The 126,725-nt window shown below is 38.3% G+C and overlaps 2 protein-coding genes across 2 annotated transcripts; one reads left to right on the top strand and one right to left on the bottom strand.

Moving 5' to 3' along the window:
• Positions 1-5,288: 5,288 nt before the first annotated feature.
• On the bottom strand, positions 5,289-83,315 carry CLDN16 (claudin 16). Its single transcript, XM_025914101.2, has 6 exons — positions 83,093-83,315; positions 28,530-28,742; positions 14,740-14,842; positions 11,309-11,473; positions 7,281-7,472; positions 5,289-6,545 (listed from the first exon to the last, which is right to left on the bottom strand). The coding sequence occupies exons 2-6, from the start codon at positions 28,641-28,643 to the stop codon at positions 6,412-6,414; spliced, it is 708 nt and encodes a 235-aa protein (XP_025769886.2). The 5' UTR covers positions 28,644-28,742; positions 83,093-83,315; the 3' UTR covers positions 5,289-6,411.
• A 22,695-nt stretch (positions 83,316-106,010) lies between these two features.
• CLDN1 (claudin 1) lies at positions 106,011-122,454 on the top strand. The gene is made up of 4 exons (XM_025913310.2): positions 106,011-106,467; positions 115,311-115,475; positions 117,959-118,043; positions 119,763-122,454. The coding sequence occupies exons 1-4, from the start codon at positions 106,245-106,247 to the stop codon at positions 119,923-119,925; spliced, it is 636 nt and encodes a 211-aa protein (XP_025769095.1). The 5' UTR covers positions 106,011-106,244; the 3' UTR covers positions 119,926-122,454.
• The last annotated feature ends 4,271 nt before the right edge of the window (positions 122,455-126,725 follow it).

Here is a 126,725-nt window from a genome sequence, read left to right as displayed (position 1 = left end):
CTCTGTCTCTCTCTGTCTCAAAAATAAATAAACATTAAAAAAAAAAAAGATGTTAAAACATTACTGGGGAATGTTTTGATAAGCTGTTAAATATAAGAGAAAGCAAAAGAGTGAGGAACCACAGGGCTTTTGCTTCGCTGTTTGAGGTATACATGTTTTTTTCATTACAGAGCTAAACTTTGTAAGGTTTTAAAAGAGAGTTTGTTTAAAAATACATTTTCTGTAGCACCTGGGTGACTCAGTTAAGCTTCTGACTTCAGCTCAAGTCATGATCTCATGGTTCCCCTGTTCGAATCCCAAGTCAGGCTCTGTGCCGACAGCTCAGAGCCTGGAGCCTGCTTCAGATTCTGTGTCTCCCTCTCTCTCTGCCCTTCCCCTGCTCATTCTTTCTCTCTCTCTCAAAAATAAATACAATATTTTTAAAAAATATCTTCTTTTACTGTAATTTTATTAGCATAAGTCAAGAATTCCATTAAGAAAGCAACAAGATTTGACATATACTCAGAACAGCCATTAATGGGACACTAACTGCACATGATGAAGTCTCCATTATGTTTCTAGCTCCCGATTTTTATTCTCCAATAATGAATATTTTTCTGTTTCCCTCATCTTTGTTTTGAAAAGATTTGCTAAGTGCTTCAGTTTCTGCTGTGTTAACCAAATTAGCTTATTTTGTTTTTATTTACTAACCTCAAAGCCTTTCCCATCTCTATTAAATAGATATCCCCTGATATCCTTTTCCAATCAATACTTCCCACTCAATAGCTTTAGAAAAGAAAGGCATAGTGTAATGCGTGTTTTAATTTAGTAAAGGAGAAACTATGGTTTGCAACTAGAGTATATCTCAATTCCTTCCCCAAGTTCTCTGGGCTTAGCTTGGCTTACAATATCATAATTTAAAAAAACAGCAGAGAAGTTTAATGATTTCAACAACCCTCCCCAGTTTTCCACTGACATCCAGCCCCTCCTCCAGCAAATTCAGGAAAACAATTCAAGACCGAAGTCTATTGGCTTCATGTCCCTTTATCTGTATGAAAGCTACATCACAAAATCATCCCCTTTCCTTCTTTCAAACTTTCAATTTCCTTTTCAACTCTGGTTTTTCTCTCCCCCTGCCCCCCAAGTACTATCAAGAAATGTTAAAGCTGTCAGTTTTGTGGAAGGAGTCAAGTTTTTGCAAAGGAAATGTCATAGTATTTTACATTTCGCCAAAGTCTCCTAAACCTGGATTCAAATATAGACTATAGAAATTAAAATCATAGTATATGATTTGAGTCATATCAACAGCAAAGTGTGGACAATTTTGGATTTGGAATTTTGGACCCATTTAAAACATATATTGCAGATAGTAGCCACAAATCAGATATTGGAAAAACTGATATTAAGGAGTCTTTAATTGTTAATGTTGTTGACTGATCATTAATGGTATTGTGCTTATATTATCAAAAAGGTCTTTATTATATAATGAAGTATTTATGAGTGGGAAAATATGATTTCTGGGATGTGTTTTAAGTAACCATATATATAAATAAGCAAACATCATTTTCTTATTTTTTTGGCTTTGGAAACATATATAGTGAATTTGAGCGGTTAAAAAATAGAAAACTGCAGGCTCCAAATGGTGTCACTTGAACTGAGTTCCCAAACTGGGGCTTAATACCCAATCTAACTGCAGTTGAGCCTCTCCAGAAATGTGACCTTAACAGGTCAGTCAGGAATTGTTTTCTCCATCAACACCAATAAGTCTGTCACCTGGGTCCTCTTCATCCCCCAAAGAAAGATGAGGTCATCAGCATGTTAAGACACTTTGCAAACAGCATCCTCTGGAACAATCTTTTCCTTTTGCTAATAATTTTCTTGCCCCCACCTTCATCCATAAAAACCTTGCAGTTTTGTACAGCTCCTCAGAGCACCTCTCTGCTTGCTGCTGGATTGGGGTGCTGCTTGATTCATGAAGTGTTCAAGACAACCGATTAGATCTTCACATTTACTTGGTTGAATTTTGTTATTTAACACAGTGTATGTCCATTTTTAATTTGCTAACTCTAATCCTAGCTTGTGCCTTTACTTTGTATGAGCAATGAACTTGGTATGAGCAAAGACATTTAATAAGCTATTGTACCTTTTGCTTACAGTATATTCTATTTTAAGAATAAAATAGAATTAGTTAAACCATTGTATACCAAAATCCAGTCCTTCACATATGGACTATCTCATTTTTGATTACCTGAAAAGTGTTTTTACTTATTTTTATATTTCAACTCAGTTTCAAACTTAAATGGATTTTAATGGAAAAAAAAGTTTAATGGAAACTTTAAATTGTATTGTAAGTGGAAAATGTGCTTTTTCAAATCCGTATACAAATAAATAGATGGCTATAAAACATAAATATTTAACGTACCACCTAAAAACATGTCAAATAGCATCGTTAGTTTAACACACTTTGAGAAGCTCATCAATATAAGCTTTGAAATTTGGGAAGCACCATAACATGGGACCAAAAACATGAAAATCTATAATTGCTATCCGCAGAAATATTCAAACAATTAGTGATTATTTAAAAAGTTGATCAACTGTATGGAGAACACACGGAGGGTTACTGGAGGGGTTGTGGGGGGGGGTGGGCTAAATGGGTAAGGGGCATTAAGGTATCTACTCCTGAAATCATTGTTGCGCTATAATACTAAATAACTTGAATGCAAATTTAAAAAATTTTTTAAAAAGTTGATCAATGGTGCTCAATTTATTTAAATAAATGCAGATCAAAGCAACAATATAATATTCCTTTTTACCCATGATACTGATAGCAATATTAAAGATTGTTAACATCTTGTGTTGATGGCACTGTAGGGAAATAAGCCCTTTTATATGTTACCGGTGAAAGTGTAAATCAGTACATTTTTTGGGGGGTGCAATTTGACTATAGATATCAAAAGTGTTAATATATTCACATAGATTCAGCATTTCCACTCTTAGACAGGGAGAGTAACGCTATAGTTATAATCCTGCATGAAGACAAAGGTGTTTTTAAAAAAATATCCGTTGCCACATAGCCTATAATTGCAAAAATGAAGGTATTTAAAGGGACAGATGAGATAAATAACAGTTTATATAAACAATGAACTATGCAGCCATTAAAAAGAATGAGGTGTTATGGAAAAATGCCAATAAATATATTTAATTATTGATTTTATTTTAAAAATGAAACTACTGAGTAGCAGCATGGTGAATACATTTTCCAAGGATCTATATATGCCATAAATTTTATTTTTTTTTGTTTGAAAGGATACAAGTAATATGTAAGAGGTACAACTCTTGGGAGAGAGACTGTAAGGGAAGTCCATGGATGCTGGTAAGAGAGATGTTAATGTTCACAGTTCTGTATTGTTAATTTTTGAAAAATCTTAAGCATATATAATTTTCTCTGTTTCAATAGATTCTCTAAGTGCTGGAATAATTAGTGTTTTTGTTTGTTTGTTTGTTTGTTTGTTTTCTTCCTTATCTTTTATTGAGATAATAAGATTATCTCAATAAAAATTTTAAGTGACAAATCACCAGCGTTTTTGAATGGAAACATAGGGTAACCAATATCGCATTGTGCATTATGTTGTTTTCAATTAATTACTGCACATCAGGGGCCAACATTATTTACTTGGGAATAATTATTTCTGAGCTCAAAAGCTGCAGAGCCTGCTCCAATAATTCTTTTACTACCTAATTCTCAGTTAATTCCTCTGTTTTATTTATTTTAAAAAGTTGAATGTTTATTTTTGAGAGAGAGAGAGACAAAGACAGCATGAGCAGGGGAGGGGCAGGGAGAGAGGGAGACACAGAATCTGAAACAGGCTCCAGGCTCCAAGCTGTCAGCACAGAGCTGGACACAGGGCTTGAACCCACGAACCGTGACATCATGACCTAAGCTGAAGTTGGACACTTAACTGACTGAGTCACCCAGGTGCCCCTGTTCTCCAACTTTCTGTAATGCACACATACAACGTGTATAATAACAGAAGGCTAATTTCCATTAAAAGTGTGATATTAGAAAATAGGATTTAATGGAGAGGTAGGTAAATAAAATTGTCCAATTTTATAAATTTTATTTTTTCTTGTTCCAAGTAACAAGATACGACTGAATTTTAGTATCAGATACTGTTTGTATATTTTGGGCTTATCTTAATTTTTCTTTCTGGGCATGTTGAGTTGCTACCATGTCAATTATTACTTCTTCACTATTTAATATTTGTTTTGTTGTCACTGTATTCTTTGTTATGCTTTATTTTGGGAAGATTCATTAAATTATAGTGAATTAGTAATAAACATTCCCAAAGGAATAAAAAAAAATGAATATTTCTCCGAGGATATACGAAACATTTTTATTGAGAAAAATTTTAAAACATTCATGAATGTCAATATTCTGAATCCTCTGAAATATTTTCTTATACAAACGAAGTCTTTGAGGAAGGAAAAATTTATCTCTCTAAAATCTAATGAGTTATTTAATTAATTTTACCCTGCCTTTCCCAAGAAGAATTTCAAGAGACTTGTTAGAATATGTAAAACATGACAGACAATGTATCATAAAATAAGGATGGGAATAAAAATTTTAAAAACCAAGGCTGAGAAAGAACAACACGAAATTAATTTTAAACTGCATAGAATGACACCAATATAACAGGTAAACGTGATCTACAAATAATTGTTTAAGTGTCAATTACATGGTTAATAATATCCATGAAATAAAAGTGAATCAGTTATTCTTAACCTTAAAGTTAGATTAGAATTTCTCCTGAGAATACTATTAAAGAGATACCATGTGAAGTCATGAACACCACGCTCAATGTAAATATATGTTCTAGGCTTTCATCATCTTATTTTCACATTGTTTTTAGCTTTATCAACTTAAAATACTTCTTTTGGGGGTCTTCAGAAATTTGCAGCTAAATTTCCATTTTCCAGAGAACTACTATCTAGTTCAGTGGGTAGCCTGTTAAGGTACTGCAAAAGCATTAAGCAATTCATGTGATTTACAAGAAATCAGAAAACCTGAGATTAAATTATATAACTTTATTTTTTTTTTTAATTTTTTTTTTTCAACGTTTATTTATTTGTGGAACAGAGAGAGACAGAGCATGAACGGGGGAGGGGCAGAGAGAGAGGGAGACACAGAATCGGAAACAGGCTCCAGGCTCTGAGCCATCAGCCCAGAGCCCGACGGGGGGCTTGAACTCACGGACCGCGAGATCGTGACCTGGCTGAAGTCGGACGCTTAACCCAGGCGCCCCTAAATTATATAACTTTAAAAACAAACCCTACCATTAAAAAAAAATGTATGACCACAGTGTGAATATGAACAAGATGCTATTAGCAATCATTCACTGATTTCTTTACGTGTATTATTAAATATATAATTCCATTTTTTTTTTTCTCGACAAATAGACATTTTGTGAGAAAAACCTGATCTTTATTTCAGTGGAGAGTTGTGAGAATTTATTTCTTCCAATCAACAAATATTTGTTAAATTTTATCATTTGTCAGATATTTTCCTGGGTGCTAAGGATCCAGTTGGTGGGAGAACACCTGAATCAGTGAATTTTAATATGGTGCATTTCTGAAACATTTTTGGACATCCAATATATAAATGACTGAACTCTCCAGTTTAGCTGTTGCAGCTGTGGTCTAATAATTTGGCAATATATAGGCAAACTTACAGTCACAATAAAATAATACACAGATCTCTTATGTTGTTTACGAGGAAGACAGTGACCACTGCTCTGGTATTAATCTGACATTTGCTTTTGACATTCCAAGTATGGAAGGGACACTTCTTATCTTTCAGTTCCACCAGCAGCTGGTAGATGAAGCTGTTAATTTCTTTTTTCTATTTTAACAGAGTCAGAGTAACAGTAGGGTTTGATATACTAGTTTAAATGTGGAAAATCATCTTCAAAGTTATCAAATAACTCACTCAGTTGAGAACACAAAGAATGAACCAAAAGCCAGAGAAGGAGCTAAGAGGCTGTCAATACCTTCAAAGATTAGAATCTCTGGCCTCTTTTAAAGGTTGCTTTCTAGTCTTAAAGTATCATTTTACTTGAATATCACCATGTCACAATCTCTAATAGCAATAGGAAATCACAAACAAACATTTGTATATCCTAGCAACCTTATCTGCAAATACAGGGCAAGTGTATGTGAGCATGTGCAAGAGGAGGGTAGAAAGGAGGGAGAATATGGGAATAACAGAAAAGGAGCAGTGATAGCAGAATCAAACTTCTTGATTAAGCTGAGCAATTAACTTAGTTGAACATGAGGACTAAGTAAGTGCTCCTAGATCAACCTGCTATTGTATTAACCTAAACATATTGATTGATCATTTCAGGAACATATATACACAGACTGATGTGTGGCACTTTACACTCTCGTGTCCACGGCATACATTTTGGCGGTCTCTGTCCGAGGGTCTATGTATGACTTGGCCATGGAAATAGCTGCATTTGAGTAGGCTTTCCTCATGGAATACGGATAGTTCCTTTCAGGTCCAACATCTGTTGGAAAGAGATAAATGTAGTTGTATAGAAATAATTATGATTCAGTGAACTTTGGGGAAAAATGTCATTTTACACATTCTTCTCATAAAGAGACAAAAATATAAATACTTTAAGAAGGAATCATCTAAGAAGAACCCTAGAATAAAATCTAAGATTTTCATCTGGAAAGTTATTTTTAGATTAAAAGCTTAGGTACTTTCCTTCTTTTTCTCTCCTCCCTCTCTTCTGTCCTTCCTTCCTTCCTTCCTTCCTTCTTTCCTTTCTCTTTTCTTCCTTCCTTCCCTCCTTCCTTCTTTCCTGATGAGGAGATGGATTTTCTTGCTTTTTAACAATATTTTTAGAAACCCAATAGTAATACATTATATTTTTTAACAACAAATATTTGACTCGGCTCTCAGTCTACTTCTCTGTTTAACTCTAGATATAAATTTAGTAGATTAGATGAAGTTAGATATATAATATTATGAACACATTGAAATCATCATTATATATTTAGATATTGGATACAGTTATAGATGTGGTTTTTTCACCCAATATACCACTTATGAGGTATGAGGCTTGAATATTGCAAATCAGTTTTCTTTGAACAACAGAAACTTCTCAAGTGTCATTTTTTATAAGAGGTAGGGATCAAGTAAGCAACATTATTTTGCACTGGTGAGAACTGTTTCTACCAGATTGGAAAGATTGATAATGGAGGCAAGTAAGCGTGCTATTTTATTTTGTTCTTACCTTTGAAGAGGTATAAGCAGCATGTCAGGACAGCACCAGCCAAAAAGCAACCCAGAGACCCAGCCATTCCAAGCCAGCAAGACCAACCAAATTTGTATTGGATGCCAAGAAATATATTGTGCAAAACCAGAGAAGAACGTTCTACATAAACATCAACAGCATACCACACTGAACCAATGATTCCTGGGGCACCTGAAAGAAAGAAAAGTTGCTAAAATAATACAGGCTTTCCAAATGTAAGTTCATGGACTGCTACCCAAAATGGATGGCATCATTTAGAGAGGGATAATAATCATTTGGAGGGGCAATAATAATTGCTATCTATTTTGTGTTTCTTCCAAATTATGTATCAGTTTATACATAAAGAGAAATACAAAAATTTTAAAATGCAGTGTTCATCTGTTTGTGTAAACTTAAAATGATCATTGTGGTTTTCTTTAATTTTCCTCTCTCACATGTTATTTTGAATGCTGTGTAAAAGGAAATATGAAAAACAACAGAAAAAAAGAAAGAACACAAAATTGAAGACAAATAATACACAGCATACGTTCACTCTATTGATTTTTTTTTTTAATTTTTTTTTTCAACGTTTATTTATTTTTGGGACAGAGAGAGACAGAGCATGAACGGGGGAGGGGCAGAGAGAGAGGGAGACACAGAATCGGAAACAGGCTCCAGGCTCTGAGCCATCAGCCCAGAGCCTGACGCGGGGCTCGAACTCCCGGACCGCGAGATCGTGACCTGGCTGAAGTCGGACGCTTAACCGACTGCGCCACCCAGGCGCCCCTCTATTGATTTTTTTAATTAAAAGTATATATCTTTAAGAATATTCTATTCTTCTCTGCCCCACCCCCTGGACCCACAATTAAAGCTGTGTCAGCTACATAATCAGCACCCATATGGAAACTATGTTTTTTGAAGTCAATAATTTTAGTCTGTTGGGCTTAAAAACAAATAACTGGAGTAAAAATTGTCTTTATTTTAAAATAAATTCTTACCTACCACCCACACACCATGAGAGAACAAACTAAGAAATTTTGTTCCTTTTAAACAAAATTTAACCCCGAAATTAGTCTATCTGACAATTTGGCTTGGAATGATGCCAGTAGAGTCTGCTTCTTTTAAAGGTATAAATTGCACATCAGTGCTAAGGTGCAGGAAAAAAAAAGGTGAGGAGCTATAGGACAAAATGCTATGTGAAAATGGTGTTTCACATTCTTTTCTAGGGGGTCTGTGATATGTATTTAAGTCACCATTTCATTGCATTATTTTCCCAGTTGTTTAATGCAAGAAGTTTAAGGACAGATAATGAACACATAACCTTTAGATAACAGGGTATAAATTACCACCTATTTTCTACAATACTTCTAATCTATGGGTTTAAGATGGAAATTCCTTTTTTAAAACTTAGAAACAGATTATGTAAAATTATATATACATATAACACACATAGATACATATATATATGAAATATGCATATATTTCATTTTATACCATATGAAAATAGCATGTCATATATATTTATATATATGTATGGTGTTAGTATTTTATGTATTATATATATTTATTATATGTAATATAATATAATTATATAATATATATCTAATTTCTTCTCTTTTTAGGTTTATTTATTTTGAAAGAGTCGGGGGGGTGGGGGTAGGGCATGGAGAGAGGGAGAAAGAGAGAGAAGTCCAAGCAGGCTCTGCACCACCAGCACGGAGCCCAATGTGGAGCTCAAACTCATGAACCAGGAGATTATAACCTGAACCAAAATCAAGAGGCAGAGGCTTAACTGACTGAGCCACCCAGGTACCCTTGGCATAATAATTTCAAATGATGGTTTCAAGCCTTTGGCAATATCTGGAAATTTAATTTCATCATTTCTTCATCCATTCCTATAGGGAATTTTTCATCAACTGTTATTTTTTTTTTAATTTTTTTTTTAACATTTATTTTTGAGACAGAGACAGAGCATGAACGGGGGAGGGTCAGAGAGAGGGAGACACAGAATCTGAAACAGGCTCCAGGCTCTGAGCCATCAGCCCAGAGCCCGACGCGGGGCTTGAACTCATGGACCACGAGATCATGACCTGAGCCGAAGTCGGCCGCTTAACCGACTGAGCCACCCAGGCGCCCCAATCAACTCATATTTTAATATTTAGCTGATTTTTATTTTTTTAAATAAAAAGGGGCATATATAATGGTATCTCAGAAAGTATTCTGGAACAAAACTGTATGCATTAAATGGTGTTTAAATTTGTTAAATAAAACACATGGTTACATACAAAAGCTCTATGTTATCACTAGGCCAACCTAGACATGAGAATAAATGTCTTAAAAAGGAAAACTTACTAAGTTCTTATGGTTTTTTAATACAACCTAAGGATCATCAGGCCTTGACTCAATGCTTGTGTGAAAAAATTCAGGGAGGCCCCAGTTTTGACTGTGTGATGGGTTAGGCTCTCTGCTATGGGCTCACTCTGTCCACACTGGATCTTTACAACAGCAATTCAGAATAGATTTTATTGCTGGGATGTGGCCTTATTTTGCAGATCAAGTAAAGAAGACCAGTTAAGAAACTGGCCTAAGGTCAAAAATCACATATATATATCTCCAAGTATTAAAAAAATTTAAAAAAAAAGTTTAATGTTTATTTTTGCTACAGAAAGACAGACATGTGTGGGGGAGGGTCAGAGAGAGAGAGAGAGAGGGAAACACATAATCTGAAGCAGGCTCCAGGCTCTGAGCTGTCAGCACAGAGCCCGATGTGGGGCTCAAACTCGGGAACAGCAAGATCATGACCTGAGCTGAAGTTGGACGCTTAACCGACTGAGCCACCCAGGTGCCCCTAAAAAAATTTTTTTTTAAGTAAACTCTACCCCCAACGTGGAACTCGAGTTCCCAACTCTGAGATCAAGATTGCATACTCTACTGACTGAGCCAGCCAGACACTTCTGCAAGTATTTTTAATTCCAAAATCCCTATCCATTCATTTTATACTTCCTGGTGAAGTTATCACTTATATTTGCTTTGCTAAATTTTCACTACTACCATTAAAAAAAAAAAAAAGATAGTTTCCTCTCTGGGGGTGTGCCCATTGGTTTTCAATCTTCCTGCACTTTGGTCTCTTGGACAGTGTATTTTCTCCCAACTTGCATTAAGGTCTTAAGAAGACATCATATTGTGACAGAGGAAGACTAAAGTGAATTTAATGACAGAATTTAATGATGCTTTTTCATCAATAAACACCATGTAAAGTGCTTCTTGACTTGTTTATAAGTCATGCTTGATTTATTATCCTTCAGAATTCCATTTATTCATCTGCCTCTTAAGTGGAGATATAATCTGCTTATTGTTACATTTACATTCAGATGGGTTGGCACATAAGAAAACCTGACATGGGACTTGGCACAACTTAGTTGCTAAAGAATTGCTAAAGAATTGCCTACTCCTACAGTGGGTACAGGTAAGGAGATGGGACCTTGGGACTTTAGGATTTAACTTCAAGAATAATAAAAAATAAATTATTTGAAAAATTTAAACCATTATATAACTTTTTAAATGGTTAAAAATAGTTTGAGGACTTCAATAAACTTTGATCTAACATCGTACCAAAAATTAATTATCTGATTTCACAGCTGAAGAAAGAAGGGCTGATGTGCTCCTTATTCCTTCAATCTAGAAAAGCAAGTCACATATGATGTTAAAATGAACAGCTTCACGGGGCACCTGTATAGCTTAGTCGGTTCAGTGACTGACTCTTGATTTTGGCTTAGGTCATGATCTCAGGGTCATGAGATAGAGCCCCACATTGGTCTCTGCGCTAATACTGTGGAGCCTGCTTGGGATTCTCTCTCTGCCCCTCCCCTGTTCATTTGCACATGTGCACGTGTGCTCTTCCTCTCTCTCTGGAACAAAACTTAATAATAAATAAACTTAAAAAAAATGAACTGCTTCACAACTGCATCCTCCTTCATCTCAAGACTGTAGATGAGCACCTCTACCCCCATCCCTAGTGCAGAGAGTACCTGCTATTAGTAATATGGTTCCAGCAACAAAGCAGATGCGGACTTTGATGTATGGCTCATCAGGGAGGAATTTCACACAGTGGAGACCAAGAAGCAGGGTGATAAATCCAAATCCAGCTAAAATATCTGCAGTAATCATCAACGCTCGAGTTACCACCAGCTTCACTGGAAGATCAGGGCATGTGGTTAAATCATGGTCAGAGGAAGGAAACACGTTAATGTCGAGGTGTGCCAAAAAACAGATAATTACATACATTAACAAATGCCCATTGAATTAGAATTTAAATTTGCATGAACTTGGATTTTTTTTTCATAAAATGCAAAAATATCATGAGATTATCGGTATTATTATTTGTTTAAGCACTGATTATTACTTAGACTTGTCGGCCCCCTAGCAAAATGCTTGGCCTATCGTGTACACTAAATACCTTTTTCCTTGTTTGTTTCTTGTTCTGGAATGAGACTTGTTCACAAGTATTATAGCTGAATACTCAATTGAAAGTAGAGTATCTATTCTGCAGAGTTGCCCAATGAATATTTAAGAAATAAACAATCACTACAGTTGTTTGAAGTTCCATTGAAAAATATACTTAAAATAACTGGTTAAAATTTGGTACAGGGGAGCAGGATAAAATGATTCAAGATGTCTCTTGCCCGTTCAGGCTAATGGGAGCCATCTCTTCTAAAGCCATCTCTTTAGAAGGAGGAGGAGCTACAGAGCTTCTGTTATTTAGTCGAAGACTACTTCTAAAGGCCAGATCATATTCTTTTTCATCGCTTCCAGGGGTGACCCTTCTTGGCCAACATTCCATCTTAACCCTTTAATCTTGCACTGTCAACTGAGCAAATTTCAACTATGGCCAATGAGAATATGTGGTAGAAGGTCCAGGGAAGACGGTATTAGGTAAGTAGAAGTGGAATAGTAGCAATCATCTTCTGCAGTGGAAGCATCCTCAAATGTGAAAACCTCTTGAACTGCGAGTCTCGGTTATGCTAACTTAAAAATGGGAAATTTTGTCAGAAATGGAGGGTTAATTACCTGATGTCAAAACTACTACTATTTTAGCTCGCTAATGGAAAGGAGGAATACAATTTATTCTTTTTGAGGGTATTGTAATTATGTTTTATTTTCATAGTGATGGGGGCTTCCTTGTATTTTAAATAATTCTTCTGCAGTGGTGAGATAAATTTAGGGCTGATTTAGTAATAGATTGCTTGTAAAATGTGGCCAATTTATTTAAAATAAAAAAATACCTTTATAATCCATCTAAGAGGAAATCAATGCATAAAATCAGCTTTTACCTGATTAATAGGTGAATAATTAAGATCTTAATATATGGCATTATTTCAAAAAATTTAGATTTATATTTCTAATTTAGGCCAAATCTAAGGCTTATTTTTCTCAAATTTCAAGAAAGAGAAAAATATGTGCCTAACTAGGCTATATATATAGAAGCGTGTTTCCTACTCAGCACCCCAAGCCAAGCAGTCCCACACTTTGGAGTGCCTTCCTTAAATATTAAGTCCCTTTTGGACCTGGGACCAATAGGGCCAGGATTGCCTTTGAATGGGACACCTTGAAATTGTGACCCTGGTTTTCCCCTCTCCAAGCCTTGATCCTACATATAGCATGATTTCTGATGCTCTGTAGAACTCCAGGACTCATGTCTATGGTATTATCCAGCCAGCCTTATGGCCTGTCCAGTTCTAAGAGGGCAGTTCTGCAGGCAGACTGCTAATGCTAACGAACCAGGAATTTTTTTTCCCAGGTATTGTCTGAGAACTGGCTGCTAGAATAATGTTAAATATTCTGACTGGAGAAAAGGGAACTCAAATTAACTATATCAACAAGAGCCCTGAAAAAAATTTTTGTCTGGGTCTGTATATCCTAGGTCCATAGGACAGTGGGAAAAGTTATCTAATTGTGATTCTATAAAAGATATCAAAGACTAAAAATAAAATTTTATAGGTAATATCCTAACTTAGAGGGTATAGTTGTTATTTTCTTAGAATACATGTTTGTATCTGTAGTCTCTAAGCATATGATGGAATTTCTTAATCAAAAGTAATTACTTTTTAAGATATTATTTGAAATTAATAGGTAAGAACATATTTTAAAATGTGAGCTAGTGCAGGCAAAAGATTAAAAAAAGAAATATTTAAAAATACAATCAGCAGTTTTCTCTGTGCAGTAAGCTTATGAGTGATTTTCTGATATTCTTGTATAAATGTACATAACAACATTTACAAGTTTGAAATATTTTATCTTTATTTTTTTTTCTCCGCTCCCACCATAGCACCACATTTCTGGAATAGCCTAGTGTCCACATGAACTTACATTTTTATTGACCAAATCATGCTTTTTCGTGGATAGAAGTAGGTTACCACAAGGAGGGAAAAAGAGAAAGAATTAAGAAGTTTCAAAAAAAAAATGAAATATAGGCTTTATGAATTAGGTTAAAAAAAAAACACTCAAATCCTAAATAGCAGAAGAAGATATTTTAGAGCACTGCTCCTTTTAAGTGCTTATCCCTGGACTGAAATAGCTGTCCAGGGGAAAAGTCACATTCCAAGCATTTGCTTTTCATTTATCTTCAGAAAAGAAGTTGCCATGCTCTACCATACCCCGTCTGCTTTGAAGGAGACCAAAACCAATTAGCTTTAACAACAGCACCAGTATTTCTTGGCATGATTCAATGTTCTAAATAAATAAATATCTGCTGTGGAGAAATACTGAGAGAATCAATGATAACATTTTTTCATCTATGAAATCTCTTTATTCATAGAAATATGGACCTTGTTAACACCTAATTAAAATTTAAAGCTAAAGGTTAGGAAGAAGAAGGAGCTGGCTTTACTATTTCTGTTAATTGTGTGTCATATGTATTGATTCTTTTCATTCCCTGATCCTCTAATCTGTGTTTTTTTTTTTTTTTTTTTTGCCTATCTCCATGTCTGTTTTTCTCTTTGTCTCTGCCCCCTCTGTTTCCACCTTCTCTCTTTCTCAGCAACTTTCTCAATGAATTACTGTCAACTTCCTATTTGACTTACATCACAGCTAAAAGACATCTCTGAAATGGTTTTCCTCTAATGTGTCAATTCTAATCCTCCAGTAACCACACCCTGAAGAATTCATCTCACTTTGAAAAGTGTTTACTTTAAGTCTGTGTGTAAGACACTCTGCCAGGTATTTGGGGGGAGGGGATGAAGAAGTTAATATTTTTACCTTAAAAGAATGTATACAACATGGAAAAAGATAAAATATGCCCAACGTGTTTCAATTCACGTTTCTGAACTTTTTATGGAAACATTTAAAATGAGACAGAACTTTACCATAGTTCTGTAGAAACACACACACACACACACACACACACAATGAAAACCTGTTTGGGATCCCTCCCTGGCAAGGGGGTTGTCTAAGGCATACATACAGGGGTGTTCGGCAAGGATAGAATCATACTCGTCACAGGTGCGAATCCCATCAAAAACGTTCGTGACACACTCCCACCAGAGGCCTCGGCATTTGGTGCTCACCTAGATGTTGGGAGAAGACACTGTGTGAAACAACTCATGCAGGCACACTCTAGTTCCCCTCGATCAAAGGAAGACCTTGGCTGTTGTGCGTTTGATAGTAAAGTACATTGGTTGCAAGCGTGATCAGAATTCCATTTACAACAAACACAATGTGTTTTACAGTATTTTCCCTTAAGCACTAACAACTAAAGGCTTTCTCCACCAGGAAATGAATTCACTTCCTGATGGGGTGGGGAGGGGGGGCAGTGGTACCTAACTAGATAAAGTCTTCATTACATATAGGCAAATGTCTATGGCTGGTTCGATCGTGGAGTCATGGTTTCACACGGAGACAATTTATGTCACTTTTCCTCTGCTGACATTTTTCATCATAAATAAATAAATAAATAAATAAATAAATATAACAATAAATGCTAACTCTTGACGTCCTGAGTCTATTAAGAATGTACATTAATTTTTCACCCTGATAAACACTGAGTCCCATGAAGAAAGGTATTATTGTATATGAAGTTCACAATTTTACAATAATTGCCAAAGAATGCCATACCTCAGGACAGCAACAAATGAAATATAAAGACCCACAGCTTCTTCCTTTTTGCTCCACTGACACATTACAAATGTTCCAGCTATGATATGAATGTGAACGAACTGAGCATTAATGTCATAGAACCTGACAGCTGGAAACCACTTTTACTTAGAATCATAGTGCAGATGATTCTAAGTGTCCACCTAGAGCTAAAAGACACCAGTGCCCAGAGCCATTCCATGTTTTATCTGTAAGCTGCACATCACAAAAGATTTCCTAAAATTGTAAACATGCCAATGGGAAATAGTTTCAAATATTCTTGACACAGCTCATGCATATGGAACAGAGCTAATATGATTGTTTGTCCTGATTCAATTACAGATTCACATTACCTTGGGATTCTGGGAATAGTTTAGTAAAATTTAACCAAGAATTATCTTGGAAAATAAAAACTTATTTTTTTTTTCCTTAAAGAAAGACTAAATAACAATGTAGGAAGAGAAATGCCAAAGCGGGGAGATTAAAATTGGTGTGAAGAAAGGAAGAGACATAAAACCCTTTGATCTGCAAAAGGAAACCGTATCAGGGAATATTTGTGCTTTGAAGCTTTGCTTGGTGTTCTACCTTGCAGGTGTATTGTGTGCCAAATAAAACTTTACTGCTTGTTCTTCCACTACAAATGTCAATGTTGTACTTCTATTGCCCTTTTATAGGTAAAATACACATAATCAGTAATAATAAATCTATATTGAGTCCATACTGTGAAGCAGTTACTATTTAAGTATATTATTATCCCATTTATTCCTTAACTGCTCCTGTGAGACATCAATTACTATCAGCTATTTTACAAATAAGGAGAATGAGGAATAGAAAAGGTAAGTGATAACCCCAAGCAAGCATAGTTCACAAATATGGCAATCTGTGTGCTTGCTCTTAAGCACCGCAGTATACTTAAAACCATTTTAAGAAATTCCAAATCCGTTTCAGGCTAGAGTACTCCAGCACTGAAAATGAGAAGATAGCTTGGGGTGAAGGGTTATAAACCCTAACTTTAATCTTGTCCTATGGCTATTATTCTACAAACCTTCACTTTGGCTTGCTCTTCCTAAGGTTAAAACTGAAGGGATGCTTTGGGGATATTATCTGCCTCAGGAACTGCAGTAACCAAAAATTTAACACAGATCTACTTTGTGAAAGGTAACATACCAATTTTTTAATGATGGATGTGAGCATCTCAAGTTAGATATGCATGCAATTTAAGCTGCCACTAAAAAAGTATAGACTTTAAATCTAAGTTGACACTTTTTAAATGTGTTGTATCTTTGGGCAAGATCTTACCCTTTTTTGAGCCTCAATCTTCTTATCTGCGTAAAGGAGATAGTGCTAGGATAGTTATAAGAATTAAAAAATTACAAACACACAATATAAATGATTTGCTCATAAGTGATCTTAGTAAAGTACTTAAACATCGTAACAACCTGAGTAGTGACAGTGTTCAACATTGCTAACTAACCACAATCAAAGTGAAGAAGGGTAGGTATGATGGGTTGAATGATGCCCCCTCCCTCACTTCTCCCACCAAAGATTTGTCTAAGTCCTAATCCCCAGAACCTATGGATTTTTGGATGTTATCTTTTTTGGAAAAAGGGACTTTGCATATGGCCAACTAATCTTTGACAAAGCAGGAAAGAACATCCAATGGAAAAAAGACAGTCTCTTTAACAAATGGTGCTAGGAGAACTGGACAGCAACATGCAGAATGAAACTAGACCACTTTCTTACACCATTCACAAAAACAAACTCAAAATGGATAAAGGACCTGAGTGTGAGACAGGAAACCATCAAAACCCTAGAGGAGAAAGCAGGAAAAAACCTCTCTGACCTCAGCCGCAGCAATTTCTTACCTGACATAACCCCAAAGGCAAAGGAATTAAAAACAAAAGTGAACTATTGGGACCTCATGAAGATAAAAAGCTTCTGCACTGCAAAGGAAACAATCAACAAAACCAACGGAATGGGAAATGCCAACTAAAAGGCAACCAACGGAATGGGAAATGATATTTGCAAATGACATATCAGATAAGGGCTAGTATCCAAAATCTGTAAACAACTCACCAAACTCCACACCCGAAAAACAAATAATCCAGTGAACAAATGGGCAGAAAACATGAATAGACACTTCTCTAAAGAAGACATCCAGATGGCCAACAGGCACATGCTCAACGTCGCTCCTCATCAGGGAAATACAAATCAAAACCACACTCAGATACCACCTCACGCCAGTCAGAGTGGCTAAAATGAACAAATCAGGGGACTATAGATGCTGGCGAAGATGTGGAGAAACAGGAACCCTCTTGCACTGTTGGTGGGAATGCAAAATGGTGCAGATGCTCTGGAAAACAGTGTGGAGGTTCCTCAAAAAATTAAAAATAGATCTACCCTTTGATCCAGCAATAGCACTGCTAGGAGTTTACCTAAGGAATACAGGAGTGCTGATGCATAGGGGCACTTGTACCTCAATGTTTATAGCAGCACTCTCAACAATAGCCAAATTATGGAAAGAGCCTAAATGTCCATCAATTGATGCATGGATAGAGAAATTGTGGTTTATATACACAATGGAATACTACGTGGCAATGAGAAAGAATGAAATATGACCCTTTGTAGCAACGTGGATGGAACTGGAGAGTGTTATGCTAAGTGAAATAAGCCATACAGAGAAAGACAGATACCATATGTTGTCACTCCTATGTGGATCCTGAGAAACTTGACAGAAGACCATAGGGGAGGGGAAGGAAAAAAAAAAGAGGTTAGAGAGGGAGGGAGCCAAAACATAACAGATTCTTAAAAACTGAGAACAAACTGAGGGTTGATGGGGGTTGGGAGGGAGGGGAGGGTGGGTGATGGGTATTGAGGAGGGCACCTATTGGGATGAGCACTGGGTTTTATGGAAACCAATTTGACAATAAATTTCATATTTAAAAAAAAGGAAAAAGGGACTTTGCATATGTAGTGAAGTTAAGGATCTTGAGGTAATGAGATCATCTTGGATTACCCGGGTGGGCCCCAAATTTAATGACAAGTGCTTTAATGAGAGACACATAGAAAAGAAGGTAATATGACCACAGAGGCAGAGATTGAAGTGATGTGGCTGTAAATCAAGGAATGGAGTAGTGACCAGAAGCCAGAAGAGGAGAGGAACAGATTCTCCCCTAGAGCCTTCAGAGGGGGCACAGCCTTGTCAACACCTTGATTTCAAACTTGTAACCTCCAGAACTGCAAGAGAATAAATTTCTCTTGAGTTAAGCCACCAAATTGTGGTAATTTGTTATGGCAGCCCTAGGAGACAAATACAGTAGGTATGATTGGTACAGAGCTGTTATACTGAAATAGAAAACAGGACTTCTCATAGCTTATTCCTGTTCAGTCCCTCAATTAACAAGAACATACTGGATCCAGTTTACACCAACCAGAGCTAGGTTATACGGATTTGAAGTCACTGTTCCATAATTAGACAGTGACTGTCCATAATTCCTGCTGTCTAACATAGCCCCATTAAAACAAACAAACAAACAAACAAACAAACAAACACTCCTACTGTGGTATTTCTTTTTATATATGAGGTTATTTAGAAAGGAACCTGAGAGATATATGTAGGAATACTCATTTTACACTAAAAAAGAGTCTCTTGGCAAAATAATCCAGCAGTGGTGTCATTTTCAAGGCTATTGATCATTTACCTGCAATGACCATATTTAGAAAAGCAATGAGCTCATTAGAGGAAACAGGAATCTAATTTCATTAGGTATTAATGCTCAGGGGCACACTATTAGATTGCTTGGTATTCACACTCGGTTAAGGTACGTGAGAATAGTGGCTGTAATTAACTAAACTTCTGTGTTAATATAGCACTTACTGGAGACACCCTTAAAGGTGCCTTTGTGCACAAAGACAAGGTTAAAATTTTTTATGGTATTTATCATATTTAGGGAAGCCCTCCTTGGCTATAATATATAATCTTCACTTACTTATTCCTGTGTTATACAGAGGCTTATTAAGAACTCTCTCAAAGGCAAGTAAATCTAAATTCTTAAAAGTTTTAAGACAAGGTTCTGTTTAAAAAGGAGACTGATGCTTCAAATGTTATGATTAACCTTTCTTAAAGGGCAAAAATGCAAAATGTTAACTAATAATTCTTATCTTGCAGGGTCATTCAAAATAGAAGATTGCAATTTTAAGCTTACTCTTCTAACATGCAATTTATACATTATTAAATACAGATAATGATACTAGAGGGATTTCTATATTATTTCAATGAATATCTGTCCTGACGTGAGATTATCTCCTAAATGGGGAGAACTCAGTTTATCCAAGATGTAACAATAAAAGCACAAGTCACAAACATGAGGCTGGCATAAATCTCTTAATATTATTTAATTACAATAGTAAAACAGAGATCTTATAGAGCAGTCCATATTTCTGCTTTCCTTTGGCAACTTAGTCATGCTGGCCACCTGGACTCCTCAGTCCCACATAACAATGATTAGCGCCAAGGGACTGGCTGCTTCCTTTAGATGGGGCTTGTACTCACAGTTTTCCTCCCCCTCCCTCCTCCCCCAATCTGCCTCTCTCAAGGATGTTGGTTACCTGGTTCCTAACAGCATTTAACTTTCTCACTCCTCGTGTATAATAATGAGAATGACTCCCTTTGCCTTCAATTTGTCAAATTTCTACCTATCCTTCAAATGGCACTTCAAAGATACTCCTTCTTCCAAGAAGTTCTCCCAGTTTCTCCAGCTAGGGTTAATTTATTCCTAGATCATACCATAATCTGTGCATATTTTCTATAGTATTTACAAATTGCATTACTATTCTTCTGTGCATTTGCAGACATCTGTCTCCCAAGTCTGTCTGTTGTCCTCTTTCAAACTATATTCATTAAAGATCTGCCATGTGCCAGTCAACAGACTAACAAAATGCTGGGGATAAAGCAAAGCCCAAGAAAGGTATGGCACCTCGCTTCAAGGAGCTTACAGACCCTCCTGCTTGGAACATAATGGATGCTCAAAAGATGTTTATTAAGAAAAAAAAATTGGTCACTTTTTCTTTTTTTTTTTTTTTTGAATCTTTATTTCCTTTGAGAGAGAGACAGAGACAGAGACAGAGTGCGAGCAGGGGAGGGGCAGAGAGAATTCGAAGCAGGTTCCAGGCTCTGAGCTGTCAGCACACAGCCTGATGCAGGCTCCAAATCACGAAAGCAAGTTCATGACCTGAGCCAAAGTCAGAAGCCCAACCGACTGAGCCACCCAGGCGTCCTGGTCACTTTTTAAAATTCACATTAACTATCTGTCTTTAGATAATGGTTACTGATACACTCTATGCACAACTGGTGCTTAATATATGCTTCTGACTTGACTGAATGGATAAAACAGCTGAATCTAGGAGTCAAAGAATTATGATTTAGACTATAGAGTTAATACTGATTTATTGTCACGCTGGACCCTATCTACTCAACCAGCTCTGGGAAGTAAGTGCTTACCACAGGACTCGGGATGAGCAGGATACCACTCAGAAAATTCTTTAGGACACCATACTGACCACGTATCTTCCCTGTTGAATTTATAGTATCCTAAATTAGTTCCTTAATCCTGGGATTTCCTATTCCCATCTCTTTAGCAACTTCCCATTAAGGCTTCTCTACCCTTGTCTTTGCCATTTTTTTTCCTTGTCACTTTGGAAATATTTACAGACAGCAACATACAATTTTGCCTGCCTTGTCTTGTTTCCTGTAGTACTGGATGTGTTTGTCTTGCCTCCATGTATTTTATATATCTTTTGGGAATTAGAGAAACTTAAAAATACTTTAATTAATCGGCATTTATTTTTCTTCCAGCTGTGTGGGGAAAAATATATTTATATACTCAATAGTTTTAATAAATATGTATCGTTGGCTGGCCACTATAAAATAAGATTTTTCTTTGTCAATGCGCATTAAGTTATAAGTGCATATGCACTGAGATGTGTGTGTAAATATAATACATAGAGAGAGAAGTATGCATAAACCAGAAGAAAAGTAGAAGAAGCCATGAAGATGTACTATTTTAAAAACCACCTTGCACACACATATTATAGGAATTTATGCTTTTCACACCACTTTATCATTCTTGTGTTAATGTTCTTTAATACAGAAGATACAACTTAGCTGTTACCAGTATTTACTTAAATATATTCATTAAGATGCAAAACCTTAATAATTCCATAGTAAATAACATACTTTACTACTAATACTTGAGACAATTTCAATTTTAACATGAAATGCATTTGAGTTTTTTTTATACCAGGATTCTGAACTTTTCATTTTAATATTTTATATTATTGGGACACCTGGGTGGCTCAGTCACTTGAGTGTATGACTCCTGATTTTGGCTTAGGTCATGATTCCAGGGTCCTGGGATCAAGTTCTATGTAGGGATAAATGCTGAGCATGGAGCCTGCTTAAGATTCTCTCTCCCTTTCTATCTCTCCCTCTGCCCCTCTTCCCCACTCATGCTCTCTCTCTCTCTCAAATATATATATATATATATATATATATATATATATATATATATATTACTATCCCAAGGTCTAAAAGAACTCAAAACAGTCATTTATAAAGGTAAAGAAGCAAGATTAAAGTAAGCATAATAGATGTTACCTTTCCTTTCCTCTCCATTTATGTGCCACGAGTTATTTGCTGAAATACATTTGGTTTAGATCTGCCTGTTTATTTGTGGGAGGCTGGCTAAAAGTAAAAATGGCAAGAACGAGATAATACTTACTTAGTAGGTGAAATGGTCTTCATGGTTATATTACCTAATTTACATATTTGAACTAAACATTTCTATTTTTTTAAGTTTATTTATTTATTTTGAGAGAGAGACAGAGTACACGAGTGAGAGAGGGGCAGAGAGAGAGGGAGAGAGAATCCCAAGTAGGCTCTGCTCTGTCAGCTCAGAGCCTGATGTGGGGCTCAGATTCACGAATCATGAGATCATGACCCCAGCCGAAAACAAGAGCCAGACACTTACCCGACTGAAGCATCCAGGCACCCCTAAATATATCAGTTTTAACATTTATTGTTTATTTAAATCACACGTTTAATCATCTTAGAATGTTTCTGAAAGCATGGCATCCTAACTTTGCAATGACTACTGCATCAGTTGTGACAGATCAGTGTTTGCTGAGTGAATGGTAATAAAATATTAGTTTACTTTTTCCTTTCTTCGTTTCTTCATTTCTGTCTTTATTTAAAGCACCAGGCAGAAAAAACTATATTCTCTGGACCAGAATACACTCTTCACCAACCTTATTGTACATCCCAGGGAATTAGATTTTTATTCCTGCCTTTTTAAAAAAAGGGGCGAAATCCATATCTTCAACAATTTTAAATTGTACTAAGATTAAAAAGCCTTGCCTACAAAATGGTGGTGGTCTCCCCACAGAGATACTTTTCATTTATGGCTCAATGTGTGATTTCCAAAGATCACATCGCATGATATTCATTCTTGTCATAAACATGCCAAGTATCTTAATAGATGCGCCCTGTCAGTTCATGTGAATCATGAGTTTCCATGATGTGGAAATTGGTGTGAAGAGGAGGAGATCATGAGATGAACAAGAGAATATTTGTAGCCGCCAATGTCTGCTGAATGAGTTTGCAATGAGTCGGGAAAGTAAAACCAGTATATATATATATATATATATATATATATATATAATCAGAGTACATGCAGGTATGATAATTTTAACATTTATTTTATATCCAAAACAACTGCGGCATCATTAATGTAATTAGAAATCCCAGGGAAGAACCTGATCATGGGGATAAAATAAATCCAAATGTGAGAAACCTTCATTTGAGGTAATAAAATTTTAATCATAATAGTGCTTGGTGTATAGCAAATTCTCAGTAAATAATTAATGCAAGATTAACTGAAAACGGATTAATCTTGTGAAAACATTCTTTCCCTCTGATAATTGAAAGAACTTTGCCAAGAAACTACTTTTTTTTTTAATTTAAGTGTGGTATATGAAGAATTTCATATTTTCTAATATAGTTAACGAACTAATAATAATAATTCAGTTTATTTTTCTTTCTAAGATGCATTTAGGGGCACCGGGGTGGCGCAGTCGGTTAAGCATCCGACTTCAGCCAGGTCAGGATCTCGCGGTCCGTGAGTTCGAGCCCCGCGTCAGGCTCTGGGCTGATGGCTCAGAGCCTGGAGCCTGTTTCCGATTCTGTGTCTCCCTCTCTCGTTGCTCCTCCCCCGTTCATGCTCTGTCTCTCTCTGTCCCAAAAATAAATAAACGTTGGGAAAAAAAAGAAAAAGAAAAGATGCATATAATAGGTAACTCATGCTACTTTGTCTCTATTGTTTGCTCTTATTCCCTGGTTAGATAAAAAGGAAACAGTCATAAGTATAAAAATGGGCAAACCACAGCTCAGAGAAGTGAACAAAATTTCTCCAAGAGAATCAATAGCTAACACAGGGATAGAACTTAAATCTCATATCTCTACCTTCAGTGAACATTATACAAAATGTCATCTCCTCCTCCAGAACAAAAACAAAACAATAAACTGCAAATAGACAATAATATATCTCTCGTTTATTGACTGATTTGTATTTGCCCGGGACTGTGGTAAATGCTTTAGGTACACAAGCTCATTGAATCCTCACAAGGCACTTATTACATTATTATCCTCCCTTTACAGAAGAAAAAATGTGCTTTATAGCAATTTAAATGTCTGCTATTTAAAAGCATACAGGTATTGCCTGGGAGTGTGGGATTTAATCTAGGGTCCTCTCACATCAAGTCCAACCTGTGAACTTTCCCACTAGAAAGCATTGTACTCCTGGCCCCCTCGAGGTGCTGTATAATAATCTCAGTGAGGAAAAAATAGTGGGATGGTCCAGGGACATTGCTGCTTAATGACTTCTGTACAGAGACTCGTTTTCCTCCATTTGAGCTCTTGGTGAGTGACTCCACCATTCCTCTAATTGCTTAAAAACAGTAAAGTGGATTTCAACCTTGGCTTGTCCCTTGAATCAGCTCCTTTCTCCACATGCACTTATTAATCCTATCCATTCAAGTTCTTTAGAGCTTCCCATATCTTCACGTCTCTCTATGCTGGCTGCCTCACTAGTTCAAGCCATCAATGTTTCCCTCCTGTTCTACGGCAAAGACCTCCCAACTAGTCTCCTACATTTCCTTCTATTCATTCTAACCTTTCTCCATAAGTAGCCACAACAATTGATATTTGTAAAACACGTGTGCATATTTGTTTACAGTGAAACACCTTTCACTACAGTGTAAGATCTATATTTTACTTGAACACAAAGCCTTTGATGACCAAGCTCCTATTGTCTCCTCCCTACATTAGAAATTCTTACCATGCTGACATAGTCCAAAGCCACATATATTGCTCTCATACCTGGATCGCTGCCCATACTATTTCCTGTGCTTGCAATACTCTCTACTTCTTCCTTACTCACCTGTCCTTAGGTCCTACGCTAGGTGTTTCTTCTGGGTTGCCTTTACTCATTCTCTAAGACTGGGTGAGCCAGTCACTCAGAGTTATTTGTTATCATGGCACTTGTCACACCGTATGGTAACTTTCAGTTCACTTGCCCATAACTCCCAGTAATGTTGGGACAACCCAAGGTAGATCCAGGTCACATATTCCTTCCAAACCTCTACCCACTGCAACCCCAGGGGGACAGAGGTATCAGACAGTATTTGTGGAATGAAAGAAGATAGAAAGAAAATAATAAAAGGAGAGAGAGAGAGGGAAGGAAACAGAGATGAGGGGGAAATTATGGGAAGGAAAAAGAATAAGTAAGGAGAGGAAGAGCATAAGGGGTAGAAGAGGGAAAAAAGGAGACAGGGAAAAAAGGAGAATGGAGGTAGCTAGAAAAAGAGGGTGGAGGGAAGGACAAGAAGAAATAAGTAATGAGGAATGGAGTAATATGGAAGGAAGAACATAGGAAGTAACAGAGAAACAGAGAGGGTTTGCATTAGATTCCAAATGGAAGTTTCTGGGGGAGACTGTAGACACCATGGGTCCTTCAGTGAGTGGCCATGACTTTGGGATCACAGACAGTCATAGTCAAGGAGTCCTTGTGTTAAACAACATGAAGACTGAGGAAGGATCTTAAAACTATGGAGTTTACTTCATCTTCTAATTGAAGAAACTGAGCTAATTGAAGACATAGCGGGGGCTTGCTCAATGGAAGACAGGTAAGATGCGAACACAGGCTGGAATAATCTCGAAGCCCTAGATCTTTCCACCCCATCAGTCCTCCCAGAGACACAGGAATCAGTAATGGAGGAGCAGGGCCCCCGGTCCCTGGTTTGGAGCTGTGCACTGTGCCATCCGTGTGCCGTTTCTTTTCTCCTAACATTTTTACTTAATGCAAAGAACTTTCTTCAAGGGAGGCATGAGTAAGGCAAAATAATGTTTTATACCATTTTGAGTATGCTGCAGTAAGACAAAAGAGTATTTGAGCTCTTTCTGCCTTGTGCTCCCGGTTATTCATCTTAATCCTCTAACAAGCCTTGAGTTTTTACTCATTCTGTACTTTTGCCATGTATCCTCTCGTCTAGAAGGCCCCTGCTGCCATTTCTACCTTTTGAAGTCCTTTTGGAGGCTTTGCTCAAATGCCTTTTCCTCCCTGAGGCCAGCTTCAATGTCCTCAACAGGAAATAATCATTCTATCTTCTTTGCTTCAATGGTATATTGTTCATTTCTTTCTCAAATATGAACTGGCCTATGCCTTTCATTATAGTTCCATGTGTATCTTTTTTCTCTACTAAATGTCCACTCCTAGAAGGCATGACCCATTCCCGCTTTATCTTCGCCTCCCCTAGGAAGATTAGCCCAGTACTTTTTATATGTCATACATTCCATGTTTGTTACGTTGAATTGAACTGTTGAATCCATTTTCCATTTTCCATCTCCATCACTCTAGAAGATTAACAAAGCTAACAAAGCTAAAAATTCATAATACTCCTTTTTGCTTAAATACTGCACAGGTGGGTTTTTTTTAAAGCACTTTTACTGTGTTAACTTTTGTCCAATAGTTGTTTAAAGTGAGCTGCTCATGTGGACCAAAAATGATACATACATAAGGAAGGAAGCAAGGAGCGAGAGTAACAGACTTGAGTCAGTGGGTATCCGAACACTGAAATCTGTGGATAATTGTATGCCTTCATATATTGGCCAACTGAAGGAGCAATTATTACAAGAGGTCCCTGTCGCATTGAAAATACTGACCAATAGAGATTGTTGGAGAGCAGAAGCCTCATTTGTTACAGTTTTTCTTTTAATGTGGAAGCGTCTTGGAGAATGTTTGCATAGTATGTTTCAAGTATGGGAAATAAGAAAGAAGCTAAGAAATGCTAACTCTTGTCCAAAGTTAGCAAGGATTTACTTGAGGTGAATAACCTGGACTGCTCATACCATTCATTTTAACTAGAAGTGTTCTTGCACAGAGCAGATGGCAAATTGGTTGGATGTACTGAAATACAAGCAAGAAAATGCTTTAAATGCCGGGACTCTCCATCTCCCTCAGCAAGGTCTGACCCTTCCTAAACTTCCATTCTTGCCAAGGGAAGTTAGTATTTCTGTCGGCTTAAGCAGAAAGATTTTCAAATTGTTTCAGAAAATATTTTAACAGTGCTTTTAGATGAGATTTTGCATATTTTTCAAAAATAATTTTGTGTGTGCTAGAGTCCAATATATTTCTAAATTAATCTCCTACTACTGGCAGTCAGGATTCTGGGGAGCTAATGGCAGCAGACATTTTTATCTGCACTTTTCTCTGAGCACTGTTCAAAAGGCATTCTTTTTTTCATTCACCACTTACATGCGAGGCCAGATAAAATACATCACTGGACTCACATATAGCACACATCCTTTGCAGTATTTCAATTCTATCGCAATTTTCAGGCACATAATTTTCTAGCTCTAAAGAAGTATTTATAACTCTGTTGGTTTTGAAATGCCATGTAGAAGTCAGAGGAAAATTAAAAGCTAAATATAAATAAATAAATAAATAAATAAATAAATAATAAATAAAGCAAGCCAAAATAATACACAGCAGAATAGAAAGGTCATTACTTTCTGTTTCTAACTGTAACATGAGAGTCTAATAAATAAAATTAGGAGGAAAAAAATATATAAACTAGCTCTTGGGTATCTTTCCTAAACTTCATAGAGGTGATATTATAGCATTTGTTAGAACAAATTGTTCCCCTCAGGATATAAGTAAGAGAGTTGTTGCATAGTCATTGAGTTCCTGATATATTGTTTCTTTTCTTACCTACTTTTTCTGAAACCTCACTAATGAACAGTAGCTGATTTTGAAGATTTGATTTTTAATCAGTTCTACCTTCCTCACATTCCTATAGCCGCAGGAAATTACTGTAAATTTCAAAATGGTTTCTTTCTGAGCTTCTCCAGTAAGAAAAATAAAATCTGCAAATGTGAACCACTCACTCATTTGTGTTAACAGTTGGCTTCCAAGAGCAACTTATTTTTGAGAGTTTCTTAAATCCATATCTGTCCCCCATACTTTGGGACCCACTGGAAAGATTTGTTCTTCCTCTCGCTCCTACTTGGAAACACCTTAAAATAACAATTCCTCTTATGTAGGAAATGGGTAGGTTTTTATACACCTTGAGCTTGATTACTCAATTTCTTAGATTATCACTCTTTAAGAGAGGCCAGTCATAATGCTGTCATCCAAATTAGAAAATGGTTATGAGAAAGGCTGTCACTGGAATGTTATTCTAATTTAGTATAAGCAGCAGTGGAAGAGGTGAGTTTCTAGAAGACTCAGTGGCAGGGATTATGTAATTACACTTATGCAAATTTATCCTTAAGAAAAAAGAGGGATTATCCAGTTACCTCATCTATATAATGGGATAATAACAATGCCTACCTCATAGATCAGCTGTGAGGATTAAATGAGCTAACATAAGACTCAGTAAGTAGTAAGTAAGGAGTAAGTCCATCCACGTTGGCTATTATTTCTATCCCCAGTAAGCATCCTGAGACAGCGGGGCTGAGAGAAAATTTGGACAGGCTTGGGTCAGAAAAAGAAGGTGCTGACTTCTTACCTCCAGGGAATCGTCAGCATTCACCATCCAACAGTCTGTCCAGGTGGCCACAACCAAGAACCCAGTAGAGAAAAAGGCAAAGAAGCAGGCGGCGTACTGAAGAAGATCCCTCATTTTAGCAAGCAGCCTGTCTGGAAGGGACACATGGGCAGCTGCGAGCCCTGAGCCCACTCAGGTGGCTGGAACGTTGTCAGTCTTCTGAGCTTCTGGTACCTGGGGATGTGAAAATACCGGTCTTTTACTTTTCCTCACACCCCACCGCAGACGTCTTAAGTTGTGGTAAGAGTAACGCGAACAGGCTGTAACCCACAGAGGGGTCCTGGAGGTCATTATCCAAAGCAACCAGCCTCCAATCAGAAGCCAGGTCAGTGAAAGGGCTGAGTGTGTTTTGGGTGGGGGAGAAAAGGCACTGTGGTAACATTTTCGGGCCAGACTGTGGGCTAATGTGAGGTGATGGTCACCCGAGGCACGTGCCAGCGCCAAGATGGAGAGAAGAAGGGTCACACCCCATGCTGACGCCTGTAAACCGATCTTTCTCAGGCCCTCCAGGGAAAGTGAGCTATTCTCCTCCCCCTCAGTAAGGAGGCTACACGGTTGACTGAGTGCTCTTTTATTATGAGGACTATTTTAATATTCGTTGACTACCTTGGACAGACAGGCCACTGGTGAAACTATGCTAAACAAGTGTTTGCTCAAGGGAGTTTGCATTCCACAGTGTTGGGCAGAACAGCTCCTTGAAGGGTTTCCAGCACCCTCGCCCCAGGTGGAGTCACAGTTCCTAACCTTCTGGCACCACAGAGTGGGAAGGCATGCGCAGTTTCATCGTCAGTTCTGTGTGTAAATCCTTGCTCTGAAGCTTATAGGCGGAGGGCACTTGGGCTGTGGGTTCTGGAAAACCGGAGGTACTAATACCATCTTCATGAGACATTTGTGAGAATTGTCTGATATCGTGTCTGTATATCATTTAGGACAGTATCCAACAAAAGTAGTTAAGTGGCAAATATTAACATGACCAAGAAGTCCTTATATGGTTACTTTTCTCCCATATATTCCTGACTGAATGCATGTCAAAAAACAAGCGAACAAACGAACAAAAACACCTGTTTATGTTAGGGAAAAACATTTTTAAAAAGTTTTTGATATAACATATACAACTGGAGCTTTACTTTTATCTGAATGGGTAGTTTTATTGGGTAAAAATATTCCATAACCAGTAGTCTTTTTAAAATACCTAGAAGAGCATACACACACCCATTTTATCATAATCAGATAGACTTCTCTAAACTAAAACACAGCACTTAAGTGTAATAATTAAAACTATATTACATGGTTCTTAATCCAAGAGAGAGAATACAAAAGGGGTGAGATAGAAAAAGAAGAGGGTGGTGAGGAACAGGAAAAGAATTACAAATAGGCCATTACTTTGGGAAGACTCAGCTACTAAGTTATTTTAGGAATGGCTCAAGGAAGGATTACTTTTTTTCCAACTTAAAAATGATTGGGTTATACTCTTTAGGGTAAAAGGCTAAAATCAGTATTGATACACTATCCTTCAAGGATATATTAAAATAATAACTTTTTATAACTGAAACTTGTTATTTTCTCATTTTAATTCATTTGTGTTCAAATATATAAAAATGTAAATTTAAAGTTAAGAGTAAATGCATAAGTTTATGTAAAACCATATGTGGAAGATAAACTTAACTGTCACCATAAACGAGGATACATATGTTAGAGGTAGTTACTGTTAGTTTGTAAGTTGCACTCGAGATGCTTTCAATTTTACTAATTTTACTGACTTACTTTACTTAACAATTGGGAAAAATAATGCTTATTGTTTGAAGTGTTCATTCAAGAATGGAATTATCTATGGTGTAAGGCAGCCACAATGCATACATACTATTTTGCTGAGTCACAATTGAATCTTTCCCTGTGCCCTAAAATCTAAAACGTTCATGCTCTATTGGTCTGGGAGAGGAAACCCATTCCAAAAGCACACAACCCGTTACAGGAAAAATCCCGGACTTAGCAGCTAGCTTTCCACCTAGGGACCTTTCACAATGAACTATTCCCGCTAACAGTGCACCCAGGGCAATGGTTCTAAAACTTCAGTGCACACTGGAATTTCCAAAGCCACTTGTTACAAATGCAGAAGTGGGAGCTCCACCCTCAAAGATTTGAATTCAGGAAATTGGGAGTGGAGGGCACGTGTTCAGATTTTACAAATGTCTTGTTTAAAATTCTGATTCTGAAACAGATGACCACACTGAGAGACTGAGAAGAAGAGGAGAAAATCAGAATTAAAACCAGCATACTATTTTTCATAGTCATATACTATAGACCGCAAAGCCATGGGAGGGGAGATGTCAGAATTGCATCTTTGGTACAAACACTTCCCTATTGATAACCAATAGCAGGTCCCAGATCCAGATATAAGAGCTTAACAGAGAAGATCAAGAAAGAGAGAAAACGCTGAGCACATGCATGCACTCTATATGCAAACACAAACATGTACACGTGTATCTTGGGAAATCAGAGATTCTTCTATAAGAAAAGTATAGACTATAAATTACTTTCATTCCTCAAGTGGTACTAAACATTGCATATCTTTGAGGGTGAAGGTACTATTCCTATAACTATAGAACTGTTCCTGAATCAAAAGTTTAGTACTTTTAGAGAACAACACAAGGCAATCAGATTTAAATGTTCATTTCTGTGGGTGAGTCCATAATATGAAAGGGCACCCAGGAAAGGAGAGCCATACCAACTAACAGAGGAGGAAGGACTTCATGATGGAATGTGTGTGCATTTCTAAGGAAGATTGAAATGTGTAGGCAGCTGTGAAGATGGAGAGTGTAGAAGGAGAACAAATCCCTCACAAGTCCATACAGACAATCACTTTTGCTTTCTGCCCGTGCTGTCGACTCTGGTAACTAGCTTTATCAACTCATTCACAGTTTAGTTCTGTTCCATGCCCACATTTATGGGCAGCCTACTCTGACTCCAGTTTTATGCGAGGTTCTGGGGACACAGAAAAAAATAGAAGATGGAAGACGTGGTCCCTGTCTTGGAGAAGTTATAGTCAATGACCCAGAGCCAGGCTCATGGTGTGAAATGAAGAACTCCACTTAGGTAACTCTGAATACAACCTTAAGTTATAGTTCCACTCCCCAGAATAATGTCCAGGCATATTAGTTAGAAAAAAGCAGAGTTTCCCAATGTAATAGAAACACAAAGGACAATTGTCACCATGCATGTGGCTCAGCAGTGTTTACAAAATATTTTCAAATGCATTATCTCATGTAAGTGTCATAAAGACAGCTTTGTTTTGTTCAGTGCACCCCAAGTGCTTAAAATTCCGCCTGGCATGAGGTAGGTCTTACCAAATATATGCTGAATTTAATTGAATCCTCACAGCTCCCACATTTTATAGAAAAGGAAGTAAGGTTACACTTGCTCTTTCTGAGCCATCCCGGCTCCCCCAGGATCAATCCCAGGCTGGCAGAAGTGGCACTACCATCTTTGCAGCTCCAGAGCTCTCTGTTCTGCACAGTCGCTAAGAAATTTCGGTCCATTCATATTCACTGTGTTCCCCTGGGCACACACTGGGCCTGGATGAAGCCTTAAAGCCACCTGGTGATGAAGTGAGTGGCTCCCTCAGCCTGGCAGCTGAGCTCTTGGTCTGTGGAAGGAGCTCATTGAACAACTGGAAAGACTGCAGTTACCCCTTTGGCCTGTAGGTGGAAGCAGCTCAGCACTTTCAGAAAAACAGTAAGGTGTTTTTTTGTGTGTGTTAACTGTTGTTTCTCTTAGTGTCACACACTGTCCCTTCTATCTATATTCTTTATAAGAATACACGTCCTTAGAAGGAATAGCTGATTTATACCACAACTCATGAATGCTCTTCTCACTCATTTTTAATTGCCCAGTGCTCATTGGAAAAACTTACATGACAAAATCAGTTGCTGTTGTCAGAGCCCATACTGACTATAACTCATAGCAAAATAAATCTGTGGTTAAAAGCTTGGACCTCAGAGTCAGGCAAACCTGAGTTCAGGCTAAGCCACTTAACACATGTGCTCTCCTGGGCCGGTCACTTAATCGCTTGCTCAATAAAATGAGAATTATGAAATCTGTCTAAGATGGCTATGAAAGGTAAGCAACATTTTCAAAAGCCTTAATACAGTGCCTGGAAAATAATAAACAATGAATTACGATTTCAGAGTAGATGAGTTGGAACCCCTTTCCCTAGACTTACAGTGAGATTTGAGAACTCTCTCCTTTCTCCATGATGACAAGGAAGTGAGACTCAACACATACTACCAGTTGTCTCCAAAAAATCTTCTAGTATTTATCTTCTTTGTTGCAGTTCACAGTATATGGCGATGGGAGCGGGATGCTGGGTGGTGCAGGGCTGAGATAGCTGGCCACTAAGAGTTGCAAAACAGGTTCTAAGACACCTCTTTTGCAATTTCTGCCTGGGGTCTCTCATCCCATTGTGGAATGTGATATTTTTTGTCTAGTGACTTCAGTTGAAACTGGGACTAAATGCTTCCAAATGAAAAACGTATTACAGAGACTTATGTGATGTTAGACTGGAACTCTAGTGTTCATCCTGGCTAGACCATGCTTAGATTAGTTGTGCTTAGTTCTGAGTACCACCAGTTAATGAAAATGGAACCCATCTAGAGGAGAAGCTTCCAGGTAGTGAAGTTAATGAGGAGATTGGCAGCCATCTCATATTAGGTATGGCTGGGAAAGTTGGGATCGAGAGGGTATTTGAATCTAAATAAAGGAGACAAACATGATAGTGGGTTTTAAATAATAGGAGAATTGCCATGATGATCTTTCTGGGAGGCTTTGGTGAATGTGACTAAAAAAATATTTGAGAGCATAGGAAAACAGAATTGTACTCAGTTAAGGGAGAAATTTCCAACAATTTCCAGTCTGGTCTGGTGGGTTTCTTGACATTGAAGATATTCACATAGAGGAAGGCTTACCACTGGTAGAGTGTTCATGAATCAGTTCATGATGGGATACTTGGACTCTCCAATTTGAAAACACATGGAAGAGCATGAGGTCCTGGAAATTTTATGCTGTTAATTTATGTCTTACTTTACATAGAATTTGAGTCTTACTTAAGCCAAATCTCAGAGATGACTCAGTGAATCATTCATCAAAAATCACACCTCAATTCAGCAGCAATGCTTACAGCATTACTCATTCTGTAACTTATTTCACCTGGAAAAACAAGACTTTCATCATGTTACGGTACCATTCAGCCTTCAAGGGTGCTTTGGGTGAATGTGCTAGAATAAACCTGGTATCAAAGGTTAGCATTTTACTCCCTTTGAGTTAACACATAACTCATAAAGCCATCCTAACATGAAACTTTTCTCTTGAATGGCCTACACCCCTCTACCGACATCCTTATGTTCAGTATTAAATTGGTATTAAGTGAGTCCGTCAGAATCAGGCTTCTCACACGTGAAACTCTTTTTTCAAATGATTCATGCACATTCAATTTGCCATTACTAAGTTTTTCTCATCATTTTGCTCTTCATTCTTATTTTCTCTCCTTATATGTAAGCATTCACTTATGGAGTTAGTTTCAGCTCTTCTGTTTACATCACAAAGACTTTGGGGCACCTGGGTGGCTCAGTCAGTTAAGCATCTGACTTTGGCTCAGGTCGTGATCTCAAAGGTCATGAGTTCAAGCCCTGCATTGGGCTCTGTGCTAACAGCTCAGAGCCTGAAGCTGCTTTGGATTCTGTCTCAGTCTCTGTCTCTGCCTCTCTCTCTCTCTCTCTCTCTCTCTCTCTCTCTCTCTCTCTCTTTCTCTCTCTCTCTCAAAATAAATAATAAGCATTAAAAACAAATCCCAAAGACTCTGTGAATGGTGAATGTTCAGTGTATCCTTCATCCATATTGGGTAAGACTATCAGGGGATTGTAGGACATGCTCTCACAAACTTTCAGGCTGTGTCCTTATCACTGCCCCTCTGTGCCCACCTTTATAATCCAGTGGGATCAATTAATGTATTCTTACCTCAGCTCTCTGGGATGAAAATAGCACAAAGAAAGTTCCCATCAAGACAGTGGATTACTAACTTCCAATTTCACTTACTACACTTGTGCTAAATGACATCAGTGATAAAATCATGTTAGCAAGGGCCTAGAGCTGGGAGGAAAGAGTGAGTACTCTGCTATATCCATAGTTTAGCATATTTTTGGGACAGTAGAGAAAAATGAAGTTGGAGTGGCAAGTTATGGTCACATTGTAGATCTTCAATTCCAGATTGAGGAGCATGGATTAACTTGATATTTGTTGTGAATCAATGAACGTTTTCAACAAGAAAGCACGAGTGATGAAGTAGCAGAGGGACCAGACAGCATCCTTTTCTTCTGCCCCGTGAACTTAATTCCTCTCTGTCCTAATCCTTAGCCTTTAAACCAGAGTGAGCTCCACCAACCAGGTATGGGGAAGCAAATGTAAACAAGTCCTGATCAATGAATTATACTTTAGGAAATTACCTTCACTCGTTCCCTTGCTCTTTGCCCCAAATCACCCCATGCCAGTGTCCTGTCTTCCAATAGCTTCCTGGATTCAGAGTCTTTGGAGTCTATCAGTCATTGAAATCCTGGTACTGACCACTTGGACTTGTAAATGGACTGGACTGTCTAGTTTTTACCTTTGGTGGCTCCTAGGACACAGCTTGTACTCCCCCTCCTGGCCAGTCTGACTAACATCCATCCCATCCTGCTCACCTCTAGTCCCTGGGACCTCCCCTTGTGTCAGTCCATTTAAGAAGACCTGTTTCCTTTTGTCCACCAAGGAGAAGCAACTCCAGTCCTTAACTGACCCTCTGGTTCTTTGGCACGTGACCTAAAATGTACTAATTTAGAAGCAAATTCATCAGCCTAATTTTTTTTAACCTTCATAACTTGTCTACACTTTACACATCCAGCATTATTTTCACAGTCAGTCTTGAGCTGGAAAAGCAGTAGGGAGCCAAAAGGGAACAGAAATGCAAAGGACGTGACTGCTCGGGGGGAGGAACGTGTGGTGGGGACATCTTGCTATTTCTACTCCATAGCCTATGCTGTGTTCCGTGTAAGTAGCTACTGCTGGAACCACAAACACTCTGACCTTTCCTGACTTATATCTTTGTTCATATTGCTTTGTCTTTAGGAGTGATCTCCACTAATACTCCAAACCCACTTATCCCAAACCAATATATCTTTCCAGATGCCTTCTTCAGAAAGCCTGTTATTAATAACATGAGACAACATTTATCTTTCCTGTCATTTCCTCTGTATATCTTGAGATGGCTAACTATGTTATCAACTTGAGTGGGTCACAGAGCACCCTGACATTTGGTCAAACAGTACTCTGGGTGTTTCTGTGAGGGTGTTTGGGTGAGATTAATATTGAAAGCAGTATACTGAGTAAAGTAGATTGTCCTTCTTAATGTGGGTGGGTCTCATCCAGTCCTCTGAAGGCCCGAATAGAACAAGGCTAAACTTCCTCCCAGTAAGAGAGAATTCTTCCCATCAGACTGCCTCCAAACTGGAACATTAGTTTTTCTCTCCCCTTCAGACTTGAACTAAAACATTTGCCCTTCCTTGGTCTGCAGACTGCCAGCCTTCAGATGAGAACTATAATTGGCTCTCCTGGTTCTCAGACCTGCAGATTGTGGACCAATTCTTCTGGGTCTCCAGCTTAACCATTCATCTTGCAGGTCTTGGGACTTGACTTGCCCACCACCATAACCACAGTAGAGTGATAGATACATGTAGATATAGATATATAGATAACTAGGATATATACAGACAGACACATATCTCCCACATCCTATTAGTTCTGTTTCTTTGTAGAACCTTTCTATACCTCTCATAAGACAATGATATATTACCCCCTCTTTCTTACTCAGTCCTTATCAATGTAGCTCCCATTCTAGTTATTATGCATTTTTCCCCCTTAATCTGTGGTAACCTCTGTCTCTGAACATATGTTGATGCTCTTTCTTCTAGCTGGGATGGTTTTTATTTTTCTTGCCATTTATTATAATCCTCATCATCATTAACTTCACGGACCCTGATTTGATATCGTTAGCTCACTCTCCTCTTTGTCGTTTGGATTTGTAATCCACAGCCACATAGTTTAGCACATCATTATTTCAAGTTTTCTATATGTTAGTCTGATGTCTCCAGATAGTGCTTAACAAAACAAAAATCTTCAGTATAAAGTGTATGTTAGGCATATGATGGGCTTACTATCCCCAAATCAATAAAACACCATTTAAGAAGTTTGCAGTCAAATAGATAGATACATGATAGACAGACAGATAGATAGATAGATCTTGTGTTGAAATATGTGTTTCTGAAAAATGTTTTAGGAGCATAAATGATGGAGTGATTAATATCTTTAGGCAATTATTGCTAAGACTTAATGGAGGAGCTGATGGTTGATCTGATATTTAAATGCTTAGACGTCACTGAACACAAAAGATGGAAAAAGAGTATTGCTGGCAAAGGAACAAAGGCCCAGGGGTCAATCTCATTGTTGAGGGATGAGTTTGTGATAGCCATCCTCTAGGCAAATGAAACAGGGATATTTATTTATTTATTTATTTGGCCTGTACTAAGTACAGTGATTACATCATTGTAGAATCTCACAGGCTGGGGTTGTTTGTTTGTTTAAGAATATAAGTTTCCTGGAAATAGAAACTGTGCCTAGTTTTACTGAATTCCAGGGTTCAATAACTATATGTTGAGTGAATGCATAAATTAATAAATGAGTTGCATTTCCATTTGTTAGGTGTCATGCTGGAAACTCATCAAAGAACAAAATATGCCAGTGGGGAAAGGGCATTCAATAATATTTAGGCTCTTAATAGATATTTGCTATCTCGCAGATAAAGATATAAGTTTACCTTTCACATTCTACATAGGTCCCTCTACAGTGGTCCTGTAATAGTATAGTTTATCTGGAATACATTTTACATTTAAGAGGCAGGATGTTTTAGTAAAAAGCGAAAGATTTATATGATCTGAAGAGAAACCAGAGTATGAGAGGCAGGACGTTTTAATAGAAAATACTGAGCTGAAATTCCATATACTTGGTTCACTCCCAGGTACACTTTAGATTTTCTTAGCTTTTATGATAATTAAGTAGCTTTAACAATTGTCCAGTAAATTTGGTCATTATAGATAGTCAATTTATGTAACAGAGGTTCAAAACAAGACTTCAAGTAAATTTCTATACCTATGCTTCAAATGAATAAAAGGTCTATATACGAGTTTTCAAAGAAGTAATGGAAAGAACTCTTTATCAAGTTAGCTATATTTAACTGGAGTTCATGAACATTTTCACTTATATTACTTAATTTTGTATTTAAGACGTAATTAGAAAAGCATCATATCACCATTTTTTAGATGAAGAAAATGAGCACCGTTTGTCAAAACACTTAACCAAAGTGACAGAACAAGAATGTGGCAGAATCAGAGTTTGGAAGCAAGACAAAGCGGAACACAGGCAGGTGTCCAGTAGAAACTATGAAAGCCAACGTACATGAGTCAGGGAAATGGAAGTCCTTCTGAAATCAAGGCCTCCTCACACCTGGCAAATGTTCAGGGACAAGCTTCTACTCTACCTGGTAGCTGTCCAAAATCCTGACTCCATAAGATCCTAAGGCAGGATTCAAGTGTAAGATCAACGTAAGACCGAACAAGATAGAATCAGGGCCTGGCACTCGTGACCTTCGGATTGTCATCTTGGTCCTACAAAAGCTTTGTACTGAAACTATGAAGCAAGTCACTTCACTCATCTAAATTTATCAGTGAAATAGTTTCAACCAACCTGCCCTCAGGGAGACGGTGAAATTGACATCACTCAGGAAAGGTGGAAGGCGCTCTATTGTACTTTGTACCCTGTTTTATATCCGTGTAGAAACACTGTAAAGTTTTACCCTCCATCAGAAAGACCTTCTGGCATTCTGGCCTCTTCCCTCTCTCCCAAACCTACTCATTGGGATCCTCTTCCATCTTCAAGAAACTTCTCAAATGTTATCTTCTTATGAGTATAGTGTGACGCCCCCGTTTGTATGTAATCTCTCCTTTGAACTAATTTTAACTCTTGGCTTATAATACATATATATATATATATATATATATATATATATATTACATATATTACACATATACATATATTACATATATATATATATTACACATAAGAATAATTATTAGTGTTGCAAACATTTACTGAAGGCTTATTACATGACACAAACTGAGCTAATTCTTTTTTAAATATCATCTCTTTTCATTCTCCCAACAATCAGAAGAGGTCATTGCTATTATGAACACACATTTTATGGATGAGGAAACAGGTGATATATATTTTTTCATTATTTAAAAACATTTTTAACGTTTTTATTTATTTTTGAGAGACAGACAGAGACGGAGTGTGAGCAGGGGAGGGGCAGAAAGAGACGGAGACCCAGAATTTGAAGCAGGCTCTGAGCTGTAAGCACAGAGCCCAACCTATAAACCGTGAGATCATGACCTGAGCTGAAGTTGGACGCTTAACTGACTGAGCCACCCAGGTGCCCCTAGAGTGATGGATATTTTTTAATGTTTATTTATTTTGAGACAGAGAGATAGAGCACGGATGAGTGGGGGTGGGGCAGAAAGAAAGGGAGAGAATGAATCCCAAGCAGGCTCTGTGCTGTCAGGGCATAGCCCAACAGGTCGCCCTGTCTCTGAGCTGAAATCAAGAGTCAGATGCTTAACTGATTGAGCCTGATTGGAGTGATATTTTATGCTATCCCAGTTTTCACAAGTAGCACATAATGGAGCTGGGATCCTGGGTCAGACTGACTCCAGAGAATATGGTACTAATGCCACTATACAAGGTAAACTTCTACCTTATATTAGCACCACACTTTTTCCTACTAGATCACTAGAAACCCATGGTTAAAACCAGAAGGCTATCTTGGAGGTAATCTTGTTTAGCCACCCCATTTTACAGATGAAGAAAAACAATGAGACTCCATGAAAACATTGTATCCAAGGTGACTGACACAACTGTGAATGAGACACATAGGACCAAAGCCCCTCCACTTTTCACTTTCCACAATGCCTGTGAGATTCATCAGGGCATAGAGGGCACCTCCTCACCCTCTTATCACCTGCATGGCCACCTTCTTATAGCAAGTGCTTAAAAACTAAATTTTACTGGATTTTTTTGTAATCAATGGTCAGTAATTAGAACACGTGGAGATATCAGAGTATATCATGGTTGTTAATGACATACATCAAATGCAAGCTACTAATGTTCTTACATATGTAAGGAGACTTTAAACAGATAATCAAAACATTGGTAGACACTGTTTTTACCTTTTTTGTTTTGTTTTTGGCAGAGATCGATTAAATTGATCAACTAAGTTCTATTAAGCCAAACTGATTTACAGAAATGAAACGAACTACAAGGGATAAAGTCCCAAAATGGGGTTTAGGCATGAAAATTCTCATGGTAGAAGGAAACTAATCATGTGACCATCCATTTAAACAAAATTTTCCAACCACAAAAATTCAAACAGTGGAAAAAAAAAAAACTTTCCTGGGTGGTCAGCTGCATTAGCATCAATTCCTCAGTACCTCCTTTACCACATTGGCTTTGCACTACCCTTTTAAAGGTTCCCATTGCTATCAGGAGAAAATACAAAGTATTTAGCTCGGCATGCAAGATCTTTCCCAATCTGACCCTTGTCTGCTTTCCTAGATTCGCCTGTTACGACTCCTTAACATGCACGCAGTTCCTTTGAACCAGTAACGCTCTCTGGCATCTGGACAAAGCCTTTTCCTCTATCTGGAAGATCTCTGCTCTTCCCCTCTCCTCACCACTTAACTCCTCTGCCCCTTTATAGACTCAAGTTTCATTATTTAGTAGGTGATTGACTTTTAAAACTGTTTGATCATCAAAATCACCTGAGGAGTTGTTATCAAAAAGCAGATACCCACAGAGATTGTGGTTTCCGGGCATCATAATTTCTTAACAGAGCTTTGGGAGATTCTGGGAAATCACTGCCTTAGATAACTGCTCAGAACCTACCCTTCACTATGATATCACTTATCAGACTGTAATTGCGTCTCTCCTCCCAACCAGAGACGCTCCTTATTGGCAGAGACGCACCTTTCATTTCTCTAACACCAGCCAGCATTAGGTCATTAAGCAAGGTTGTGTGAATAAATGAAGTTGGCAGATCACCAGCTTCTTTTCTCAAATTGTTCCCTCTGTTTACTTTATTTTCTAATAAGCTTTTCAGATCCTCTTGGTTAAAGTTGATAATACTGTAAGTTATCCTGGTAGATATTTTTATTTTTCTTTTGCAACACTTTACAGTCTGACTTGTATTTATGTATTTGGATATCTCTCCCACTGAGTTCTGAGCTTCTGAAGTCAGAGTAAGTCTTTTTTTTTTTTTTTCCAATTCTGTGATTCTTTCAATAATCATGAACATACCACATTCATATTTGTTGAATTAAAATAAAACTTATATTTCTTTAATTTCCTCATCTTTCATATCACTGGGGTTCCCAGAATCAAACACTTTAGGCCCACATAACGTGTAACATTTCACAGAAATACAGCCAATTAACTTGAGTTTGTCTCATATAAAAAAAGCTTTTGATTCTCAAGCAAAAATTTAGGACCACACTCATATATATCCAACAGGAAGAGGGATGAGGTTTCAGAATGTGGGAGTAGGACATAATTAGTACAAGGACACAATATTCTTCATAGTACATAAATCTGTAATCAGTTTCAGAAAAATATATTCTGAAGTTGGTGATGTAGATTAGTTTGCAAATTGTGTCTCAGTCACTCAACTCCAATGTCCCTTTAGCTCCAAGTTCTCTCCAGTAGGATCTGTCAGCAAAAGCAGTACCTGAGAATGGCTCTGATGTTTGGCAAAATGAAGGAGGTGGTTACTGGAATTATTGTTCCCAATGTGATAATCTGAAATCCAGATATTGGGGGAAAAAAGACAAAAATTTAGAGCTGGGTAACTAATCAGGGATTTAAAAAAAAAAAAATGAAAGGGCTAAATCAGGGCAAGGGTGAAGAAATTGAGAAGGATTAGAAAAGGTTGGTGACCAGAGGAAGATAACAATTAAGAAAGCTAAATCTAAAAATTGTCAACATGCTGAGTACTCATTTTGGATTGACCCACAAACACTTTGCTGGGTAGAGGGAAGACTCTTGAAATAAATAAATCAGAATCAACTGTAAATGTTGCACAAATAGATAAATGATGAATGAACAAATGCATGAAAGGATATCCGGATCAGTTTATGTCCGTAATTGCAAGTAAGGTCATCATACTGTGTTCTATCGACACTTTGCCATCCTCTTTGGGCAGAAATGTCTAATTCTCTCAACTAAAACTGGGCTTGCTCTCTCTCTCTCTCACACACACAAACTGTTGTTTTTTGCTTTATGAGATATTTTTATGTCTAAAACATTCCCTTTTACTCTTGGCATGTGGGCCTTTCAGCTGAGGCCTGCAAGGGGCAATAGCTTTTTCTAGTAGGACTCAACTCTGATCTATAATGAGGCTACACTCATAGCTCTGACATTCCAAAGAGCCCAGGAGTTGGAGCAAAATTAAATGCCAAGTCTATGAAACAAAATAAAACAGCGTAAATCCCCTTGGTCAGTTAACATTTGCAAAAATGCTGTCAGTAAGTTATTAAGCAAATACTATTTATTTGACCTTCAGGAATTGTATGTGAAAGGAAAAGGTAGGGCTGCTTATCATTTATCCTAAAGTGCATCTCACATGCTAGAGTTTGAACATCCCTTCTGAATATATAAAAGTGACTGGAGTCAGGTGCAATAAGGAAAGAAACAGGAACACTGTACTTCACAATAAACACACAAAGTATTATTGAAAGTTTTGTAAGCATATGCACCTCTTTAAAGAGAAACATACAGGGGCACCTGGGTGGCTTGGTCGGTTAAGCGTCCGACTCCAGCTCAGGTCATGGTCTCGTGGTCCGTGATTTCGAGCCCCGCGTTGGGCTCTGTGTTAACAGCTCAGAGCCTGGAGCCTGTTTCGGATTCTGTGTCTCCCTCTCTCTCTGCCCCTCCCCTGTTCATGCTCTGTCTCAAAAATAAATAAACGTTAAAAAAAATTAAAAAAAAAAAACAACAAACATACAGTCCAGAGACCTGTAAATCTAATGCCATTGAAATTTATTTAGCTATACCCTACCCTGCTACCTTCAATTTAAAGATGTCAAATACAATGATAGACCTAATTGATCTTTGCTTATATTCTTATTAATGATAGTTAAAATTAGAGCAAATATAGTAGTAGAACTCAGCATAGAGTATATGTAAAATGAAGTTTGTTTTCTTTTAGGTATTGCCTTTAAGCCAAAAAAGACACATTTCTGTTTATATTAATAACTGGTATTTTTCAAAACATGTGTCGACTGAAAACGATGTGCCTGGATCTAGCTAGATGAGCTGGTATCTGAATGTGGGAGTGAATTCACAGATCTCACATTCTGAACTCCATGTGCTACACGTATTAGATTCAACCACAAGAGGATTGTTTTCCAAACAGATGGCCAACAACGAGTCCCATCCTGCAGAGTGATGAAGAATGGAGTGTTTGAGGGCGTTAGAAAGGTCAGGAGGAGAAGAAAGTAAACAGTCGACTTGCCACTCCTTCAGATGGCATCCTCCATAAGCTGTGAACATTTTCTGAGCTAAAGCACTTCCTAAGATTTATTGATAATTTACACATTTAGCCTTGTACGCATTAAAGACCTCTAACCCCGCCAAAGTGGAAACTACCAACAACAATAACAAAAAAGAATAAAAAGAAAAAAAATCTATTTTCAGTGTTGGAGGGAAAAACAGAGAAAGAACTTCCTAGGGCTGCTTCCAGTGATTCATGGCCCCACCCCTCACATGGTAGACTGGACTTGATTTTTGGTAGCTGGAGTTTTTTACTTGCTTTTTTATCTCTCTACAACCTTTCTATGCCTGAATTATATGATTCTATCAGCTATACCCTCACAAGCAGTAATGCTGCTGCCTAAAATCCTTACTCTTACTTTTATCACCCATAAGGGAAGACAAGCATCTGAGACAGCCCCTGAGAAGCTTCTTTTTACAAAAAGAAAAGAAAAGGGGGAGTCATGTATTTCCTAACAAGTAAGGTAAGGTTCTAATTGCAGGGGAAATATATAAGGATCTCTCAGATCCTTTGCCAGATTAACAATTAAAAACTATATTGTCTTATATGTTTAAAGTATGGGTACATTTTGGACTGTTATGTGTTTTCCATGTCACTGATTGGTTCTACAGAACCAGTAATATATTTCCTATATCACTGCTTGGTTCTGAAGAATTTATTCATAAAGAAAACATGTTGCCAGAGCACTGTACTAGATATTGGACAATCAAAGATAACTAAGAGTCTTTTCTCTAGGAGTTCACAATCTATCTACAGCACAATTGTTTTAGAGCAATGCAAAGTAGTTAAATGCCACGTATCACAACTATATTTAAGGCATGTCTACTACTCAGGCTTAAGTTCAGAAAGGAGAGTGTCCCTTAGAACTTAATGTTAAAAAACATAATTAAGTTAACCTTTCTCTCCTTAAACTGGTCAAGCAGATTAGGAATCAGGGACCACATTTCTTGTTCCTAAATAAGTCACTCCTAAAAATGTAATATGTTCTGAGCCTGGATGCTTTGTGGAATCATTCATAAAATATTTCTGTTACTGCTAAGTGTGAAGTAAGAATTTGCTAGCTGATAGTCTCAGTGACATTCTGGAGATGGAGGTAGATTATGGATGAGGAACAAGGAACAAGAAGAATAAAGACTCTCAAAGACCCGAGTTTTAGCCCCAACTCAGACACATAGTCATTAATTTAGGAAAAAATATTTCACTACTTTTAGTCCTTAAAAAAATTTTTTTAATGTTTATTTTTTGAAAGAGAGAGAGAGACACACACAGAGCGCAAATAGGGAAGGTGCAGAGAGAGAGGGAGACACAGAATCCGAAGCAGGGTCCAGGCTCTGACCTGTCAGCACAGAATTGGATGCGGGGCTCAAACCCACAAACCATGAGATCATGACCTGAGCCTAAGTGGGACGCTCAACTGACTGAACCACCCAGGTGCCCCGTTCACTACTTTTAGTCTCAACTTCAAAGCCTGAGGAGGAAAGGAAGGGAGCTCTCGGCTTCTTCTTCTTCTTCTTCTTCTTCTTTTTCTTCTTCTTCTTTTAAGTTTATTTATTTATTTTGAGAGAGAAAAAGAGAGAGTGAGAGAATGTGAGCAGGGAAGGGGCAGAGAGAGAGAGAATTTCAAGCAGGCTCCCCGCCACCAGAGCAGAGCCTGAGACAAGGCTCAAACCCATGAACTGTGAGATCATGACCTGAGCCAAAATCAGGAGTCAGATGCTTAGCCAACCCAGGTACCCCGGGGGCTCTCAGCTTCTTAAAAGTCTTATTCTAAATTGGATTTCCTAAACCCTCCCCATGTCAAACAAAGGACACTGAGCAATAGAAAGAGTTGGGGTGGTAACGTCATGGATGAGAGGGTAGAACAAACCAAGGGTTGCATCTAGAGATTCAGGCAGATATCCACATGCACAGTGAGATCTGAAATGCAGGTAGAAATACCAGAGGTGAGAAGGCTAAAACTAATAATCAGGAAGTAGGATCTGGCAGGATGGAGCAGGAGGCAGGAAGCAGGCCCTGGCAAGCAGATCAGATATAATCTACCAGCGTTAGGTAGACTTTGACACCTAAGCGAGAACTTTGCCAATCCCAGCTCTTACGTTTCTCTTCAAAGAAAGTAATGGAGAAAAGCTAATTTGCTGATAATTGTTAAGTGCCAAGGGCCATATTGTGCACTTCTCAAAAGCTAGCTCTTTAATTCCACTTTGCTTTTGGGGAAACTGAGGTTCAGAGAGTGTTAGTAATTTGCTCTAGATTTAGGGGACATGAAGGAGCGTGGCGTCCATCCTGAAAGGGTCTGATGAGCCCTTTTGCTGACAGTGAGCCCTCTAACTCTTTGCAGTTTCTTGATTCTTTGGGTTGAAAAGGAGAAAATCTCTGAATGCTGTCCAAAAGAAAAATCTTTCATTAACCCGGCTTCAAGTACAGTAAGCATGGTCAGGATGTAAGTTATGTGGGAATTGAGGAGGGCTGAGATGTAGGGCTTAGGGCCTAGAGATGAAATGGATGCACTTCATAATAGAGCAAGTGCTCAAAACTAGAGTAAGCTCTCTGAGGTGTTAGGGCAAACAGCTCAGGAGGTAGAACACAGAGAGAAAAGATGATGGTGACCACAGGCAGGCAGCAGCCCATTCAGGTGGATGTTTAACCATCTGGGGCAGCAGGCATGTGGGCTCCAGTGTCAGAGACTCTGGAAGCTGGCAATTTAGAGAACCAAGGAGAATGGCAGAGGGTTGAACGTCTGGGTGCCTGACTTGAAACCAGGGTTTAGGAGTAGACAAAATCCCTGCTGCCAGATCAACTGGACAGAATAGCACAGTGCTCTATCCATTCATTAACAAATCAACAATTACAGTAAAATCTTGGTTTGCCGGCATCATCTGTTCTGGAAATATGCTTGTAATCCAAAGCACTCATATATTAAAGCAAATTGCAAGAGCCATTGACTCAGTTTTGATCACGTGACGTTCAGTGTCACGTACTACTCATATTGCAAGACATTGCTCGTTTTTCAAGTTAAAACTTACTAGAAATGTTTGCTCGTCTTATGGAATACTCGCGGACCAAGTTACCTGCAATACAAGGTTTTACTGTGTTTCTTTTGCACCTACTAGATTTGAGGGTTTGTTCTGGCCTAGGGTTATAGCAGTGACCACAGTAGACAAACAAACATTCCTACCTTCATAGAACTTATTTTCTATTCGAAGAAGGAAACCAGCTAGTAATTCAGGTACCAAGGAACGAGGCAAGAACATAATTTCAAGAACAGATATTAGTTGGCAAATTGAGAACTTCAGGGAGTCTGATTCAATTCTCTCTGCCTGAATTATTAGTTTATGATTTATAAGGTTTCTGCTGAATGGGGACACACTTGGTCTCAAACCCTGGAGTGACATTGAACTTACAAAATGTCTAGTTTGGAGGTGTATAACAGCAGAGGAGTCACTAATGATATTAGAGTCTATATTAAGGAAATTATCATGGACAAATGTAACCCTCACATATATCTAGCTTATTCATACCTATCTGATTGTCTCTATGAGAATATGCATGGTCACAGCAGACATTTAGGCAGATTATGTATGCTGCACATTACCTAAATCTTGTTTACCATTCAGACCATATTCTTTGTGAATTCCATTCCTGTAGATAGTAGCGTGCAACTTGAATGGCAATATCTAGCAGCCCTAACCTTTTACCAAGGGGTAATGATTGATATTAACTGACTAGTGGTGTTAACCAAGATACTTGACACTAAAATCAGTCACTAATATTAGTCTGCAAAAAAACTAAGTCAAATGAGTCCATTTAAATTAAGGAGCATGTTCAAAAGTAAAGAGCTCAAGATATAGCATAAATTGAGGAAACTTCACAGTTCTTCTTTCTCCTAGTTCAAGGAGGAACTTTTGAATTAAATAAAAATCCCTGAGGATGCAAGACTTCCACATGACTTTCTAGGTGTTTGTTTGTTTGTTTGTTTGTTTAAGGAAAAAACAACACACTTCGGGGCACCTCAGGGACTCAGTCGGTTTAAACGTCCGACTTTGGCTCAGGTCATGATCCCACATTGGTGGGTCCAAGCCCTGCATCCAGCTCTGTGCTGACAGCTCAGAGCCTGGAGCCTGCTTCGGTTTCTGTGTCTCCCTCTTTCTCTGCCCCTCCTCTACTCATGCTCTCTCACTCTCCATAATAAATAAACATTAAAAAAACCCACACATCTTTCAATCTAATCTTAAAAACTTTTAAAATAGCAGAGGTAGAATATCTCTAAGAGAGTTCTAAAAAGGAAAGAGACCCTCCAAAAATTACATAAATACAAGTACAGTCTTATATTTGGAAGCTGGGTTTCCAGGAAGGCGCAATTACAGCTCTGTCCATCTCTTCTACGCTGACCTGCCTTCCTATAGAGGAATGTCACCTGTGTGGGGTGAAAGGAGGTGTTCTCTGTAAGCCTCTGCTTTTCTCAGAATGTAAAATTTGCTTTGAAACTTTGTGCTAATTCTGACTCAGTTCACAGGACCTTTACAAGTTTCATCTACCCACACCTACTTTTATTTGAGCAAAGGAAAATAACATTTAGCTTTTCCTTCCAGCAAACAAGTCTCAACAAAGCCAAAGCTGCTTTAGTCATTTTTCTAGCCATCCTTTTGTAAGATTTTATTTATCATAATGAGCTCGAGTCACCTTTTTCCCTAAAGATAGAAAGAAAGAAATGACAGAATGATTATTAGGTCATAGTACTCGATAAACAAATTAATATATTTATCAATAGGGGAAGACATTCATGATAAATCTTTAAATGGTAAAAAGCTAATGAATAAATAGTAAAGATTTATTTTATAAAGTAAATATATACAGTTTTTATTAGAGAAAAAATCTAGGATAATTTACATCAAAATTTAAATAGTCAAGAGTTTCCTCTGAGGGATGTATTTTAGATTATTTTAGTAGAGAGTTGTTTGCTTATCTTCTCTACAATGAATATTAATTGTATAATAAAAATGACCGAATGATCAAATTATAGCAGTTTTTGCTTCCTGTTTCCTTATGAACATTTAGAACTATAGTTAAAGAGCAATTTTATGTATCCAACATACATTTACTGAGCATTGTGACCTATACACAATTTCATTTGAGCCTCATTTATAGCTCCGTGAATCAGTCAGTTGAAAGATATGCTGGCCCTGCGACCTTAGTGGTAATCGCCAGAGAGAAAGGCAAATGTATAGTTGGGTAAAATGGGCCAGTAGAATTGGCCTGACTTGGGGACTGGCTCTTCAAAGGCAATCACTCTCTGGGGATGGGGATCTAAATTAATGAGTGGCATATGCCAGCAGGATTTGCTATTCAGTAGAGACAACCTAAATGAAGACAACAGTGTTATAAAGAAGAGAGTTCATCTGTTAAGAAGCAAGACTCACAACAGTATTAGCCAGAGAAAGGGAAAGGAGAATTAATCAGGTTATCAGGATCTATGACCAAGTGCTTGAGATTTAGAGAATCAAGGATTTTTTATTTTTATTTATTTATTATAATATTTTATTATTTATTTTTGAGAGAAAGAGAGAACATGCTAGCGAGGGAGGGGCAGGAGACAGAGGATCCAAAACAGGCTCTGCACTGAGAACACAGCCTGATGCGGGGTTCAAACTCATGCACTGTGAGATCATGACCTGAGCTGAAGTCCAACGCTTAACAGACTGAGCCACCCAGGTACCCCTCAAGGACATTTTATAAGATTGCTCTTTGTGCTCTAATAATACAATATAAGCTAAAATGCTTATTAAAGGTTTAAAGGCATGATTTCTGCCTGTAGATAAACTGCAATTTTTTTTTTTTTTATAGCAAGTGATAGAAAACCCAAATCAAGCTACTTTCAACAACAAAAGGGTTTGGTTGACATGAATAAGTGAAAAGGTATAGAGTTTTCTGGCGCTGTCTCCACAATTCTTTACGTTCTACCCTCTTCAAGAATGGTAGTTTGGTCTTCCAGTTGACTTTCCCCATCCTGACAGAATGGTTCCAACATTCACATACACACATTTCACCGTCTAGGAGATAGAAGACTGTTGTTACACTAAAATTCCCCATAACATCCTGAAGCAACTCTGAATGGACTCACTCAAGTCAAATGTCTCACTCTACTACTATTACTGTGGCAAAAAGAGTGAAATGCAGTGAGTGGCTTGGTTTAAATTATTGCATTAGGTATCTACCACTGTGTAACAAAACTTAATAGCTTCAAGCAACAAATGTTTATTTCTATGGGTCAGGAACAGAGGGTCAGCTTAGCTTGAGTGGTTCTGATTCAGGATCTCTCATGAAGTCAAATGTTGGCCAGAGTGAAGTCTCGTGACAGTACAGCTTGGGAAGGATGTGCTTCCACTCTACTGTTGTTGGCAGGCCCCCGTTCCTCACTGGTTATTGGCTGATCACTTCCTGTCTTCATATTAGGGGCCTATATTATTATTAGCTGCCTGAGTGTCCTCATGACATGGCAGCTGGCTTCCCACATGCTGAATGGTCACAGAGACAGAGTGTGTGCCTCCAAGAAAAAAAAGCTGCAATCTCTTTAATAACCTAATCTGAAAAATACCATTAATTCTGCCAAATTCGGTTGGTCACACAGACCAGTGCCAGTAAAATGTGGGATGAGACTCCACAAGGTGTGAATGCCAGGTGGAGAGAGATTTTTGAGGGCTATTTTGGAGGCTTCCTACCATAGCCCTGTTCACGACTTTGCAGCCAAGAGCAGTATATGAGAACCCGACATAAATTAGATCCTGTTGTGTTCCCACAGAATACTAATTCTAATGAATTATAAAATGTTCCACAATAAAGTGGGTTCTGTGGCCAGTAAAGTTCAGGCAACAAAACAAAACTAACAGGTTTCTTTTTGGATAATAAGATCCTTTCAAAAGAAAGCATTTTGTAGGTCCTGTTTTCTGAGGAATACACTTCGGCCAATATTAATTGGACATGTGGAGAACATTTTCACCTTGATCCTCCTCTAATCCTAATGTCGACTCCTTGGTTAGTTGACAAGCATGAACTAAATGTTCCCACTGGAGAAATTCACACTGGAGTAGTACATTTGAGTCTCTGGTTCACTGGTCAAATTTCCCTCTTTGATAGGTTTCATCTGCTGTGTGGGTAAATTTCTGAGAGAAGATAACGTATACTCTAATTTCAAGTCTTAAGCATCATCAATTTTCCAAAAGGTCACAGGATAGAAATATTGTTTTATGGGAGAAATAATGATATATATTATCTTGCTTTCTATCATACTCTATGATTTCACCATGCACTTTTATATCCATCATCAAATACAAACTTTAGTAGTTATAAGGACAGAAAGTATTATTCTATCATAAAAGGAAAAGGAAAAAAAAATTCTTTCAGAATGGCAAATGAATCTTTCCGCTCAAAAGGAATCAAGATATGGAAGATAGTCTTCACTAAAGTTAAGAGCTTAAAAAATAACCCATGCTTTCAAGTTTTGAGTTCAAATGATAATTTTGAATGTTTCTATTTATCTTTTTCCTTGAACACTCCCACATCCTGTCCTGGAACAATTATAAGGCCTTGGCAACCCTCAGACATTCTCATTTTTGGAGGCTCCAGTTTACGCTATATTGAAGGTAGTGGAAGCTACCTGTGGTAGGTTGTTCAAATCCCCCTGAAGCATAAGTCATTCATCCCCTTAAGCATCTGGGAGTGTTGGATGCTGGTGGATCACAGCTGAGACCCTCTTCAAAGTATTGCTCTCAGTTGTAGGGAGCTTCCCATCCAAGCATACACCCCCTACTGGGAACTCATATCTCAGAATGTAAAGAAACAAAGTTATGGCTTCCTTCCCCAACTTGGGACAACTATGAAAGGTCATCCTAAATCAAAAGCTCTATGTGGGATTGGTCAAGTCATTGCTGTCCCTACATCACAGTGCAACTTCTCTTTGTGTCCAATCTTGTCCCTTCACCCTCTTCCAGATGTGTTCCAATGAGCCCTTCTGAGTAAATCTGTTTCTCAGTCTTCATCTCAGAGTCTTTTTCCCAGGGAACTTGACTTAATACCTTTGGTATCCAAAGTTGGGCCTGAGAAACAGATTTTTTTTTAACGTTTATTTATTTTTGAGACAGAGAGAGACAGAGAATGAATGGGGGAGGGTCAGAGAGAGGGAGACACAGAATCCGAAACAGGCTCCAGGTTCTGAGCTGTCAGCACAGAGCCTGACAGGGGGCTCGAACCCGCGGACCGAGAGATCATGACCTGAGCTGAAGTCGGCCACTTAACCGACTGAGCCACCCAGACGCCCCAAGAAACAGATTTTAAAATGGCATTTTAGAAGTCAGATAATTTGCCAGTGGAGTATTCATAGCTATTGGTGTGCTTTATTAGTGAAATTATTTTAAAAAATCACTGATGATTAACTTGGAAATAATAATGTTGGAATGGAATATTCTGATGGTGCAATATGTCATATATTGGGGGAAAAATGCGAGGCCTATGGTGATAGCTACCTGTTTAAATTACCAATTTAAGATATGGCAGCATATGAAATGATTCTTATCCCCCATAGCTGGAGAGCCAATAAGAGCAGTCCCAAGACTCAAGAGTTCTATAAAAAGTGTTGAATTGCTATCTGGAAAGTCTGTTCCGACAAGGTCAAAACCCTGATTGGAAAGGAGTAGTATCCTTTGACTTGCAATGAGAATAACTAGGTTGATGCCTTTGAAAACCTCAAACTCCAAACCTAAATTCTCTGGGCCTGTAAAAGTAGCCCACTCCTCCAAGTTAACGACTAGTCTTTCCCCCTACTCAAGAACTGTGTAGAAGCCCCTGTCTTGCAAGGTAACATGTATTCTCCCCACCATTAAATATATCTACACTTGTCTTCTAGATCAGTAATTAGAGCTGAGTCACAATATAGCTTGGCTGGGAAAAACTGGGCCTGATAAGGAAGAAATGAATACTATGTTTAAGAAATTGCTAGACCTAGCCAAAATACAGTGGCATGAGCTGGGAGAGCATATACAGGACTAGGACCTAAGAGTGCTAAATGAAAGAGGGTAGGCAGGACTCAAATCTATGTAAGGAAAAGTTGATTGATAAGGGATCACCCTTCTGTGATAAAAAGATTTAATACTCAATAATTTAATCCTGGTAGACAGTATTAACATGCTTCTAAGATTAATAAGCTTCTTAGGAACTTAGGGAAAGAGATGGCTCATATTTGATGAAGTGGAAATCCTAGAACTCTCATGGAGGATGGTAGCAGGAGGTATTAAAAAACTTGAAGAAGTGAGCATGTCAGAATGGCTACACCACCTAGGGCTGGAAACCCACCAGCCAATTATTTGGTATGGAAGAGCCCCAAAGATGTTTCATTTACCAGTACAACAAAGAATGCACTGGAGAATGTGGTATCAGTATATCAGTATGGTTGGAAAGATAAGTCATGGCTATTATCAGTAGACCAAAGCTGATGGCAGGAAAGAATGTTACAGAATAATGGAGATTAAAAAAAAAAAAAAAAAAAAAAAGTAAGGATTGTTTCAGATGGCAATTCACCATCTGAAGCAAGGACATGTAATAGCTCTAAAGATCTGAAGATCTGAATGACAGCTAAGGGATATGAGAGATGTGCATACCTATGGATATAGTTAATAGATCATAGTGTTCTCAGGCACAAGATAAATGGACAGACAAAAAGAGTATTACCTAATTTACACAGTGAAAACAAACCAAGATGGATAAAGAAGAACTGGGGGATGGGCAGCTGTCCTAATAAAAGTCTTAATTTCCAAGACCAGAACCCATGGGTTAAAGGAGAAAAAAATCTAAAAAATATTTGGAGATCTGTTGCATCAGTGAGGTTCTGAGGGAATCTGTGGTGTGTGATATACTAATACTCCTCACAAACAAACAAACACTGGGCAGCCCTCATTGAAAGCATCATATTTAAAATATCATATTTAAGAATACTTTGACTTATTTTCCAAGTGACATGCAAGGCTGCCAACTTTGAGTGGTCCCAGAACAATAAAGTGTTCTGTAGCTATTCTAGGCTATAGCTCAGGAAGCCTTGCCACCCGAGCCATATGACAAGTAAATCCTAATGTTACTAAAAGTATGATTAAGTCCTAGTAAGATCAGCCAAGATTATGTTCACATGGGTGCTTCTTTATATCTGGCTGGATGAAAGAGGAACAAAAAAAGATACACTTGGTTTACAGATAGTTTGGCTCAATGGGTGGTGAAAGCCAAAGATGGACCATATAACCTCACTTAAGGCAACACTGAAAACAGCAGTATGGAGAAATCCTCTGACCAGTGAGAACTTCAGGTGGTACAACTGATCATTCACTGTGTGTGATAAGAACAAGAACTCTTAGGAAGAATACATAAAACTCAACAATATACAGAAACTCAAGGCAAACAATTGGCCAGGAGACTGGAAGAAAGATTCACTTTGGGAAAAGGAGGTCTAGGGGAGAGACATATGGGTGTATCTATGGGGCCAGCACAAAGTGTGATCTTTGGATCACATGCTAATGTCCACCAAAGAGCATCCACTACTAAACAAGCAATAAACAACCAAATAAGTGTTGAAACCAGACGGTAAGTACAACTTATTTGCAGATGTAGCCCCAACTCAAGTCAACTTTTAGAGAAATTTAACTCATTAACACCTTACTTTAATTAACAGACAGGAAAGAAACAAAACAAAGAGATTATACTTTGGTCTTCACAGTCTTTTTAATTCACATCTGAAATATAAATAAAAATAATTTTAAAATATAAAACAGTCAGTGAAGTAAATACTTGTAACCAGTAATCAAAAAGAGACACAGTTTATGGAAGCAGTCCCACAAATGACCCAGACCTAATCATTGGAATTAGCAAAGACTCTAAAATAATAATTATAAACATAGGAAAGCATTTATAGGTAAAGATAGATATAATGAGAGAAATACAAACTCTAAAAGGAAAAAAAATAGAAAGCTTATAACAGAAAAATACAATATCTGAAATTACAGTATTGACTGGATGATGTCAATAGCAAATTGGGTAGTAAAAGAGAAAAATAATGAACCTGAAGATAAGCCAATGAAAGCATCTAAACTGAAACAGAGAGAGAAACAGGATTGGAGAGTGAGGATTAGTGACCTGTGGGATAATATCAAGTGATGTAACATTGTTGTAACTGAAGTTTCAGAAAGAAAGGAGAGAAAAATGCATTTTAAACATTATTGCTGAATTTTTTAAAAATTTGTTTAATTTTTCAATGTACAAATGCAAAAATTTCAATAAATCCAGGCAGGAAACATACAAATAAAAGCATACTTAGACACTTTTTCGATGAAAGCCAAAAATAAAAGGGGGGGAGGGGAATCTTGAAAGAAGCTAGAGGCAAAGAAAAAAAAATTAAGACAAAAAGAGAAAGCAACGTATAATGTATAGGGAATCAGAAATTTGAGAATGGCTGATTTCTCATGAGAAACAAGGCAAGTTAGAAGACAATAGAAAGATGCTTTAAAGACTCAAAACAAAGGAAAACAAATCAAAACAAAAAGTCAATTTATAATTCTATATCCAATGAAAATATCCTTCAAAACTGAACTTAAAATAAGGACTAAATGAGATGATGTATGTTTAAGTGCTCAATTAATAATAGGTATTTCATAAATACTATAAAGACTGTGAGCTCTCATGCTTATTAAGTAACCCGCGCATAGTAGGCACTCAGTAAACATTGGCTGAATAAAAGAATGAAGTAGTCTCATATAAGTAAATGTTTCATATCTGTGTGATTATAATAATAGATGTTTGCTCTTTAGAAAAAAATAATAAGGTGAAACAAAGGCATTTCAGATAAACAAAATTGAGGGAATTAGTTTACCCCAGAAAACCCACACTAAACATAATTCCTTAATTTCTTTAAAATGATTCATTTAGAAAGCATTTGATTATTTAAAGCAAGAAAATAACAGTGTTACTTGAAAATAGTGCAAAGAAGAAGAGGGCTAAATATTTTTGTAAAGGTCTTGTTTTATTAGTGAAGCGGTATAATATCATTCAAAGATAGGCAATGATAATTTAAGAATGAATATTTTAATCTCTAGAGTAACCACTAAAAATAAATATTAAAACAAAGGAGAGATAATCAAAATGGCAATAGAGGAAATTAAAATCAACTTTAAGGGAAAAAAATAAGTTTATCTAAAAAAAAGCAGCCAATGTGGAACAAAGGAATGAAAAACAGAATGGGAACAAGAAAAAAACCAAACAAGGTAGTAGGCTGAATTCCAACCAAATCAGTAATTACATTAAATTTAGTAAATGGACTAAACATTCTAGCTTGTTCTTACCTTACCTGTCTTCCCCACTTCCTCTTTCTTATTATACCAGTTCAGTTTCTTATCATCTCCATTTTAATGATTGGGAAGTCTTTCTTAAATGGTCTTCCTGCTTCAATTTCCTCACATGCCACACCAATACTAGCTAAATCTTTGTAAAACCCAAATCAAACCATATCGCATAACTCAGCTCAAGCAATCCTTATTATTGCCTTACTGGTTCCTTTCTTGCCTAGATGTAAGGTTACAGATCTCTTATCATAAAAGAGGGCCTGAAGCTGAATATTGGAACCTGAGGAAATGTCCCTATTTTCCTCCTGGAAATAGTTTACACCATTTTAAAGAATTTTGCAGACCCTTTCCCTTGGACTAGGTTTCTGACTCCCTGCTCTAGTTCTTTAGGCATCTGTACTTGCTTTGCAAGATTTCTTTGTTTCTTGTTTACTTTGTCCTGAATACTGTAGTCAGTTTCTTCTTTGCTTGACAATTTACAGGCCAAAGGTCAGCCAAGCCCCAATCCCAGCTCAGCTTAATCCAACACAGGCCAGCCCAACCCAGTTAAGAATCCCAGCCTTTGTTAGAATCACTGGCTGGGCCAGCAGGAGCATTCAAACATTTTGCACTGTCAAAACTTGAGCATATGGTTTTCTTTTGGTTCTTGGACCCAATTCCAAAATGTGTGTGTGGAGGCTTCCCCAAACCAACAAGCAATTCTCAGACACCAGCAGGTGTCAATTCAACTGAATTCTCATACTATCTACCTACCTAGATTCCACAGGTAAAAGGTTCAGTCTCACAAGACTGCCCTCTGCCATAGATGCCCATCATAAGCCCAGGTTATTGCCTGTCCTTCTGACCAACTGACTGTAAATCAGAAGTTCCCACAATTCCCTCTTTGGGTTTTATTAATTTGCCAGAAGTCCCCATGGAACGCAAGAAACCAGTTGACTCACTAGATTCCTGATTTATCACACAGGATATTAAAGGCTATGAATCAACAACCAGATGAAGAGATACATAGGGCGAGGTCCTGAACAAAGGAGCTTCTGTTCCATGGCTTTGGGGCTTAGAATGGTAACACATGGAAGTGTTCTGGTTCCCCAACCTGGAAGCTTTCTGACCCTACTCCTTTTGGGTTTTTATGTAGGCTTCATGATGTAGCCATCAATGAATTAATTGATTCATTCATTGGCATTGGAGATTGATCCAACTCTAGCCCCTCTCCTACTCTGGAAATCAGGGAGTAGGATTGTAAATTCCAACCCCAACATTGTTTCCCCTGGCAACCAGCCCCCATCCTGAGGTGCTCTCCAAATGTCACCTTGTTAACATAAACCCAATAGTTGTGGAAAGGAGTTTGTTATGAAGGAAAGTCATTATTTCAACATTTCAACATTATGGCTCTGAAGGGTCATCAGGAACTGAGGACAAAAAAACAAACATTATAACAAAAGATGCCCCCATTGCTTCTACAGTTCCAAAAATTCCAGGGGTTTTGGAAGTTGTGATCCAGGAACTGTGGATGAAGACCAAATATATTTAAGAAATATTAGATTACAGCTACCTCCAAATTTCAGAATTTCCTAAACATGCCTTTCTCTGTCATTTGTTTATGTCTTTATGAACTCCCATTTTTCTTTCTGAAATACTCTATTTTTTTTTCTGCTTTCAGAACTCTTACTTATCCTCTAAGATCTGGCCCAAATCTCACACAAACTGGGAGAAATATTTCCCAAGCAGAATTAGCCTGTCTCCTCTTTCTCAGTGTTCCCACGCTACTTTGAATCAACACAGATCACACTGAATTGTAAATACTGTCTGCCTGCTCCAACCGTTAATCTGGGAAGAACAAGATTTTATTATTGGAAGAAAGTAGTCTTACTGAGATGGTGGCATAGTTACTGCTGATTTTATTTCTCTTCACAGGTAGAACAACTAAAATCTATTTAAGAAAAAGACACCACTGAGAATCCTAGAACGTGAGTCTGAGGCTCAATCACCCCCTGTACCTCAGAGATCAAGACAGACTGCATTAGAAGGGTAAGAGAAGTAGCTACATTTTGGTTGCACTGCCCCTCATATAGGTCAGTTCCACACACCTGCCCTAAAACACTAAGTCTCCCTAGTTTTAATAGGAAGGAAAGAGCTCTCAGTGAAGAACCAGCTTTGCTGTAGCATTGGGGTTGCTTAGTGGGGCCCCTATTCTGATGTCATATCAGGGGAACTACAGGGGAATCTGTAGACCTCAAACAGTGGGAATCAGACCGTGATGGAGCAGGTGGGTAGGGTTTGCAACAACCAGCACACAGATCTTGGCAGACTGAGTTCACACCTGCAGTGCCAAAGTAATGCCAACCAATGGTTTCTCTTATTTGCAAAACCAAGTCAGGAGCACACCTGACCAGGAAATTCAGCAAGGTGCAGATCTGCCGGATTTGGATCCTCAAACAAGGTGTTATGCTGGCCCTAGAGTTTGGTTTGCTTGTCCACAGCCAAGCAATGAGTTGAATCATAGCCCCACAACAAATCAGCTACCACTGGAATCAGTGTAGCCCAGCGGTGATTAAGCTGAAAGGCAGGCAGGCAAAAAGTAGATTGTCACCAGAGTAAAGCCAGTAGTAGCAGGCATGGAGTGTTTCCCAACTATGCACAGGTAGGGGTGTCAATTTATAGCCAAAGCTGAGGGTAGCTCCCCACACCTCCCAACCAGAGAGGCTCTTTGGAAAATTGAGAGTAGCTTTAGCAATCCTTCCTTATTCTCCTTAGAGAATAAGCTAATTACACATTCTCCAATGTGCAGTAAGCCAATGAAAAAAAATGACATTGAGCTTCTGCCAAGAATAAAAATAGGCTAGTTATTGGTGTGGTGCCATATAGAATGAGGACCTAATGCTCAAAGTCCTGAACTCCCCATTGGATAACAAGTGAGGGTTCTTAAAGGCAAAAATTAATGTTAGGGTTCCTGGGTAGAGAGACATTTAATGGTTGGTGGAGAATGAAGTAATATTCTTAAGATGTTATCTTCTATTATTTGACATCCAGCATGTCTGGTTGTGAGAGAGCCTGTTCCACTTCAAAAACTGTAACTCTGTAAAATATCTCTATTCTTTATTAGTGAGTTAATAAAATACAATGTATTAGAGTAAGACATTTTGTGATTCTTATCAATAGTAATTTATTATGTTTAAGTGATTGTATAAATATTCTCTAAATATTTATGAGTATACTGTATAAGTATACTCAAATAAGTATGAGTATATATTTATGAGTAAATATTTATGAGTATACTGTGTTAAACAGTATATACCTAAACAGTAAACAGTATATATGTAAAATTCTACCAGTGCTCAACGGTGGCCTTGATATAGTTTAACAAATCTGACCTACATTCCATTCCCCACTAGCATTTTTTCTCATATGGTTTTATCACCAGTTATGAAGTGTCTTTTGTCTCTAATTGATGAGAAAGTCTGGAGACAACCCCTGGAAGCATTGTGACCCAGCAGCTCAAGGCACAATCCTATAGTAATTACACAAAAGAGTACAGTAAAGAATTAAAAGCATACTGATACCAAAAGACACCAAAATACACACAAAAAAGACAGCAGGATAAGAAACAAAAAACAGCAGATTTACAAAACAACCAGGAAATAATAACAAAGATTGTGGGTTGCAAAGCAGCAAGAGAGCACGCCTAAACTCATGTAACAAAGCTAGCATTATGCTGATACCGAAACCCAAGGATAATACTAGAAAAGAAAACTAAAGGCCAATATCCCTGATGAATACAGGTGTACAAATTGTCAATAAAATATTAACTAACTGAAATCAGCAGCACACTAAAAAATAATTCACCATGATCAAGTGGGATTTATCTTGGGATGCAAGGATGGTTCAATATATGCAAACAGTAGTTGTGATAACATTGCATTAATAGAATGAAAGAAAAGAATCATATAGTAATCTCAATAAATGCAGAGAAATATTTGACAAAATTCAACATCCATTTCTGATAAAAACTCTTAATAAATCAGAAGAAACATAGCTCAACATAATGAAGACCAGATATGACAAGCCCACAGCTAATATAGTCAATGGTGAAAGGTTGAAAGCTTATACTTTGAGATCGGAGATAAGACAAAGGTACCCACTTTTACCACTCATTTTTATTCAGCATAGTACTAGAAGTCCTAGCAAGAACAATCAGACAAGAAAAAAGATATAAAAAGTATCAGACTTTGATAAGAAAGAAATGCAGTCACCTGAGTGACTCAGTCGGTTGAGCATCTGACTTTGGCTCAGGTCATTATCTCGCGGTTCATGAGTTTGAGCCCCACATCAGGTTCATTGTTGTCAGCACAGAGTCTGCTTCAGATCCTCTGTTCCCATCTCTCTCTGCCCCTCTCTCACTCACACACTCTCTCTCTCAAATATAAAAACATAAAAAGAAAACAAAAAAGTAAAATTGTCTCTGTGTATAGGTGATATGGTTTTATATATAGAAAATCCTAAATATCCAACCAAAAGTTTGCTAAATCTAATCAGTGAACTCAGTAAAGTTGCCAGATACAAAATTAACATACACCAATCAGTAGCATTTCTTTACTATAACAATGAATTTTCTCAAAAAGAAATAAATAAAATAATCCCATTTAAAATAGCATGAATAACAATAAAACACAGGAATAAATTTAACCATGAAGGTGAAAGATCTCTACTTTGAAAACTAGAAGACATTGGTGAAAAAAAATTGAAGAAGACACAAATAAATGGAAAGGCATTCCATGTTCATGGACTGGAAGAATTAATATTGTTAAAAATGTCAATCATTTTTGACAGTCATCTGTAGATTCAATGCAATCCTTATAAAGACTCAATTTCACTTTTTACAGAAGTAGAAAAACACTCCTAAACTTTATATGGAAACACAAAGACCCTGAATAGCCAAAGAAATCTTGAAAAAGAAGAACAAAGTGGGAGGTATCACTATTACTGGTTTCAGACTATCTTATAAAGTCATAGTCATCAAAACAGTATGTTACTGGCATAAAAACAGGCAGATGGACCAATAAAACAGAATCAAGAGATCAAAAATAAACCCAGCCACATATGGTCAACTAATGTTTGACAAGGAAGTCATGAATACTAAATGGAGAAAGAAAATCTCTTCAGTAAATGGTGCTGGAATAATTGGATATTCACATGTAAGAAAATGAAACTGGACCTTTATCTTACAGCACTAACAAAATTAACTCCAAATGGATTAAAGACCTAAATATAAGACCTGAAATCATGAAACTCTTAGAAGAAAACAGAGGAATAAAGCCCTTTGACATGGGTCATGGTAATGATTTTTTGGATATAACATGTAAAGCACAACCAAAATAAAATAAAATAAAATAAAATAAAATAAAATAAAATAAAATAAAATAAAATAAAATAAAATAAAATAAACCAGGTGGGACAACATCAAACTAAAAAGCTTCTGAACAACAAAAAAAAACACCAACAAAATGAAAAGACAATCTACAAAATGGGAAAAAAATACTTGCAAGTCACATATCTGATAAGGAGTTAATATTCAAAATATATAAGGAACTCATACAACTCAGTAGCAAAAAACAAATGACCACCTAAAAAATGGGCGAAGGATTTGAACAAACATTTCTCCAAAGGAGATCAATGAAAGGCCAACAGATATATGAAAAGTCGCTCAACGTGACCAATCATTAGAGGAGTGCAAATTATTACAAGTTAACTCCTCATGCCTGTTAGAATGGCCATCACCAAAAAGACAAGAGATAACAAATTCTGGCATGGATGTGGAGAAAAGGAAACCCTTGTATACTGTTGGTGTGAATGTAAATGGGTATAGCCAACATGGAAAACAGTATGGAGGATCCTCAAAAAATTAAAAATAGAACTACTATATTCTAAAGCAATTCCACTTCCAGGAATACATCCAAAGAAAATAAAAACATCAATTTTAAAAGGTATCTTCACCCTCATATTCATAGCAACATTGTTTACAATAAATAACACATGGAAACAACCTAAGTGTTCACTGATGGATGAATGGATAAAGAAGTTATGCCATATATATATATATATATATATATATATATATATATATATATAATGGAATGTTATTCAGCCACAAAAAAATGAGTAAACCCTATCATTTGTGACAACATGCATGAACCTTGAAGGCATTATGCTAAATAAAATATGTCAGAGAAAGATAAATACTATATGATCTCATTTATATGTGGAATCTAACAAAACAATCTCATAGAAAAAGGGGTCAGTCTTGTGGTTAACGGAAGCAGAGGGCAGGGGAAGAGAGAGCTGGAGGAAGGTGGTTAAAAGGTACAGACTTGCAGTTATAAGATAAACAAGTACTAAGGATACAATATACAACATAATGACTACAGCTAACAGTGCTCTTTGATTACACAGGAAAATTGTTAAGAGAATAAATCCTAAGAGTTCTCATTGCAAGGAGAACATTTTTTTCCTTTTTTTTTTTTTTTTTGTATCCATATGAGAAGACAGATGTTAGCTTAACCTATTGTGGTTATAATGAAACTGGAGCACTTTCTTACACCATACACAAAAATAAATTCAAAATGGATGAAAAACTTAAATGTGAGACAGGAAACCATCAGAATCCTACAGGAGAAAACAGGCAGTGACCTCTTTGACCTCAGCTGCAGCAACTTCTTACTTGACATGCCTCAGGAGGCAAGAGAAACAAAAGCAAAAATGAACTATTGGAACCTTATCAAGATAAAAAGCTTCTGCACAGTGAAGGAAAGAATAAAAAAAAACTCAAAGGCAACCAACGGAATGGGAGAAGATATTTGCAAATCACATATTGGATAAATCTATAAAGAACTTACCGACTCAATACCCAATAACAAATGATCCAGTGGGCAGAAGATATGAAAAGACACTTTTCCAAAGAAGACATCCACGTAGCTAACAGACACATGAAAAGATGGTCAACATCATTCATCATCAGAGAAATACAAAACAAGACCATAACAACGGCTAAACCTGTCAGAAGGGCTAAAATGAACAACTCAGGAAACAACATATGTTGGCAAGGATACAGAGAAAGGGGAACATTTCTGCACTGTTGGTGGGAATACAAACTGGTGCAGCCAGTCTGGAGAACAATATGAATGTTCCTCAAAAAGTTGAAAATAGAGCTACCCTACAATCCAGTAATAGCACTACTAGGTATTTATCCGAAGGATACAAATAATACTGATTCAAAAGGACACATGCACCCCAATATTTATAGCAGCACTACCAACAATAGCTAAATTATGAAGAGCCCAAATGTCCATTGACTGATGAGTGGATAAAGAAGATGTTATATATATATATATATATACACACACACACATCTTGCCATTTGCAACATCATGGATAGAACTAGAGGGTATTATGCTAAGCAAAATAAGTCAGATAGAGAAAGGCAGATATGTGATTCCACTCATATGTGGAATTTGAGAAACACAACAGAGGAACATAGGGGAAGGGAAGGAAAAATAAGATATAAGCACAGAGGGAGGCAAACCGTAAGAGACTCTTAAACACAGAGAACAAACTGAGGGTTACTGGAGGGGAGGCAGGTGGGGGGATGGCTTAAATGGGTGATGAATATTAAGGAGGGCACTTGTTGGGGTGAGCACTGGGAGTTATATGTAAGTGATGAATCACTGGGTTGTACTCCTGAAGCCATGGCAACACTGTATGTTAACTAACTTGAGTTTTTTAAAACATAATAATTTCACAATATATGTAAATCACACCATCATATTGTACACCTTATATACAATGATATATATCAATTATTTGTCAATAAAACTGGGAAATTTTTTCAATTAAAAAAGAAAATATCATTATATCCTCTTTGTCCTTGGACAAATGCTGATATTTAAAAGATTTTCAAGAAGCAATACATTTAAGGGAACATATAGTTTATTATAATCTAGAGCAAGAAGCCTATAAAAAATGGAGGGTTCTACCCTTTCACTGGTTAGAATCAAATATAGGGTTATAATAAAATTGCACTGGAGCTATTCATTTAATCCAGCTGGAATTTACTAAGAACTTATATCGCATCAGAGCTCAAGAGTATGTGGAAAGAACTTATGGTTAATAATACTGAATAAGTAGAGGGAGGGAATCAAATTTAGAAGTCCTTCATGCAAAGTGAGTGAAGTTTGAATTTAATTGAAATGTTAGATCTGTTTGTTCAGGAGCAAAAATTTTTATAATCTTCATTCAGCAAATTTTTTTGCAGAGATAAGACAAATTTCAGTACAAACAAGATGGAGAGGAGTACTTAAAACACTTCAATTACCAAATTCTATCACTTTACGGGTACACAATTATATTCAGAAAATTGAGAACTTGATTACACATCATACTTACTATGTTATAAGAAAAGTTCCAAAAGGCTTCTATCCAACAAGTTTGTTAATTAACTTGAATAAATAACATGCATCAAACAGCAGAATATTAGAAAGTTAGCCCAGAGTGAGACCATCTGCAATTTGTAAAATTACACTCTTTAAAAAATAATGATAATAAATTAGGTTTCAGTAATGTCCTGTATCGTAAATGTTGTTCAAAGGAAGGTCCATAGGTTCTCTTATTTAGGCAAATTTACCTACTAAACTGAGGTATAAATTTCAATAACTATTGAAGTCTCTCCAAGAACAGCAACTGGAAAAAGGAAAGATGATCTTCAGCAGAATTGGATTTAATTAAAAGACAATGCCCATTGAATTTCAATATAGGCAGGCCAATACAATAGATCAGTTCATAATCTGTTTTTTAATACAATTTAGCTTGTTGAAGGCTTGAGCAATGGACTCATGTTTGAATTTTCCAGAAAAATTCACTGTGAGGACTGGTTAGGATATCCTGAGAAAGCAGATAGCTCTCATTCCAAACCCCACAATTTGTAATCATCTTAAAAATGCTACCATTCTTAGAGATGCTCCTCCTTTCCATCTTCTGTATGTTATAGAGAATTTATGGATGAGTTTCTGGGTCTGGTTGATGCATTTGTTTGTACTCAAGAAGGAGTTGTCAAGATTTTTATTATACTTTACATATTCAGTCCTACGGGGCATTTCTATTTTGAAAGTTGCTGAACTGGAGAAATGAGTGCGTTCATGGTTAGATATTCTTTGTACAATGTGAGAGAAACCATGTTTTGTAAATCATGCTTTATTTCTGGTTTATCTTTATACCACCTCTCAGTGACCCTTGTTACGATATAAAATTCACAGAGCTACACACTGGGCTTACAAAACAGGAATTTGGCAAGAAGAAAGTGATTTTTCCCATATCACAAAAAAAATTATATGTAATATAATTTGTGGAGGAAATGGAAAGATTAAAGAATCCGGGGAATAAATTTCAAAATCTGATTCCCAATCTACAATGATACATTGAACATTTACTGTTTACAGGTCCCTGTGCTGCTTCCTAGAATGTGGAGGAGATGCAAACTTAAAAATAAAGTAAACAATCCCCCCACCTCAGGAATGAAAACTTTGTAGCAGAAAGATAAACTAGTGCTAATATGAATTAAAGTTGAATAAGAGTCATGAGACTAGTGTAAAGTTCTGTAGGATCATAGAGAAGGAAATGTGTTAGGAAGATTCAAAGATGACTTAGAATACATGGAAATGTTTGACCTGGATTTTAAAATCAAATCAAGATTTTATATATATGTGTGTGTGTGTGTGTGTGTGTGTGTGTGTGTGTAAAATCATATATATATAATATTATTATACTCTGTGCTAATATTATATATTATATAATAATATTATTTATATATTATACATATTTATAATATGTAAATAAATAAAGTCAACACTTACAAATGGCAAGAAAGAGACAGACTTGCAATCTGGGCTGAGAGAAAACCGTGAGTAAAACACCAAAGTAGGGAAATGAAAAATGTAGTTTGCATACCAGAAAAAGTAAGTTCTGATCATTTTGTGAAGAACTTTGATTGTAAAGTGAAGAAATTGAACTTTAGCCTTTGGGAAATCAGAGGCCCTTAAAGTTCATGCTTGGAACTTTAAAAGATTCCTCTAGAACTGAGTAGTGTGGAAAAATAACTGGAATGAGAAAAGGGGGAAAAAATGAGGGCAAGGAAAATAAGGGCTTGTTGTTTTAGTAGGCAAAGATAAAGAGCACTTGCATAGCATTGGAAGTTCTAGCCAGAGAAATTAGGCAAGAAAAGCAAATAATGAAATCAATGAAATTAGAAGGAAAGAAGTAAAATCATCTGCTTGCAGGTGATATGACCTTATATGTAGAAAGCCTTAATGATTACACACACACACACACACACACACAACTAGAACTAATAAATAATTTCACTAAAGTAGCAGGACACACAGTCAATACCTAAAAATGAGGTGCATTTCTATGTACTCAAAGTGAACAATCTGAAAGAGAAAATTATAAAAATAATTCCATTTACAATAGCATCAAAAAGAATATAATACTTAGAAATTAAGGAGGTGAAAGATTTGTACATTGCAAACATTGTTGAAAGAAATTAAATAAAATATAAATAAATGGAAACAGACCTTATGTTCATAGATTGGAAAACTTAATATTGTTAAAATGTCAATACTACCCAAAATTACCTACAGATTCAATGCAATCCCTATCAAAATCCCAATGATATATATTTTTAAAATTTTTAATGTTTATTTATTTTTGAGACAGAGAGAGAGCATGAATGGGGGAGGGTCAGAGAGAGAGGGAGACACAGAATCTGAAACAGGCTCCAGGCTCTGAGCTGTCAGCACAGAGCCCAACGCGGGGCTTGAACTCATGGACGTCGAGATCATGACCTGAGCCGAAGTCAGACACTGAACCAACTGAGCCACCCAGACGCCCCTGATACTTTTTGTGTAAATAGAAAAAAATCCTAAAATTCATACAGAGTCTCAAGGGACCCCAAATAGTCAAAACAGTCTTGAAAAAGAACAATACTGGAGGACTCACACTTCTGATTTCAAAACTTACTACAAAGCTACAGTAACCAAAACAGTGTGATAGTGGCATAAAGACAGACATACAGACTGATGGAATAGAACAGAGAGCCCATAGATAAACCTTCTTATATACATACAGTCAAATGATTTTTGACAAGGGTGCCAGGACCATTCAATGGGGATAAAGCAGTCTTTTCAACAAATGGTGTGGAAAAACTAGATATCCACTTCACTTGGAAAGATGAAGTCAAAACCTTACCTAACACCATATTCAAAAATTACCTCAAAATGGTTATAAGTCATAATTTCAGACCTAAAGCAGTAAATATCTCTGGAACAAACATAAGACAAAAACTTCATACATTGAATTTGGCAATGATTTCTTGGATATGACACTGAAGGCCTAGGTAACAAAAGAAATTCAGTTAAATTGGACCTCATGAATATTTTAAAAATTTGTGCATCAAAAGATACTATCAGAGTAAAAAGGCAAACCACAGAATGGGAGAAAACATTTGTAAATCACATATCTGATAAGGGATTAACATCCAGAATATATACAGAACTCCTAGAACTCAACAAAAACAACCCAATTCAAAAATGGGCAAATGACTTGAATATACATTTCTCCAAAAAAGATACACAAATGACTGATAATCACACAAAAAGACGATTGATGTCCTAATCATTAGGGAAATGCAAATCAAAACTACAATGATATACCACCTCTTACCCATTAGATGGCTACTATCAAAAAAATAGAAAACAGTGTTGGCAAGGATGTAGAAAAATTGGAACCCTCATGCACTACTAGTGGGAATGTAAAATGATACACTCACCTGGGAAAATAGTATAGGCATTCCTCAAAACATTAAAAATAGAATTACCATATTATCCACCAATTTTACTTCTGGGTATATGCCCCAAGTAATTTAAATCAGGGTCTCGAAGAATATTTGTTCACCCATGTTCAGAGCATCATTATTCACAGTATTGGAAACATGGAAGAAATTTAAATGCCCATTGAGGGATGAACAGATAAGTAAAATGTAGTGTATACGTCCAATGAAATATTATTCAACCTAAAAAAGGGGGAAACATTGACACATGCTACAACATAAATGAACCTTGAGGACATTATGCTGAATGAAACAAGCCAGTCACAAAAGACAGGTACTGTATGTGAGATAACAAAGTATATACACATTGGTCTTTGTTGTTCCTGGCACAGGGCCCCTAAAACCTTTGTAAATTCCTAAGTGATAAGAACACTAAGGGCACCTCTTGTTCTAATACAGTAAAACCCTGGTTTGCAAGCATAATTCGCTCTGGAAACATGCTTGTAATCCAAAGCAATTGTATATCAAAATGAATTTCCCCATAATAAATAATGGAAACTCAGATGATTCATTCCACAACCCAAAAATATTCATATAAAATGATTACAATACTGTAATACAATGCAAGGTAATAAAGAAAATACAAAATATAAAGAAAAATAAACAAATTAACCTTCACTTACATTTGAAAACCTTTGTGACTGGTGTGAGGGAGACAGGAAAGAGGAGGGTTACTGTGTAGAATGAATTTCACTATCACTAATGGAGTCGCTGCTATCTATTGGCTCAATGGAATCTTTTTCTTTTCACACAACTTTAACAAGGAACCTATCCAGTGATACTTGCCTTTGCCTCCTTTTGAAGATTTCATGGAAATGTGACATTGCATTGTCATTAAACAGATTTATCGCTCACACAGCTACAGCTTTATTCAGGTGATGCTCTTCTATAAAATTTTGCAATGTTTCCCACATTTGTTTTTTACACATCTCCCTAATCTCATTTGAAGTGAGGGATTCCTCCACCTTTTTCTCCTCCTCTTCTGCAGACGAGATGCATAGACTTCTTATAAAATCTTGCAATTTCAGCCACTTGAATATCTTGTTCTTACTTCATGATGATTTCATTCTTAACTTCCACGATAATCATTCCTTCTTCTTACCACCTTTCTTTTCAACCTTTTTCTGCATGGGGGGCATTGTATATGCTCACGTGGATATCAACTACAGTACAGTAGTAATAAACTCTTGTCATATACTGTATTTAATGTAACTGTCAATAAGGCAGCAGAGGAAAGGGTCTATATCTGCAGCTAGCCTGGCCTAGAATGAACAAAGCATTCCTAAGCTTACTCTTGGATGGAAAAGCAGAGGACTGTCCATAGTTGCTTTGAAGTGACAAAAAATATACTAGTGTCAGTTGTGGACACCTTTCAACATTCTGAAAAATCAATGATTTTTTCCAAATACCATGGCCTGAGACTAAGCATCCAAGCATGGGAAACCATGACCCACAATCCCATAGCAAGAAAGAAAGAGAGAGGAACCATTGGCTCAGTTGTGGTCATGTGACATTCAGCACCACGTACGACTTGTATTGTAAGATACCACTCATTTATCAAGCTAAAATTTATTAGAAATAGAATAAGTTACTCATAGAACAAGTTACTCACAATTCAAGGTTTTATATTTGTCTTTGACCCCATCTTTGACACAGGATTCCTAAGAACCCTGTAAATTCCTTTTATTTTTTAACTTTATTTATTTATTTTGAGATAGAGAGAACCAGTAGGGAAGGGCCAGAGAGATCAGGGGACAAAGGATCTAAAGCAGGCTCAGTGCTGACAACAGAGAGCCTGATGAAGGACTTGAACTCACATACTGTGAGATCATGACCTGAACTGAAGTTGGATGCTTAACCAACTGAGCCACCCAGGTGCCCCAAGCCGTGTAAATTCTTGAGTGGTAAAAGCATCTAGCAGCATCTTTTGTTTTAGTGGGTTGACTCTAGGTGCACTGATGGAGGGTTCCTGAATGGCACTGATCATCACAAAGACCAAGCCATGATTAGATGCATGGAATTTTCAGCTCCATCTTCCATTTTCCAGAGACAGAAGAGGGGTTGAAATTGGAATTAATAATGGATCATGTCTACATGAGAAAGCCTGTAAAATCTCATTAGTGCAGGGTTCAGGGAGCTTCCAGGTGGGTGAACACATTCACCTCCATGTGATGAACACTCAATGAAGCTCAATGCAGACAGAAGCTCTGGTACTGGGCACCTTCCTAAACCTTGCTCTATGTAACACTTCATCTGGCTGTTCATCTGTATCCTTTAGCAGAACCTTTAATAAACTGGTACGTATGTTCTGCGAGGTGCTCTGGCAAATCAGTTAAATCCAAGGAGGGGGGTCATTGGAACCTCCAATCTATGTGGTTGGTTAGAAGCACAGTTGACAAGCACAGGTATCTGAAGTATGTGCGTGCATTTTTTTTTTGGGGGGGGGGGGAGTCCTGAGGGACTATGCCCTTAACCTGCGAGATCTGATGCTATCTCCAGGTAGGTAGTGTGAGAATTGAGTTAAATTGTAGGGCACTCAGCTGGCATCACAGAGACTTAGTGGATGTGTGGGGAAACCTCCCACCCCCACCCCCACATTGTAATTCCATCTTAGAACCTTTACATAACATGTCTTCACTTATGTGAGGTACTTAGAGTCGTCAAAATCATGGAGACAGAAAGTAGAATGGTGGCTGCCAGGGACTGGGGGGAAGGGGACATGGTGAGTTATTGTTTAGTGGGGATAGTTTCAATTTTATAAGATGAAAAGAGTTCTGGAAACGGACCGTGGTGATGGTTGCACAATATTATGAATGTATTTAATGTGACTGAACTGTACACTTAAAAATGGTTAAGATGGTAAATTTTATGTTACATGTATTTTATCACAATTAAAATATTTTTATTTTTTTTTAACGTTTATTTATTTTTGAGACAGAGACAGAGCATGAATGGGGGAGGGTCAGAGAGAGGGAGACATAGAATCTGAAACAGGCTCCAGGCTCTGAGCTGTCAACACAGAGCCTGACGCGGGGCTCGAACTCACGGACCGCAAGATCATGACCCGAGCTGAAGTCGGCTGCTTAACCAACTGAGCCACCCAGGGCCCCCACAATTAAAATATTTTTTAAGATAAAGAGCACTTGAAGCAAAGCATTGGTTGTGAGGGTAAAGAAGAGGCAATGAATGTGAAAAATTGTTTATAAACAGAATTCAGAGTTCTCAAGGAAAAACCTGCTTAATGATTAAGTAGAGAGTCAATGTTATCTTGGTTCTAATCCCAGTTCTGCTATTTACTAGCTGTATAGTCTTGGAACAGTTTCATGTCTCAGAAGTACATTTCCAGAATTCTGCCAGAATTTGGTGTTGGGACATACTCCATGAAAGGATACTCACTTCATATGAACATCCTCTGTAAAAACAGAAGCAACTTCTTTTTAAATTAAAAAAAAATAATGAGGACTATGATTAGGTTGAATCCCTTTAAAGTGGGTACATTAAAAATGACTTTGCATATATTTGATAATAGTCAGTAGGCGTTTTCATATGTGAGCCATTTTATCTTATGAGAATAAAACATACAAGACTGTGTATAACCTAGCATAGAGAATCATACTGGCTACAGTAAAATCCTCATATATTAATCCACATAGGATAAATTCTCAATTTGAACTCTGCTCCATGATCGAATGATAAAATATTTTCAACCTAAATGATGAATGTTATCTGCAATCGTTAAAATTCAAAAGTATATAAATGTTTCATAGTTGTAATGATAATTACTGTTTTCTTTTATAGCACTGAATCTTTATTTCAGCAAGACTTTGTGGTGTAAGAGAAAGATATAACTATTTTATTTAAAATAGCCATTTCAATACCACTTATTGAATGTCATATCCCTACTGCTTTCAAATGCCAGCTCTGTTACAGAATAAATTATTTTATATGTTTGAGTATGAATAACATTGAGTTTAATGAGACTAGGGATAGTCTCACTAAACATGCCGCTGGCTTACCACAGATAGGTAATTTGCTACAATGTTATTTGTGTGTGGCAGTTCAAAAATTTCCATCAACAGGCACATTAGTCTGAAAATTTACAGATTTACAGACATGATGTAGCTCATGCTCTGTGTGTACAAACATTCTGTTACAAATATAGTCATCTAAATTTGAAAGTTATTATACTTTCAAGATCATAGTATGTTTACTATAGCAGTATTTTATCAGCAATTAAAGGAGAAAATTTTGAAAAAAGGAAGAGATACATTCAAGTCTGTTGTTTGTTAATTTCATAAGCTACAGTTATGACAATAACCTAAAGATGCAATTAATATATTGTTTGCACTTGTTGGATACAAGACTTTCTTTAAAAACAATTTCACATGCCTAGCACACTAAGATGATGGTTTTTATTATTTTCTGCAAAAACCTTATTGGTTTTCCTCCTGATTTCTTTTAGACTCAGTTTAATTTAATTTATTTATTTAATTTTTTTTAATTTTATATTTTAGAGAGAGAGAGAGAGAGAGCATGAGCAGGGGAGGAACAGAGAGAGAGAGGGAGACACAGAATCCAAAGCAGGATCCAAACTGTCAGCACTGACCCCGACAAGGGGCTTGAACCCATAAGCAATGAGATCATGACCTGAGCTGAAGTCGGATGCTTAACCAACTGAGACACCCGGGCACCCCTAATTTATTTATTTTTAAATGTTTATTTCTTTTTTGAGATAGAGAGTGCCAGAAGGGGTGGGGCAGACAGAGAGGAGGACAGAAGATCTGATGCAGGGCTCAAACTCATGAACCTCGAGGTCATGATCTGAGGTGAAGTCAGACACTCAACCCACTGGGTCACCCAGGTGCTCCTAGGCTCAGTTTAATTTTAATGAACCTAAAGGTCTTCATATGAAAGATCCTAAAAAGTAAAAATTGAAAACTTCTGATGTCTCTCAAATACAAAAAGTAAAAAAAAAATTCTGAATTGGAAATATAACTGTGAATCTGGATATTGTTCCACTCTTTGTTTTCATACCTAAGCAACAGCAATGATTTGTTTTATTGCAATTTTCCCTCTGTGTGAGTGACCTTCCTCATGTGAAATCTTTTTTTTAAACAAGTTCTTATATCCAACATATGCATGCCACTGGAATATTAGTGAGGATGAACACTACGTTGAAACGGTCTATATGGATTCTCACAGGATTGTACAGAAAATTTTCTTTAAAAAATGATAACAGTACACATGCTTACTATTATAGTTACTGGATAATGACATGTAAATTCCACAACTTACATGTTTTTCTAATAACCTGAGATGTGATGCTTTCCTTTAAATTCATATCATCTTAAAATCATCCCAGAAAAAGGGGGTCGCTTTCTATAAAATTATTTCTTGAGTAGCATTTATTAGAAAAATTTCAAAAACAATAATTAAACAGAAACACATCACACATTTCCCCTCTATCACTAAATCAAAAGTTAAAAGAGAAAGAATTAGGACTTGGAAATTTTCAATAAGTCTGTAACTCTTTAAGTATTTGGCTGAAGTGAGGTAAAGACAGATCACAGAAATCAATTTGTTGGTAAGAATAAAAATATCAAAACAACAAAATTAAAGGTATAAACAAGTCAAAAGTAAATGAGTCCAAGTCTAGCCATGGCAATCCCTATTTATCATAGACATGTAATTACCTCTAAACATGTAATGACGGTGTGAGAAAGAGAAGTCAGATTACTAGGGGTCTATTGTGTGGAAGAGTAAGGTTAACACAAAAGAGTTCTAAAAATAACTTCATCATATTTTATACGTGTTTGAGATTCTTTGAGTTTCTTTTCTGCAGGTAAAAATATGAGTGTACTCCCCCCAAATCAAAGACATTTAGAATAATGTTTATTTATTGAACTGCTTTGAACACCTTCTGTGAGCCAGTCCACTTGTGACACTGCAGATATGTTAGGCAGAACTCTGTAAAGTGAATAGAAATCCAATTACCCAAGCCAAAGAGAAGACTTAATTAGCTGACATGAAAATATAGGGATATCAGAAGGGGCAGGGATAGATCTAGTCTCGGAGACATCCAAATCCAGGGTATTAAACCCTTGACGATTTCCCTTCTCGTCTCTGTGTTTCTCCCTATCTACTGGCTTCATTCTTTAACAGCAGAAAGTCCACTAGGCTTGACTCATTGTTTCAAGTAGTCCTAGGCTTACATTCTCTACAATCTCACAATCAAATAGAATAGAATTCTTCTCTATTGGCTTCATTTTTAAAAAGTAAAAAGGGCTCTTTTTTCTCAGTTTTATGTATTTGTTTTTGAAGATATAATTGGTTTTATTAAGCAATTCATGAATTGGGTAGCATCCTATTTAGCAAGTAGAGACATGCTTCTGGCTTCCCAGTTTAGTCACATGCCATCACAGACTATGGTCTCGGCATCAGGGTACAATGATTGGTCCCCCTATCTTGCCATCCTGGGAACAAGAAGACTGTGATGGTCAACACAAAACACATGGAGAAAGAATTGTTTCCCAAAGAAAAATGTGCATTATTATCAGAAGCGAAGATGCCCACCACAATGGGGAAACGAAACAATGATAAAATGTAGTGTTCTCAAGGCATTCACAATTGAGTACTAAATTCAATAAAAATGAACTGTGATAATGTGAGATGAGCGTTAAACCAAAGGTTTGTGCAAAATCAAGAATTGGACAAAAATATGACAAATAACAGCTGTCCTGAAAATGGCACGTGGCTGGGAAGGTCAGAAATGGATCTTGAATAATAAAAGGGAACTTAGCAAGTGAAGGGAAATAAGAGCATTCTTAGTGAAGCTGTGGAACTAGAGTTTTAGAAAGTATGGGAAATTCAACTGCACATTTGGAGATCAGGGAGTGTTCTAGCACTGTTTGAATAAATGGGCCACCAACATGGAGGTGGATTGAGGGAGAGAGATCAAGAAATCAATTGAAATCACATTGCAGAGGTCCTTAAATGTCATGGTGGTGATTTCAGAAACTGTCAGACCTGCCAGATATTCTGGCTTTGGGTCAACTAGTCAGGTGTCAAACATGTGGTAAGAAAAGCACCCTAAGACAAATCAATTGGAAAGCCTACAGGCTGAGGGGTCACAGTGGCACTTCCTTTCATTTGTTCACAACCAGAATACAGCCACATATTGCAATTTCTGTGTATCTTTATCAGTGGACAATTTTGTGCAGTTTTAGCTACTCTAACTCTCACAAGGTTTTGGTATTGCTATTCTATTAAGAGTTCTTGTTGCCGGCTAACAATGTGCCACCAAGTAGGTGGTTACATACCACACTTGCTTATTTCTCATTTCCTCACAGTTTTCACAGGTCAGGAGTCTGTGCATGGGGTAGATGGGTCTTTTCCACGGGTCTCAAATGACTGCCAACAAAGTGGTAACTGGGGCTTACATCCTGAGACTGCCTTGCTGTCTTCTTCCCGACTCATTCAAGTTGTGCGCAGAATTCAGGTCCTTTTGGTTGTAGAACTCGTGGCAGCTTCCATCTTCCTCAAGACCAGCCAGACAAAAATCTCTCAAGCTTCGAAGTGCTTCCTTCGAAGTACTGCCTGATTAAGTCAGGACCTCCTGGATAGTCTTCCTTTTGATTAACTCAAAATAATCTGATTTGGGGCTTTAGCTGCAGCTTCAAAATCCATTTGCCACATAACAGAACATCATCACAGGAATGAAATCCATCATGTCAAAATTTCACTCACCCTCGAAGGGAGGGATTTATACAAGACATGCACACCATGGAGTGGGCATTTGGGGACCCATTTCAAATTTCTTGCCTCCCCGGGCTTATTAAACATTCCTGCAAAGAGACAGTGGTAGACTGAATAATGTGCTCCCTCCCCACCACCAAGATATCTATGTCCCAATCTCTGAAACTTGTGAATGCTACTTTATATGGCAACCAAAAAAAAAAAAAAAAAAAAAAAAAAAAGGACTTTGCTGCCATGATTGAATTAATGATTTGAAATAAGTAAATTATCTAAGATTATCAGGTTGAACCCTAAATGCAATCACATGTATTCTAATAAAAAAGAGATGAAAGAAAATTTGATACAGAAGATAAGACAACATCATTATGAAAGCAGAGACTGGGTTTTGTGATCACAAGCCAAGTATAGCGAGCAGCCAACAGAAGCTAGGAGAGGCTAGGACAGGACTATCCTCCAGAGCACGCCCCCAGAGGGAACACAGCACTTGCCAACACCTTGACTTCTGCCCAGTGAAAATATTCTCAGACATATGACCTCCAGAACTGTGAGAAATAAATTCCTGTTCTTTTAAAACACCAAATCTGTGCTAGTTTATTGCAGTGGCCATAGGAAACTAACACAGCAAGGCTGTCACATTTACTCTTAGATCCAGCTCTTTGTCACCAACTTTGTAAGTTAAGATGATGATTACAAGCAGGTCTGGTGGAGTCAGATATATATATATATATATATATATATATATATATATACACACACACACATATATATATGAGGTATATACATATATATATATATATATATATATATATATCAAGAAGGTATATACATATATCAAGAAGGTGTGTGTGTATATATATATATATATATATATATATATGTATCAAGAAGGTATATACATATATCAAGAGGACTATTTGATACCTCAATTATTAAAATGGACCTTTTCCTAAGTCCTGAGTGTATATTGTGGCAAGAATATTAAAAGACACCGAATATATGATTAACAAAACCTTTATTTTATTTTTTTATTTTTTAAAGTCAATTATTTTCAAGAGGGCTTTCTTTCCTTCCCTTTTAAAAATTTTTAAATGTTTATTTATTTTTGACAGAGAGAGACAGAGAGACAGAGCATGAGCAGGGAATGGTCAGAGAGAGGGAGACACAGAATCCAATGCAGGTTCCAGGCTCAGAGCTGTCAGTATAGAACCCAATGCAGGGCTCAAACTCATGAACCATGAGATCATGACCTGAGCCAAAGTCAGAAGCTTAACTGATTGAGCCACCCAGTCTCTCTGTAAAACTTTTTAAAAAATGTTTATTTATTTATTTTTAGAAAAAGAGAGAGAAAGTGAGCAGGGAAGGGGGAGAGAGAGGGAGAGAAAGGGAGAGAGAATCTCAAGCAGGCTCCACACTGTCAGACCGATGTGGTGATGGAACCCACAAACCTGTGAGACCATGAGCTGAGCCAAAATCAAGAGATGCTGAACTGACTGAGCCACCCAGGTGTCCCTGAGTAGCAAAACCTTTAAACTGGTGTTTAACCTTGATCACAACTTTTTTTAAAGGTTTATTATTAGGTGTTTATAATGCAAATAATATAACAACTTAGTGGTCCATGTATATTATAAATAAATAATTAAATATACATCTTTCTGGGGTACTTTAATTTTTAAATATTTATTTACTTATTTATTTGTTTATTTATTTTTGCTGTTAGGAGTTTGAAGGACATATTCATAAAAAATGAGAAGCTCCTGGAGATCATTGGCTTGTCTGGGTAAAGTTTATATTTTAGAAAAATAACATGGTACAAGTGTGGAAAATGGGGGTTGAAGATTAAAAGCAGGGAGACTTCCTCTACATCACTCAGAATGTTATGGATAAAGGTAGAACATCCTATGTTTAAGATAGTTAATAATATAATAATCAGCAACATATGGGGTTGCAAGCGTGTGGCGATCTCTATGGCTTTGTATGAATCCTTATAGTACCTCTCTGGGGTCGAAACTGTTGATCTCATTGCATAAAATCACTTACTCAAAAAATATTATTGAGCATTACTATAGGCTTAGTACTTTATTAAAGGTTGAGGATTAAATTAAGTTGGGGGTCACGGAACTTTCCTAGACAACACAACTTGTAGATGCTGAGTTGGGACCACATTCAGGTCTGCCTGGCACCTATTTTTGAAGGGCAGAGAGAAAGGTAGAAGAAAGAGGAAGGCAAAACATGAGATAACAGCATTATCATAACTGCTTAAAACCAGTGATCTACCTATTGCCTGGAGGCAGTTGATATGAGAAAAGCAACAAAGCCCTGATAAACTCTAAAAGTTCCTCACTGGGGGTCCTAAACTATTGTGAAAGCAACAGCAGCATTCCAAGGTCCTTGGGATGTCCTGGAATTATAGCTTTGACTTATACTAATGAGCCACTAAAAAATCAAGATAAAAAAAGAGGAAGAAAAAGAAAGCCATCACATTCAAATACAGCAGTTTTTTGTGCAACTTTTCTCAACCATAGCTAATTTGATTTCTAATTATATGATTAGAAGCGAACCTGATTAGCTCTTTCTGGGATAAGTAATTTAAACTCCACTTTACTACATAAAGTGGAATTTACTGTTGGATTAAACATTCCAAAATAGTGTCATAAATATTCCTAAAGCTGGAAATGACCTTGAATGTTCATTTGTTCATCATTCTACTTTAATCTTTCTACCATAGGTCTGTAGGGCATATCTACATAAAGATGATCCCAACCCTGCACCTTATGTAGGAAATATTCCAACATAATTAAATATAATATATTGATTGAGAATTTATGTACTAGGCACAGTGTCTAAAAAGAGAAAAATTAAATTCCCTCTGTAATTATTTTTCTTTAAAAATATTTAATTATGTTTGACTTTAGAAAGAAGTGATCCTGAACTCTTTTATTAAGTTTTATTATTTTTCTTAAAAAAAAAAAAAACAAAAAAAAAAAACCCTCACTCCTCCAGTTGCCCTCCATTTTCAGTTTCAGACAAATAATGTTAAGTAAATCATGATCCCAAATTATAATCACTATCAAATGAAGGTCATTAATTACCTGTGTGCTCTCAACCTAAGCAAAATATAGAACGTATGTAATTACTGGGATAATTCAAGCCAAGGAAAACATTTTGCTGCATTTGTGAGACCTCTCCCTGACACTCTGATTTATGTTTGGGAAAAGATGGCCCAGTTTAACCTGAATGCTCTTGAATTTTTCCATAATCAAAGAGAACTGTGTCCCCAGTGGCTCTATAACACCAAGGCCAGCTTACTTCACCGGGGGATCAAATACCATCTTTCACTTTAGATGGCTAATAGATAAAATAACCTGGACTCTCAGTAATTTTTTTTAGTTCATATTTGCATTACTTGTGTATATAGTTTATTTCTTAGTTATTATTTCATTTTTCATTGATTCTACATCTATTTCTTCCTAACAGTCTTCAGCTCAGGATCTGCTAATGTGTTGCATGTTTTTGACTCAAACAACAACAACAACAACAACCTCTTAAGGAGTAATAATAACAACAACAATTATGAAAGGTTCCATTAATTAATTCAAACTTCATAAATGCCAGTCACTGTACAATTTGGCTTTAAGTTCATTGGTTCATTATAATCCTACAGAATAGGTTGTCTTTTTCACATGAGGAAACTGAAGATTCAGGGAGACTAGGGTATTATTCTAAGTACTCAAGAAGCAGCTGCTGGGGCACCTGGGTTGCTCAGTTGGTTAAGAGTCCAACTTCAGCTCAGGTCATGATCTCGAAGTTCGCAAGTTCAAGCACCATATAGGGCTTTCTGCTGTCAGCTTAGAGACTGCTTTGGATCCTCTGTCTCCCTCTCTCTCTGCCCTTCCCCCTCCTGTTCTCTCTCTCTCTCTCTCTCTCTCTCCCTTTCTCAAAAATAAACATTAAGAAAAAAAAAAGAAGCAGCTGCCAAGATGGCATTAAATGTGCAAAAAAAAAAAAAATGTATTAGAGGAAACAACTGTGTGGAAGAAAATATGGATGGAGGTGAAGGAGACAGGCCACAATACAATTGGGACCCAAAATGAAGGAGGTGAGGGTGTGGAGGGTTGGGTGTAAACATCCTAGACTGCCTGAAGTCTAAGGAAGTTTTGGCAAAATTGTTGGGAGCCCTTGAGCGAAAGTCATTGACAAAAGAGAATGGGTCAGCCAAATATGTTTGCCACTCTCAGTCATTGGCCTGAGCAGCCCATGGAAAGGATGGCTTCAAGCGAAACACGGGAAATGTTTTCAAATCCAGCAGCCAGAGACATCAGTCAGTTACACTCCCTATAGTTCTGGGAGATGGGTTCTCATGGCAGCCACAGCTAAATAAGTAGTGAAGCGGAGATTCAACCCAGTATATCCATGACTACAGACACCATCCCCTTTGCTGTTAGGTTTATTATTTTCTTCATGAGCTTTGCATATTCTCTCAATTTTGGTACTATTCAATATTTTACAACTGGAATTAACAATTCTTGGCTGCTTTTAAAAATATGCTTTGCCATTTTTCTTTTTTTTTTTTATTTTTTTTTCAACGTTTTTATTTATTTTTGGGACAGAGAGAGACAGAGCATGAACGGGGGAGGGGCAGAGAGAGAGGGAGACACAGAATCGGAAACAGGCTCCAGGCTCCGAGCCACCAGCCCAGAGCCCGACGCGGGGCTCGAACTCACGGACCGCGAGATCGTGACCTGGCTGAAGTCAGACGCTTAACCGACTGCGCCACCCAGGCGCCCCATCCATTTTTCTTTTTTAACATTGAGTAAATCATTTTCAATATCTTTAAGATGATAAGTAATTTGATAATGTAATCCAATATCTAGAATGTAGTTTGTTACCATAAATTGTGATTCTTAAACCCCAAACCCTGCTCTCATGTAGAAAACCTTTATAATTTTACCCTGGGTTTTGGGTCAATTTAGCAGGCTTTATACAGGGAATAAAATGAATCATGTCTCACAAACATATTCCTTTCTAAACCAAATCTGCAGATATTTCTATCAGACTCCTAGAACCTTTGTGAAATATTGGGACGTAGATGTGGGAGATGACTAACTGCTTTTTCCATGCCCTTCCTTGATACACCCATCGGTACCACATAATCCTATGGCTCGTTCAACCATTATCCTATGGCTTGAAGGTCACTCCCTTTAAATATTGGTGAATTGGGAATCGTGGTGAATCAAACCATGCCAAAACTCAACAGTTTTGACAGCAAACCTTCATTTTCTAACCTCTATGGTTGTGAGGTTGATGGGGCTGATTTAGGCTAATCTGGGATGGACTCCTTTATACACCTGCAGCTTAGCCAGGGGCCTCTGCTCTACGGTGGGCTCAATGGGGCAGGGGAACAGGGCAGCTGCTCTCTATGCATCTTTCTCTTCTTCCTGGGTCTAGCTGGGACATGTCTTCCTCAGGTGATGGCAGATGTGCAAGAGTCTAAGAAGACTGGCACACTCCCGCTTTACCTCATGCCACTGGCCAAAGCTAGTCACCCAAACAAGCCCTATGAAAGTCAAGGGTTGGAAAATCATACCATATTATTTTCATGGAAACAAAACAGTAAAGTCACATAGCCAAGGATGTGGACTCAGGAAAAAAAAAAAAAAAAAAATAAGAACTTGGTGCCATTGGTGAACAATACCACAAATAGGGATCCTACCTTGTCTTTGTTCTACTGTTGTCCTATCTATTTGAAATTAATGTGTTGAATATTTACTGATACAGCTTTGTGCAAGATGCCTTTTTCTGGCAATTGAGTGGACATATTTCAATTTAATACGGGAAGTAAACACAAAAGCATATTATTTTCTGCTCTATGGTCTGGCCACCACATCTTCATGAGACTTATGTAATGGCAGGCCTTTCTTTTGCCTCACTCTGTTCTCTCCCCCTCTCTCCCAAGGTGGTATCTTCCATTTTCATGGCTTAAAACAAAACAAAACAAACAAACAAACAAAAACAAAAGAAAAACTTCATTACTTCCAAACACACACACACACACACACACACACACACACACACACACACACACTTTTAAGTCTTCCTAAGGACCTTGACATACTGGTCTCATCCCTTACTATCCCCACCCACCCCCACTCCCTAGGTTCCCTATGGAATCTGGCCATGCTGGCCTTTTTTCTGTTCTTCACCAACTACAAAAAACTCTGGGTTTTTGTACACTTAGACTCACGAAGTTAGCTACTATGCTATGCAGGTCCTAGTTCAAACATCACCTCCTCAGGGAAACCTGTTCTTACCATCTAAACTGAAGAAGGTAATCTGTAACAATCATTCATTTTCACATTACCTGTTTTTATTGTCTACATATCACTTCTCTCTTTGAAATAGTCTTATTTATTTTTGTTGTTTATTGTCTGACCCCCCTTTTTAAGAATGAAATTTCCATGAGAGCAAGAACTTTCCCTGTCTTGTTCCTAGCTGTGTCCTTGATGGTTACTACACATGGTAGGCACTCACAAATATTTGGTAAATGATGAATGAATGATTCGAGTTTCTGATGATCTAGCCCAAACCATTCTCTTAGGTGCTAGTCTATTATATCTGTCTCTAATCAGATGTTCCATGGGTACCACACTCAACATTGACAATGCTGAATTTTGTCTCCATTTTGTCTCCAAACCCAGGCTTTGGCCAGTGCTCTCTATGCTGGTAAATGGTAGAACTTCTACCCAGTTGCTCATGTCAGAAAGTCAGATAGTTTTTCTTGACTCCTTCCTCTCAGTTACTCTTCACATCTCAATTGTTAACAAATGTTATTTATTCTGATTTAAAAATATTTATCAGAACCATCCATGTTTCTAGTCTCACTGCCACTGCCATCACTCTGCAATGGTTTTCTCACTGATCTCTGTCCACAAACCTGGGTCACATATTAGCTGTGTGATCTTGTACACATTTCTTAACTTCACAGTGACTCAGTTTCCTCATTTCTCAAATTGGGTTAATCTCTTACAGCTATTGTGGCAGGTTAAATAGTATCCCCCCTCTCTGAAAAATTCATATTGATCCTCAGGATACAATCTTTGGGAAATAGTCTTTGCAAATGCAATCAAGTTAAGATCAGGTCACACTGCATCAGGGTGGGCCTGATAACAAGAGGGAAATCTAGACACAGAGATAGACAGAGGGAAGAATATTGAAGACCCATGAGACAAGGCCATGTGAAGAAGAAGGCAGATATTGAATTGGTGAATTTCCAAGCCAAGGAGCACCAACGACTGTCAACAACCACCAAAAGCCAGGAAGAAGCAGGGAAAGATTCTCCCCTGGAGCCTGCAGAGAGAGCATGACCATGTCAACATCTTCCTTTCAGACTTTGAGCCTATAAGAGAATAAATTTCAGAACTGTAAGAGGATAAATTTCTGTTCTTCAAAGCCATTCCTTTTGTGAAAATTTGTTGCAGCAGCTGTAGGAAACTAATATGGTTGTTCTGAAGATTAAGTAGGATCATTTATAGCTATGCCCATAGTAAGCAGGCAGTAAAAGTTATTTTATTTTCATCATCATTATGAACCTAGATTGAAACTCTTAAAATGTAGATATAAGCAAGGAACCTGCCTACTTAAAACTTTTCAGAGGCTTTTCACTGCCTACAGGAAAGAGTCCACAACCTTAAGATCATTCAAAATGCCCTGAACAAAAATCTAACCATGTACCCACCTCTGTTTACTTCTTTCTCCTATATTCTTTCTTCTCCAGCTATACACACTTTCTTCCAAATCCTTGTTCTCTCCCGTCTGCAGGCTTTCTAAGATGCTATTCCCTTCTGGAGTACTGTTCCTTTCCCTTCCCAGGACACTCTCCTTTGGGTCTCTGTCTGAAGTCCTTTAAGGGAGGCTTTCCTGATTAGGAGACACTCCTCTGTCTTGCATCCCTGAGTACACTCTACTTCTATCTTCTGCTACTTTCATCACACTTGTGAATGTTCATTTGTATTCCTAGTTATACAGTAAGCTCTGAAAGGACTGGCTACAATTGTCTTATTCCTTGTGCTTAGCCAATACCTGATGTATAGTCAGCACTACCTTAATAAATATATGTTACATAAATAAGGTTATTTATTTATTAATTTACCTATTTGACATTAAATTTATCTTTTTAAAATTTCTTAAGGTTTTTATTTATTTTTTGAGACACAGAGAGACAGAGCATGAGCAGAGGAGGGGCAGAGAGAGGGGGAGACCCAGAATCTGAAGTGGGCTCCAGGCTTTGAGCTGGGGCTCAGACTCACAGAGTGTGAGGTCATGATCTGAGCTGAAGTCAGACGCTTAACCTACTAAGCCACCAAGGCGCCCCTAAATTTATTTTTTTTAATTTAAGTTAGTTAACATACAGTGTAGTATTGGCTTCAAGAGTAGAACCCAGTGATTCATCACTTACATATAAGACCCAGTGCTCATCCCAACAAGTGTCCTCCTTAATGCCCATCACCCATTTAGCCCATCCCCCCCTCACCTCCCCTCTAGCAACCCCCAGTCTGTTCTCTGTATTTAAGAGTCTCTTATGGTTTGCCTCTCTCTGTGTTTTTATCTTATTTTTATACAATGTCACAAATACAATAATAAATACACAATAGTGACCCATAAAGGGAGAACAGACAGGTTAGCTATCAGATCACCTAGAACAAACTAAGAGTCACAGAATTTTATGGATAGGGAAGTTGCTAAAGTGTGCTTATTTCAGTCTCTTCCTATATTTCATAAATGAATAACCAGAAGCCCAGAGAGGTGAAGCATTTGCCCAACAGACACCAATGACAAAACTAGAACCGAAATTCTTTTTCTTCTCCAAAGAGTTCTTCCATAGCATTATGCTGCTTTCACTAAAGAAAGATGGGGCCAGGACAACTGAAAAATAAATGAATGAGAGTTAACACAACTGAAGGAATGGATCTGGGGAAAACACTAGACTTGTTTACAGAGGACAGGAATAGTGATGATATGAGAGTATGTTCAAAAGACTCCAGGATTGCCAAATAGGGTGATTAAAAAATGATAGGAAGTAACTGAAATTCCTTAAGTGCAGTGAGAGAATGTGTAACTAAGGGAGGAGAAATTAAATTCCTGCAGTGCAGTGAGTATGTAATCTGGGGAGGAGAGAAATTCCCTAAATTGAGATGCACCACAGAAGGAACAGAGAATTTATGAAAGACCTATTATCTAGCAGTATCCATCCTGGTTGCCCTCAGAGTCTGGAGGAGAACAAGAGCCAGGAACTAACAAAGCAGTTTCACACAGATAACAGCATTGTGTGTGCCAGGGTAAGGAGGGACATCTTTAGTCAGATTCCTTTACCCACTAAATCCACAAAGTCCTGGGTCAGCACTGGTGTCAGGGTAACTTTTCCTCTGTCCCAGAACTCTGCCTATTTTTCCTATATTCTTCTCTGAGCAAAAGCTGATCTTCCTATGCCCTCTATTTACAATTCTGGGTAAATAGAATTATATCCAATCAGTAAACCAATCTGGAATACTTCCTTTCCTGATTCTCCTCTATTACATTCAATCAGTCCCTAAATCCCAACCAAATTTCTGGCATGGACAAGAAGACCTTTTATAATTTGGGTTAGCTAACTCACTACCCTCTCTGCAGAACTTTATCCTCATACACGCTATACCTTAGCCACACTGTTCTCTGAGATCTTTAGGTAATTTTCACATTTTCACACTTTTACTTGTTACTCATTTCTAGAGGAGCAAGGGATAACTTTGTCATTCAATTCTGAATGTCTTTCCAAAATAAATATTTGAGCTAAAATGATATACTCATGAAGAATTTCAATATATTATACAATTTTAATATATTTTCACATAGAGAATATATGTTATGTTCTAAGTGTATAACATGTATAATTATGAAGTCTATATACATAACATGTATTCATTACTCCGCTATACTTACATGAGAATTTAGAGTTAACAATTATATGCACATTAAACTCATCAAATGCCAATGACTGTTTAAATAATATTTAATAGCAACTTCTTTGTAATTCTTTTAACAGCAATAGTGACGATGATTAAGATAATTAAACAGAGCCCCCGGGGAGATGAATGCCTAAAAATCCACATATTCCGGAAACTTTAAGAAGTTACTTAGAGCTGTTTGGGTAATGTAACAATTTCTTTGCAAACATGTATTCAGTTACAGAAATTAGGCAATTCTGGGGGCGCCTGGGTGGCTCAGTGGGTTAAGCGTCCGACTTCGGCTCAGATCGTGATCTCATGGTTCCTGAGTTGGAGCCTCGCGTCGGACTCTGTGCTGACAGCTCAGAGCCTGGAGCCTGCTTCAGATTCTGTGTCTCGCTCTCTCTCTGCCCCTCCCCTGCTCATGCTCTGTCTCTCTCTGTCTCAAAAATAAATAAAACATTAAAAAAAATTTTAATAAGAAAAAGAAATTAGGCAATTCTGTACTTTATAACATTAGAGCGAAGGTTACTCCTTGTTATGGGCTTTCATAGTTATTTACTTATAACTCTAGTATAGTATTTAATTTGTTTTTATAATAACTCTCAAAATAGGCATGATTTTCCATTAAGACCATAAGCTCCTAGAGGTAAGAATAAATTTATATATAGGAACACAATTATTGTTAATGAATTCATAAGACAACATATATGGTGTTTCAGTAAGCTAGGACATTTTTATCCTTAACCCAATTTTATGGCCTGCCTATCTCTCAAATTTCCCCCCAAAATGCTATGTCCATAAATATTGAAGTTAAAACCGTTTCCATTATTTTCTGGATTATTACAATAACCTTTAACTTGCCTTTCTTACAATCTCTCTCCTACACTGCTGTCAGATTGATCTTTCCAATGTAAATTTAATCAGATCACACTTCCTGCTTGTCCTTACTTTATTAGTCAGGATTGTGACAAGAAATCAATGTCAAAAAGGGGGGGGGGGGAGGGTGTTGAGAAGAATTAAATGAAGGGACTGTTTTCAAATTGGTGAGGAAGATTAAAGGGAAGAACCCAGGATTATCAGCAGCAGAAAGCCACTATCATGAGGCATCCTAAAGGAAAGGGGGAAAGAGCGTTTAGTAAAACCCACCAAGAGGCTGCCTCTATAGGAAAAGACAGCCACAGGAAACTGCCAGAGGAAACTGAGGAAACTCAGCCATCAGCACACCCAACTGATTTAGATCTGGCAGCCTAGAAAGAGAGGTAAGACAGGTAGTCTTGTGCAAGTTATTGATGAGGGAGTATTCAACTGAAATCTGCAAGGTAGTAAAGGGAGCCAGAGAAGGCTAAGAACAGAATTAGTCAAAAATATGACTTCAGGACAGGGTTAAGCTTAATTTAATCCCGTAGGAAACTCCAGAACATTGATTGTAGCCAGAGGTTTTCCTCCCCAGAGAAAGGAAGACTGCATTGTCATATGTGTGCATGAGTCAGTCATTAGCTATTGGTTGACCCAAGGAGGAGGAGACTGTTTAACTTCCCAGAAATCTCTGGGGGTATCAGCTTCAATAGGCCTATGGCAATATCCCAGAATAATATGTCAGCTTGAGCAGTTCAGCCGAGATATGCAGCCACTGGGGTGTGGGTGTACCGGCTCGGCAAAGGGCATCTGGAGGGGTCCATTGCTTCTGCTCCAGTCTACCACTTGTACTTCTCAGGTCCATTTACTTCTCACAATAAACACTTCCCATTTCTTCTCAGCCTCGTCAGGGTTTGTGTAGGTCTCAATTTCCAGGAAAACTTCTAAGAGGAGCATTAGTAGGATGAATTACTACCTTCTTTGCTGATACTGGTTTCAAGTTTGTAAGTGACACTCATCATCTCCTTCTCCTAGCCTTCTAAATTCCTCTTATTCTCACCTAAAGCTTCAAATGGCCTAAGGTAGCTTGTTTGGTGAGATGACTCAGACTCTTATCCCAGAGAGTTGATGCCCTGGTTACCATTCCTTTACCGTGGTTGCTATTCTTTCATTTATAATTCAAGTTGGTCATGGAAGTACTAAGAGATACCCTGTTGTCCACCTGAGTACCAAACATATTCCTCTTATTAATTGCAGCAACCCTATCTCCATAGGATTATCAGGCTACAAGACCCTAGTGTGTATTAAAATATCCCAGCGAATACAATTGTGCCACTATAGTTAACTCCTTTCTTTACTTGTTGGTCTACTTGAGGAACTCGGAGTGATCAGGTATCGGCCATGGCTTAAGTTTAGTGGAACTTCTGCATATCTCTGAGTGGAAGCATCCCTCCTTGCGGAAAAAAAAAAAAAAAAAAAAATCTCTAGATCCATAGCATGTAAAGTAGAGGAGACAGGAAATACAAATTCTTCCAGGTAAGCCCATGAAGTAGGGTCATGCTTTCCTCCTTCTCTTGATTTCTGAACTCATGTATTCTAGTTATTTGGAATATGGTGTAACAGCCATTGGGTTAGGATAAATAGAGTGCTTTCTGAAGACTCGTGTCCCTATTACAGGGTATCATCTCTGGTACTGAAAGCTGTGCCCTAAAATTGGCATTTCCATGCTCTTTCATATCAGCAGCCTCTAAATGATTGAATATATGATAGTACCAGAGGATCCTTTGCCATGTTCCTCTACCTCCACACCTCTTTTGCAGTACAGGGGATGTCTTGGTCTGAGGTGATATTATGCAGAATCCCAACCAATAGATAACTGCATGAGCTCATGCATGTGATGCTGACTGAGATATTGCTGATAGGTAAAGTTAAATACATGCTTAGAATATGTGTCACTCTGTTCATGAAAAATTATTGCCTCTGTCATGGTGAGAAGGATCCGATATTATCAACTTGCCATCGAATGTCTGCCTGATTATCTCAAAGGATGATATCATATCAGGGGCTCAGAATCAGAATTTGTTTCTGGATAGGTTCAGCATTTGGCTGTGACACTAACTGGATCAGCTTCAGTGAGAAAATGGAGTCCATGCTTTTGAGTTCATAAATAGTCTCCATCTCTGTCCACCATGGGTACTCTATGAGTCCTTTGAACAACAAGAGGTTGATTTATAATGTATCAGACCAGTCATCCTTGATAGCTGGTGGTTTTGTTTCTCTTCAAAAGTGGATGCTTTCTGATGAGTGTTAATATAAGGTGGTAAATTCCTCTTACTTTGTGTTTGTTCCCATATGTTCATCTGCTTTCCTTTTCCCTGGGCCTCCATGTCCCAACTATGCCAATTTCATTCCTTACATCCCTCCAACCAATGAGCCAAGCCATTCACCACTGTCCATGCATCTGTGTATATGTTTACTTTGAAGGATGTGTCGCTCAACAAAATCGGATGATGAGTAATACTGAACAAAGCTCCATCTACTTTTTTTCATCACTACTCTTTGTCAAGGCTACCCATGAGTAGGGCTGTATTGTAACAGCAGCTGATGTGGGGTCCACACTAAAATACAAAGCTGAACCATCTAGGGAACAAGTCTGAGCAGTTTTCCTCTAAGCATTCCCCCAAGAGGTCAAAATTCTGAGCTGCATGACTAGTGTCTGTTGAGACTATGCTAGGTGACATGAAAGTGTGGGACATTTGTTTATCCAGCTTACTTATGCCCTTTGGAACTGCTGAAGGCTCATCCAAGATGTAATCCTTCCATTTTAAAAGTAATTTTTTTCTGGAGCTGCTAAAATGTGTGTCTTGGTGAGGCCGACAGCTACCAGGTCACAATGAGCATCTCTGATGCCATGGTTCTTTGATGTCCTTTGGGCAGGTATTTTACCACTGTGATCCCTACCACCAAATGGAAATTGGACTACTACACAATGGGGTAAGGAGAAGTATGCCTAGAATATAGGAGATTCTTTATGACATCTCTTAGTATTAACATGCCCCGTGAATAAGGTCAATGGAAAATTACAAGCCATTTCAGGTAGAACTATTAATAGCCCAGACACCGGAGGAATGAAGGTTTGTGTCACCCTATCAGGTAAAGAACCATGACCACCTGAAGTGTTTGCTGAAGGAAAGGGAATACAGAATGTGTAGTAGAAGAAGGTAATCAGAAACAAGGAGTAGAACTGTCATGCGAATTTCCTCCTAATTTTGTTATGAATATATATATATATATATATATAGAGAGAGAGAGAGAGAGAGAGAGAGAAATAGATAATAGATAGATAAAGCAAATATCTTTGTTTTCTTTCCTCTCATATTTCTGTGTCATAAAACATAGATTTATTAACTTTATATTAGTATTTAAGTATTGTTAATTTTATTTTACAGTATTTAAGTTATGAGATATCAGAAGAAAAGTATATATCACTCAAGGACTTTCCCACCTGTTCTGGAGAAGGGATTAGACATTTTCGGTTGTATGCAGAATAGTTAGTTATATCATGTAAGATTGGAGGTATGACCATGTTAATGTCTTTATTTGGAGATTAAGTATAGTTGAAGAAGATGCATACAAATGCCAAGTTGACAAGGAGTGGACTTGTGATGGTTTATCAACTGGCTTCAATCTACTTCTCCCACCGTCTAGAAAAAACAGGTGCGAGAAACCCTGGCAGCCTTGAAGCTGCTTCTTTGAATTTGCAATTCAATATGTTAGTCACTACAGGGCTTGGCAAAAAGAGGGCTTGAACCTCTGTCTTTAGATTTACAGTCTAATGCTTAACTTAGCCATTTCACCCATGTTCATAAACCGCTGACTATTTTCAACAAACCACAAAGATATCGGCACTCTTTATCTCCTATTCTTTGCCTGAGCTGGTATGGAGGGGACTGCTCTTAGTCTCCTAATCCGAGCTGAGCTTGGTCAACCCTCCTAATTTATTAGGAATGGATTGAAGGATTGTGTATGCAAATAAGAAATATCATTGGGGTTTAATATGTGGTGGGGAGCTTAGAGGGTGCTTGTGTCAACTTGACTGGGCTAAGGGATGCCCAGATAGCTGATAAAACATTATGTATGGGTACGCCTGCGAGGACGGCTCTGGAAGAATTTAGATTTTGATCGGTAAACTGAGAAACGAAGATCTCCCTCACCAGTGCAAGTGGGCACCATCCAATACACCGAGGCCTAAATAGAACAAAAAAGCAAAGAAAGGGTGAGTTTCCTCTTTGCACCTAGGACACTGGTCCTTATGATTCTCTGGTCACTGGACTTAGACTGAAGTATAGTACCAGATATCCTGGGTCTCCAGCTTACCGTTGGCAGATCATAAGACTTCTCTGCTTCCACAATCGTGTGAGCCAAGTCCTATGATAAATATAAATAAAATTAATATATTTTACAAATAAATAAGTTTTATATAGTATTGGTCTGTTTCTCTGAAGCACTCTGACTAATACACCATGCCCAGTAACATTCCAACAGCTGTGTTTTGAATGGTGTTCTCTACTGCAGATGACATAATCTTGCTCCAGAATCTCAGTCGCCTGCTTTGAAATTCTTCTGTTGGGTCTTGCCAGAGACTCCACATACATTTTGTATCCTACAGACAACTCTTGCACCACTGTAGGATCTTCTGGGTCACATGATCCAAGTGGTAGGACTGCTTGCTTTATACCCTGGATGTGCCCTTTCTTGTCCAGGGCTCTCACTGAAAACTGGCAGATTTCCACATCAGTTGATGCATCATTCAATGATGTATTCCCAAGTGTAGTATTTGCTGCACTTTGCTTCTTTTTTAATGTTTATTTATTTTTGAGAGAGAGAGGGAGAGCGAGAGCAAGCGAGAGAGAGAGAGAACGCAAGTGGGGAAGAAGCAGAGAGAGAAGGAAAGACAGAAGCTTAAGCAGGCTCCACACTGTCATCACAGAGCCTGACACACACAGGGCTCAAACTCTGGAGCCATGAGATCATGACATGAGCCAAAATCAAGAGTCTGAGCCACCCAGGCACCCCCCCCCACACACACACTTTGCTTCTTTTTAAGGGGCAGATGGATAAGGTGCAATGATTTCCCCTTTACCTTCGAGGGGATGTTCCACTGTGCCCTAGACCACTGGATCCCTAAAAGTGTCACAGATGTGACAAGCCACTCAATTTTTGTATGGCTCGTCTCTCCCCCTCTCTGAAGCACACGTGTTTTATCATGGCTTCCAGAGTCTACTTTGGCTGTGAATTCAGCCTTCTCTGAACTTCTGTTATTCTCACAGTTAAGTCCTGCTTCTGTCCACCAGCTCAGTATATCTTCCAGCTGCAGATGATAAGAATCTCTCCAAAAACTGCCAGAGCACCTGTGACCTTCGCAGTTAGTTTTAAATCGATGATTCGTTGTTTTCTCTTCTGAATGTGCCAGCGGGAAACCACCAATTGCCACTTAATTCCACATTCCTTAATTTTATTATTTTGCCCGCATCTCTCAAATGCCAGAGACACTGTAAAAGCTAATGTATCTCTGTCATCTTAGTAATTGTACTGCTACAACGTCCAAGGAACTATCAACACTTCACTTATCACTAGGGACAGGGTCGTCACTGCCATCCAGCTAGTGTATGATCCAACTCCAAATTTAAAAGTTTAGAATTTCCTTTCCAAGACAATTTCTGGTACTAATTCTCTTAATTCATGTGCCCTGGAAGCAGAATCTGAGGCAGAGAGTCTTATGCAAATGATTATTATTATTTTTTTTTTTGAAATGTTGTCAGGATAAACTGTACAGGGGCAGTGGAAACGGGTCAGGGTAAGGGAAGAAGCTGGACAAAGGCATCGTTTCAGGAGAAATTCATCCTCAGCCTGAACCCACAAAGAGCTCTGGAGTGTCAGTTGTTTACAGAGGTTGTACTACCTAGATCCAAGGGTGCTGAGCTGTATAATATTCTGACATTAACCAACCACGGGTTACCGGCCACTGCTAAAGTGGAGGGCTGCATGATTTCCTAGACATCTCTTAGTAAAAGAGCCCTCACGAGCCTAGGACTCTCCTCATGGCTGCTAAAATATGTTGTAGGCGGCCAACACCTGCAGCATCTGGGGGGATGAGTGTACCATGGTGACAAAGAAGAAGAAGCAGAGCACCAATCGCATCTGCCATAGCAGCTCCACTCTCCTCCAGCTCTCTGATTTCCTAAAGCTGCTTCTCACCATCAAAGCCAGAGGGCAAGAGAGACCATTGATGCACCTATAAAGATGCATTTCCTGGTACACAGAGCCGGGTGGAGATGACTGCAGAATGGATGTAGAGGAGTGCACAGAAAAGGTGCTTATCCATAAAATCATTCCGGATGTCCACATAATCTGACAGATAAAGCCCAAAGTCCTCAGCCTGGCGGGATCTTCACGTGTCTCCTTCTCGCCTGCTTGAGGCTTTATATTTCATGGTTCCCTACCTAATATAATGTATGCTCTGGCCAAAATTTCTCTTTTTTTTTAATATTTATTTATTTCTGAGAGAGAGAGAGAGAGAGAGAGAGAGAGAGACAGAGTGTGAGCGGGGGAGGGGCAGAGGGAGAGGGAGACACAGAATCTGAAGCAGGATCCAGGCTCTGAGCTGTCAGCATAGAGCCCGATGTGGGGCTCAAACCCATGAACTGTGAGATCAGGACCTGAGCTGAAGTCAAGTGCTTAATCAACTGAGCCACCTGGGCGCCCCAAAATTTCTCTGACTTCTATTTCTGAAATAATTTTATTCTTGCCTGATAGTCCCCTTCCCAATCTCCGTACACCTCCCTGCCACACTACCACTACTGTGCCCCCCCCACACATACATAACTTTATCCTAACAACAACCATTTTATAAAATACTTCTTTATAAATCCATTTCTCAGGTAGATTTTAAATTACTTGAAGAAAGGGATGACTTTGTTTTTCCATTGTTTTGGGACAGAGTAGAAATGAGTGAATGAATGGAATAAATAATGATTATTTATTCATAGCCCTCAATATTCAGTTTTAACGAACCTCTTTTTAATGACTCTTTCCTCTCCTGTATTGAATTTAGATACCCCTCCACTCTATTTCCATCACCCTTTACTTAGATATTTTATAGAATTTACATTATGGCATTACAGTGGTTTGGTCAGGTGCCTGTCACCCACACTGGAATATGGGCCTTTCATCAGTATAATTCTAGTGCCTGACAAATAACAGGTCCTTGAAAAACATAAAAGATGAATAAATGATTGAATGAGTATAACAGACAGTGAGGAACCATACAGGCTCCTGGTTAGGCTCCTCTTATTTTTCTTTTTCAGAATCAGAGGAAGAATTACAAATTATAGTGGGATTTTAATGAGTGTGGCATGTTCAGCAGGCTGCACAATATTTGACTGAATGTCACAGACAGATGATACATTAGGTGGAAAGAGAGATAGAGATAGAGGTGATGAGGATACTGTAGTTTTATCTAATTAGTTTTCAATGCTTATAAGGGAAATTTTCCAAATGATAGTATATGTAATTTTATCTATAGTCTTTGAGTAAGGATGCATTTCAGTTAAGAGTGTTTTAAGGTACTCAACACTGTGAATTTGTTAGTATATTTAGAGTGTCACTGGCTCAAAAATTTCTAAGAACCTGATTGATCTCTAGAATAAACACCCTTTAGACAAAATGGTTTGAAAATACCTTGATCTGAAAGTTGTGGCTCCTTAGAGTTCTCAAACCCAAAATTTCATTCAAAAAGCTTCTCTTTGCAGAATTTTATGGAAAAATTGCCTTTGCAAATCATTCTTTGGGGTGATCTTTCATGAGCACATGCATAACATACATGTTAATGCCTCCAGCACAGACAGTCTCATTTATGAACTCTGATGAGAACAAAAGTTTCTGTAAAGTCTGACAGCCTTTGACAGAATTGGAGCTTTTCTAATGGCAACAACATCCATCTGCTTTTCTAAACACCTGATGAAAGGAAAGCAAGAAAATGAAACCATGTTTCAACATGTTTCAGACTAATAATTAATGTCAGTCCAACACAACTGGAAATACAACTGTTTCCTTGGTGCCCCCTCTCCTAACCTTGGTTCTTAATAAACAAAGTGTATGCAATCACAGTTCCCAGTCTCAGGTTGACTATTTTTACCCCATTTCCTTCCCTCCTAGTCCTAATATATCTTACCAGTAACAAAAACAAAAACATGTTCTGCTATCTCCGAATAAATCACCTGTGTTTAATTTTTTCTGTACCTACTGTTTTATTTTATTTTGAAGTAACATGAAGCAATTCTACATTGCTCAATGCTGTGCTTTCTTACAGTCTTATCTTTCCTTCTATCTTAACTCCTAAGGGAAAATGTTAAGAGTTGGAAGGGACCTCAGAGACAGTTTTATCTGGTATCCTTCTTCTATCTACCTGAAAAACTTAAATCCAGAGAAATTGCACATGCGGGTCAGGTGGCTATGCTAGGAAGAGAACCCCGGTTTCTTGACTGATATTCCCTGAGTCTTCCTCATGAAGTCCACACTACTTCTCAAGGTGCTATTCATGTCTTTCCTCACTCATTCATTCATGAGTTCATACCTGTAAGCTCTTAGAATCTTATGGTGCCCATAATATTTATCAATATCTTATTTTTCTTGTGACCATCGCTTCATTACATTATTTCATTATATGTAATGATAATTTTTGTTAAACCAGAAACATATAAATAAATATCTGTAACATATTTACACAGCTGTCTCTTTAAGGAAAGTCACTGTTAATGGGGCGCCTGGGTGGTGCAGTCGGTTAAGCGTCTGACTTCAGCCAGGTCACGATCTCCCGGTCTGTGAGTTGGAGCCCCGCGTCGGGCTCTGGGCTGATGGCTCAGAGCCTGGAGCCTGTTTCCGATTCTGTGTCTTCCTCTCTCTCTGCCCCTCGCCCGTTCATGCTCTGTCTCTCTCTGTCCCAAAAATAAATAAACGTTGGAAGGAAAAAAAAAAAAAAAAAAAAAAGGAAAGTCACTGTTACTTTTTAAAAACATTTACTTATCCAGGTAGGTAGAATAATAGCCTTTTCCAAAGATGTCTGGACCTCAATTCCCCAAACCTAGGAGTATGTCACATTACCTGGCAAAAGGAGGATTAAGGGTGCAGATGGAATTAAGGCTGCTAATCAGCTGACCTGCAGATGTAGAGTTGACTTGCATTGTCCCAGTGGGACCAATGTTATCACTAGGGTCCTTATATGTGGCAGAGGGAGCAAAAGAGAGGGAAGCAGAGAGGTGGCAGTGAGAAAAGAACTTAGCTCAAAGCTGCTGATCTGAAGACGGAGGAAGAGAGGCAAGAACCAAAAGGTGTAGGTAGCCTCTAGAATCTGCAAAGGAAAGGAACAGAACTTCCAGAAAGGTACCAAGCCCTGCTGACAACCTAATTTTAGCCCAGCGAGACCCATTTAAGTCTTCTGAACTACAGAACTGTTAAGATAATAAGTTTTGGGGGGCACCTGGGTGGCTCAGTCGGTTGAGCTTCCGACTTCTGCTCAGGTCATGATCTTGAGGTTCGTGAGTTCGAGCCCCACATCAGACTCCCTGCTCCTGTTGGACCCTCTGTCCCCCTCTCTCTGCTGATGCCCCACTTGCGTGCTCTCAAAAATAAATAAATGTTTTAAAAAGGATAATAAATTTCTTGTTTTGAGCCATTAATTTAGTGGTAATTTGTTACAGTGTCCATAGAAAAATAATTCACTGTTAGAGGGATACAAAAACATTTAAAAAAAGGTAGAACCTCTGTTTTTGGCCAACTGGATTGCAGAACTGTGACCAGAACACTCTAGCACAGTGCTAAACAGTCGAAGAATCTGAGATGATGGGATGTTCTCCATGTGCAAGTGTCCAGTGTGAGGCCGTTCACGATTCTGAGTTCTCAGAATGTGGCAAGACCAAGAAAGAGAATGCATTTTTAATTTTCGTTTTAATTAATTAAAATTTAAAGAACCACACAGAACTATTGGCTATCAAACTGGACAGCACGGCTATTATCTGGATTATAATTAAATGCTTCTCCCCTATATCCTGCCAAGGGATTGAAAGGCAGTTCTCACAGAATAATAATGGAGCAAATCGGAAACATGTCTTTGCCTGTTCTAAGTACTGGAGCCCTGTTTATCAGACAACGTACTCAGTAAATATTTAACAAAGCTTGGGGGAATGTGGTGGCAACCACCATTAACATTAAGGAGGCAGAGAAGACAAAATTCAGACAAATCTGCAGCCACAATCCATCTGGGTAGGCCCGTGCAGCGGTAAGACGAGGGCCATGCAAATCGTAAACTGCTCACATCTAGTGGTCCTGACCCCACAAGTGTGTGTTACTATGGGTCAAAGTTACAGGAAAGCAGTTTCAAATTCACTCCTAACTGTGGGACTTTTGCAATACCACATTTTTTGTCCTTTTCCAATTTCTCATGTTTACTCCCTGATTCTGCTTCCACCTGGTTTAACCTCTACCTTGTGCAACTTTCCTAAAATAAGTAATCTTTTCAAAGCCTTTCTCAGGTGGGGGAAAGATGGGATGGGAGAGAGGGCTGAAACAATGGTAGATTTCCTTTTGAGAGTCTAGTTTCTAACTTGAACGTAACAGTACGTACGTACACACGTGCCTTTGCAAACTAATTTCAGTTAGTGTTGATTTTTTATATGGGTTATGGGATCTTAATTATTTATGTATACTTCATTTTATGGCAGACTAAGGCAGCTTCTCTCATTGTGAAATCTCTCACCTCCACCCCATTCTCCGTCCTCACTGTTAGGTTCTAGTTCAGATCCTCATCACCTTCCTCCCACACCATTATTATAAGAGATAAGACTCGTTGGAGAGTTAATACGTGCCAGGACATTTTCTACATGTGTTTCATGTAGTATCTCTCTCCTTACTACCACCCAACGATGGCAGTAATATTAGTATCCTTATTTTGCAGACAAAGACAGGATCCAAAAGATAGTAAGTAATTTGCCTTATGCTACACAGCTAGCAACCAAGGAAGCCAGGATTGGAATGGAGGCAATCTGGTGATACAGTCCCTGCTCTTTGTCATTTTTGCCACATTGCCTTCAACAACTTGATTATGATACACAGCCAGTTGGCATCAGTTAGAAGATGGATGACAATTAATTTGTTAGTATCATAAAATAGTGTAGTTACTATAATAAGTTAATAGGTAGTTTATTCTTTTTTATTTTTTTAATGTTTATTTATTCTTGAGAGAGAGAGAGAGACAGAGACAGAAACAGAGTGAGCAGGGGAGGGGCAGAGAGAGAGGGAGACACAAAATTCGAAGCAGGCTCCAGGCTCTGAGCTGTCAGCACAGAGCCTGACGCAGGGCTCGGACTCACAGACTGTGAGATCATGACCTGAGCCAAAGTCGGACTCTTAACCAACTGAGCCACCCAGGCACCCCAGTAGTTTATTCTTTAGACCTATGATTTGTCAGTAAGAGAATAGTTTTTCAGAAGATAAAAGGAAATCAAGTTTATGTTTCTAAAAGTCTCAGGCAGAGGACCTAGAATGGTGAACATATAATCAAGAATCAATAAATGTTAGGTATCATATTCTTGAATTGGGAAACATTTATAGCCCAAGAAACTAGAATTACACATAACCTTGCATTCTGCAACATATGTGTGTGTGTGTGTGTGTGTGTGTGTGTGTGTGTGTATACACACATGATTGAGGGGGTAAAGATTGAGATCTCTGTTAATAATCCCTTAATTAGGTAGTTAACTGGTCTCCAGCAGTATGCTGATCTTATCCCATCATATTTTTTCAACTGGTTTTTCGCATTTTCCTTTCAATTTGAACCCCACCACTTTCCTGGCCTCCAGCTCCCCCCAGATTACAGTCACATCCTTCTAACCAGAGTACAGTGTTGTACCCATGCCCAATCCCCTCCACAATCCATTCTTCACTCCTCAGAGCCATATTGTTAAAAACATTATCAAATCAACCTCATTAGCTCTTGTTCTTACCGAAAATTTTTTCGTGCCTCCCTACTGCCCTGAAGAAAAAAATACGAATATCCCTAGGTAGAACTCATCCTTCACACCTGCATATTAGTTGGAAATAATCTCTAATGCCCATTCTTCCTCACCAACCCTTCTTGTCCTAAGTCTTATTATTCCTCCCTTCCATATAGTAGTGTTGCATTTCACAGACTACAATCATGCATAATGTAATTGTCCTTAAACAGCTCATAGGAAGGAGCCACATTATGTGGCTCATGTGTAAATGTGTAAATCCAAAAGCCCAGCTCCTCCTCCATCTCTGAAATGGTCAAAACAGAGAGGGAGAGTTCTGTTTCTCACCCAACGTTCTCTTTCAAGGGCACACATGCCTCTGCCCTGTGCTGGTGGACAAAACCATCCAGCATTTCCAAAAGTTATTATCATCTTGATTCAGTATAAATGTGTAAAATCTCATAAAGGCATACAAGCTTCGTCCCCACCCATCTCTGGCAGGTCTCGCTCTCTGCCTCCAATGTTGCCGCCTTTGACATTGTTCAAACCCTCTCACCAACCTATTCTTACACTGTTAATACAGCCTTTCCATTAACTGACTTCTGTCTCTGCCTCCTGAGCCCAGAAAAATCTGACACACAAATCCTTGCTTGAAATTCTCAATACTCAAGTCCTTGCTTAAAATCCAGTGATCACTTCTCACTGCTTCATACATGATAAAGCCCACACTCCTGAGCATGGCACGCAAGTCTTGTCAATTCAATCACTTACTACATGCGCGTCCTATGTGTACGTTGACCCCAAAAGCCTACAGGATCCAGAGAAATAACATAAATGAATAGGAAGAGCGGACCCTGTGGAGAAATGGGAAACCAGAGAGCCCATCTAGAGCTGCAAGATACTTCCATCTCTTTCCGATCAGAATCTAGAAAATTTTCAGTGAAATCTCACAATTTTTCAAAGTCAAAGCTAATTTAGTTTTTGAAAAATTACTGGGAAGTTCAAACAAAAATGCATGTTGAGGCCAAATATGAGCTGCAGCTCCTATGTTCGTACATTTGTTCTATATTTGTAGTATGAATCCTTCCCTCTACCCAAAATGTCCCTCATGCAGCTGGGAGTTTAGTTCAAATATTTAGTTCTGCATGATGAAATCACAGCTTGCCTACATTTGACCACAGGACACTCACCTAGGTTCTTCCAGTGCAGCTACCCTTTCTCACACCCTTCCCATGTGCTGGGTGCAGAGCTCAGCCCTTCGTAGGCATTGCCCAACTGATTTTGTTTACTTTTTATAACAATCTGAGTTATGTATATTTATTTTATGTTACAGACGGGGGAAAAGAGACACAGAGAGATTAACGACCTTGTTTAGCATCATGTCTACGGTAGGGAGAAAGCAGTGACTTACCTTCAATTCTGTCTTATCCTAAAGCCAAGGTATTAAAAATTATCATCTTTATCACATTGCCATTTCTTTTTGTTTGATCTCCCCCCACCACCATCACCACCGTAAGAACCATCATCTCCTGAAGAGCCCAAACTGCTTTTACTTCCTGTCGGGTTGTAGTGCCTCAGATACCTCAGTATAAAGATTGGAGACTTCATCCATCTGTTCACTCATTCACTTCATTACTGACTCTTACTAAATACCTACTATTCCCTCTGATATGAGTCTGATTTGGGGACTTGCGAAGAGCTCAACTTGTGGCTGTCATTGCACTTGCTGAGTGGTGTGGGAAGTCACAAAGGTGGTGGAAGAGAAGCATGTGCTTCAGGTGGGTAGAGTGCACTGCATAAAGTATTTGCCTCAGGAGCCAGACCTATTGAATTTGGATGTCAATTCTGTCCTAGTCCAGCTGTGTTACTTGGGTAAACTACTTTACTTATCTAGCCCTCAGTTTCCTCATCTGTAGCGATCATTACCCAGCTCATTGGCTTTTGTGATTATTAAGTGAGGTCATAGAAATAAAGCCCTTAGAATCTAAATAATCAGTCAGCATTACTTACCATGATGATTAATTTTATGTCTCCATACGACTAGGCTGTAGTGGCCAGTTGTTTAGTCAAGCACCTGTCTAGTACAGCACCTGCTGTAAAGATATTTTACTATATAATTAACATTTAAATCACTAGAGTTTGAGTAAAGCAAATTACCTTCCCTAGTGTGGGTGGGCCTCATCCAATCAGTTGAAGGCCTTAATAACAAAGACTAATAGGGCACCTGGGTGGCTCAGTCTGGTTAAGCATCCAACACTTGGTCTTGGCTCAGGTCATGATCTCATGGTTCATGAAGCTGAACCCCACATCGAGCTCTGTGCTGATAGCATGGAGCCTGCTTGGGATCTCCCTTTCTCCCCCTCTCTCTGCCCCTCCTGTGCATGTTCTCTCTCTGTCTCGCTCTCTCATATTATCTCTCTGTCAAAACAAATAATGAAATCAACTTTAAAAAGAAAAAAAAAGACTAATGTTTCTGGAGAGAAAGGAATTTTTCTCAAAACTGCAAGATGTCTGACTCAAGACTACCATATCAACTCTTACCTGAGTCTCCAGCCTGCTGGCCTGCTCTACCAATTTCCGACTTTGCACTTCACATAATAGTATGCGCCAATTCTTTAAAATTAATCTCTTTACCTCTTTGTCTCTTTCTGTACCTCTCTGTCTCTGTCTCTCTGTAACGTGTCTAATATCTTGTCTAATGCAGGGATGTATATCAAGGGACATAAAGAGATAGAGAAATAGATGAGACAGATATAGATATAGATATATACATATCTTCTATTGGTTCTCTTTCTATGGAGAACCCTAATTAACATAGTTAGAATTACATTATGCAGATTAAAAGTAAAATATCATTAGTAATTTGACCTTGATTCTTGATGATGAAATTGGTGGAGGGTTTCTAGTGTCTCTAATGGGTAAAAGTAAACCTTTCCCCCAAAAAATTCAAGCAAAGGGATAAAATAAGGAAATAGTCCTTCACTAACTTGCTTCAAAGTAATTTTTTTATAATTCAAAGTGTAGATTTTATGGCTGAAATTCCACCATCTTTTTTTCCCTTTTCTGAAGAGACAGAACTGCCAGGCTGTGAGCAAGGGGAAGGCGTAAGGAGGAGCTCATCTCCACATGATGCAGCAGAGAGCTAATAACAATCTTAAACCAAGGATTCACCCCCACTCCCCCCATGCCCGTCGCTGCCAAACATCTGATAAGCCACACTGTTCTGCAAGATACTTACTTGGTACCAAGCCTCCGTCCTCCCTCTGCTCTTGGCCCACCCCTTCTCAGAAAGAGCCCCTCAGCCTTTGGTCCCTGCCATAGAAACTACCAGAAGGGGGACCTGTCTAGGGCCAGGAGAAGGGGCGTGAACATCTCATTCAAAGCCCCCATCCCTCTCGTTGCTGCCTTGTCCATTTCTAAATACAAAATTGCATCTGGCTGCTAGAAACCCTGCATATCCTGTCACCATGATTTAACTGTGACATTAAATGGGATTCTAATAGAATCCAGGCAAGGAAAAGAGAGTTTCTGAACAAATGTGAGGATCGTTTGTAATTGGCAGCATCAGCAAATTAGATATGTCTGTTCTGTGTGAAATAACAACTATTATTTCAAGTGCTTGCTCTGTACTAACTACTGTTCCAAGTCATGCACACGTATAAACTAGCTTAATGATCATAATATGATAAAGTAAAGTTTAACTCATTGAAAGAGAAAAAATCTAACGCCCAAGTGTGTTATACAAATGTTCCAAGATTCCTCAATTAGTAAACAATAGAACCAGGGTTCAAAAATTTGTGGTTTAAAAAATGTTTTTAACGTTTTACTTATTTTTGAGAGAGAAAGAGACAGATAGATAGAGCGAGAGTGGGGCAGGGGCAGAGAGAGAGGGAGACACAGAATCCTAAGCAGGCTCTAGGCTCAGAACTGTCAGCACAGAGCCCGACGCGGGGCTCGAACCCATGAACAGTGAGATCATGACCTGAGCTGAAGTGGGACTGTTAACCAACTGAGCCACCCAGGTGCTCCAAAAGTTTTTGCTTTTAAACACTTACACCTCGCTACCCTCTAAAAAACTGAAAGAAGTTTCAAAGGACTGTTTTCAGCAGTTATGACAGGCATGAACCAATGGTTTTTAGAACCTTCATGTTCTAACACTAAAATTCATGCTAAATTTTCACATTTGTACTCTGGTTCCTCTCTCAAGCCCTGAATAATTACACAACAGATTGTTTGCCTAGAAATGTATCCATACATTCTGCTTTCACAACCCGAGAAGTGCAAAAAGTCAGTGTTACCATGCGGTGCCACTAAGGGGAAAATGTCCCTTCTGAAGGCTTTCTTACTCTTATCACTAGTTTCTGAGAGCCTCTCATGCTGCCCTTTGGGACTGTGTTTCTTTGCCTGCACTCTATGACCCTTCGTCTCACTTTTACTCTCCACTCTTGGTGTATCTCTCGAACTTATTTCCGGTCCTCAGGATTATAGCTGAGCCTAAGCATCAGTACAGACGGACATGGATGGAGTAAACCAGCAGTCTATTTGGTCTTTTCGCCCAGACCTCTGTCTTCAGCAGCAACACCTCTTCCAAAGGATCTGATCCCCCAGGTGTGGGTCTTAGTGGACAGAAGAAGAGATGGAGAAAGGACACGAAGGAGTCAGAGGGTAGCCACAGTGTGGAACACCTCACTGGAGGAGAAATACAGGGTAAGGATGGCTAAGCCCTGAAAGCCAATGGTCCTCAATGGATTTCATTTACACAGGGAACTACTGTAGAAGCATGCTTAAAGGCTTGTGCTCCAGACCATGGTGTGTAGTTTGGGATCCCAGAGCTTCCATTTACCAAATACGATCTTGGGTAATAGAGGACAGAGCATATAAAAGTCTAGTAATGATAGCGTGTTACCCACAAAGGTCAGCTTTTATTACTTAGGGTCATTGAGCTTTATACTTGGGTGACCTTTTGAAAGTCAATTCCTAATTATTATTGGTAGGGAAATTGAGAGGAGAAAAGAAGTAATTTGTCTACGGGTACAAAGGAGATCTTCCTGTTCAACAGGCCAAGACATTTGCCATGCCATCGCCAACCTTTCTAGAAACTTCTTGGTCACAGCGATGCCTTTTTTGCTTATGCTTCATATATTAGAGGTCCATGTTTGTGAGTTGTTTTTCCTCTTAAGTGGATGGATTTATGCTGAGCCATGATCTCACCTCTGTGCAGTGAGGGAAGGACAGAAAACTAGACAGGATTAGGGATACCAGAGATGGGCATAGGACACACTGCAGTAAACAGCATTTACCACAACCTCACAAATAAGGCTGCGGTCAGTGAAGTAATCAGCCTCACACAGCCCTGAAACAAAATGAAAACAAAAACACAGGGCCATACTGACCACAGAATTCAAACCTCCGGTTGCCTGCGAACTGTAGGTTGATAGAAACAGGCCCTCCTGCAGGTTAAAAGGACCCAAGCATGAGTGTATTCATTGAACGCATATCTTGTCTTCATTAATCCAATCTGAGCAACAAAGAAAAAAACATTTCCAAGAACAGTTTTAATTCTGAATCGACTGGAACGACAACAAAACAGATCATGATTCACATGGTAGTGGTCTAGACTTACAGCAAATTCTGAGAACCTCCTTTGAGCTGAATACTCCTGGAGGATAGACAAATCACGTGTGATTGATACTTCTGCAGCTACACCCACACGTGCCCGCAGAACATCCACCTGGACCTAGAAAGAATTACTACCTGCAGGCCCAGACTCTGGGGACTCCACATGGATGTGGTCCCGCCCTTCAGAGCTGACTGAGAGCCTTCCTGGGGTCTGGAAGACTTTCACACTCACTTGTTAATCAGGCTTATTCCAAATGAAATCCTTTATCCAGCTCATGTGGTACCCTCTTCATGGCTAGTCCCCAAATTTCTGGGCAGACCTGTCCTTTGGACTTAAACCTTCAAAAGTTGTCTGGAGATAGCCAGGTAGAAGTGAGGGTGATGGGGTTTCGGTTTGTTGCTGTTGTTGTTGTTGTTTCACTTTCATATAGACTTAAATATTTTTTTAATGTTTATTTTTGAGAGAGAGAGACAGAGAGCGAGGGGGAAGGGCAGAGAGAGAGGGAGACACAGAATCCGAAGCAGGCTCCAGGCTCTGAGCTGTTAGCACAGACCTGATGCGGGGCTCAAACCCACGAGAACCGTGAGATCATGACCTGAGCCCAAGTCGGTTGATTAACTGACTGACCCACCCAGGCACCCCTGAAAAAACTTTTTTAAGGGTAGTTTTACATTCACAGCAAAATTGAGCAGAAGGTACAGAGATTCTCAGGTACCACCTGCCCCCACACATGCACAGCCCCGTATCAGCACCTCCCAAGTGTTAGAGTCATTTTCATCCCTCTCATTCACACTCTGAGCCTTTCTTTTCTTTCTTACTCTTCATTCCTTGTGACAAACTGGCAGCTCCCATGGTAAATATGGAAGTCTATCTTGTTTTCTCCTCTTGCTTTATCCTTGTTTTCTATGTTTACTTCTGCCTCCGATGTGCTTCTGGTTTTACTAAAATCATAGAAGCTTCTCCTCCTACCACACTCAAACCACATACAGAAATCAGTTGGGAAAACATTTTAATTATTCCAAACCACAAGGTCACTTCTGAGTAACTACAAAGAAGGAAGCTTTAGAGACCTGTGGAGGGAAACTGAAGTCTCAGCTAGACTGAAACCTGAGGGGGGTTCTAAAATGGAACCAGGACCTTGACTTCCTGAATGCTAGCCCAGTTCTTTTTCCTCTAGGGAAAGACTTTATTTTTCATGTTTATTTATTTTTGAGAGAGAGAGAGAGAGCAAGAGAGCATGCATACGCAGGAGAGAGGCAGAGAGAGAGGGGGACAGAGGGTCCGAAGCAGAGAGCCACACAGGGCTTGAACCCACGGAACCCTGAGGCCACCACCCCAGTCAAACCAAGGCGCTTAACCAACCAGGCCACCCAGGTGCCCCTGAGGGAAGGCTTTTATATGCTCTCATCTTTGATGAACAGTTGCCTGATAACTCATTGATGAAACACTCTTTGGGCCATGATGGGGGTGCCCATTGGCCAGGTCCCCCTAAGAAATAATCACTGCTTTAAGACAAACTGCTGTGGGAAAGAGACTGGTGTGCGTGTGTGTGTGTGTGTGTGTGTGTGTGTGTGTGTGTGTGTAGGGGTGGGGGAGGGTAGGCAGCACTTTAGTAACGGTGATAATAGATTAAAGGGTATATATTCAGGTCGCTATCAGACCACTCTGTAGTGGAAAGTACTGGAAGTGCTTCTAACTTGCTGTGTGATCATAGGGAAATCTTGTTTCCTCTCTGGGTCTCAGTTTCCCAACAGAAAATGCCTTTTAATGAGATAGTAAAATAAAGTTGAAAATGAAAACGGGGGGTCTCTTGAGGCCTCTGCTTTTCATCTTTTATGCATTTTTAGCATTTCCACATATAGTCATTTTGGGGTAAATGTAGATCGAATGGATGGAAAGCCTGAGAAGTCTCACAAGAGGAAAAAGGGGGGGGGGCGAGAAATGAGAGAGAAGGAGTCAGGAGCACACCGGACCCTGAGCCTGCCCAGTAAGTCCCCACACCGTTCCTGCCCAGGGCGCAGGGGCCAGCGAGGAGGGCTCCTGCGCTTCCCGAAGCTTTCCTAGTGAGCCGCCCTGAAACCGCCAGGGGGCGCTGCGCGGCGGCCGGCGGGCCGGGGGCGGAGCCGCTTTAAATCGCGGCGCCCAGCAGGTTGGCGTCTCAGTCCCAGCCGAGAGCCGCGCAGCTTTTCGCGTCCCAACTCCAGCGCCGACCCGGACCGGACCCTGACCCACAGTTTCGCCAGGGGCAGCACCAGGAGCAAGGCTCCCCGCAGTCACTTTCTCTGCGCGGCTCCGTCACCCCGGGGAGTCCCAGGTGCGCACCTGCCAGCTCCGCCTTCTGCACCTGCCACCGGCGAGCCAGCGCGGGCACCGGAGCGAGCCATGGCCAACGCGGGACTGCAGCTGTTAGGCTTCATCCTGGCCTTCCTGGGCTGGATCGGCTCCATCGTCAGCACGGCACTGCCCCAATGGAAGATTTACTCCTACGCTGGCGACAACATCGTGACTGCCCAGGCCATCTACGAGGGGCTGTGGATGTCCTGCGTGTCACAGAGCACCGGGCAGATACAGTGCAAAGTCTTCGACTCCTTGCTGAATCTGAACAGTGAGTGCCTTCCCCACCCCCACGGCCGTGAACCTGAGACCCCAGGCCCCCAGGGGCTCCTTTTTTGGGTAGAGGCTACCAGTTGATTCCGTGATGTAATTACATGATGAAACTTAAGTTGATCAGGTCTTCTGATCATGTGCTTTGTGGTGAGGAAGCAAAAGAACTGTGGTTTGGGAAAAGAGACTCCCTGGGCTCAGCTCTGATTTTCCCTCCAACTCCCTGGGTGACACGTTTCTCCTGTAGGTGTGTTTTTATCTTAAATTCCCTTGAGAGTGAAGTGGAGATTGAGTGGGTGAAGGCCAACCTCCAACTTCAGATCGAAGGCCTTTCCTGGACATTGTATAAGATTCAGTGTAAATTGAAGAATGGTTGGGTTTGGGCAAGAAAACCCTGTGCTTTAAAAAGTTCAGAGGCTGGTAGCTTTTCCAGATTCTACGATTACTAGACAATCCCAACGTTTTAGATGAATTGTGAGGGTTTTAAAATCTATCTTTACTATGAGTTTCCATAGTAAAAGTCACATTCCTACATGGACTGTCCCAACCCAGTGAGTACTACCCACACTTGAGCTTGAAGGCTCTGATCCTTTTGAGTTTTGAGATCCACTAAGTGTGGGGAGGCTCCATCGCATTCTCTTCCTTGACTCGGGGTTCGCATTCAAGCTGGACTCTGCAGAGGAGGCAGATTGTGTCATGTCATTTTGGAAAGTGTAGGCTGGTGGCAGGTGGAAAAGGGTGACAAGAAGGAAAAGTTCTAAATAAGCTCCCATCATAACAGGGAGGGAAGAGTGAGGGCATGGAGAAAATGTGGCAAAGGAGACACAGTTGAGGAAGGCAGAACTCAGCCGGGGAGGAAGGTAGTGAGAGACACAGTAGGTCTTCTCCAAGCTTCCGTCTTCCTCAAAAGAATGTCTGTGTAACGCACGTCCATCCTTCTGTCAAGTGAGAGAGGGTTATGCAGAGAGAACTATTTTGAGAGATGTATTTCTAAGGATGATGGGGAGAAGGATGATAGAATGGCCTTTTTACTTTTATTTTTCTAGGTAAAAGCTTTTGAGTGCCTTTTCAGAAATGCATTAAATTGCCACTTACTTAGGTCATAACAATTCATGGCTGGAGTACCTTCCTTGAGGTACTCCACTAGTTGTCCTGCACCTGTGTGCCTCGTATGGCCTTGGACTAACTTGAGGAAAAGTTTCCTCTGTCTTTACCTGGACAAATGAGCCTGCCCGTCAGCCCCCTTTGTGTTCTGAGGGTAAGCCTCGCTGTCATCATGCAAACTTACTTCTGTTGACCTGTCCACCTGCTATGTGTGGTTTTGTCAGAAACCATACAGTTTAGAGTTATTAAATCTGTTCTGAATCTGTTCAAACAGCTTGAGCACCTGGTCCGTCAATGTGCATGGTGGTTTTGAGTGTTCTCGTTTCAACTTTTCAAAGTTCCCATATTGTTAGGATCCCTTTATACCAAATATAAGAAGTATATTAAGTACGCTCCCTTATGTAATCATTGAATCTCCCCATGAAAAGACGAATGCGTGTAAGGAAATGATGTCAGGCATTTTGCATGTCATGCTAAGGACTTGGCAGATGGAGAAGGTTTTAAGGGCAATTCCAGAGAGCTCTCTGATTCTTCTGATCAAAACAGTTCATTCTCAACACATTTAACTAGGTTTCCTTTTACTTCCTTAAGCCACCAAATAGAATCCATGACCAAATTGATCCATGTTGTAAATACTCCAACAGGTAGGTCATTGCTATACATGATAAAGTGTCAAAATGTTTTACTTCCATTTATTCCCTGCTAATATAGCAGTTGTGGTTTTTTGAAGCTATTGTAGAAGAACTAAATACACTCCCCTGCACATTTTAGAGATTGCTTCCTGATGATTTAAGTCCAGATCAGATTCCTCTTTTTGTTTTGGTCGAAACCAGGGTTTATCCAAAGTGGAGGTGAGGCCTTTCTCTCAAAACTGATTCCCAGAAGAGGGAGCCTTGACTCACAGGTACTTTCCCAAGCTGCCAATGACTGACCAGATGCCTTTGAATGAAGCCTAGTGAACCTGTCTCTGTTTCTCTGCCTGGGCTGTGGTCCTCACCCTCACCTAATGTAGAGACCTGGGGTAGTGGTGATTCATTGGCTGGATTGGATACAGTTTTGTAACATCTAGAAGAGAATGATTATCTTATGTGTAAGTAGTGTCCCTTGTAAAGGGTTGCATTCCAGGAAGTGCTTTTAGCTTATAGCTTAACTAGAAGTTTCCTGAAATTGTACCTTGTTCTCTTTGCCAGTCGAGCCCACTTGGCATCTTAGGGTGGAGATAGAGAAATTTATCAAGGTTTGTAACAACAGACATGTTAAAAGCCCTTGATCCCCTGCTCTAGCTAGTGTCAGCTATAAAAAGCATGTGGCATTCATAAAATATCTAAAGGAATATAGGGTATTGAAACCAGTATAGGAAATGGGATACAACAGGGCTTTTTTTTTTTTTTTTAATGTGGTTCTTGCAAAGTAGTTTATTAAAATGTAACTGAGAAACTTCCTGGGGGGTTGGGGGGAGGGAAATGTTACACTGTGTATTGTGGTTTTACTATGGCCGAAACCATTTCAGTTCCATCCCAGGTATGAGATGCTTATTGACAAGATGACTCCTGCAGCTGAGAATTGGCATATACAATGAGGAGTGCCAGATACAGCTGCAGTAGACTTTTCCTGATTAAACTGTACATCTCGCCTTGTGTTGATCCAGTTCTCAAGCTTTTGGCGAGCTTGTGTCTATTTTATGTAGTTAATTCATTGTTTCTTCTTGCTTGATTTTAGTGGCGAGAGCGGTCCAAAGGATTGGGCTGTCCAAGTAGGCTGCAGTGTGGGAGGTGTGCAAGTAGAGAAGTAAGCATTTTGTAGGAATGTTGTAGGGAAAATCCAAGCACCAGACAAATGGAAGGTTAGGCTAGACTCTCCTAAGTCTCATGTAACTTTGGGATTCTGTAATTTGTTTATAAGCTCCTCTAGCCTGTTCCACTTGCTTTGCATGAACCCACATGTGTGTAGGTGTGCTTAATGAGTATGGGTTGTCAGTGAGGTTTCCCAGCACTCTCCCCATGATGTCAGGCTCAATCAAAGAGACGAAATCACTGACTTGGATTTTAAGTCTTTAAAGCATAGGCAGAGAGGAAGGTAGGTACTCACATTTCCCCAGTCTACATAATGCATGCTGCAACCAAGGGGTGTTCAAGGGGCCACTGGTGTTCGACTCTGTTTCATGAATTAGTTTTGACTCTTGGAATGATGAAAGTAAAAAAAAAAATTAAAAATCTAAGCTTGAAATCAGAAGTTCTCAATGCTTACCCTAGTTTTGTGCTAAGTAGCTTTGTATATTATGGTAAGCCACTCCATCTCTCTGGGCTGTAGTTTTCCCACTTATAAAATAGGGCAGAGTGAGGGGGATGGGGAGATGAATCCATGATTCATTCATCAACTCAACAAATGTAAGCCAGGCCCTATTCTTGCTCCCAGGGATGCAGCTGAAATGATTTAGAAGGTGCCAGTGTTGATTCCTGCCTGTGCCAACATTCTTTGTTACTGACTGCCATGATTGAAGGCAAAGAAGCAAGTGGCATAGTTTAGGTTTCCCTGATGGGAGCGATGGCTAAGTGGTAATATGGAAGCTTACATTCAATCATGAGGCAATTTCTCTAAGAAACAAACAAAAAAGATAGCGAGACTACTCAGGACATCCTGAGAAGTGCTAAGTCCTGACTCCTCCCAGACCACTTCAGTGACTGTGGCAGTGTTCTGAGGTCATACGCAGTGGCCACCAGCTTAGGCGTCAATAAAATGGAAATCATAACAATGAGAACTCTTGAGAAACTTTGAACTTGAGTAAAAGTGAAAAAACCATGGGAGTATATAGTTCTGTGAGTCTGTGATGAGCTCATTTAATTGCAGGGAAGAGAGCGTTTTTGTTTCAGTCACCCAATGGTCGGTTCATTTACTTGCCTAACACTTATTAAGCAACTACTCATGCAAAGGGAGACCACGTGAGGGTGTGGATTTAATGAAAATCGATTTTGTTTGATACATACTGTGTAAGGTAGTGATATAGCAATATGGCCAGTAAATAGCATACACAATTATACAATGCCAAGTATCTACAGGAGACTTTGCTGCTTGTATAGTAAGACTTAAAAAAAAAAAAAAAAAAAAAAAGAAACCTTTAGAAAAAAAATGGACATACTTGTCTATACTTGTCTTTCTACACTCATGTTGATTAACCCAACTGTAGTCGATCAGTAACTTCTCACTCATTTCTTGTCTTGTAAGTAGAGGTCTTTGTAAGTACTTTTTCAAATTATACTTTCGGGTCGAAAGTGGTGAGAACCCCTTAGGGGGTCTTTAATCTCAAGATTATCGGTCTAGGTAAGTGTAATTAAAAGACTGCCTCCTCTATTTACTGCTGAATAATGATGAGAAACAATAGTGTAACTTTCTGAATGTTTGCTAACCATTTTCCCCACAGACAACTTTAGTCAGTGATAAGAATATTGTAGAGGTGTCTCCAAACTTAAAGGGCCAGGAAAGGAACAGATTGCTTCCAGAGTTGATCCAATTAGGCCAGCTCAGAGTTAATAGTTCAAGGCTATACTGTATCTATCTGGTCTAAAATGCTGTTTTGTGGCTCTCAAAGATTTCTCAACTTCTTTATCCTGCTCATCATTATTCTACTAGGAAAAAGAAAAAAAGAAAGAAAGAAAGAAAGAATGAGCTCAGAAGCTCATTCAATGCAGAATTCTAAAATTTTGAAAGCTAAAAAAATAAAGAAGTTAAGCACAAAATATGATTTGTTCCCTCCTTGTATAAGTTTCTGGCTTTTAATGATTGAAACTAAGTCTAGCTTTATATAGGAAATTTTTACTCTACCCAGGCTCACTAAGGAGGCGTTGCTCATGAGTATATCAAAGACTAAGCTAAACACCAGAGTATTTTCTCTGTTGTATTAGTGCAAATTTGAAAAAATAAAAACATGTTCTAATTTGAATTCGTTGAACACAGGTTGAATAACCCATGTAGCTTGCCAGGTACTGTTCGTAGTGTTTTGGATGGAACAAATATCTGCCCTAAGACCTCAAGGAGCTCACAATTACATATTTTAGACCTCTGGCTTAAAAGGCTTCCATAAGACCTTAATTTGAAGGATTCATCTGGTTCCAGCTTAAAATTGTGCAATTTAGATTCTATCTCCACATAAAATTCTCATAACTTGTAACACAACACTTGCTCACTTTGACTTTGTAATCCATTGTTACATATGCCTAACTAGTGAGTTTTCATGTTGTTATGATTCTCAGCCTTTTTTTTTAACAACCCCCCCACCCCACACATATCAATATAGTTAAGAATTCATCCAAATGTCTCCAATGAAGCAAGATGAGATTTTGTGTTTGATGTGCATCCAGTATTGTAACATAGAAATTGTGCAAGTCAGTGGATGCCGAGACATAAATGAAAAGAGAGAAGGAGAAAAATACTGCTTTGCAAAATAACACTATTGCTTTATCAGATCTTTAAAAATGAAACATGATCTCTGTTCCATTCAGCTTATATGATTCCCAAGCAATTTTTTTTCTATTTTCGCCATTATTTTTTGTGCATTGTACAAATAATTCATTATTCTGTGAAGAAATAAAACAGAGGGGGTTTTGTAATGAACAGAAGAAAATGTTTCCTCCCCCTTAGAAGCTTTGTGAAATAAGGGGAAAGAATAAAATGGGTATGGCATGAACCAACTGTGCTTTCCCGGAGGACTTGAAGGGGGAAAACTTAGAGATGAAAACTGTGAATATTCGATCATTCCAGGTGAGTGCAGATGGAGACATGGAGTAGTTTATCTATGTGTGCTCCCTGTCTGGGTGGTTTTATACAAGTGTGACTCATGAGACTGAGGCACAGTAGACTCCCCGTGAAGAATACCTTGTGATTCAAGTGCTCAGACCTGCTGGGCTGGTGGCCTGGTGTTTTTACATGAAGTGCAGATCAGGATGATTATTACAGTCTCTGAGTCAGGTTGGGGGCCCTACAAGACAAACAAAGTGGAAAACTTGGAGAGACATCATAGTTTAACAATAAAAGTGGTTAATAAAGGTTGGAAAACTGTTTATGAGAGAAAAAGGCAGGAGAGGCTGAGAGATGTGGAAGGCTGCATGTAATTTAAGGGTCGTCATGGTAAGAATATTTGCTAACTGTGCTCTCTATATTGAAGGTAAAAATCCTGCCACCCCTCCTTTTAGCCCCTACAATGACTTCTGATTACACTTAGAATAAACACCGAACCCCGTACTCCAGATTGCAAAGCCCTGCATGATCTATGCCTTCTGACCACCATGCTAAACCCACCTCATTTTATTTCTCACATTCTGTCATCCTCCAGTAGAGTGACCCCCTGTCCCCACTTGCCCAGGATTCAGGTCCTTCTCAGGAGGTAGGACTTGTAGTTTTAACACCAAGACAGTAGGGTGCCTGAGTAGGCTCAGTAGGCTAAGTGTCCAACTCTTGGTTTTGGCTCAGGTCGTGATCTCACAGTTCGTGGGTTCGAGGCCCCACATCAGGCTCTGCACTGGCAGCATGGAGCCTGCTTGGGATTCTCTCTCTCTCTCTCTCTCCCCCTCTCTCTCTCTCTCAAAATAAATAAATAAACTTGGGGGAAAAAAAAGACAGTGCCAGGCAAACAGACAGGAGTCATCCTATCCTCCTGGCATATGGATTATCTTTGTGAGTTTCAGCATTTCCTCTTCCGGTATTCTTCTGCTCTCAGTGGCATTTGGAACCAAATCTGAAATTTGTGTTATGTATAAGAACTTAGTTATTTTGCTTTTCATTTCCCTATTACATAATGATAGTCCTTGCAAAAACTGTTGGGAAATGAGAAGGAAGGACACACTGTGACAGTGGATTCCTTGGTACTTTCCTCCTCTTACCTCAGGATTGTTTGTGATTCCAAGGAAGAAGGTTTGTGTTAATCTTACAAGCAGCTTCAGTTCCTGGGAAATGCATACGGAACATGTGTTTTCTTTCAGCAGTTCTTATACTACCCTGGAATCTTAAGCGAAGTGTGTGGGTAGGGTACACGTGTGCCCACACACGCTTCTAAGGACGTGGATATGTAAGGGGGGGAAGGTGTTTCCATTTTGGCATGTAATTAAATCATGGGGCGCCTGTATGGCTCAGTCAGTTGAGCATCTGACTTCAGCTCAGATTATGATCTCGTGGTTCACAAGTTCGAGCCCCGCCTCAGGCTCTGTACTGACAGCTTGGAGCCTGGGACCTGCTTCAGATTCTGTGTCTCCCTCTCTCTGCCCCTCCCCTGCTCCTTCTCTCTCTCTCTCTCTCTCTCTCTCTCTCTCTCTCTCTCAAGTAAAGAAATAAATAAACATTAAATTTTTTTAATCAAATAAAAATTTATCTTGGCTTCCAAAATATCTCTCAGATACAGTAAAATAAAATACCTTTGATTCTTGTGATTTTATCAGAGATTGGATGTAAATATTAAAACATTAAAATTGAATGATGTTTTAGAAATCTTTAGAGTTAACTGCAGCTGGGAATGTAAGTTTTCAGCCTTGAACATAATAAGACTGAGCTTAAGTATCAGTCTGATAATGAGATACAAAACCTTTCCATCATGTCAGCCACTTTTGCAGACCATCAAGAAGTAAGGTGTTCCAACTTCTTGGCTAGAGATATCGTCATTCACACTTTCCATAATAGAAGCATGGTCCCAAAGAATAATAAGCAGCTTACCCAAGATGGCACGGTATGTTAAAATGTAAATAATATTTATATCTGCAAAAATAATTGTCACGTGTTAACACTGTCAATAAGATAAAGATCTTTATCTGAAGGAGGAAAAAAGTCTACAATTATTCAAAGTCATTTCCCCATAAGTGAGTGAAAAAGTTGAAGGGGAGAAACTTTTTTTTTCAATCTGTGCCTTCATTCCACAGTGATGGTATCATGGTTTTTACTCTTTAAGTAACATACTGGTATAATCTCCCAAAGCCGACTGTATCTATTTGATCATGATTTAGTACGCCAAGGACAATAACAGGATATGAGAAAATTAGTGGAATCTTGAGAAATGCTACATTAAATTATTGTCTGCTATTTTACAACCTGACAGTTTAATCGTTTTGGACACTGGTGATATCTCTGAAAATATAAAACTACTATGTTCCAAACTAACATCTCAAAGTTTATTTGGTTTTGTTCTAAGAAAATGCCATTGATATCCCCCACCCCCAGCCCAATCACTGGAGATACAAATGTTACTTCTCCAGCCATGATAATCTTTGAGAAATTCGTTACTCGTCTTCTAAATTCACCTGTTTTTTTCTGAAGCTTGATGACTGGAGTATAAAGCCATTGACTATTACCAAAGTATATTGTAAGCCATGTTAATTATAAATGGTTTAACATTAAGGATAATACATAGGATTGTTATTTCAGAATTAAAATACTCTGCTAGTGAGGATTAGAGATGTATTAGTTCTGCTAAACCTATTCAACCAGGTCATTAATTATTTTTCTAGAGAATTTGAAGTTCATATTGAAAACATAAAATGTGAGAGCTGGAGGACTTCTTACTCATCATCCAGCCAGGTGTTTCTTTTTCTGGAGAGGAAACTTTGTTGGTTACCTGCAGAAACATTGCTAGAACTGGGCTGTCCTGACTCCTAGTTCATTTTTATCTCTTCCCTACAATATTGGAATATACTTGGCCTTCATTCATTCTCCTCTTGTTGGCCTAGGCGTCCTTTTTCCATGTTGTAAAATGTTTCCTTCCAGGCACTTTGCAAGCAACCCGCGCTTTGATGGTGATTGGCATCCTTCTGGGACTTATAGCCATCTTTGTGGCCACTGTTGGCATGAAGTGCATGAAGTGCATGGAAGACGATGAGGTGCAGAAGATGCGGATGGCTGTCATTGGGGGTGTGACATTTCTCATTGCAGGTAAGAGTGGCCCCGTCCCCCCGCCCCCCGTGTCTCTGGCACAGTTGAAGACCTCGGTTTCGGTTTCCTGAGAGTTTATTGGATTGGTTGCACTTAAACTGATTTATTTAAGCTCCTTTCAGATCTTGAAGGATGTATTTCGGTTCCTTTAAAATCTCGAAGACACAGAAACCTTGAGTCGACTTTCACTCTCTCAAATAGGATCCAAATGAAAATTTGAGATCTGTGCTCATGGCGGCAGAGAGGGGGGGCAGTTCTGTTCATTGAGTTCCCAGGTGCCGGCTGTTTTTCTACAACCTGTCTTCCAGGTGAAGAGAGGTATTTTCTATTTGGCAAACACTAAGGAACAATTCTATATGATTCAGAAATTTTCTGTAGTGTCTCCACAGACACTATGAAGCAGAGATGGGGAGTAATGACAGAGAGAGTACGTGAAGATTGTGTGAATTGTACAGGTCTGTGAGCAATGGATGGGATTGAGGTTTTTTGGAGAAAAATGAGGACAACATTCCAGGCAGACAGATCTGATTCCAGAATAAATAGGATGTACTATAAAGAAGTGAAGAGAAAGGCCAAATGGAGTAGAGGTGGAACGTTGGAATGGCAGGAAATTAGGTAGATGAGATAAGAAAGAGAGAGCCTTGATAAAGTAATGAAGTTTGTTTTCCATAGACAACATACATGTATTTGTTGCTTCATTCAAGTGTTGATTGATGTGTTACATATGTGACCTTTGAGAAAATGAGCACCAGAAGAAGACGTGGACAGTTCCATTATAAAATTCTATAATAAGGGGTGCCTGGGTGGCTCAGTCCATTTAGTGTCCAACTTCAGCTCAGGTCATGATCTCACAGTTTGTGAGTTCAAGCCTCATGTCAGGCTCTGTGCTGACAGCTCAGAGCCTGGAGCCTGCTTTGGACTCTGTGTCTCCCTCTCTCTTCTCCTCCCGAGCTCATACTCTGTCTCTCTCTCTCTCTCTCAAAAATAAATAAACATTTAAAAAAAAACTTTTAAGCCTATAATAAGAATTATATTAAATAAGATTGTTCATGTTTATGTATACACATATAAATATGTATAAATGTGTGTATATAAAATAATAGACTACTATATAAATTATAAACAGTGTATATACCTTATATAGCATATGTAGTAGTCTATTATAGTTTTTTAAAATGACACTAGTGATATAATCTACCATTAGGAAGAGCTAGAATTAGACTTTCTTTTCTCATTTTCTCTTTGACAAAAGACTTTGTAGGGCCTTTAGCCCAGCATCATATGTGGATTTTACCAATAGTGAAGGAAGAGTGTCTGTGGCTTTATTAAAGATTTGGCTAAAGGGATCAGTCTTTGAATTTATTCAAATTAGCTCCTGTCAGAAAAAGCACGGATGGCATTTTATTCCCAACAGTTTGGTCCCAAAGGCTATGAATAAACTGCATAGTGCCCCTTCTTTGCTTACCTTCTTATAACTTCTGTAAGTGCAACACCCCTGCTTCTGTTTTACGGTGGTGAGGGTAGCAGGTTCCGGAGCCTTGTCATCGGTAGCCCTTGTCTCGGTAGCCAAAAGCAATAGTGTTTTCTGTCAAGTATTAGAGACAATTAGATTGGGCCAATTTTGGCGGGGAGTAGGGAGGGGAGGGGGAAGGAGGGAGTAGCATGGACATATTTAATCTGTTTATAGTGATAGTTTTATAGAATTACTGCAAAAAGAAGCTACTTAATCTCTTCGGATAAGAAATACTGAGATATTTTATACTTCTTATAAATGATAGAAGTAATTATGTTGAGTAAGTAGTTTCCCTGGTATTACTGAAATAGGAAGTGTGTGAGAAATTGAGGGCATGCTACGTAAATCGATGTAGCATATGGCACCTCACCAGTTCTCAAGGCAATATCTGTCATGTCTGGCCAGTGGGGCAGTAGGATTTGGTCCATACTGAGACAGGTCCTGCTCTTCCCTGCTATCTAGTTGTTTACTTTCCTTTTGGTCCTGTAGAAATGTAAATCTCGAATTTGGGTCAAGAAAAATGGAGAAGGGTTTTCATCTTCTCTTTTGCAAGTGACTGTCTGTACTAATACGGACATTGGCTTTATCAAAAAGTTTAGTACACTAATGTGTAACAATATCTTTGAAGGAGATCTTAGCTGACACCAAGCTGTTGAGTTATTTCCCAATGAAGTGTTATTTGTACCTGTGACCTTGGACTGTAAGTGAATAAGATGATATGAAGAGTGTAAACCATGCCCAACTTCAACTTAATATTTTTGCCTCTCTTAACAGAATACTTGGAATAAATCATGTCTAAATCTCCAGGCTCCCTCAGTTAAACTTGTCTAAATTAAAATTGACTAAATTAAAAATGTCAGCACTATTGATGAGATTCAATTCTTGTAAAATGCTTATAAATGTAATGGGTGTATATTTTATGTTCATTGTTCCACAATGATTAACAGTCTTTTGTTTTGATTTTCTGTAGGTCTGGCTGTTTTAGTTGCCACAGCATGGTATGGCAATAGAATTGTTCAAGAATTTTATGATCCCATGACCCCGGTCAATGCCAGGTAATGCTATTCATGCATAAAATAGTTTGTTCTCTGAGAAAATACCCTTTTTATGTTCTGCAAAGTCCAACTAGTGCTGTAACTTCCCAGATTTGCTGGGAGGTTTATGAAATTTTAGTCAAACTTGAAAATAATCTAAAAGGCCTCTAACTGATGTTAAAATGAGTTTTAACAGCCTATATTGATGACAAAATTTGCTTAAAAGTAGAACATTTCCAAGCTTTATACTTTTCAAGTATATACTGGACCTTTATTTCTTGTTTATTCTTTTAATATCAATAAAGATGTTAACATATTTAACATTTGCTTTTTGAAGTATATCCCAACATTTACCACACTTGATTGATTGATTATTTGTAAGTTAACACACTGTTTATGATTGCTTGAAAAAATAGTACAAGTGTAGAGGTTACTGAATAGTACTTCAATCCCAACAGTTTAATTTTATTTAAGAAAAAAAATATATAACTTATTTATGAAAAAAATAAGTTGAGATACTACTTTGAAATTTTCTGTTCCATAACAGCTATAAAATTGGCTTTGCTAAGGTCATTTTTCTTAAAATTGCAAGTTGTAGAAATAACAGAGCTGAGTCTTAGCTCTCATGTAACAACACTCTTTGATCAGCGACAAGGCTCTTTGTCTCACTGTGTTCACATCATTAAGGCCTAATAACTGCATTCAAAGTCAGGATGTTAAGGTATAATTATTGTTTGTTTAGAGCTAGGATGAATGGATGAAGAATCACAGTGATTGGAGAGATAAGGTGTGCTTCTCTTCTTGTAATCACCCACATCTAGGAGAACACATACTGCAGTGATCATGATCCTGTTGGAGCCCATCCCCTAAGACTTACAATATAGGGACGGAAATTGCAAAGTCTCAGTAGGCTAAAATTTTATCAGTAATGCATGTGAAAGCACTTCATAAATTGCTTGGCACTGTATACTTGTTATTTACATGGTGTTCCATGATCCTGAAAACCATCCACTGAGGCAGACGAGATTATCCTGCTTTAAGAGAAGCAGAAACTTAAGGCTGGGACGTGAAGGTACTTACTAGCCAAAAGTGCAACAGTGGAGAATCCAGGCCTCATCACTCTAGATCCAGCCCTCCTCTACTCTGTGGTCCACCATCATTCACAGATCCTCTCCTCAGGAGTCTGGCTTCATACATCCACCTGGATCAGCTAATCTGAATGGTCTGTGGATTGCTTAGAAGTCTTTTTTTTTTTTTTTTTTTTTTTTTTTTTTAAGAAAACCACACATTTCTGACTTCAGTGTATGTAGGTATCTAGGATCAACTATTGAAATTCTAATAGTCTCCATCGCTCTCTAGCAGTTTCTTTACAGGATATGGTTGCTACTTGGCAAGAGCATAATTGTTCAGTTTTAGCCTGAGAATCATGGTCCAAGTCATAAACATGCTTTACAGGTCTCCTACATGTGGTAAAGTCTTTGGAAATATTTGTGTGATTAACCTGGTGTTGCATGCCATATTGCCTGAGCTACTATTGCAAAGTGTCTACAACTGTAATGTAAACATTCTTATATGTATGTATTCATAAACCTTAGAGTACTTCCCCCAAGGGATCATGGGGGATTTGTTTTTAATTGGAAAAATATTAAATGAATATGATACTGATTTCCATCCTTAATTATATTATAAAAATTTTCAATGGTCCATTGATTAAACAAATGCATTGTCTTTTCTTTTTAGGTATGAATTTGGTCAGGCTCTCTTCACTGGCTGGGCTGCTGCTTCTCTCTGCCTTCTGGGAGGTGCCCTACTTTGCTGTTCCTGTCCCCGGAAAACAACATCTTACCCAACGCCACGGCCTTATCCAAAACCTGCACCTTCCAGTGGGAAAGACTACGTGTGACACAGAAGCAAAAGGAGACAGCACTATCGAAAGAAGTAGAAAATGGACATTGTAATACTGTCATTGACCTTAGACTTTTGACTATTGTAGTCTGAACTGTGGTATTACCAAACCAAACCAAACAAAATCAAAAAAAAAAAAAAAAAAACAAAAAAACAAAACAAAAAAAAAACAAAAACAAACCAAAAACAAAAAACCCGATATTTAAAAAAAAAAAATACCTGTTGCTAAAAATGGCTTAGTCTTATTTTATCTCCTTTCCTTCAATACAGGAGGGAAGCCTTTTCCATTTTTATTACTGCTTCCCACTGAGTAATCACCTCAAATGTGGGGAGGGGGCGCTCCATAAATATATATAGATATGTATATATACATGTTTTTCTATAAAAAGTCCGATAACAAAAGCTCTTATCATTATATTGGTACCATTATACTTAAAGTATATCTAAAAAAAGAAAAATATATTTAATTCTATATTGATTGACAAAAGCAGTTTATTTGGTATATTTCTCTTCTTCTGTATGGACACATATATAATAGGTCAAATATCATTTTCCCTCTTTCATGAGTTTTTAGTGTCTTTGACAGAAGCCCTAATCTATTTTATCAAGTATGACTTTTTTCACTTCTTCACATGTGCCCTTTTCATGTGCTTCTTTTATATTATTTTTATTATATTCTTACACTATGTGCTTTGTCATCAGTCATTTTTCATGTCTTTATTGTTTTTTTTCATTAGGTTGAGCTTAATATTGAATCTGATAACACATTTTATATGCCTACAATTTAATGCCTAGAGTCAGTAAGAATCTCCTACAAATCAGAGCGTTAGAATATCTTTCTGTATGACCAGATGATATATTCCTGTTGACCTTCCCACACGATTTCTGTACTCTGCCTTACAACACTCTTGTTTGCTTTGAAAATATTTGTCTGATTGAGTTGCTGTGTGCTACTTTCCCAGGTGTTGTAACACAATTTTATTGATTGAGTTTTTAAGCTACTTATTCACAGTTGTATATCCCCCCAAACTATCTTTTTCTCCCCGCACCCCCTCAACCATATTGTTTTCTCATATGTAATTATCGTATAGTTTACTTCTTTCTAGAAAAAAATGTCTCACATGTCTGAATGAAGTGCTAAACTTCCTGTAGTTATAAGCTGATGATGAATATTCCCTCTCTAGCTGTAAGCGAGTCACTTAATCTTTCTCCTTTTTTCCCATCTGTCAAATTGAGATAATGATACTTAACCAGCTGGTAGAGGCAGTGTGAGTATCAATTAGTTGATATTATTCTCATGCTTTGAACATGAACTATGCCTAAGTAGTGTTTTTATTTGCTCAATTGGCTGTTAAGAAGTCACTGAACCCAACCTCTACAATGCCTTTACATCGCCCAGCACCTTCCTTTCTCTATTGATCCATTTCCTTTCTATCAGCTGTGTATGCCATGCTATTGGTTCCCTGTTCCATTTTAACAATTGCTCTTCGTGTTCCTGTCTGAGAAATTACTACTTCACTTGAGCAAGATGATGTAATGGAAGGGTGTTGGCTTTGGTGTCTGGAGACCTGATTTGAATCTTGGTGCTATCAATTACTACGTGAGTTTGGGCAAGGCACTTTGCTGCCCTAGATTTATTGCCTCATCTGTAAAAAGGGGATTGTGACTCCTGACCTGCCTACCTCACAGGGCTGTTGTGGGGATCCAGTAATATGGGATACATGTAAATATGGTTTGATAAGGTAAAAAGAAAAATACTCTATGAAAAAAGAATTAAGGATTTGAGTGCACAGGTTTTGGGTTGCTTTTCAAATCACTGAAAAGAGAGAAATTTTAAGAAATGGCTTTCTTGCCTTAATCTCTCACATGATGGGACACTAAAGTGGAATTCAGCTTACTAAATGGAAAAGATTCTGAGGAAGTCTTAGTTTCTTCAGTCAGTATGGCCTGATGCTTTTTGTGGCTAAGCTCTTCTCCTTTCAGTAATGCAGACTTGACTTAGCACAAGTTTGCAGATGTAATGGGTAAAACAGGAGCGTAAGCATTAGCAAAGGCAAAATATGGAAGATTTTTTGAATTAAAGTAACTGGCCAGCATATACAAGGTGTTGCTATTAGCTGGCAGCTAGCACTACTTGAATAGGTAGTTTGAGAATGGAAATTCATGGTGAAACCACATGGGGAAGTTATCCAAAGGGCTGCATCATATGAGGATATGAACCAGAAAATTTTAGTGTGTCTTCCAAATCTGAAACTCTATGTTCTTAGAAGGTATAAATCAAAGAGACTTTCTACTTACATACGTCCTAATGATGTCTGAGTGTAAATGTATGTGGCTACTGGTTGCTAAACTCTACAGAGAAATTGATAGTCTAAAATGGCCAACAGAATTGGTACACCAGAATTTATCCAATTCTGCTATTTTTGTACTCCTCTTCTGTGCCTGGAAACAGACAAATAGATATTTTGGAGTTTTGTAATGAGAATTTGTATAAAGCATTACTCTTTTTCAATAAACTGTGTTTTTTTAATAAAAAATAGCTTGTTTTTCTAATTATTTCAAGATCGTCATGGTTGGAAGAAGCTATGGTTTAGGATAGGATCTGACTCACTGTACATTCCTGGGAAAGTGCTATTGTGCCTCTGGGCCATCTATCAAGTAGTTGAGTAACTCTACCCACTGTAATGGCCTATTTCTCTCAAACTGAGTTTCTACCTCATCAAGGCTGGTGATAGAAGAGAATTCCAAGAGAAGGTGCTTTATTTTCCTCATCCACAAATAGGGGACATGCTACAAAAGATGACTAAATGGTAAAATAGCCATTGTACAGTATTGTGCAAGCGTAAGGTGGTTGTGTTCCTCAGAAGGTGGAAGAGTGACAGACGGTAGGCTAGAAATTCATTATCGTTTTTGTGATGATTATTATCAAAACTATCTCTGAGGAAAGCAAGTGATGAAACACATTCACTGATTATCTGAAAATATCAATAATTGATAAAGCCTTAATTGTAACCCCTCCCTGGGCAATTTTCATATTAAAGATACAGGCTTGTAAACAAATGATTGCAGCTCTGTGTGGAATTTCAGACATCAACAGGATGGGTGAGAGACTAAGGTTGTCAGTTTGATCTAAACTATTTGAGCAAATGCAACAGAATCCCAACTCTTTCTGTAGAATTTAAATTTCTGGGGGTAGGGTCCAGGCCCATGCAATTTGAGAGGAGATAAAATGCATAGGTGCTCCTGACAAGAACTCTGAAGGGAAAAGCCTGGATTGTAAATCATACCGAGTAGACACCCCCTTCTGTGTGAGCTCATCCTTGTTGGATGCCATTTTTCTGCAAACCATGCCATTTCCCCTACCTTTTAGCACTTCCTATGTAGATGTGTGTCCGGTTCAGGGAAAACTCCATGCCATTTTTATATTCCCCATTTGTAAACCTGTTGCTAATATCCTAATAAAATCCAGTAGTGGATACTTTCCCTTCTCTCTGCATGTGGCAGAAATGTAAGATTTCTGTAGTACCCTCCTCTCCCAGCCTAGACATATTCCATGTGCCCGCAACCTGCCCTAAAATCTCTAAAGTTAGCTGGTACCATGGAAACTGACAGAAGTCAGTGTAGATTCTAGGGTTATGGGGAATAGCTTGTTGAGTCCAAAAATAATCAAAAACATTCTCAATGTTCTGAACTTCTGCAAACCTCATGGCATTTTGTATACTAGACTTCCATTGACAGGTTTTTCCAATATGGCCAGTATTGGCAATTGGACTTGAGATATGAATTTACCCAATTAATACTTACTGAACACCAATGATAAGTCCAGTGTCAGTGAATGCAGACAAGGCTAAGTGATGTAGGGTACCAACAGACCCTGTCCTGGTGGTATCTCATCATGATTTTGATTTGTATTTTCCTAATGATGAGTGATGTTGAGTATTTCTTCATGTGTCAGCCATCTGAATGTCTTATTTGGAAAAATGTCTATTCCTGTCTTCTGCTCATTTCTTAATTTGCTTGTTTTTTGGCTGTTGAGTTTGATAAATTTTTTATGACTTTGCATACGAACCCTTTACTAGATAAGTCATTTGTAAATATCTTCTCCCATTCTGAAGACTGCCTTTTAGTTTTGTTGATTGTTTCCTTTGCTGTACAGAGCTTTTTATCTTGATGAAGTCCCAATAGTTCATGTTGGCTTTTGTTTCCTTTGCCTTCGGCGATGTGTCTAGTAAGAAGTAGCTCTCGTAGAGGTCAAAGAGGTTGCTGCCTGTGTTCTCCTCTAGGATATTGATGGTTTCCTATCTCATATTTAGGTCTTTCACCCATTTTGAATTTATTTTTGTATATGGTGTAAGGAAGTGGTACAGTTTCATTCTTCTGCATGTTGCTGTCCAGTTCTCCCATTACCATTTGTTGAAGAGACTGTCTTTTTTCCATTGGATATTCTTTCCTGCTTTGCCAAAGATGAGGTGACCATATAGTTGTGGGTCCATTTCTGGGTTTTCTATTCTGTTCCATTGATCTATGTGCCCATTTTTTGTGAAAAATAAGTCAACCAGAGAAAGACAAATATCTTATGATTTCACTCATATATGGAATTTAAGAAACAAAGTAGATGAACATATAGAAAAGGGCAGGGGAAAAGAAGAAAGGGAAACAAATCACAGGAGACTCTTAATGATAGAGAAAAACCTGAGGGATGATGAGGGGATGTCGGAGATGGGCTAGATGGATGATGTATATCAGGGAGGGTGCTTGTTGTGACGAGCACTGGGTGTTGAGTGTGGTTGATTAATTGCTGAATTCTGTTCCTATAATCAATATTGCACTGCATGTTAACTAAGTAACATTAATAAAATAAAATAAAATAAAATAAAGAAAAAAAGACCCTATCCAGATAATGAGCAGGGTGAACAATTATTACGTGGGAAGAGAACTAAACTTGGAATCTAGCACTGGTTCCACCATTGATCAGCCACAGTGAGCTATGGAGAGCTCCATCGATTTTTTTTTTTTTTTTTAATCTGTAAAATGAGGAGCTTGGCCCCATGCAATGGTTCTTATCCATAACAAAATCAGATTCACTGGTGGTTTTGAAATGTCCCATTTCTAGGGTCTTACCCCAGATCAGGGCAATCAGAACCTCTGAGAGGAAGTCCCAGGTAGTAGCTTTCCAGAAGACTCCAATGCATGAACTGGGTTGCAAACCACTGGACAATGTCATCCTTCAGCAATAATGCTCAAAATCTTTTTCTGGCTAAACACACACCCAACTACTTCATAGATTACATTGTTGTCTAATTACCCTTTCTCTAATATTGTGGTTTTATTTTCCAGTTTTAGGGTTTTTGTTGTTGGTGGTGTGTGTTTGTTTGCTGAGGGGAGAGACGGAGTTAAAGGGAGGCAGTTTTAAGAGGTTATTCTCATATTTCTTTAGAAAAATAACTTCTTTTCTTGTCATTTTCTATTATTTTTAAGTAACTCTCCAAAATAGCCATTAATGCAAAAGAAATTATTTATTAAAGAACAGCCTTCCACTTAAAAATAACATTCTCTCAAGAGGATAAATGATTATAAAACAGAGCCTGAGTTATTTTCCTTTGCTACAGGAAATTTTCAGAAAGTCCTTAGCTAAATCATAATTTTACTTCCTTTGTTTTTAATTGATGAATTATTTTATTTCAGTTTTTTCATCATCTCTATGACTTTTTGTCTTGATTCTCTTTCCCCACAAAAAGAAAAAGTAAACACACACACACACACACATACACACACACACACACACATAATTTGGAAAAGGTAAATTTTGAAAACTGGACAAGTATTTCTTAACTAAGTTGACCTGAATTAAAGTACTTTATTCTCCCAAAATGGATATTTTTCTTTTAATCTAGCACAAAAATGAATTCCATATGGGTTAAGGACTTGAATATGAAAACAAAAACTTAAAAAATTTCAGAAGAAAAAAAATTGAACAGATTCTTTACCATTAATTACAGAATTTTTTTATTAAATAAAACACAAATGGAAACCATTTTTAAAGGAGATATACAACTACATTAAAATGAAGAACTTCTGTTCATCAAAAACATGATAGGAACATAAAAAGATAGTCCATAATTGGGAGGAGAAACCATGACATAACATATAATAAACAAAAATTTTATATCCAGAATATAAAAACAACACCAATAAATCAATTTAAAATACATAACTCAATAGAAAAATAGCCAAAATTCATGCAAAGGTATTTCACAAAAGATGAATGATATAAGGTCATTAAAGATATGAAAATACGCCCAACTTTATTAATAACCTTAACAAAAAACCTTACATATAAAATTAGTGAAATGCAAATGTAGGCCATAGGCATACTCCATAGATTGGCAAAATTTACAAGTCTAATAATACAAGTGTTGATCAATGGTGGTGAGTCTCTCAATTGGTCCAACCAAGTTTGAAATACTGTTATATTATAAATTTAAACATCCAAACTCCTATACAATGAACTACTAGAAAAAATCACATATATACCAGTATACATGAATACAATTGACCAATGTAGTAATTTTACTAGAAAGAAAACTGGAATTCTTTCAAATGTTCACTGGTGAGAGTGTGATAAATTGTGGCATATTCATACAATAGAATATCTTGTAGCAGTGAAAATGAAAAAAGTACAGCCATACATGAAATAAAGTATTTTATGTATTCAATGATTATGTTATTTAGAAATGTGATTTTGAGTGATTAAAAAAAAAAAAGTCCCACAGGGACACACTGAGTTATAATACCATT

This window comes from Puma concolor, chromosome C2 (genome assembly GCF_028749965.1).
Source record: "Puma concolor isolate L17-30 chromosome C2, mPumCon1.1.hap2, whole genome shotgun sequence".
Classification (NCBI taxonomy): Eukaryota; Metazoa; Chordata; class Mammalia; order Carnivora; family Felidae; genus Puma; species Puma concolor.
The sequence above is the reverse complement of the archived record's forward strand: the minus strand, read 5'-3'. Positions and strand labels throughout refer to the sequence as shown.

Coding starts and splice junctions, on each gene's coding strand:
- CLDN1 (XM_025913310.2), top strand. CDS start 106,245: ATGGCCAACGCGGGACTGCAGCTGTTAGGCTTCATCCTGGCCTTCCTG. Junction 106,468..115,310: donor CTCCTTGCTGAATCTGAACA/GTGAGTGCCTTC, acceptor GTTTCCTTCCAG/GCACTTTGCAAGCAACCCGC. Junction 118,044..119,762: donor ATGACCCCGGTCAATGCCAG/GTAATGCTATTC, acceptor TTTTCTTTTTAG/GTATGAATTTGGTCAGGCTC.
- CLDN16 (XM_025914101.2), bottom strand. CDS start 28,643: ATGAGGGATCTTCTTCAGTACGCCGCCTGCTTCTTTGCCTTTTTCTCT. Junction 14,843..28,529: donor ATGCTGACGATTCCCTGGAG/GTAAGAAGTCAG, acceptor CCCAACATCTAG/GTGAGCACCAAATGCCGAGG. Junction 11,474..14,739: donor TATCCTTGCCGAACACCCCT/GTATGTATGCCT, acceptor CTGATCTTCCAG/TGAAGCTGGTGGTAACTCGA.